The 144,179-nt window shown below is 38.9% G+C and overlaps 5 protein-coding genes and 1 long non-coding RNA gene across 7 annotated transcripts in view; 5 read left to right on the top strand and 1 right to left on the bottom strand.

Annotated features, from left to right (window-relative positions):
* ppm1bb (protein phosphatase, Mg2+/Mn2+ dependent, 1Bb) overlaps positions 1 to 5,270 on the top strand; it is a 32,690-nt gene extending 27,420 nt beyond the window's left edge. Inside the window, exon 6 of one of the 2 annotated variants that reach the window (XM_042507516.2) lies at positions 3,938 to 5,270. In XM_042507516.2, the coding sequence (XP_042363450.1) occupies positions 3,938 to 3,967 (30 nt within the window). In that variant the 3' untranslated portion in view covers positions 3,968 to 5,270. Of the gene's footprint in view, positions 1,879 to 3,937 lie in introns of those variants that run through there. The other variant, XM_042507517.2, reaches the window with a different exon arrangement.
* A 1,445-nt stretch (positions 5,271 to 6,715) lies between these two features.
* LOC121958375 (homeobox protein SIX3) lies at positions 6,716 to 23,832 on the top strand. The gene is made up of 4 exons (XM_042507268.2): positions 6,716 to 7,750; positions 9,273 to 9,398; positions 21,153 to 21,847; positions 22,412 to 23,832. The coding sequence occupies exons 3-4, from the start codon at positions 21,153 to 21,155 to the stop codon at positions 22,548 to 22,550; spliced, it is 834 nt and encodes a 277-aa protein (XP_042363202.1). The 5' UTR covers positions 6,716 to 7,750; positions 9,273 to 9,398; the 3' UTR covers positions 22,551 to 23,832.
* A 3,745-nt stretch (positions 23,833 to 27,577) lies between these two features.
* Positions 27,578 to 73,199, top strand: prkcea (protein kinase C, epsilon a). Its single transcript, XM_088069706.1, has 15 exons — positions 27,578 to 28,777; positions 49,254 to 49,317; positions 56,297 to 56,462; positions 56,616 to 56,650; positions 58,776 to 58,864; positions 59,726 to 59,855; positions 61,020 to 61,162; positions 62,000 to 62,102; positions 62,692 to 62,909; positions 64,377 to 64,550; positions 64,777 to 64,931; positions 65,299 to 65,437; positions 66,859 to 67,047; positions 67,978 to 68,124; positions 70,364 to 73,199. The coding sequence occupies exons 1-15, from the start codon at positions 28,433 to 28,435 to the stop codon at positions 70,511 to 70,513; spliced, it is 2,247 nt and encodes a 748-aa protein (XP_087925832.1). The 5' UTR covers positions 27,578 to 28,432; the 3' UTR covers positions 70,514 to 73,199.
* Positions 73,200 to 73,363: 164 nt separating this feature from the next.
* Positions 73,364 to 80,528, top strand: epas1a (endothelial PAS domain protein 1a). Its single transcript, XM_042508110.2, has 9 exons — positions 73,364 to 73,684; positions 75,924 to 76,090; positions 76,639 to 76,883; positions 77,022 to 77,106; positions 77,298 to 77,398; positions 78,176 to 78,339; positions 79,369 to 79,475; positions 79,543 to 79,711; positions 80,333 to 80,528. Exons 1-9 carry the CDS (start codon positions 73,659 to 73,661, stop codon positions 80,418 to 80,420), a joined length of 1,152 nt encoding a protein of 383 aa, XP_042364044.2. The 5' UTR covers positions 73,364 to 73,658; the 3' UTR covers positions 80,421 to 80,528.
* A 9,697-nt stretch (positions 80,529 to 90,225) lies between these two features.
* On the top strand, positions 90,226 to 117,837 carry glud1b (glutamate dehydrogenase 1b). The gene is made up of 13 exons (XM_042508030.2): positions 90,226 to 90,777; positions 96,597 to 96,677; positions 97,696 to 97,751; positions 98,510 to 98,573; positions 100,092 to 100,186; positions 102,434 to 102,613; positions 106,560 to 106,697; positions 107,493 to 107,630; positions 107,746 to 107,826; positions 109,042 to 109,165; positions 113,069 to 113,160; positions 115,507 to 115,569; positions 116,741 to 117,837. Exons 1-13 carry the CDS (start codon positions 90,381 to 90,383, stop codon positions 116,858 to 116,860), a joined length of 1,629 nt encoding a protein of 542 aa, XP_042363964.1. The 5' UTR covers positions 90,226 to 90,380; the 3' UTR covers positions 116,861 to 117,837.
* On the bottom strand, positions 108,780 to 113,025 carry LOC121958871 (uncharacterized). The gene is made up of 3 exons (XR_006106868.2): positions 112,703 to 113,025; positions 111,481 to 111,556; positions 108,780 to 111,389 (listed from the first exon to the last, which is right to left on the bottom strand). It is a non-coding gene; the product is annotated as an uncharacterized LOC121958871 (long non-coding RNA).
* Positions 117,838 to 144,179: the final 26,342 nt, after the last annotated feature.

Raw genomic sequence — 144,179 nt, 5'->3', positions numbered from 1 at the left:
AATGAAAACTACACTACCACTAACTAAATTGGATTAGTAACCATTATGTGAGCTTTATACCTAATCAAAAGTCTTTTCAAAGTGGTGTTTTTTTCTTTAATGACAGAAAAACTTTGAGAGTGAAAACCTAAGTGGGTGTTAACTTTTGGATTTCAATGCTATCAAAGACATTTTTGACATGTTCAAAGATGTTTTGAGCTGAATACTAATGTCATCATGGGTGACATGCTGTTGTTAGCATCCATTTCCAAGCACAGTTTAAGTGCAGCTATTCTGGCAAAGAAATGATACACAGATGAAAGTTGAGCTAAGTCAAACTGCTTAGAGCTGAACTTGAGAAATTTAAAGGGACAGTTCACCCCAAATTCAAAAGTACATATTTTTCCTCTTACCTGTTGAACTTTTTATCAAACTAGATTGTTTTGTGTGACTCGCCGAGTGTGGGAGATATTGGCGTCGAGATGTCTGTCTTCTCTTTAATATAGTAGAACTAGATGGCACTCGACTTGTGATGCTCAAAGCGCCAAAAGCGTACCTTTGAAAAATTCAACAACAGTACCTCTTTCCAAAAATAATACCTGGTTACTCAAGATAGTGTTGTGAGCACTTTCATGTAGGAGCTATTTTCTCTCTACCAAACTAAACCCATCAAATGTATGATCGTGCAGCAGGAGGCATGCTTCTACTTATCGACAAGTGGCCCGTGCTTGTAACAGTGTGCGATGAAAACATAAATGTCGTCCTGTGACGTTGGTTAGCTCAGTGGCGCTAGATGCACACTTCCTTCTGCGCAGTGTAGGTGGATTTAGTTTGGTAGAGAGAAAATAGTTCCTGCGTCATACTGCTCACAGCAAGGTCTGTGAACATCTCGAGTAACCAGGTCATGATTTCATTCACATTGATGTCGAGTTTTTAAAATGTACCTCTTTTTTTGTGGGGGGCTTTGTGCACCACAAGCTGAGTGCCATCTAGATCCATTATATTGGAGACAAAAGGCAGACATCTCTACAACTAATATCTCAGTTGGCAACTCATGCCAAAATATCTAGATTGATAAACAGCACTACAGGTAAGACAAAGACAATGTATTTTTGATTTTTGGGGTTAACTTTCCCTTTAAAATGAAAAAATAATATTCACTGTAGATACGACAAACCATCTTACTTCAGGTAACAATATGGCCTTTATTTTGGCGACACCCTCAGGCCGTGGATGTGGCTTTTGTTACATCCCTACAGTCATAGTCCTAGATGGCTGAAAATGTCATAACATTGAATTACATTGTGGACATTTAGTATCCAAAGTTAAGCACTTGTGCCATTGATTACACCCGGGCAACAATTTCTGTGAGGTTATCATCAGTTCACAGTATAGCTGAAGTATCAGTGAAGCAGGTTTTCATAAAGTTCTCAGCGCTCACACTGACAGCCGCTGGTAATTAACCGTGGCAGGATGTCTTTCAGCTTGATGAAATCCCACTCGCAGTGTATTTCATTCCTCACAGGTTTTGAAATTGTCCGTTCAGAACAACACAATCTGAAATTCTTGTCTCATTGTGAAAGTTTGATTCGAACAGACTGAACCCACAGCGTTCATTCTTCTTCTCTGAAAGCAGGTATAGGGATGTTATTGTAAGTCTATATAAAGCCCTGTACTCAGTGACCGTGGTAATGCATGCACTGCACTTATCTTTTCAATATCTAAGGCACTTAACTATCGGGAGGGGAGGTTATGCTAAACACTCTGCGTATGTATGTCTGTATGTGTGTTTGTGTATGTGTGAGTTGCATTTGTATGGGGTTACGTGGGCAAATCAGTCCCACCCACACAGTTAAAATGACAAATGAACAAATAAAAATGATTTGAGGTATAATGCCACGATTTGTGTATGAGTATTTCTGGATGTCATCTGACTGTACAGACGTGCTTCTTGTCTTTTGGTCCTGTCAAATGTGTCAAATCTTGCTTATGTGTAGATAACGGATATGATTAGGGGAGCAAAAAACAGAAAAGCTTTCAACTTTCAACAACTTTCCCATTCAAATTGAGTTGGATGTCCCCAAAAATCATCCAAGGTCATGTAGTGGCATTTGATACAGGACCATCCCTAAACACCTCCAGTGGATTTTTTTCAGTGTCTCTACAATATTTAAAGGGTAACTTTGGTATTTTCCAACCTGGACCTTGTTTTCCCATGTTTTATGTTGAGGTGACTAATGGGAACGAAAATGTTTTCAGTTGGTCCAGTATTGAGAGTGAGCGCTGCAGCTGGCAGCAGTGAAACAGGCTTCACTGTAACCACTTGGGGCAATTATACACCGTCAATATCCGTCCACTAAAAGTGCTTGTTTTTTGCCTCTGACAGGCTCAGATTGTTAAAGGTGTCTTACGTTATGGAAAGGATCCCTACAGAGATAGCCCTTTTTGTTAAAGAGCAAGATTCTTTTTTGTTAAAACAGAAACAGCCCAGAAATCGCCATTGCCACACCATTTATATATATACAGGGTTCCCACGGATCCTTAAAAAGTCTTAAAAGGCATTGTTTCTAATAATAATCTAAAAATAAGGCCTTAATTCGTAATAAAAATGACTTAAATTAATCTTTCAAAAGTCTTAAAAATGCTCAGACATGGGACGTAGGATTTTCAGAATTATTTTATGACGCTGCATCATAACATCATAACATTTTTTTGTGTTTTTTGTTTAATAGTTTCCCAATTTCACCATGATAGTAATCTTAGCAGTGGAATCTCACATGCAGATTGAGAAACACAGAAAACAGGCCAAAATGACAGATATTTCCCACTTCTGTTGGTACACTAAGTAAATACATTTATATGTTTATTGTCTTCTAAAAGAGTTGTTTTTTAACATTTGACATAGATAATCAACCTTTTCTTTGCAAAAGTCATGTTTTATGTTGCAGTAAACATTTGGGCAAAATAAAATTGTCCCTCTTCAATTCTGGATATGAGAAAATTGGTCTTAAACTTTATTTTGCGAGTTAAAAGTCTTAAAAAGTCTTAAATCTACCTTGCCTTAAGCTGCAGGATCCTTCTTTAGTAATTTTAGTGACTGTATAGCCAACATATTTTCACATTTAAATTGCTGTATAAAGTGTTTATTTCGAACAACCAGAGTTGGTGATTGCTGAAACAAAACAAGATGTTTTTTGTTAGTGTTATTTTGAATCTGTGAATGGAGTCTGGTGAGTTTGGCAATGTCAATTTTGGGGCCTTTTCTGGAAGTATTTAATGGTGTATAATTGCCCTAGTTGGTTATATCGAAGCCTGTTTTGCCAATGGAGGCTGCAATGCTCTCTCAAAAATAGACAAATTTTAAAAAATTGTTGTTCCCATCAGTCAATTAGACACAAAAACATGGGAAAATAGGGTAAAGGTGGGAAAATACCAAAGTTCCCTGTTAATGTGTATTCGTTTCTGTCGACTGTGAAGTTTTCGAACAGAAAACAAATCCTCAACTTCCTTGCCCTCCTCTGTCAGCTTTTAGCTCCAGCCTGGTAATTTCATCTCAGACATTTTAATTTGTCGTCTCCTTTAAAACAATGGCAGCAAAATAAACGCCTGCCGCTGCGTTGCATGAGCTGGCGGCGGCGACGAGCGGAGGGGGAGCTTCGTAGACTATAGGGACTCCATTCTCTCCATTTCTCCCCTGTTTTTCAGTCTGACAGTTGGCCTCGTGATTCTCCGCAAGGTGAGTCATCAGAGGTCTGGGTTTTGGTTGTGTTAAGGCTGGGCAGGGGAATAATGTCACTATCTTTAACCATTATCCATTCAATTTGAGGGCAGTTAGGTTCAAAATGTGCCATTTTTAAGGCGTCAGGAGCAGTATCTTAACTTGTGTGCACTAAAAGATGAAGCAACAAAAAAAACTAACCCACCTTCCTCCATCTCTTGTTCCTTTTTACTCACCCAGAGTGCCGGTGAGCTGGAAGACCCCTGGTAGCCGTCGCAACAACCCCTGTCTCCTCCTGGTGACCAGTGCGTCCGCCCCAGAGGAGGAGTGTCTCTCCATTGCGCCATGTCTTTCTCCACTAAAAAAAAAGAGGACATGTGGTGTGTGTTGGAGTGCGTGAGTGTGCGTATGTTGGTTGTGCATGTGTGTGTGTGTGTGTGTTTGCAGCAGTGGGACAAAAGACGACGACGACAACAACTACACACACACACATACTGCTTTAAAACCTGGAGGAAAAAACAAAAAATTTCAGAAATGTCAAGATTTTATGAACTGAAGCATTGTGATGGTAGAGATGATTTTTACCATTGAGGTGTTTTTTTTTCTTTTCTTGAATGTTGACCTTGAACACCTGACTTCACAATGACGTAAGGACCTATAGTGTATGTGTGTGTGTGTGCGAGAGAGAGTTTGTGTGTGAGTGTTTTGTGGAGGGCCAAGAGAAGACAAACGGTGGATAAAGACTTTGTATGTAATTCTTCTACTCCTGGACTTTTTTTTTTTTTTCGTGCTCCTGGGTCTGATATTTGCCTAACACCTTTGCTTCTCCCCTCTTAAAAGACACACACACTCTCTCTAACACACACAGACACACCGTTTAAAAAAACCCATAATCACCCCCCACCCACCCTCACATCCACCTGTGCACGTATGTGATGTGCCACCTTCGCAGGGCACTGCATGAGAACTTTGGTTCTACATGTACAGCTACGTGGTTTTCTAGTCAACCCGGATGGACAGCCATTGGTCGAGACTGACTGAACCCGAAGGCTGATTGGCTCCTGCCGTGTGAGAAGTGGAAATGATTTGGATTTCTTTTTTTGTTGTTGATACTATTAGGATAATGACGATGATAATCATGATGGGGGAAAATGGGAGGTTATCTAGTTCACTGAAGAGCCGAGTGCAAGTTGGACTCATGGCGGCGGGGTGGTTGGTTTGGGGCGGGGTGGGGGGACTGTTGTATCACTGGTTGGACTTCCTGTAAGAGGAGGACGGTTAGGGCAGGAGGGTGGTGGGTCAAACGGGCGCCCCCACCTCCCTCCTCACCATCACGGTTGGAAGTTCACATGACGGCGGACTGTCCTGACAGAGGAAGGTTTTTTTTTTTGTTTTTTTTAATGTTGTCCATGAGGTTACTAGCTGCTCGCTATGTAGAGTGAGTGAACTCCCTGTTTTAACCCTGTTCCTGGTTCTCAGACTGCATTGGTAATGTTTGTATTGCTGTTGTTTGATTGCACTCACATTTGATTACAGAAAGCGTCTATATATGAAATAAAATACCTGCCAAGGATCCGATGATGGCTGCGTATGTTAATAGAAGAGACTACGGCCCAATCCCAGTTCTCCCTCATGACTCAATTTTGAGTGCGTCTGCGTAGGGTAGGGTTTCACGTTTATTTTGGGGGTCATCCGCCCTCCAGGTGGCCCTCAAGATGGAGTGGCAGAAGTAAACTCATGCTTTACAAACTGCCGAGGCCCCAATGTAAACAAGTATTTCAGAAATATGTCAGTTACTGTTAGCTATTTCAACAGTTTACTCATTGCTTTTAGCTAAATTGTGCTATCTCAACATCTATACATGATTGTTGGCTAACTATTTCAACAATTTTATTACTTTTAGCTTACTAATGCCATTTCAACCACTGTTCAGTATCTTTAGCTATATAATGCTATTTCCACCATTTTTAGTTACTGTTGGCTGTTTCAACAGTTTATTTCTTTTGGCCAACTAAAGCCATTTCAATCACTTATCAGTTATTTTTGAACTGTTTAAACCATTATTCATTATTTTTAGCTAACTAATGCTATTTCAATCACCATGTCAATTTCTTTAAGCTATTTAAACCATTCATTATTTTTATATCTTTCAACAGTTTAATCATTATTTTTACCTAACTAATGCTATTTCAACAACATATTAGTTCATTTTAATGAACTGTTTCAACAGTTTATTCATTCGTATTTGCCAGCTAATGATATTTCAAAAGTTTGCCAGTTACAGTTAGCTTACCATGTCAACAGTTTATTACTTTTAACTAACTAATGCCTTTTCAACCGCTTATCAGTTACTTTTAGCTAACTTTTTAACCATAGACTGTAAATAAAGATATTACATACAGTCTATGGTTTCAGCCATTATTTATTATTTTTTAAGCTAACTAATGGTAATTCAACCATCTTTCAAGTGCTTTTAGCTAACTATTTCAACCATTAATTATTTTTTTTAATCTATTTCAACAGTTTAATCATTATTTTTAGTTAACCAGTGCTCTCTCAACTGTTGACACTTACTAATTCAATAGCTTTATTACTTTTAGCTAACTAAAACTAATTTAACTGCTAATCATTTACTTTTAGCTAACTGTTTCAACCATTATTCATTATTTTTCGCTAACTTATGCTATTTCAACCATGTGCCAATACCTTTGGCTAACAATTTAAACGGTTAATTCATTAATTCTTATCTATTTCAACAGTTTAATCATTATTTTTACCCAAATAAAGCATGCCTATTTCAACTGTTTATTAGTTAGTTTTAGCTAACTACAGTTTATTCATTACTCTTTGCTAACCAATGCTATTTCAGCTGTTTGGCAGTTGCTGTTAACAGATTATTACTTTTGGCTAACCGTTTAAAAAGTCTATTTATTTCTTTAAGCTAAATATTTTACCAGCTATAAGTCACTTTTGTTTCAACCATGAGAGAGTTTGGTATTGGGCTTATGTCATCTCTGGATGTTTGTGTACAGTCTGTGGCCTATTTCTTTCCCACTTTCAGATACCTGTATCACAAATACAATCAGATGGCTGGAAAAGTGAAGTCAAAGTTCCCACGACATGACTGGATGAAAGAAGTGGACGTAGCAACTATGACTTCACAAACTGGTTTGTGAATTGCCGTTTTGAAGCAAGAAAATGTCACTTGTCAAATGTCCTTACCATAGACTGCATTTGTTTACACTAGTGGCGTTTTTACATTAGGGGCCTGTGGGGCTCCACCAGCGGGCGCTGCTGTGCATTGGGAGATTACAGGCTTTTTTATGTCTTTAAATTAATAGCAAATCCAGCTTTGTCTACTTTATGAAATGCTTGCTATGCAATTTACTCTCAAGATTATTATTTTTTTGTTGTTGTTGTGTAGTAGTGTGTAGTTTTGTCTTTTAGCCTGATGCTGCCACTGTATTATAAACGTATTGTATTGTATAAATGTATTATAAACTATTCGCGTTTCCGGACAAACAACTGCGCGTGCATGCCGCGTGCGCGTGCTCGACGCATTCCCATTGGTTGATTTGACAGGCGCGAGGGCAGGTACCGTGCAGGTATTGCTAGCTTACTTTAGCTAAGCAGGGACTGATATGTAGGCCTTTTTATGTTATAATGAATCGTGTGGACTATTTAACTACTGTGCGGTTTAAAGCAGAAACTGGAAATTAAACATTTGGGACCGCATCGACCAGATGACTTCATCATATCTCAAGAGGAAAAAGATAAAATCATTGAACAGGTTCAAAAGAAAGACATGGCTAACCGCTAGCACAGCAAAAAAAAAGCCCTGTTTTGTCTCATTTTCGGAGGGGAAACCGCCTGGACAACAACTGGATTTAAAGACTTAAACATCTTTTAGAAAGGCTAGTAAAACGCGAGAGCTGTGCATCGCATGTGGACAATGCTATAAGGCTTTTTGGGAACCACAAATGTCGCATCGCAGCTTGACAGTGCGTACAGACGCGACATTTAACAACACAACCAACCGACTGAGAGACACAGGTATGTTCTCGGTATAATTATAAAATGCATACAACTTTGTGGAAAGTGCGAAATTGCCCTGCGTGGACATGACGAGTCCGGCAGGTCGGCATTTTTAGGTGCATTTTGGGGAGACTCCAGGCTCAGGAGCCACTATGAAGGCCACTATTATTCAAAATGTGTGGCGGACTCGTATGTTGACTGTCATGTATTAGCAGTGCGCCGTTCATGGCGTGAGTTTTGCATTGTATTGTCCTCATGTTGGTGTTGTTTTGATCTTGAGTATTTGATGTTGGTGAAGTCAAATTTGTTGTGTGGGCATTGTGTGGCCCCACCAGAATTTTTATAACTAAAATCGCCACTGGCCCTTACATATGAAACTGACATCAAAGTAGTCAAACTTTTCATGACAAAGGCCGACTGTTGCATCGCCAAGATTTGCTAAGATGAAAAAACTTCAGAAACCAGCAGGCGGCGGTAGTCAGCGTTTGTCATTAAAAAAGGGAAACTTGAAGATGGACACTATGGATTCAAGACACTAGTCAGCCAATTAGCACATTAATCTTAAACAATAAAAAATATTAAAAAACAAGAATTCTGGGAGAAAAATGTCAACACATCCAAGAGGATCTGATGGCAAAAAAAGACGTGACATAGACAGATGTAGATATAGGTTAATTAAGTGACTTAAGTACTTCATTTAATAAGTCAGTGCAATTACTCAATCATTCCAGGTTTTCCATGTCAAACTTAAAAACAAACTGAGCTATAATTGCCACATTGTAGAAAATTAAAGCTGCAAATTGCTTTTTACATTCCCAGCAGGATCTGACCGTGTCTACAGATGGATTCACACTATTACATTAGTGAAGCTCAGAATAACAAAGTGAATTTGTGATGATATGCACACCTGCTGTTGTCTTTAATTTGAGAAAAGACAATTACACTTTTAATTAGCTCCCAGTCAATTATAAATGTAGCATTTTATTTAGACAGACACCTTGTCAGGCGTCAACTCTCTTTTGTCCTCTGTTCTTTGGCTTCTATTATATTTTGACATTTTATGTTCAAAGGAGGTTATAAGACAGAAAAAAGAAAAAAAAACCAAACAAATTTAAGACATTTATAGCCTTACTTTTGATATTTTTCTCAGTGTTTCTCTATTCCAGTCAAATTGTGTGATTATACTGGAGACATTTCAACTTTTTGAACATCACTGCAGCAATTTCCCCGCCGGTGACACCTTTTGATATAATACTAAGAATCTTGTTCATGGTTTTGATGATGTTGTTTGTCCTCTTTTACACAAACACTTACATGAAATAGTTGAAAAACCCAGAGTTGACTGAGCCTGTAGGAAACAGAGAGAGTCGGATAAAGCTGAACCTCTGTTGTGATACAGCCAAATTTAAAAACATGGCTGTGTTAAAGGTTAATTGGAAAGCTGCAGCCCACATCATTTCCTTTTTTAACTGACTTGTTTTGTCCCAGTGTTGCCCTTTGATGACTGTTACATTTTTTCATGGCAAAAATTGTGTTACAGTGAGAGCAGCAGTTTGAAGAAGTCTAAGATCCTGAAGTCCCGGCAGCTCCAGGGATCCTGCTCGGTAAACCGACCCTGACCTTTGACCTCTACGGAGAAGAGAACATACGCAAACTTTTTCTTGAGGTAGGTCAACAGTAAGGTATGTAGGTGCTTTCTCAATTCTCGGGGGGGTAGTAGCAGCATATATGAGTAGTACAGAGCATTTGCAGAAAGTAACATTTACTCAAGTACTGCACTGACAACATTTAGATTCGCTGCTTGCACTGTACATAACTATTTCCATTGTGTGATTTTGAAAATGTCAGAAAATTAGTCTGATAGCTTTAGTTACTACTAGTTATTTTGTATATTTAGATTAGCTGAACAAAATAATAATGGCATCTAGCAGTAAGGTTGTCACGTCCAAAAATCCTAGAAATGTCCTTAAGTACTAGAAACATATATGGAGCTGCTGCGACTGGCTCCTGGCCTCCTGTCATCTTGCGAAAGTGGCCCCAAAGTAAAGCAAATTGAGTATCCCTGGTCCGGATTTTAGTGACATCTAGTGAGGAGGTTGCAGATCGCAACTAACTGAAACTCCTGAGTACTTCTTCCACTGCTGTTACAGAGTAGATACTGTATTTGAAATTAAAAATTAAATTTGCTCACAAACAATTGTTCAAGGAAGAGCAGAGATTGTAGAAATCGTAGAAAAACTAATAAGTTCAAGTATATTCAGTAAGTGCAGTTAATTGTATAAAAAGATGTCTTTATCAGTCTTGGAAATTGTCCACAGGATTACAGTGGGTTAGCAGAGTACATACTGTACTGTATATCCACAGTGTGATGTACCTGCATAAATAATGTGCAAAGTGCAAAAAGCAGAATTCAAGCTGCCTGTATGTTATGAAAAATATGGAATATATTAGTCTGCATTGTCGCCCACATCTCCAGATAACTTCAGTGACTCATATCCTGTAAGTTAAGTGCAACAACATGGTAAGTCAGTCTGATTATCTGGTTATTAATATGTGTTCACAAACACAAACCTGCTGTGTCTGATACAACCAAATAAACATTTAAAGGCTACATGGTTGTTAATTTGCATATATTATTGCACGTAATCCTGGTGCCACTGTAAAACTGATGATTGCATTCACACAATCAACCTGTGAACATGAACCAGTTGCTGGAGGCTGTTGACTTAATGGCCCAGTGTTACACACACTGGTGACGGGGTGTAACAGTTGTGGACTGACAACTTCCTCCGTCTCTTGTGAGCTTTACGTCACTTTGGACAAAAACATCCACCTAATGGAAAGAGTCAGCAGCCTGTAGCTCCAGAGCTGCATGCGGCTCTTTAGCCCCGCTGTAGTGGGGAATTTAGCGACATCTAGTGGTGAGGATTGCATATTACAACCAGCTGAAACTTCTCCTGGTTAGAATTTGTTGTATTCATTGTTAAGGATTTTTTTACTGAGAGCCAAATCCCTCTCCAAGAACAAACAGAACAGCTGGTTTAAACCTGTAAAAACACAGAATAAAGCAGTTTCTCATTTAAAATTCTGTATTTACCCCATACAACTCATTAGCCCCTCTCATAACTGACATTATAGGCTGCCGACCAATAGTCTAACGAATGCATGTAAATGTACTAATTCGTAAGCCAAAGTATTATACACATTAAAATTTTGAACTGATGATGGTGCTGGATGAAAGGTTAAGGCATGACCAAAGTTATTTCAGTTTATCCTGAGGGTAACTTAAATATTTGTACTGAATTCACACACAAAAAAACAAAACAAAACCTCAGCGTGGTGCTAGAGGACAAAACTGGATCACCAAAGTCATTGGGATTCATTCTTGGGTGACCATGAATGTCTGTACAAAATTTCACGATTAACCATCCAGTAGTTGTTTAGATATTTCAGTCTGGACTAAGCATTGATAAACTTGTGAATATCACTAAAGTAAACATAGTTTTCATGAGGTTTGGTAATCAGAGAGGCCTCTTGTGAAGGAGCTATATATTTGATTTAGGTGTTAATCCGCATCTGCAATTTCTACTATTTGAAGACAAAAATGATTCTGCCTACATCATAAGTGTATTTTTTTGTATCTTTTTTTGTTTTAAAAAAAATCTGCTTCTCTACTTAATATCAAATAACACAGGAATGTCGTGTTAAGAAGCACATTTTAATAAATGAGTGTGTCTGCTGCATTCACACACACACACACACACACACACACACACACACACACACACACACACACAGAGACACGCGCTGTCTAATCTGTCACTCTATCATAATTTGATCATAATCCCTAATCATAATCACATCGTATCTTAAAGGTGTTCTCAATCTGGAGTGGGATTATGGGATTGCAGAGCGTGTTTGTGTGTGTGTGTGTGTGTTAAAGTGTGAATGAGCGATCCAAATATATTATGATGTTAGTGGTGTGTATGATGTGTGTGTGTTTGGGGGGGTGAAAGGGCTGAATTTAATTTGATGATGGCGGGGTGCAGGTTGCACCCTCTCACTGATTCAACCAGTGTATCCAGTTTAAGCCTGATATTACCAAACAATAGACTCTGACCTGTTAAACTGTGTTTGTGCACCCCTCTGAGGTTCATCTTTTATCTCGTTCACTTTGATTTGTTTGTGTGTAAGAACATGAAATGAATCAAAACAAGATGAGTCAAAGAAACACTGATCTACTGCTCCTTTGATTTCACAATTTTGGCCAGTTTGCCACTTTTCCCATACTGAAATATCTCAACAAATGTTGAGTGAATTGCCATATCAGGCGTGTCTGAGCTGCTTGTCAGCTGCAGAACATTTAGGAAAACGGTGGCTCACCATTTTTTTTAATGTGATGCTCGCCTTTGTTGACTCGATACCACTTTACACTGCAGTTTAAAGTCTGCCTCTGTCACAGAGATGAGGAAATACAAAGATGTTTGTTTTACCTCAACTTCCTTGCTTCCCTTTCAAAACAAAAGCTATCTGACTGTGTCTCTGGACAGAATGCCATCAGTTGCTGATACAATGCATTTTAATTTGAAACTTTTACAGGATGGGGTTGTCAGCTGTGCAGGAGCATGCACAAAATCATAAATGAGTGGAATATGTGCTTTCAAATATGAAAATACAGCAGGCGATTTGCCTTTACGCCTGGTTAAGGCTGGACTATTCTGATGCAGAAAGAATGTACTATTTATAATTATGCATGTAAGAGAAAAGTTATACTCTTATTCAAATTGCACTATTTTTGCTGTAAGATGTTTTGTTGGACTTCTAGATTTTCGGTTTGTTACTGTAACAAAGAGTAACTGTTTTGTTACTCCTCCTAAAAGTGTGAATTTTACATTATTTTATTTATTTTGCTGTTGGATTGCTAAATGTAGATGCACTACATTCGTTTTACTTGAGTGGACCAAGCGTTGGCATTAATTTTATTTTGGCGAGATTTTATATCAGACTGTAAAACACAGATTACCAGTTAAGCCTGGGCTATTTTTGTTGGGGAATAATGCCCTGCAATGTTTGACAAGTTGTAAAATGTTATATTCAGTAAATTCGTTGTTATATTAATCGAGCAATAAAAAAATAATAGTTCGATCAATTAAGAAAAAAAATCGATAGATTCATCGATTTATTGAAAAAATAATCTTTAGGTGCAGCACTAAACCCATCACGTACTGGCTTTCCTTTTTCTTTTGTCCTTCTTCCTTCTATTATTTGAATGGATAGCAGCTTCTGCGAAAAGCTTTTCAGTCCTCAACCTGTAACCTGGAGCTGTTGAAGAAGCTGCAGCTGCTTCAGAAACTCCATTTACAGGGCGCATACGTGGTAACACCGAACTTGCCTCGTGTTGCAGCCTTTCTATAATATTTTCTATAATATATATGTATGTATTGCGGCTGTTTAAGCGTCTTGTTTATTCCATCCTCTGCTGAAAGGGCGATGAAGGTGTTCAGTGCCAGTGGTTGTTTGTGCTCTCTACACCTCAAGGTCAGCTGACCTATTTGACCCCGACGCGCTGAAGCACATGTGCCAATAGAAAAACCAATTGCTTTGTTAGCAGGGAGGAAAATGCTAGCAGTGTTTCTCTTTCTACTCGTTTTTTTTTTTTTTTCACCTGCTCCTGTGCTTTCACTCGAGTTCTTCCTCTTATTCCACCCACTCTCTCTCTTTTCACAGCGAAGGATTTTTCACTCGTGGCTGTAACCTTGGGGCAAGAGAAATGTTGACCGGGGAATTCTGAACGGGGCGCCTCTGAATTTGATTTGAAGGCTCCAAATGTGAGCTCAAAGGTGCGCAATATCCATACACAGTGAAACAGAATGAAATATAATACACTGATGGCCCCCTGAAAGCTCTGTGTGTGTGTGTGTGTGTGTGTGTGTGTGTGTGTGTGTGTGTGTGTGTGTGTGTGTGTGTGTGTGTGTGTGTGTGTGTGTGTGTGTTCGTTCGTTCGTTCGTGTGTGTTAGTGTGTCTTAGCATATGATTTTGAGTGGAGTAATTTAGCAGATGAGCGTGTGGCCATTGTTAGAGGGATAATCTGGCTCTTGCTGCTCAGATAGGTTAACATGCAGCAGATTAGACCAGATTACCCCAAACCACACCAGACAGGACAGCCTCCTCCCCCCTCTCCCTCCATCTGAGCCAACCCTCCTCTCTCTTTGCCTCTTTTTCCTCCTCTTTTCACTCATCATGATCCCAACTTCATTTCATCCTCTTGTGGCTTTAGGTTTCCACATCTTTGTTCCATTTTTGTATCTATCTCTTCAAGCGTTCCCTTTATTTTACCTCTGCCACCACTTAAACCTCCCATCATTCATTTTCTTCTCTAAAGTAGAAACACATACACATCTTTGTTGTGTAGTCCAAAAAAAAGCTGCACGTCACTGGTTATCCGGTGCAGAAGGTCCATTTAGCTAAATTGCATGTAGTTAATCCAGCACATTTTACTCCCGAATTGTCAAATACTGACTGTTGGTCAAAGGCAAAATACTGTATGACGCCCATGGTACCCCCCGCATCAGTTTAGGAACTTCAGGGACACTGTGCCAATTTATGCTTGATGCATGCATTGTCTCTTTTCAAAATAATGTTATTTTTATCTTAGGAAATTACAGTTGTCATGAAATGCACACAGTCTTTTTCAAACTAAATTTAGAACAAAGGCAAACGTTTACTTCTTAAAGCAGGTATCCTCAGCTCATTTTGCTCTGGGGCCACTTTTGCAAAAAGGAGCAAAAGACAAGGGGCCAGTCACAGCAGTCTCATACATGTTTCCAGGATTTTAGGACATTTGTAGGATTTTAGGATGTTTTAGGGTTTTTTTTGACATGTCTAGGATATTATCGGATTTTTGTAAATTTCTAGGATTTAACATCATTTCTAGGATTTTAGGAAATATCTAGGAAATCAACAACATTTCTAGGATTTTAGGACAGTTCTTAGATTTTTTGGATGTTTCGAGGATTTTCTGATGTTTCGAGGATTTTAGGACATTAGGGGCTTAGTTAGGACCTCTGTCAGGGGCTGTGGGGATCCTTCATTTGCCCTTTTTTATAAACAAGCTCTATTTTGATGCTCTTTTTGCACTCTGGTACTTCAAAAGTACAAAAACAATTCCCAGTGTGAATCACTTTATTTTTATTGTGGATTAGAAAATATTTGGGTGCCACCCGGCGCCTTATCAGGTGCCAGATTTGGCTCGTGGGCCATGAGTTGAGTATCACTGATCTAGACTGATAAATAGCACTATGGGAATCAGGTAAAATATCTATTTATTTATTGTGGGGTGAACTGTGCCTTTAACCCACTAGGTCTGCATGAGTGTTAGTTGTGTGTGCAGTATATGCTTGTGTGTCTTCACATCTGTATGACCGTGACAGTCAGACGTTTGTTGAGGCTCCAGCTGTTTGTATTTTTGGCCGCTGGGGTTTGTTTGTCAGCTGCTGTGTTTGTGTCATTCAAGCTATTAATGAAAATCTCACCGCGTGGTGAGATGACACTAACAAACACAGGATAACGATGTTATCGCTGTTTTCACATCTGGCCCATACGTCCTAATCTATAGGCTGAATACAGCGCAGCACATAAGATGAATTATTAGTCAAATTATCTGATTATTTTGTTTATTCATCAGTAGGTGTTTGTACTTTAATGTCCATACTCGTCACCCATCTGTCATGTTTAGATGATTGTCGGGGAGCATCTGTGTGTGTGTGTTTGTGTTTGGTTAGGTGTTTATATGTGTGCTCATGTTTGTCTTTCTAAAAAAAAAAATAAATAAAAAAATAAATAAATTCTCCAGCTGTTTCAGCACACACACAGCTGGACTACTGCCTTACTAATACAAGTAGCAGGATTAACTTGGAGGTATTGAGTTACAAACCAATCAGGGGGGCAGGATTAGTTGCCCAGGTACAGTTACTGGAGTACCTGTCCTCCTCAGTTTACGGTGACAGAGGTCAAGATGTGGTCAAAAGGTGACTGACCACACACACACACACACACACACACACACACACACACACACACACACACACACACAACGCAAAGACACATCCATCTGTTAATGTGTGCAGCCAGCTTTTCTCTCCTTGGACCAGCATTTGTGTGGTAATTAGGAAGATTTACAACTTTCCACTTATTTTTTGCATTCATCAATAATTTGATATCTGACAAATCTAAACTAATAAAACTTCATCTTAATCAATCTGACACTTCAAAACTAAATTTAAAGTTATATTAATGGAAAAAATCTTCATATTTGAGACGCTGGAACCAGCATTGTGTTTTTCAATTAAGGAATAGTTTTGTCATTTTGTCATCCCAAGTTGTCATTCTGGGACAGCGTGTCAATTTACACCTGTTAAGATGCACAAGAAATTGACAGTTTGTGCTCATTATGTAGATACGGTTTTTATAAAAATAAACTTACAACGGTAGTAAAACACCTCGTATTTACATTTATTTCCAACACAAGTACGTGGTTAGGTTAAGAAAAAAAACATAGTTTGAGTCCATATTCATGTGGGAAGCAAACAGCGGGCTTCCGGGTGAAAGTCCAGGGTTTGTTGTATGCAAAGCCTCTTTTATTGTTGGTTGCCCAAAAGTCTCTTTAGGTGGTGATGGACACTATACTCACATCATCCCAACAATGGAAATTTGCCACAATCAATTTAAGCCATCTTCTCGTGTATATCTGGCAATATCTGGTTACGTTCTACCTGGTTGCACCTAAGAAGAGCGTCCAGACATAACATGGATTACACCACGCTCATGTAGCTGGTTTGCAATTTAGTCAAACAAACGTGTCTCCTGCTGTTCCTTGAATTTGTCGGATGATTTTGGTGCCAGTCTTGCCATCAGAATCACGTTATATTTCCAGTTAGACATTTCTGTTGGCGTTTTTGTGTAAATGACTCCTCTTCTTTACCCTTGGATGTTTTTTATTCTTGCCGTTTCACACCAGTTGTATGATAGAAACGTCATAAACACGCCCACTTGCTTGCTGTGAATTGTACATTTGGACATTTCCTAGACTTTGTACCAGGGAGCAGGCAGGATAAAGACTGTTTAATGTCCGGTCCAACCGATATGGACATTTGTTTTTCTCACATACAGCAGGGTAACATCCAGAAAAATCCAGGGTTGCATTGCATGTGTGACGGGGACTTTTGTTTTTTTGTACAGATTAAATAAACAAGATATAAGTCTTTTTGCTAAGTTAAGCTAACTCCTGGTTGTAGCTACATATTTAAGGAGCAGTTTGAAGATTTAAGGGGATTTATCATCGTTGTAATTTAATTGTTATTTATGACATCTATTGCACGTCTGTCTGTCCTGGGAGAGGGATCCCTCTTCAGTCGCTCTTGCTGAGGTTTCTACGTAGTTTCCCGTAAAAACAAACAATGGTTTTCTGATTCTCATGGAGGGGTTGCTAACTGTGGTAGCCAACTTGAAAATGTGGTTGGTTTGTCCATTTTGAGCTACTGTAGAAACATAGTGGTGCAACATAGCGATCTCTGTAGACGAGGACCTGTGTCCAATGTCGATATAAGCTGCTCAATCTAAGGATGGGGCTTGTCGTTTGGGAGGTTATTCCAGATCTGTGCTGCATGATAACAAAACGCTGCTTCACCATGTTTACTTCTAACTCTTGGGACGGTCAGACGGCCGTCCCCAGATGTCCTGAGGGTCCTAGAAGGATCTAGATGTCACAAGGGTTTCAGAGATATATTTGGGAGCCTATAGCCAGAGAGTGATTTATAGACAAGCAGCAAGATTTTAAAATGAATTACCCTCCTGGAAACCAACTAATTGATTAATTGACTACCAGAAACTATATGTATAAAAAATCCTCCCACTTTCTCCACATGTTAATTTTCATCCCTGTCAACCCCGCCACAATCCCTGACCCCCCTCCTCCCTGCTTTTTCGGTACCATTGTGCACCAAACTGTCCTGGATCCCTGTAAGAGCACAAAAGCACAACAAAGACTCAGGAAGTGATTAGTGGCTTAACGAGGAGGAGGCTTTGCCGGGAGTGAGGGGGGCTACACGGCCTCTTCCATGAGACCGGGTGAGGGGGTTAAAGTCTCAGGGCTTAAGAGGTCAGTGTTAAGTTGTGGAGGTCAGAGGAGAGGTTAATTAGGAGCAGGGCTTTTGTTTACGGGGGATAAGGAGACGCGGGAGGCGATTCACTTGGTATCCTCGCTGTGTTCCTCCAGCCACCCTGGAAGTGTCATCCACCTCCGCTTTCCCTCCTCCTCCCCGCTAATTGTCCTGTCGCTGAAAGGAGATGTAGTTGAATTAACTTAATTGTCACCATTACTACACACTTGCCCCCCCATCACCACAACACACACACCTCGAGCATGTTTCCTCAAGTATGTTTGGTGCGTTCTTCCTGCTTCATTTAGAGAACGTCTTTCCAAGGAGCCCTGGCCATGACTGTCACTCAGAGCCCGTTGTGTGTTCGTCCATTGTTTCTGCTGTGAAAACACACACAGAAACAGGCTGCTCTGTAGACTCGAGCATCTCAAGTAGAGCAGAATGAGCCACTTGATGTGAATGCAAGAAAAAGAGAAACTAAACTGACACCGACACAGCTTTCTCTGGCGCTACATTTGTCGTTGTTGATCATCGTTATTCAACATTTTTTGTGAATATGTCTGTAGAACTGTACTGTTAAGTGTTTGTTTTCTCCTGATTGTTACATAATATGTAGATGTGGACAGCAGTATCATGTGTTTATCACGAATATACATAAATATATAATATATAAGGCGAGGTTCAGTTGTGAGACAGCAATGGCACAATTAACGGTTCAGCGAAAATGACCAAGAAGTGTCCGAAAGTGTTTTTTGTCATGTGCCAGTTAGCTCACTGTAGAGTCCTCTTCACAGGACTCCCCAGACTGTGAGTAGGAAGTGGTGAATGAATTTGGACACTGCTGTATAGTGCCCTGGGGATGATATTTTCCTGTAGGCCAACCCAGAAGCTAACTTCGCCCTGGTTCCCTTGTCAAAAGGCCAATGGGATTTTTCCATTGAATTTTGGAAAACTGCAGAAAGTAAGATCTGTTGTTGTTCATTATTCCTCTTTTACACTTGGTGCCCACATCACACACAATACCACTCAGCCATCAAAAGTTCAGTTTAAAAATTGGCTTTGTTATGCTAGTGGTGGCTAATGTTTTCTGGAAATGCTGGACTCAAGCACAGATGAAGAGTGGGCTCTTTTTTTTTTTTTAACTCCACTCCCCTATATTTTTTCCATTTTCAAATCATCTGTTAATGTCTCCTTTTAGAGTATGCTCACTCTGACCCGTCATTATTATGAAGCTTATTTGATTTGATTTAATAAAGGATGGAGAGATTACCACAACCATGCATCATCTGGGGTGAAAAACTGGCACACGACTCCTCACACCACCATGCAGGGACATCTGTCTGTTGGCGTAATTGGCATTAACCCTTTTAAGCTGGGTGACCCCCTTTTTCACGCCCAATACAGCTCACATTTGCCATGTCTCTTGTGTGTGACTGAAGAGAATTTATATTTTATACATTCAAACTTATTTGCCGTATGGGTTTACGGTTTACCGGGACCCACCTTTCCCAACATCCGGTCCACTTAAAAGTCGCATCAAATTTTTTTCATTTGATCCACACAAACAACTCTACACAAAGGATGCCACACTCCAAAGCATATGGCCCAGCGCAACCAGAATGTGTTAATGCTGATTGAATACGCTGCTCTATTAGACTAATGTTAGCAGGCTGTGTGGACTGCGATGCTAATCCAAGGTAACAGAATGGAGCCGGAGCTGCAGCTTATCTCTGAACTTATGGATATTAGAGAATAGAAAAGTGATGAGAAAGTGATTAGAGTGGAGGGACACCACTTAGAGAAACATACGCTTTCAGGTCCGTGTGATCACACCGTCCACATTACTGCTATTAATGATGCAAGCAGCTTACCGACAGGGCCGCTGAGGTTATGGGATTTAGCTGATAGCAGACAGTGATGTCTGTTTTGTTTCAGGATGTAATGTCCTCCCGATTGCCATACACTTTTTGTCCTCTGGGGTCATTCTGTCCCCGCCCTGTTTTGACCGTTATTTAAAACATATTGTATAAATTGTCAATCAATTCTGTGTAGCACCTTTAGTCTTACTTCAGTCCAACCCATTACCGCACATTTTCACTTGCTTTTGGAATTCAGGGTTAATAGACCTTGTTTACAAAAGTATAAAAATTATATTTTGATAGCAAAAGATTTCATTTGGGGTCAGATTGACCCCAAGGACAACACGAGGGTTAACTCCTGTTTCACTGTTTGAAAAATGTGGCACATCATCATCATAATCCCATTTTTCCTCTGCTTAATACGACGTTTCTCTCTATTTGTTTATTATCATTTGTTCTCTAATACTTTTATAAGACAGAGGTCAAATTAACCCTTTAAAACCTGGATCAATATCACTTTTCTTGTGTTGCTTTCAGGTGCCTTTTACATTTCACAATCTAAACTGTAACAATTGTAACACAGTTGTTTATGATGCTGTGTTTTATCATGTACTAGTTTGATTTGTTCACTTTGTACCTCTGCTCATTTTAATTTGTTTTAGAGCTCTGATGGAAAAAAAGCTAGTAAATGGCCCTTGAGGTAATATTGTTTCCTTTTTCTTTCCCAGCTATTTATATTTATGAAAGCATACAGCATTTACATATGTTTACATATCACAATAGTTTTTTTCTTTGACTGTAACTATCATGTTACAACTCAAGGAGTTATAAGAGATTTTTTAAAATACAACCCTCCCCCCTAAACAAACCAAAACAAAAATACCAAAGCATCAAAAAAATAAGTCAATTAAATCAATAAATTTAACTTTTCTCCCCCTTGAGTTCAGGATTTCAAGTCTCCCCCCATGACCACTAAACATGCCTGGAAAGATTCAGACCATCAGGACTGTTTATTAGGGACCTGTAGACAAAATGAACTATTAAACAAAGTTGAATCTTTTTTGTTAAGCCATAGCATTTATTTTTAAAGTGTTGTGAGGAGGATAGTTTTGATAGTTCCAATACACGTTTTTTCCTTTTCCTGTTTTAATGTAATGGTTCACAATAGAGATTCGTTTCAGAAGAGACTTTGTGTGTCCAGCTTGAGCCTAAAAATGAGGGATATAAATCCTCTTGGTTTGATTGACAGTGCTGCCATGACAACCGCTCATCAGCTCCAGGGTGTCCAATGAGGAGTCAGAATCAGGGTCCCTCCCTGACTCCCAGGTGAGCTAAAGAGTCAGACTTAAACAGATTTCTGTCATTTTACTTCGCCTTCTCTCTGGCTTTACTCCGTCATCCAGATGATGTTCAGATCGCCGCTCGACTTATTCTCAGCCTCCCGGATCCTCCTGCCTCATTTTGCGGATGGGGCCCCTGCTCTGTCCCGCTCCAGGTCCCCGGAGGACCCTCCCTCCGCCTGTCCTCCCCTGGCTCTCCCGGGGTTGTGTTTTTCCGCGGCGCAGATCGCCAGCGTCTGCGAGACTCTAGAGGAGACCGGAGACATCGAGCGGCTGGCCCGGTTCCTCTGGTCTCTCCCGGTGACCGCAGACGGCCGAGACTCCATCTCTGAGCACGAGTCCGTGCAGCGTGCTCGCGCCGTGGTGGCATATCATACAGGGAGTTTCCGCGAGCTTTATCACATCCTGGAGACACACCGCTTTACGCGCGCCTCGCACGGTAAACTGCAGGCGATGTGGCTGGAAGCTCACTACCGGGAGGCAGAGAAGCTCCGGGGGCGACCGCTCGGACCTGTTGATAAGTACCGCGTGAGGAAGAAGTTCCCGTTACCGAGGACGATCTGGGACGGTGAGCAGAAGACGCACTGCTTCAAAGAGCGCACGCGGGGGCTGCTAAGAGAGTGGTACCTGCAGGACCCGTATCCAAACCCCGGGAAGAAGCGGGAGCTGGCGCATGCGACCGGACTTACGCCGACTCAAGTTGGGAACTGGTTCAAAAACCGGAGACAGAGAGACCGTGCGGCAGCAGCCAAAAACAGGTCAGTGACTTTGACTTTTAATCAAGCGCAGGTATCAAAATTCTGTTAAAATGAAACTAACTCAATGTGTCCAAAATGCATCAATGTCCTTACTGATCACCCATTTTACTCTTGCATCCTCTCATTGAGGCAATTTTATCTCCATGGGCAGCCCAAAGTTGTGCGTAAAAAGAGCTATTCATGCGTAAAAGCGCACGGCCATTCAGCTTGCAGGGTTTTTTGTTTTCCCTCTGTCAGTCTGACCTGGACGATCTTTCGCCCTTCTCTCTCACTATAATTTACTTAAGGGTCAGTGTATGGGTCAGCCATCGTGTAAGTGAGGGATGAACGTGCATGGATGTGTGTAAATTGCTTCTCATGCATGCATTGGAGATTATTTGATTTGATGATACATTTTTAAGATTTCAATCAATTTTAAGCATTAATTTTGGGTTCAGCTAAGAGATTTATTTATTTTACTGTTTTTTCACAATAACAGAACAAAAAAGTTTTTCTTCAATTTTAACTTGTTGCATATTACTTAATTTTGCACATTTTAACTTATCTTTTTTTCTTCATTTTCAGGTTGCAGCACCACCGAATGTGTCCAGACGGTGGGCGTTCACTTAGTGGAGGAGAGTGCAGTCCAGATGAAAGCGGGGAGCGCGCAGATGGAGAAACTCTTCTCTCAGTTACAGACAGTGACTCAGACTTGGATGTTTGAGACTTAAGATCATGAAATGGACCTTTAGGGGCCTGTGATGGTCCACAGTGGACTACCGGAAGAGAAAGATGCTTGCGGACAAAAGGTTATACTGGAAAATCTGACAAATTGATCTCCCTTAAAATAATCTTGGAAACTGATTGCCTTGAAAAATGTAAGTAAATAAACTTATAAATCTTAATTTATGTTTACTTTATATCTAAGCTTTTGGTTTACTTAAAATTTAGCTGCATTTACTTAGTTTTGTGAAGTTGTTTCAACTTAAAAATGACAAGTTAAATGATCTTGTTCTTTGTAAGTGTTAGCAACTCCAGTAAACCAAGTTAGTCAGACTGAATTTAAACACGACAACATGGATTTTCCCAATGACGAACTTAGAAAATCTGCCAGTTCTGTTAACACATTTAATAAAATGTATATTTATATTTATTATGGACTCGATTGCAAACACACATAGTTTACTGAAGTTGTTTAAACCTAAAAAGATCAAAGATTTCAAAGATTTGATTAAGGTTTTCTTATTTTGCAACAACTTCACAAAATTAAGTAAATATGACTAAATTATAAGTAAACTTAACAATTAGATATAAAGTTAACATAAATTGAGATGTATAGTTATTAAATATATATTCTCTATATATTATATATTTATTAATTTTTCAAGGCAAACGGTTTACTAGATTTTTTATTTTTTATTTTTTTTGTTAGTGAAATCAACTCGTCAGATTTTACAGTGTGGTCAGGGTCAGTAAAACAACTTCTTTCCAAATGTTACCAGAGCCCACAAAAGCAGATGCAGGTAACACGAAGAGAATATCGTTGATTTTTTTTCTTTGCTGATGGGTTTTTTTAATCACCAGATCCACTTTTTTTTTTAAACTACATAGCAGCCTGGATGTTATGTTGCACTTCTGTTGGCCAACCATCGACCTAATTAAACCGACATCAAGCTGTGGACCCCTGTCGGACTTTAACCCCCAACATGCCAGTGAGCTAATCACTCTTATTTTCTCTTATTATGTGTCCTTTTTTCTTTTTCAATGAAACTAAATGTTTCTTTAGGAGACCCTTGGATGTCCACTGCTGCAGACAATCAACACGCACTGAAGCCTAAACCTCCCCGTCTGGCTGTTTGTATGTTTCTAAACGTTTCTGTTTCTTTACCTTCACTTCTACTTTATTTAAAGTTCACCGAGTTCACTGTGTGTGTCGTACTTTATGTTCAGTTTGATGCTGAAAATATGTTTCTGTATTTTATATAAAAATAAAATTATTTAATATATGACTGCTTTCATGCCCACTCTTCTTTAACCCTTTGAAACTCGGAGCAACATCAGGTTTCTCGTGCTGCTTTCAGGTGCCTTTCAGAAGTATTTAATCCTTGAACCCAAATATGTGTGATATCTTTCAAAAAGATGCGGAAAAGGCCATGAGCAACTTGATAAGAAATATTCCACAAATTGCCAGAAAATAGTTGTTTTAGAAAATTTTATTTTAAAAAGCTAGGGGAAAATGTCTAGGGAAAAACAAAAATGCTAGTTAGGGAAATTAACTATATTTATAATTATCATAATTACATATTTAAAATTATTTAGGTAATTTTCTTGTACTTTTACTAATTTCTTGCTTACTTTTGGGTCGTTTCTTCTTTCGTTGCTCATTGCCTTCCCATGTTTTTGAAAGAAATTAAGCCAATTTGCTCAGGTTAATTAATTAAGCTTAATTAATAATTAATCAGCTTATTAATCATTGATATCACAGTATAAAATAGCTTTAAGGGACTGTTTGTTATTTATTAGAGGGAAGGGGGTGGAGCGAAAACGGGGTATTTCCATTTTGTGCTACTTTATACCTCTCCACTACTATATATATATATATATATATATATATATATATATATATATATATATATATATATATATATATATATATATATGTATGTATATATACTTTTTTTACTGCACCACATTTATTTGATACCTCTGGTTACTTTGGTTGACTATTCTGCATAACAAGTACTTTTACTTTTGGTACTTAAAGTTTATTTTGCTGCTTTTACTAAAGTTTTCTTTTTAATGCAGGACTATAGTTATGATTTTATTGGCTATTTTCGTCTTTTCTCTGTTTGATGATATCAAGACAGAATTTCCCAAGACTGCACAATAGCAATCTGTATTCTTTTTAAATTTTTAAAGATTTGCTTCTGTAAAAATGGTGTTAAAAAACTGTAACTCCATACACCGCCAGTACACTGTAGCTTCTCCATCATTTAAAAAAACCCCAACAAAAAACACTTTTTTTTTTAAATCACTCACCTTTATGTGTCACACAAGGACACACATTAATCCCTTAAATTGGTTACAATGGTCATTCTCTCACTTTCATTCATCTTTATCTGTAGTTTTTTTGGAAATAGTGTAAAGGCAGAGCGGCGCCACCCAGTGGTAAACATAATGACCAAGTTTATGTACTTAAACTCTGTACTTGAGAACACTTCTGAGGTTTTTGTACTTTACTATCTGCATTTTTTAAATTTCATGCTGCTTAATACAAAATCTCCTATGTTACAAATTGGATAAGTCTAGGCTACATTTTACTCCACTACATTTATATGACAAAGCCTGCAAAGCCTAGAAAGATTTTAAATCCAAAATAAGTCCCTGGTCAATGAAAAATAATATTGATAATTGATTTTAAAATGTTTTTAGTCTGTCTGTTTTTTAGTCTTTAAAAATCAGTTTTAAAAATTGAAACCATCTTCACTTTGACAAACTACATCAGCCGATTAAAATGCAGAGCATTTTTTAACAAAACTAGTATCATAAGAAATTATTAACAAAGGCAATACATATATATAAATGTATGTAAATAATGACAGAGAAAGGCATAATAATAAATCATTTACAAGAGTTCATGAGTCACTCACAGTTCAAAAATCATTCAAAATTCATAGGTTGATAAATAGAGTAATTTGATGTTACAGGATCGCTAAGTTGAGTTTAAAGTTCAAAGTAAAGTCAAATAACAACTGTAGCTGTGACTCAGGAGATAAAAAACAAAAAGCCTTTAATTTTGTGGTATTTTTCATTTATGTTTTTGCTGCAGGACACACAGATGGGCTCCTTTGTGTCACAGAGATGAGCTGGATCACCGACGAAACTTAAATCTACGAGGAGCACCTGAACGCAGCGTCCAGTGACGTCACGTCCTGGAAGCGTCATCGTCTCAGCAATACACCCCGCGAGCCAGCAGGTGGCGCAGCTGGCCCGGTGCTGCACAGGTAAGGCCCCAATCACGATGTCCAATGTAAACAACCGTTTCCTTCAGACTTTGATTTTTTTTTTTGTGTACAAGTCAGAGGGCACGTGGGCATATAAGTATAACACAGGCTTTAAAGAGATGTAAGATAATTAATAATTCAGACTGCTGCAGATGTTTTTGTCTCCTGCACAAAACCCTTTGAGCTTCCCTTTAATTTTGGTGTTGTCGTCACAATAACAAACCTCCATGCACTTCTGGGTTTTTGTGTGGGTGAAACATCTGAGGATAGTCTATGTTGGAGAGTGACAGTTGCTATGGCGACCCACTTGTCACTCATTGTGACTGTGACCAATCAATCGACAAAATAACAAAACAAGCAGAGGATCAGGGGGATGACTGCCATGGATTTGTCATATGTATGTTTACAAGAGTCCTGTGACACTGAACAAAAATCCATAGGCTCATATATATATATATATATGTGTATATATATAGTGTACAGTGTAGTAAATGGTGGATATACTTTAATAATAATAATAGAAATAATGATAGGTAGAAAGCACTTCACATACGGCCGACAAAAAAAATCCAAACTTGTAGGGAAATAACACCTGAAACAGTAAATTTAAATTGGATAACAATTTCAAGTTTAACATAGTTTTATTTAGGTTGATTTAGTTTTGTAGGGTTTTTTTGCACAGTCTTGTAATGCATATCACTTTGTGTGAGGTATAAAAATCCTTAACTTTTTCAATAAAAACATCAAACTCAAAAATCATTACATTCTTTAAAATAAGAACATTTTTTAAAAAGTGCAACAGCTACTCCTACCGCAGTCCACAAAAAATGTTAACATAAAAATCAAAACAGATGTACACATGCAAATACTACATGCTTACGTTTAAACGTACAAGTACAGGTTAAAAAATATGATGCAATTAGATAAAGCAGAGTACAGTAATAGTCAGTGATATCAGCATTACTGCAGCACTGCGGTATTGTATTTTTATGGTAAGTTAATGTTTTTTTAGGATTCTAAGACTTTTCTCAGATTTTAGGATATTTTTAGGATATTAGGATATTGCTAGGATTTAAGGATGTTCTTCTAGGATTTTAGGACGTTTTTGGATTTCAAGACATTTCTCATATTTTAGGACGTTTCCAGGATTTTAGTATATTTCTGGTATTTTAGGACATTTCTAGGAATGAAGGACGTTTTGGGAATTTTAGGGCATTAGGGCTTAGCCAGGACCTCTTTTGGGGATGCGGGGGATCCTCCAATGGCACTTTTTTTGATAAACAAACTATCTTGTCGCGGTTTTATGCATTCTGCCTAAACTCATGCATTCTAAAAGAACAAAAACAATTCCCAGTATGAATGACTTTATTTTTATTGTGAATTAGAAAATGGTTGGGGGGCCACTGGGCACCCTATCTGTGGCCAGATTTAAGTTAAGTACCACTGTCACAGGAGCTGTAGGTGTGACTGTAGGTATGGAGACAGTGTCTTTATTAAGTGTTATTGTATGTCTCTGCAGACTCTCTTCTTCTTTGTGTATTTGTGTGTTTGGCTTGTTTGGGCTCTCTGTGACCATGCATAAGGACTGACTGATTGACTGGCTCTATTGGCTGTCTGGCCGTGACACACACACACACACACACACACACACTATGCCTGCGGGTGATTTCCATCCCCCTCTTCGTCTCTTGCGCTCCACAAAAAACACCTCTTCTATCTGCACGCGCACACACGCGCACAGTCTCTCTCTCTTTCCTCTCATCCGGCGCAACAGCCCGGCAGCGCGGGTGACGCGTTTTGCGCATTTCCTGCAGCTCGCGCTCACTCACAGATTCAGGAGAGAGCGAGAGAGAGAGCGAGGACGGGAAACGGGGGGGGCGCGCGCAAGGAGGAGAAAAAAAAAACCGAACGGGAGCGGAGCACCGTGATGTGGTAGGGGTGCTCGTGAGCCCGAAAAAGACTGCATTGAGGGGGCATAGCTTTCCGAGAGCACGCGCAAATATCGCGGTACCGTGAGGTCGAAGCAAGGAGATTATCCCGGAGAAGAGAAGAGAGCGAGGGGCTGGAAACGGAGCACCAATCCCGGATGGCTAGGCGCGGCTGCTCGCGCTCTCTCCCACCCTGACCCGGGAGAGACACACACAAGGGACCGTGGGGAGGCTCCGGGGCTTCACATGAACCCAGCCGGAGCTCGGTAACCCGCATTCCCCCTCGCTGCCGTTTTATATCTCGGCCTGTTTCCGCCGAAATCTGGTGTGGCGCACGGGACCGACCGTAAACAAACAGCCGCTCGGGTGGGAGAGAGCTCAGCAAGCGACCTCTGAAGGGTGTGAGTCTGCGTTGTTATTGCATTTTTCAGCCCGTTAGTTGTACAGTAAGCGTGTGTGTGTTTGTGTGGATAACACAGTGTTCAGATATGGCTGTACAAGACTGAGAGTCCAAGGAGCCAGCGGCATTATGGGATGTAGCAGGACTGTGCAGTGACCCCGCTCATTGGAAGGAAACACTCTGTGTACAGGAGCAGGAACAGGCAGACTAGCCTAAACACACACACACATACACGCACACACACTCATCCATTTCCACACACGCCCCAGCAGCCATGCCTGTGTTCAGTGGCCTGTTGAAGGTGCGAGTGTGTGAAGCAGTGGACCTGAAGCCCACACCATGGGCTCTGCGTCACGCTGTTGGCAAGAGTGGCTCCTTCCTGCTGGACCCTTACCTGGCTCTCAATCTGGACCAGACCCGACTCGGCCAGACCGCCACCAGGACCAAGACTAACAGCCCCGCCTGGCACCAGGAGTTCTGCACTGAGGTCCGAGAGGGAAGGAGTCTGGAGCTGTCGGTTTTCCATGATGCACCCATCGGATATGATGACTTTGTGGCCAACTGCACCATCCAGCTGGAGGACCTGCTGCAGAACGGGACCAGGCACTATGAAGACTGGGTATGTGTTCAATGTGTTTCTGTGTGTCTTGATTACCTACAGAGCACTGGGGCAGAAGTCCTCAGGGTCCTGGAAGTCACAGGTTTGCATGTAGGTGAATAACAGACCCCAGGCACTGAAATGAACAAGGCCCACAGTTTACAAAACATGCAATCTTTGCAACAACCGTGCATTGTTTGCACTGCATATTTCATGCTGTGTGGTGCTTGTGATGACTTAAAGGGCAGAAAAGGCACCGTGTACAGTAGAATGGGCATGTAGTATGTTTTTGCCACATTATTTTGTGAGTTCAACCAAAACCAGGTTATTGTAAACATATTCATCGAGGAAAAAGACTTTCATTTTTCATTTTTCATTTCATTTGTTGCTTCACAAAATTCATTCATTTACATGCATTTCTCACCAAGAGCTTCCTTGCACTAACTTGGCTCAGAAAGGTTGGGCTGGTGGGAAAATATTCAAACCAGCTTGATATTAAGCCAAACACAGGATTGAACTGGCTTACTGAATTTTACCAGGTGTCACACATGATTCAGCAGTTGCTCCTGAGTGGAATATATCGACAACAGAAAACGAGCGTCTAACTATCATGTAGCATTGTGTAACACCAGAGCTCTCTCTGTCCACACTGAATCCATTAAATATGCACCTCTGTTACTTCATGTAAACAAACTATATAGCTATCAGCTGTGCGCTGGAGATCAGACTGGAGACGTAAACACTTATAAGATGAGCAAGTAGTGTACTTGTTAGATTCCTACGTTTGTAACATTACTTTTTAAAGCAGAAAACACACAATTTATATTGTGAAAAAAGGCAATAAATTACAATATATTGTATATTATACATTATTGTCACAATCATGGAATATTAATGTCAAATTAGCCATTTGCACACACTGACCCACTAATTTTGGATTCAGTACACCAAAATGGGTGCTGCTATGTCCCTCTGCATGTTTACACAGAACCAAACGACGGCGGCATCATGCCGCTCCAGTCTGTGATTCTAGAAAGCATGCCGGCATCGTGGAACCAAAAGGGGCAGGATGGGTGTAATATATAACATATGCGTCGGCAGCGCTTTACAAGTGCCTGTTATATGGAGGCTGATCTTGTCCTCTGCTCAGATTGTTTTCCCTACTTGTGGACATTTACGCCCGCTGTCCTTCTTTGAGTTAACAGCAAAATGGTAACAGCTGGTTTTTAAATCTCCCGTGGTGGGTGGCACACATAACACACCATCCAAACATCACACCTGTCTTGCCCATGGTCCTGTTTATACAGACACTGTTTCTGCACTGTTGTACCTTTCATGGTGGCTCTAAGTGGAGACCACTCTGTCCCCCTCTTTCCGTGATTATGCCTTACATCGTTAAATTCCTGCCTTGAACAGGCAGTGTATCACACTGAGGAGAGGGATTGAAACGCTGATTTTTCAGAGGAGTGGACAGTCCTCTCTACCTTGAGCCACAGACGCCCACTTTCTCAGTTGTTTTGGCTGTCCATTCATAAACGTGCTCACCTTACCTTGTCGGATGTCTCTTCAGTGATGAATTTGGAGTCCCTACAGCTGTCATCATCACCACCAACTTCATTGAATTTCTTTGGCAGAGCAGCATTGTGTGTTAGTTAACTGTTGTCAAATTATGTGTGTCTCCGTGCTGAGACGCTGGCTGGTTGCCCAGCAAGCTGCAACTAAATTATATATTACATTTATTGTCAGTTAATCTATTGATCATTTTTTTGGTTAATCGATTTATAGGAGCAGTGTGTAAGATTTAGTGGTATCTAGCAGTGAAGATTGCAGAATGCAACCAGCTGAAACTTATTGGATTTCTTTCAGTGTACATAGTTCAGTCAGTTTTTATGGGATTCTGCTGCTTTGCCCTCCTCATTCTGTAACACGGGAGCTGTTTGAACTTGCATTAGATCTGATTTGGACATCAAGTCCAGCCTGTAGTCGTCCTTCCTCAATTCCTCACATTCCTCCTGCTTCTTTGGACTGAAACAAACACGAGATGCCCTTGTTTTCCACCTGTGGAGTTACATTTATAAAGCAAACAAACAATGTAGATGTTGTGAGACTTCAGCACAACCTGATATAGCGTCTTCGAGTTTCCTCTCTCTGTATGTTGAGAGATGCACACACACACTGTGGCTTAGCGGTGGGAGAGACTGAAGTGCCTTTCATTTGTTACAGTTTCTCGTTAGTTATTTAATTTGCGTTGGACCGCCACATATGGATCTGTATGTATAGGGGATAAAGAGCTGTTTGTTTGGGGTCTGCAAGTTTTGTCTCCAGTGTTAACATGTGATCTTGTTCCACTTCTACGCTTTGTTTTATCTTGCTGTGCGTTAGATGGACGATGAAGGACAAGAATTGTGGGAGCTTAGGGCTGCATGTGTTGCTTTAAGCTCGTAAACATAAAAAAAACTTGCACTTTCTGTTACTTTTCAACCATTTTCTGAAGCGTTTTTTCATTATTACAATAATTTTCTACCTCTGCGGCAGCCTTTGTCGTCAATTTATGCATGAACACAATGCAAATCAACTGTCGGAGACAAACTTGTTTTAAATGTGTGCACATCTGAAGCGTGGTAATGCTGTTTTGAAAAGTCTTTAATGCCAGAGTTTTTAATACAGACTCTGCTCTCAGCTGGATTAACATGTGACCGTGACATAATGTAAAAAAAGAGGCAACAAAATGTTCATTGTGGTGAATTTCCAACCTCATATTTGAAGTTTAAGGGAGCTTGTTTTCATTTTGCAGTGCTTTTAAATGTTTTTAAGCTTTGTTAATGTATATATGAGTTGCTGTTACAAGACAGTATGGTTTGCTAGGGGGGGTTTGAGTTATGTAATCTGTCATTGTATCAGTATACGTTGGCATATAAATAGACCGACACACACCTCGTCCCTCAGCTATCCAGAGTAAGGTCAGAGCATATGGATCACTCTGTTGATTGACCACATCCCATTGATCAGGCTGCCGGCTTGTCAATACATCTGCCTCACAGCAACACAGTCCCTCCCACTTCCCCTCCGTCCTCCTCCCTTCATTACTCCATTACTCACCACTTTGTGCCTCCCATGTCTCCCTCATCCTCCCGTCTCCAGCAGCGATTCCCCTCTCATCTTCCTCACCCCCCTCCAGCCTCCATTTACTCATCATCTCCCTCCTTCCTGCCTCGCTTGTGTACCTTACACTCCTCTTTCATCTGCCGCCTCCCGGTGCTCCCACCTTCATTTACTGCTCAGGCTCAACAAAGAAACAGTGGGAAGATTAATATAGTCGTTAAAGTGCTGTCTGAGTTCGATCAATTGAGTTTTTGTCATTTGCGTCATAAGCTCAGATTGGTACAAAGGTATAATGGTATTTTGGTTTTTTTTTAGAAATCCTTAAGGTTTGACTTTCATTCAGAAATAGAGAGCCCCCTTTTTTCTATTAAACAGGATTTCTGCAGATCCTTAAAAAGTCTTAAAGGGCATTACATTCATAAATCTAACAATAAGGCCTTAATTGACATTAAAATGTCTTAAATCTACCTTTCAAAAGTCTTAAAAATAATAAGACTTTGGAAGCTTTTTTTTCTCCTTTTTCTGACTTTTTCTTTAAAGTTGCCGTCAGTCAGCCCAGTGAATTAAATTAGATTTTTCTCAGTCTACAGTTGCTAGTAGAGGCTGCAAAACACCCTTGCATTTTATAGTTATAGTTTACTAATGTATAAAAAAAAACTTGCCACAAATTGCACAGTGGTTTTAATTAGCTTTGAAACCAGCCACAACTCAGCCCTGAGCAAGAGTGATAGTCCTCGATCCACCAATCAACTATAGGAATTGGGATCAAAGCTGGGTTCTATTGAGGACCTGTTTTTGCTTTTTCAAAACCTGAAAATCATTAACGTTTGAGGTTACTGATACTGCTATCAAGTCCTGTGAGTCCTATAAAGTAACATGACATCTTGAGTAGATCCTCGTCACTTAAATCAAATCACTGGTCCACATACATTGATTGTACATCAAATTAAACCTAAATGCAAGACCTTCGACTGTTTTCGGGGAGAAAAAACTCCTTCAGCTCTGTCAGCTGCTGTTGCTGCAGCACAGCCGGCCCGGTCTTCATCATCATCCACTCAGAGCAGCAGCGGTAAGCACACCCAAACCTTGTAGCAAGTCCCATCAGTTAAAAATGTGTTGAAACCTGAGTTGCAATCATCAGGATAAGAGCTTGTTGGCTACGTAAAGGAGGTTGCAAAGGTAAATAAATCATCATCACGATGTGTTTAAATGTAACATCAAGAAAAAGAAAATTTAGTTTTTGGGGAGAAACTTGAATAATACAGTTGTTTGTGTGAGAAATTTGTTTTCCCAGCTAAATACAGAGACAATAGAGATGAAATTATGTCCTATCATTAGTTCTAATCATCTTATGATACATAATTAAAACTACTGATGCCAAGATTTTTCAAAGTAAATATTTGTTAACGATCCCCATCCCTAATCAGCAGACTGCAGTGATACTAGCTCCACCTTTAATGAACACGTGTTAGCATGCTAACATGTTTAATGGGGATAATGGTAAACTTTGTATGTTGAGCTTAGTGCAGCCTCAGAGCCACTGACAGGATTATCAGTATCACTGATTAAAATTTAAATGATTCAAATTCATGATACAATTCTTAAATATGATGGCACAAACTAGCATTAAATGGCACCCACTTCCTGCCTCCCTGCCGTACCTCGGCTCCGTCTTTCTCACTTCCTCCTCCTCTCTGCTGCCTCGCTCATCTCATCATCCCGCTCGTCTCGGCGCTGTGATTCCCATCCTGTCTGCTTCCTGTCCTCTTTTGTCTTCCACCACCTCTCCGTGATACATCTCCCGTGGACCCGAGCGCTGTGGGCCAGGCTGCTGCTCTGTGCCGCCGGTGAAATATTAACCAGGCTTTGATGCTTATTAATTGTCCCACTCAGTAATTGAGATGCTCTGCGGAGCCCATCCCCATGGCGACAACGACAGCCCCGTCCCCTTGGCGACAGCCTCTCACCCACAGAAACACCAGAGAGAGGGATGGGTAGTTGGGGGGGTAAGAAGAGAGAAAAACAAAGTAGAAGAGTGCTGTGGTGGTTCTCTGACATTCAGAATAATTTAAATTCAAGGCCTTCAAAAGTAGAGTCACTTAAAAGCTTTCTTTGTGCTGCATGTTCAGTCTTTAAGGGTTATTTCATTTTACTCACCAGCATAAATGTGGAGATTGTGTTTGCAGCTAGCCGTTACAGCAATTTTTACCGGGACAGGTTTAACATGTCGGTTATTATGGGTGTAAAAAGTTTTAATTTCAAGGTCAAAGTCACAGCTGCAAACCCAAAATATTCACTATTATCATCCATGCAGTGTAGAGCTTCTTCTTGGGTAAATGTTGACTCAACAACACAACTTTCTTGTTGCAGTTCAGAGCTTTTTGTTATGTGAGTCAGGGATACTGGGCTTGCTTTACTTGGGCCACTTTGACAAAATGACAGAAAGCCAGGGGGACAGGGGGACACAGCAGCCCCATACATGTATATAGGATTTCAGGACATTTCTAGGATTTCATGACATTTGTAGGATTTCAGGATGTTTCTCAGATTTTAGGACATTTTTCAGATTTTAAGACGTTTCTTAAATTTTATTTCTTAAAGTTTGTAAGGCTTAAAGACGTTTTTGAAATTTTAGGTCGTTTCAAGAATTTGAGGACATTTCTAGGATTTTTAGATTTTCGGATGTTTCTAAGATTTCAGGAAATTTTTAGGATGTTTCTAAGATTTCAGGACATTTCTAGGATTTTAGGACGTTTTAGGACGTTTCTAGAATTTTATGTAATTTCTAGGGTCGAGGATGTTTCTGAGATTTTAGGATATTTCTTTGTTTTAGGATGTTTCTAGTATTTTAGGACATTTAGAAGATTCTAGGATGTTTCTAGGATTAAAGGACATTTGTCAGATTTTAGGATGTTTCAAGGATTGTAGGACATTTCTAGTATTAAGGACGTTTTAGGATGTTTCTGAGATTTTTGGACATTTCTTTGTTTTAGGACATTTCTAGTATTTTAGGACATTTAGAAGATTCAAGGATGTTTCTCGGATTAAAGGACATTTGTAAGATTCTAGTATGTTTCTAGGACCTTTTAGGACCTTTTTAAGAATTTATGGACATTTCTAGGATTTCAAGACATTTCTAGCATTTTGGGATGTTTTAGAAAGTTTCTAGGATTTTAGCACATCCCAAGGGTTTTTAGGAGATGTCTTAAATTTTAAGAAATTTCTAGGATTTTAGCACATTTCTAGGATTCTCTGTCATTAGGGGCTTAACTAGGACCTCTGTCAGGGGTGTGGGGGATCCTCCTCTGGTACTTTTTGATCAACAAGCTGTATTTTGATGCTGTGCTCTCTGGCACCTTATTTTTCACCCATCAGGGGCCAGATTTGGCCCACGGGCTAAAAGTTTAGTATCACTTATGTAAGGCAGCAGGTTTGCATAATCATATTGATGCAAACCTGCTGCCTCATACTGTAGTGTTTTCTGTACCTGCATTTGGAACACATTGAGTTTACTTGTAGTGAAATGTGTTATATAAATAAAATTGCCCTGTGTTGCCTTTTATATTGAGGTGAGCCGCGTACCACTGTAAACAAAACCATGTCTGTGCATTCCTGTGGTTACCATGGTATAGCAGCAGTGGCAGAGCGATGAAAAGGATGACTGCAATGTTGTTCATTTAACTTTTGACTTCTTAATAAGCTGTTTTATTATAAAAGCGTTACATTTGGATGCTGGCACAGATTGCATGTGTATGTATGTAGATCCCATCTGCCCACAACGCAACCAACGAGTGAAATGTGGTAGTATGACCAAACCTGTAGAAAAAACTAACAAGGATATATAATATTGTGGTCTTCCTTTAAAGGGATACGTCGCTGAATTTCAGCCAGCTTTCAACCACAATTGTTGTCACCCACTAGCAGGAGCATTTATTGGTCTGATCGGGCGCGTAATAAACTGGTAGTTGTAGGTTTTGTCCTTTTTCTCCATATTCTTTGGTCATGTAGCACCAATTTCAAAATATTTGCGTTTTTCGGCTCAGTTTGTTTGAGGACTCTATTTATTCTGGTGAAATACTTTTAAGAACATCAGGCATATACCAGTTTTCACATTAGGGACGCTACTTTCTATTTATTTTTTATTTTTTTGTGTGTGAATGAAGTTGAGGTGGTTTGGGCACGAGGCCTCCTGTTAGAGATGTTGGGGAACGTCCAACTGGTAGGAGGCTCTGGGGAAGACCCAAAACACGCTGGAGGGATCATATGTCTTGTCTGGCCTGGGAACGCCTCGGGGTCCCCCAGGAGGAGCTGGAAAGCAGGGAAAGTGACGTCTGAAGTGTTTTGCTTGGCCTGTTGCCCCTGCGACCTGGCCCCGGATAAGCAAATGAAAATAGAAGGATGGATGGATTTTTAAACTGCTTTACTAAGTATTAACTGGTCAAAATACTTATTGTCGGCTAATGGTTAAATGGCTAACGTTGAACATCTCTAATTTTGATAATTGCTACAATTATTTACAGCATTAAAATATAGTAATCAGTAGGAGTGGTACGGTATGAAAATTTCATGTCCCTGGCTAAAATAACTAGACGTATGTGGTGGTGTATTTTTCTGCAGAGACTTTATTTTTTGTTTTCCTGCGTTTAGGACGTTCATGAGCGTGCAGCCCCACAGAGCTCAGGTGAGATTGGGGCTTTATTTAAAGGTAGCGGCCAGGTGCCAGATCGTAAGCAGCCAGCATCCAAGAGACATGGTGCCAAAAAACGAGAGAGTCAGGGATTAGCCTTTACCTTTGCTTTTGCTGGCAAGCATCTTAACAAATAGTAACTGTCAATCTCAATTAGTATACCTTTAAATGAATGCAGCTATTTTTTTGTTTTTGAAACTTCCTTTAGCAATTTTAAATTGAGATTGGCTAGTTTCATGATCCACTTAATTTCTGGTTTTAAATTTAGTCTGTAGAATAGTACCCAGTTCATTTTAAAAGGATGTAAAAAGTCTTCATTTTCATCTTTTTTAATGGCATGGAAACAGACAGTCAGAGAGAGAAATCTGAGGAGGTGGAAATTTTAAAAAAAAAAGGGAGATTAGAGGATGGGAGAGAGAAATAAGGTTAAGGCTGCGGAGAAGAGGAGGATAGTGACGAAGGAGAGCGATCAGCAGACGAGGTGTAGACATAAGCCGTGTGTACATGTAAATATATCAAGCTGGAGGCGGCCAGGAGACGTGACATGGTGACCACACAGTGTAACGTGGCCTCACAGGGACACGGGCCACGTCAGATGTCAGCCAGCCGCTGTTTGGCATACACACTCACACTCACATGCTCACACTTACAGCAGCCAGGATTAATGACTTAAGGACTAAAATAAGAGACCAGTCACCACCCCCTTTGGAAAAAAAACAAAACAGTTTTAATGTTTAGTTCAGTAATAAGCCTTTGTGAGGCAAAAACTTGAGCAGACGTACAACATTTTTAAATTAACTCTTGTAGTCATTGCATATATTTAGCCTAAATTTGCTTTTTTATATGAAATATTTTTAGTGATTTGTCAAAAGTTAGCAAACAGTGTAAAGCTTCTATATTTACTGAATTTATTATGTTAGTGATATATTAGAGGGATGTTGCCTCTGCATTGTTCCTGTTTTTATTGACACGTAGTTCTTTTGATTTGTAGCTGTCAGAAATTAGATGTTTTTTTTTTTTGCTCTGGCTTTTTTAAACAGCTATTTTTTGCAGTCAAATTAGGCGATTATTAATGAATGGGGTAAAGTAAAAATGCATAAATAAATTAGGGTGTGGGGAAACTCTTGACCTGCATTTATTTTGACAGGCAGTTAAGTTAAAATGAGCATCACAGATTTATAAATACAGTAGTCTTTGACAAAATGACCTGGCGACACACACGGCGAGGGAGAGAGAGATGCTGTGCTGCTGCCAGAGGAGCCACTGACTGAGTTTACTCTATGGCTGGGTTGATGCATCGACGCTAATCAGGGTCATTAATTCCCGAAATATGTCGATTTGCGAAACGTGCATTGGCGTGTCTCAATAGCCAAGTGAACTGCATGCAGTTGGAGCATGGATTCCAACGAAGAGCGAGCGGCAGCACACGGGTTTTAACTTTTCACGGGAGTATAGCTGCCATACACGGACACCTGAGGTGAAGGCCTCCTGAAGCGCTCTGTCAAGATGGCGGCAGACAGCAACGTCCTATTGACTTTTTTCCCTACTCGAGCATCACCTAATGAGGATGATGCCATTTTGTTTTTTCCGTTAACTTTAACGACTATATAAGAGTGGGAAAACGGCTTAGACTCACATTGTAGACCACTGTGATAATCTGTAAATCTTTTCAGTTAGCCCTCGTCCACACTCATGCAACAATAAATTTGCCAGTGATTATTTTATTCGCACATTACTTGCTAGATTCTCCAGTTCAGGCAAATGGCTGCTATGATGTAGGTTACAGAGATTAAATTATTTTATTTGTTACAATTATCCTTTTGAGTTTGAGGTCCAGTATTTTCTGATCAAGCATCCTATCTATAGGGTCTATATTAATAATAGTAATAATAATGATCAGTATTAATATTAAAAATATTATTTTTTTAAACAGCAGTGACATGGAAATATGACTCATTTTATTTTTTTCTTATCAAATTAACAATTATACCGGCATTACTGTTAAAGATATGATATGGCACACCCCTGATGTATTGTTTTGAATCTGCTTTCATCCATCCACACGACGTTCACAACACTTTAAAACGAGGCGGGTCAGAGACCACGCCGCTTATGAGACAGGAAGTGTATACCACTTCATCCCATTGGCGCAGCTTGTAACGCTTCGCCTCTCACATCCGCTTTACATTCTCTACATAAGACTGTCTTGACCTCGCCATCCTCTGCTAAGACATGACTCTGATCATTGAGGTCACAGCCATACTGTCATGAGCCCACTCCCTCAGTGCGCGAGTCGCATGACATCATAGGCTCCATCCCTCAGTGACCTGCTGGTTAAGTAGGACAGACTGGATTTAAGACGCACTGTTGCCACCGTGACAATACACACACAAAGATAAGCATGCTGCTCTGCCCACTGATGCCAAATCAGGTCAACCTTTGGTGTGTGTGTGTGTGTGTGTGTGTGTGTGTGTGTGTGTGTGTGTGTGTGTGTGTGCGTGTGCTGGAGGGTGTTTAATGCATGTTGTCAGTGAAAGGGAAGAAATGGGAGGATATTTGAGAGCTCTGGGACAGCAGGTGAAATGCACACTGTTTGCCCCCTCTCTCTCTCCTTCCGTGACCCCAGGAGTGTGTCTGTTTTTGCAAATCCACAAAAAAAGAGAATGAAATTTTTCAATGAAATTAGATGTTTTTTATTTCTGCCACTGGCAAATAGGGTTAACCCTTTGAAACCTGAGTAAATTGGCTTGATTTCTCTCAAAAACATGGAAAGAAGTTACAAGTTGTGAGCAGCAAGAACTTAGCGAAAAAAAGTTAGCGAAAAAGGTATAAAACTATAAACAAAAACAAATAAAGATAGTTAATAGTAATTATACTACTACTAATAATAGTTTTCTGGACATTTTTCCCGGTTTTATTAATATCTTCATATAGTTTCTGTGTGTGTGTGTCTCTCTCTCTCTCTCTCTTTCTCCCTTTTATCATAACAGTTTTTTGGTCCTTTTCCTAATTTCTAGAAATCCGTGGGACATCTCTTGCCAAGTTGCTCTTCGCTTTTTTAGGCATGTTTTCAAAAGAAATCAGTTTGCTTGGGTTTTGGGTTTAAATGGATGTGAAAGGCGCCTGAAGGCAGCAAACAAAAACTGATGTCCTTCCAGGTTTTAGAGGGTTAAATTAGAATTTCAGATAAAGTCATGACTCAAAAGAGCGCAATTTTTAAATCACGAGCTATTCTTAACAGAGCTGTTAAAGCTACAATAAGTGTTGGCAAGCATTGGTTTTAAAGTCTATAAGACGACTGTCACCAGGAGGGTTGTGTGTTGAACCCCTGTATTGTGTTTTTTTGGTACGGACAGACAGTACAAAGTAAAACTAAAACTTCCATGGACTGAAAGCTGGTGTTGTATGTCTGGACAGATTTTTTAGTCTGGTTTGCTTTTCCTTTGATCAGCAAGCTGCCTGTTAAAAACATTTGGCTAATTCTCACTGCGTTATTTGAGGAAAGTTCTTTAGATGGCTTGTGTTTAGTTAACATGTAGTCTACTATTTGAGTTGGGTCATGTGGAAAAAAACTTATTTATTGTGGTATTACTCATGTATTGTATCGGCACCAGTGTCAGAAAATTCCCAACAATGCACAGTCATAACACACATTTATTTAATGCATGCAAAAATGCTTTCAAAAACACACAAAGAAGGCAGTGAGCAACTAAACAAGAATTGACCCAAAAACTTTGTAAAAAGTTACAAGAAAATTAGCTGAAATTAACAAAAGATAAAGAAGTAAAAGACAGAAACAGGAAATGATCTGGAAAAAAGTGCAAAAATAAAAATGCTAATAATAAATATATATTTTTCTGTAACCCAAATTTTAATACATAAATATAATAATTATTGAAATAGTTTTCCTGATATTTTCCCTGGATATTTAATGATTTTTCCTCACTATCGCTCTTTTTTACATTTTAATTTATTTTTTAAATTTTTGTTTTTTTAAGCTGATGTAATATTCTTGTCAGCTTTTCCACATTTATCAGAATCAGAATCAGAAAAAGATTTATTGCCAGGTATGGTTAACACAATACGAGGAATTTGTTCTGGTGGGTTGATGCAACATAAATATAGAAAAAGAAAACAGATAAAATAGAAGATACAAATATAAAATATAAAATATAAAAAGTACGAGTCTTACAGTGCAAAACAAAACAAGTAACACAAGTAACAGTGTAACAGTGCAAGAAACAGAACCATGGAATTAAAGTATATACAAGAATGTTTGGAGTGCAAGATATATATTGATATTTACATTGAAATTCACATTTATACAGGTTTGAGTGCACTTTGAAGAGCATTTCATGCCAAGTTCCCAATTGTCTTTCTGCCATGTTTTTGAAAAAAGTCAAACCAATATTTTTATATTGCAAAGGTTTAAATGCTTGTTAAAGGAGTCTGAACGCAGCACAAGAAGAGTGATGTTGATCCAGGTACCAAAGGGTTGATACCACGTTGAATACCAGTTCTAGGGTTGGATGCTGAACTCTGTACTTTGAAGTTAACAGCTGGATAATGATGGTATTACCGAGTACAGATTCATGTTAAAGCCATTTTTGCCAAATTCTGGAACCTAAGAGAGCACCTGGGTGACAACGCCAGGTTCGCACAGGAGGCGGAAGTGCCGTGACGCGCTCTGAGGGCCACCACAGAGCTCCGCGTAGCTGCCAGGTTCAACTTTATACAAGATGCTTAATCGCCCTGCTGCTGGGAAGCCGGCCATGGAGCTCGCGGCAGCTCCTTTGGCTTCCCAGGGAGCCAAGTGTCAGCCTAGTATCACTGCTAGACGGGCAGACACGCACGTGCGCACACACACGTGCACACAGGCAAGCAGTCATACAAATGAGGCCCAAAGATTAGCTTTGTGTGTGACTAGAAAAGAGCAGAGGAGCAGAATTGCTTTTCAGTCGACTACGTCACCTCTGAATCTTTTTTTTTCATTGTAAAGAAAGTAGAGTGCACAGAAAAATAACTTGGATCATTATCAGTTTTGTTGATGCCTTTCATAAGCATTTAAACCACTGGAAACTAAGAAAATTGGGTTGATTTTTTTTTGTAACACAATATTCACAGACAAACATGGAGAAAAAGCAATGAGCAACTTGCAACAAATTGCAAAAAAAAAACAGTAAAAAGTGACAAGAAATTGAGTTGAAAATTAAGAGTAGATTAGATTTTATTAAAAATATCCAGGGAACTATATTCATAATTCACTCTTTTGAGCACTTTTTTAAGGTAATTTTCTCTCTTTTTTCTATTATTATTTTTTTCTTATCATTTTCAGATGATTTTCCTTTTAATGTTTTACTAATTTCTTGCAAATATTCGGGCCATTTCCTGTTAAATTGCACATTGCCTTCTTCCCATATTTTTGAAAGAAATCAAGCCAATTTGCTCCGGTTTCAAAGGGTTAAATTATGAAAATTATTGCAATTGAAATCAGATCATTGCCCGAAACAGGGCTTCTTCCTGCAGCTCGAGTCTTCATGAAGTGTGTTTTCATTTAGAGCGATCCAACACTGTCGACTGATCTGCAGCGGCTGCTCAACAGGCCGTCTGCCAGTCCATCTGGATATCACACACTCGCCTTGACTGTGTGTGAGCTCTAAGACGACTGCACAGACAGGATGATTTGATCGGGAATGTCCATTCTCCTAAATCAAATTCTCCTCCCGTCCAGTTGATGCTACTGGACTGCTGGACTCGTCACTCCTCGTGGAGGGCGGGCTTTGCCGAATCTCCCCCTCCACCACACAGCTCAGCTCCTCTTACATTATTAGCCGTCTGTGATGTTACATTAAAGATGCATGACTCTCATGCTGTCTCACTCAGCATGGGCCTCCTGAGTGTCAGCGTGTGTGTGCAGGCGCTGGAGTTGCCGAACGATAGAAAGAAGGGCACACACACGCAAACACACATGTTATTGTGTGAACGCGGTCGAGCTCTCTCCAAGCCGAAATTTGTTATTTGACAGATGGATGTGGGAGGCTGTCACTGAGACTAAACGCTCCTGAGAGAGACAGAGAGAGCTGTCTGGTTGGACACAGATAGCGAGCTAGATGGACAGAGAGTGGGAGGGGGTTAGCTCCACAGTATTGATATAATGCAAGCTTTGAGTGCCCTGTCTGCTTGGTTGAGTGCTTCTCTGTGCTGCTGCATATGGTGTGTGTGTGTGTGTTTTCATTCTGTCAGTGTGTCTTTGTATGGTGATGGGACGAACACAAGAGAGTTAAGCTTGTATGTGTGTTTAACGCTAACCTCCCTCTGAAGTCCATTTTAAAATCCCCAGACACACACACTCAGCTTCCTGTGTGTGTGTGTGTGTGTGTGTGTGTGTGTGTGTGTGTGTGTGTGAGTGAGGGTTTGTGTGTGTGTGTATGTGTGTGAATGTGTGTGTGAGTGAGGATTTGTGAAGTTATCCGTCTCCTTGGCTGTATCAGTGTCCTAATTGGACTAACAAGATTAATGAGGCGAACTAGATTCTCCGGCTCTCTCTCCTCCCATCTTTTGTTGTCTAGGCGGGGAAACTCAGAGCGTGTGTGTGTGTGTGTGTGTGTGTGTGTGTGTGTGTCTGTACAAAGCAGCAGGTTAAATACGAGCCACGTTAAAGTTCATTTAACAGGGCTGGTGACATGGATAACATTTTCTGTCTTTGTATATGTCATTTTCTTAGCGGTGGAACTATTAGTTAATTTTACTCATTTGACCCATTGTTATTAGCAAAATACTGATTAGGGCAGCTTTAAGGAATAGGTAGAAATCATATAGAAAACTCACTGTATGTATTTCCTGTATTGACTTTTAAAATTTTGTGCGATTAAACTACTTGGCACACCTGTGTTTAGGCTCAGTACAATCCCCCGTCAACTTGATTCCATTAAAATGCCCGAGCGATGTTCAGGTTAAAGTGCTCCACGTGTATTAGTATTTTTTTGATCCTGAAGTACCTGCTGAAGGGTGGGGTTTATGTAATGACACGGTCTTTGACAGTTCAAATAGAGAAAGGTGAGCTTAAAATCACAGAAAGCATGACTGTAAGTTGACTCGTGTTTTTTCTGACATGTTGACTTGTCAGTGCGTGAAAAGCACAGGTGTAATTTTGGCAAAAACAATGTACAATAGTGAGACCCTGGGACCAGCTTAACATGAGAAAAGCAATTTGTTTAACCAATATCAATGTCACATTCCCTTTTTCCAGTAATGAAATTTTACAAAGTACATTTACACAAGTACTGTACTAATTTACACAAGTACTGTACTAATGTGCAATGAGCTACTTTATGTGAGCATTTCCATTTTATGATACTTAATTCTTCTACTTCATCACATTTTCGACACATTTAACTCCACAACCTTTCTTTGACAGTTTTAGTTTCTAGACCTCTATTAATACAAAATGTAAATTAACTAATAAAGTAGCAGCATATAAAGTAATTAAAATTAGCCCACTTTTGCCAGCCGCAGCATTAATGTGATTACCAAATTAATTCATTGCTAATTATATGCGCCAATACAATATATATGTTAATAGGTCATTCTGCACGAAAAGGGGTACCTTAACCCTTTGAAAACTGGAGCGACTTCACTTTTCTTTTGTGGCTTTCAGACACCTTTCACAAGTATTAAAACCTTTGAACCCTAAGAGAATTAGTGAGAAATGTTCCACAAACTGCAAGAAATGAGTAAATTTTGAAAATTTGTTTTAAAAAGCAAGGCAATAATGTCTATGGAGAAAGGGAAAAAAAGCTTAGGAAAACTTTATTTTCTATAATTTAATGCTAAAGCTTTTGTACTTGAGTAAAGTCTTGATTGCAGGACGTTTACCTCTGCAGACAGCTCACCTCCAACTGATAAACCTCGTTCGCCTGCTGTGCTGTGTGATAGAAAAGCATTCGCAGCAAGCGCTTTGTAGCTGCATGTTTGAAAAAGTGCTATTTAAATAAAGCTTTGCTTACTTCATTTCATACTTATGTCTCTCCGGCTTTACATTTTACACAGATCTTGTTTAGCCGCTGTTGTTACCTGCGATCTGGCTCAGAGGCAAGACACCTCTGTCCTCCCTTTCCACGATCAAACGTTATGTACGGAACAGCGAGGCGGCATAACGGGGTGATATTCCCGCCTTGAACAGGCAGTGTAAAAGCAGCCATTGTAACACAGGCAACTTATATATTAATTTAATCTTATTTTGGTCCGAATCTGAACAAATTTGCTCATGTAATTGCAGTGGTGATATAAATAAATCTGCGATTATTCAGTTATATCTGCATTAATATATCTAAAATAAAGTGCCATATAGTGGCTTTTTTTTTTTTTTTTTACTTTTAACTAATATTGTAAAAAGCACTGGAGAAAAACTTTATCCTGCCAAGAACAAAATTGTGAAGAAAAATTTCAGTTTATTTTATATTTTTTTGGCATGATATTGCACACTGGCATGGTCTAACTCATCTTCAAAAAAATATATCTGTGTAGTAGAAATTCTTATTGATTTGGATAGAAAATGCGAGCTTGAAGGCACCTCAAGTGGCCAGTAACTGATGAAGCGGGAACAGTGCATTTTTTGGCTGGCATGCCACCTTGCCATCGTGAGCACTAAATCAATGATGGTGCTGTCCATTTGCTCTGTTCCAAATCACTCTCTGAGTCCATCTTTCAGCTGAAATCCCTGCCGAGACTCGCTGTTATGCAAGAGGTTACATTTGGGGATTAGCACATCATTTTCAAGGGTAGACATCAAGAATCCAATGCGGTTATAGGTCACAAATCCCATGCAGTTGTTTTGTGTTATACATGCAGCAAAAGGATGATACTGCAAGTATGCTCTTATCTGCTTCTCTGTGCCTGTTATTCTACTTAGCTTCAGATAGATTCCTTTACTTTAGGGCTGCAACTGATGATTATTTTCATTATCGATTAATCTAATGATTCCTTTTTTAGTATTTGAAATACCAAAAAGAAAAATGGCCATCAAAACAAATGTCATTTGTTCATTCGAAAGTCCAAAACGTTTTCAGTTTAAAATATCTGACAAAGAAAGGCAGCAAATCCACAGGAATTTTTTCACTATTTCTGCTTAAATAAGGCTGAAACACTGATTGCATTGTTTCAGTCCATTAACTGACTGACTGTTTCAGCTCCACCTGACGGTGATAATGCCACCCATGTTTGGTTCACCTGTACCTTATCGTCTCCCCATTTTCTGTTGCTGTTCGTCTTTTTTGAGATAGCTGCTACCTGCTTTTTAACCGTTTGAAATCTGAGCAAATTGGCTTGATATCTTTCAAAAACACAGGCAAAGGAAAATGAGCAACTTAAGAAGAAATGGCCGGAAAATTAGCAAGAAAAACGTAAAAAGTACAAAAAATGAAGAAAAAATTAGTAGAAAAAAAGTTTAAAAAAGCGAAGAAAAAAAAACAAGGAAATGACGTTTAAAATAATAATATTTCTAAATAAAAACAATGCTAAATATATAATTACGATAATTGTAAGTATAGTTTCTCAGTGCATTTTTTCCATATCTTTTGGAAAACATTTTACCAAAGCTACTAATTTCTTGCACTTTGCGGAACAGTTCTTGCCAATTCGCTCATTGCCTTTTTTTCCCATGTTTAAAAAACAAAGTAAACTGATTTGCTCAGATTTCAAAGGTTTGAATACTTGCAAATGCGTTTGAACGCAAGCACAAGAAAAGTGATCCAGTTGTGTAGTCATAGGGAGCGTACAGCTGGGTCTTTTTTAGAATAGTCTTTATTGTCATTGTACTGGTACAACGAAATTGACGGTGCTCCCACAGAGCTAACGTACACTGCAGAAGATTTAAAGTCACATAGGACAACAACAACATACAACAGGAGAGGCAGTGTGGCTTGTTAAAAACAGGCATTCTCTTAAAAATAGAGACATGAAATATTCTTACAGACGAGTATCATGTCGAGAAATGGATATTAAATTTCCAAACTTTTCTGCATAGAGACATAATTTTTCAAGAAAGACTCACAATGCATGTAAGAATGAATTTTGTTTCCCCCCGACCCCTAATGCAGTTTGTCTGTATGAGCTTTGTGTCTCATGTTCAGCAATGCATGGACATGTATGTGTGTGTGTTGCTGCCTGTGTGTGAGTCTGTCTGTTGCATAAGAGGATCTGCTGCTGTCCCAGAGCTTAACTAAGGATTTAAACCTCTCTTTCTCACTCTCTCTTGCACTCTCTCTTCCTGTGTCGTCTGTCTCTCTAGCGCTCTCTGTTGCACCCTCTCTAATCTACTTGAGTATTGAAGAGGGGAATGATGTCATTATTTGTTGAATAAGTCTTGTGCGTATGCAGATTGTATGTGTGTTTATCTAGCCGTGTTTGAGCGGGAAAATTTCTTTTTGTTCTCTGTGCATATGCAGAATAAATTAGCCTCCATTTTGACTGCAGCTGCTCAAACACAGAGGAGTCACGGTTACTCATAAGTCAAGGTGTTTGCTAATAAATTTCTTTTAAAAACATGGGAAGAAGACAATGAGCAAGTTAAGAACAGTCACCAGAATTAGCAAGACATAGGTAAAAAGTTAAAAGAAAACTGTCTGAAATAAAAAAAGTCTAAACAAAACAAAATAAAACCCAAGCAAGACAAAAAAAGGTTTGAAAAGGTGCTAAAAAAATGAATAACAATTAAATAACAAAAATAAATTCAATAACATATACAATTTTTCTTTAACATAATCTTAAATATAAAACTATAATACGGTTTTCCCTCCATTTTCCCCCTTTTTTGAAAGCAAAATTTCAGGTAATTTTCTGGTCATCTTTTACTTATTTTTTTCCCCCCCAATGTTTTTCAGATTTGTTCAGGTGTTGAAGGTTTAAATGCTTTTGAAAGGCATCTGATTGCATTACAAAAAAACTGATATCGATCCAGGTTTAAAAACATTCAACTGAAAACCTTAATTGTTAATTGAAATAAACTTTTTTTCATTTGTGTCATTTGTAACTTATGCCAAGTCTATAGAGGATTAATGGATTATAACACTGGTATTTCCCCTTCAGTTACCCTCCAACAGCTAGTCTGTGTTTTGGCAAATCTAAACGTCCCCGTGAGGATAACGCAAGAAATCAATTTTTTATCATTTTGCAGTCTGTTGACACTCACAGAGAGAGGGAGGACTGGGCTTACTGGTGATCTAAAAATAAGAAGTTTGGATGAGACTCCACAAGCATTTCTGTGTCCAACATGCAGTGCTGCAAATTTGTTGGCTGCAAACTCTTTACAGCACCAGAACATTTTGTCAAGAAAGCTGATATGACTCTGTTGAGGAAGGATTTGAGAGCCAATGAATTATCTCTTCATATATGTTGTATTTGTTAAGCATTTTTATTGCTGCTGTGGTCACTAGTAACATAAAATCCCCTGTGATAGCATGCAGAAAGTTAATGGTATACCTTATTAATCTCTGTATGAAAATGATCTTGTCCTGCACACACCGGGCGCCCATTGTTATCTAGACGGCTCAGGGATGAACTCGAGACAGATGGTTCAACTCACCTGTTACACGATTGCAACATACATTAGATAAGTGGATGAATGTTGTTTACCTGTAAACTGTGGCTTCATTAGTTATATTGATTTGATCACATTCAGCTTTTTTTTTTAAAGTTTACACCTGTAAGATCCTCTTACTTTAGGTAACACTAGTTGATTCAAGAGTTTTTTCCCCCTCCTTTTTGATGTCTCTCTTTTCATTACTTAGCAGGCAGGTCAGTGTTTCCTGTGTGTTATTTCAACCACGAGGGTTGCAGTAGTATACTGTTAAACTGTATCACAGTTTCATACTGTGTGCATTTGCTTCGCTACAGTGCAGGAAAAAAAACAAACTGACAATCTCGTGTGTGAGCATATCTACTTTCCCCCTCCACTGCATAACAGAATTTGTACACAGGCTACCGTCAGAAAATGGTTTCAAGGTACAGTTATGATTAAAAAACAAAAAGCCTGATTTTATATCCCTTTCACACTTTAACACCTGGATCAACATAAGTTTTATTTTCCTGCAATCAGAAGCATTTCACAAGCATTTAAAACTCCTGAGAAAATTGCAACTTTGCAAGAAATGTCTCACAAACTGCAAAAACTCCAACACAAAACTTTGTTTAAAGGCCTTTAGCAAATGTTTAATCAAAACTGAAATTTTCAACATTATATACAGAAAGTTCCCAGCAACTTTTCATATGAAGCCGAGTGAAAATTTGAAAAAAAATAATAAATAAATATAGCTCTCTGAAGTTTTACAAAGTAAAAGGTCCTCCCATGTTGACACTTTCTTTGCACTTTTTAATAAATCAATTTTATCAGCGATCATTAGAATAAAACGCCGATACAGATATTCTGCAAAATGCCAAATATCGGCTCCAATAATCCATCAGGCCAATAATCTGTTAACCCCTACTGCAGTGGGGATGTTGGGGACAGAAATGAAAGTAGCGATAAAGATGGGGATGCTGATAATGATGTGATTGGTGGGCAGGAGTATAATGGTAGTGGAGATAATGACCTCTTCTGTGTGCACTGATCTGTTTGTGTCGGAGGAAAGGCCCCCCTGCTGCACGCACTGTTCAGCTGTGTTGTTTCTCACTGATTCACTTTGTGTTTCTCTCTTTCTTTGTCTGTTGCAGATTGACTTGGAGCCAGAGGGGAAGGTGTACGTGGTCATCGATCTGTCTGGATCCTCCACTGAAGGTAAAGCCACTAAAACACACAGTTTTACTCATGTGATTAAAGGAATCGGACATCTGAACGCATGCAGAAGCCGGGGTATGTGCTGGCGTGAAGTGTAGCATTGAGTTAAACTTATCATTCATTTGGAGTTGTGGTTTTAGACACCTGGCAAAAGTAGGTCTGATGTTCACTCCTCTTTTAGAATGAATTTTCTGAACAAAGTTGTGTGTAAACTGTCCGCAGAAGGGAATTTATGTGTTTTTCCAGCATTCATCAATGTGTTAGTAGAGCTAATCTTTTTGTAGGTACAAGCAAAATCTACGCCTTCCTCTGATCACTCATAGAGCTTGTGTAAATAAGGAATGCACATGAACATTGCTTGTCATTATTAGAAATATTTTGTTATATTTAGTTTTGGGTGTTAGCTCTGTAAAAGAAAAACCCTAATTATATACGTGTGTGTGTATGTGTATATATATATATATATATATATATATATATATATATACACTTCATGAATGAGACCCAATGAGTTTATTAGAAAGAGGAGCGCCTGTATTTATCACAGTATTCAAACATACGATTACAAGTACCGTGTTTTACTGTGAAGGCCCAGGCATACTGGGTCCTTTTGAAAATCTGTGCCCAGAAGTCCACTGGCTCATAATCCACCCAACCAACCACAAAGAGACAGAAAGAGACACAAAACAACCAAAAATGACACAAAGTCTGTGTGTGTTGCATGCTCAGGAGCTGGTAGAGACCAAAAACAGAGCTAAATGAGTGAATATTTGACTCAAACGTGACTTCAAATAATTGGTGAAGTTGCACTTTAAGTGCTGATGGGTAAACGGTTTGCCAACATGTTCACCAGATAAACTTAAAAAAGTGATAATATTCAATACTGTGCTCACATCTTTTTTTTTGCTGCCCCCAAGTGGACGGAAACATGCAGGTTTGACATAACATGCTGCACACACATCCTCTGCTATCACTCCAAGTTTACTGCATTGCAGCCTGAAGCCATAGAGTGCGATGGAAAGATTGCTTCCTGTTTTCTTGGAAAGTCACTCAACAGAATTCAAAGAACTTTCTCCTCGCTCTCCTCCTTCTCTCTTTCTTCCTCCTTTATGTGTTTGTATTCATTTAACGTGGAAAGATCCAGAATATCTATCTCAATTAGCCTTTTTGCGCACACACGTCGACTCACTCACATGCTGCATGATAAGAGAGGTTTCACCTGCACCTGTGGATCTTCACACCTGGTTATAAATAGAAACTGCTCTCTGCCTTCCAGTGAAAGTGTGTGCATCCATAAATATGTAAATTTATCGTTTAATCTTGATTTTTATTTGCATAAATGAGGTTAATTGTCTTTTCCACATTTTATTTACTTATTTATGAAATTGTATTTTTGAACATGCACCCTCATATGTTTTTCAAAGGCATCGCTATTTTATTATTGTGCTTGATGTTGTTAATGTTATCAGTTTTGGATATATCATAAGGGGGCACGTGAGGGGCTTCATGCGTTTCTGACGTCTTATTTCATTCTGCAAATATTTTCTATTTCGAAAGCACTTTGTGCTTAAGCTTGAAAAGTGCTATGTAAATAAAGACTATATATATATGTGTGTGTGTGTGTGCAGCAGTATTTCGCAGCAGTATAGTTTCTCTGTGTAAAGACGGATAGAGAGAGCAGTATGAAGAGAGAGGGAGCAGATTCTTAAAATAGTAGGTGAGATTGAGCCACGGATTACACACACACACACACACACACACACGCAGACTCAGGCGTCGGTGTCTTGCCCTCATCGATGATTGGACACTCTGTTGTGACCTCACGACCCACTCCCCGCCCACTCCTGAACTTCCTCCCTGAGTTCAGCTGGCATGAGTGCTCGTCATGTTAATGTATGCTGATAAAAACAAATGGTGTGTGTGTGCTGATAGGAGGGGTTGGAGAGATGGAGGGTGAGAACTAGAGGAAGATGTGGTATTTTTAGCAGATTTCGTTTTTTTTTCTCCCCTGCTACAATCTGTTATGTGCAGGCTGGAAGGAGTTGTTCCTCTCCTCTTTTTCTCCTCGTACATCTGTTGGTCTCAGCAAGCAAATAAAAACAATAATCTGACCTAATCTGACCATCTGCAGTCTCTCCGTTCCGGCATACTTTTCTGTTCCCTTTAAATATTTCGTTCACATTTCTCAAAGCTTGGAAAATAACTGCCATGATTGAGCACTTATTTAATTTTTTAAGAAATCACGTTTATTTTTGAATGCAGTATCTTTAATTATCCAGTTTCATCCTTTAAAAGATGAAACATCACTTTTCTTGTGTTGCATTCAGACGCCGTTCACATGCATTTAAACCTTTGAAACCCAAAGAAATCGTTTTGATTTCTTTTGAAAACATGGTGTAAGATGCAATGAGCAACTCGGCAAAAGATGTTCCACGAATTGCAAGATGTTAGGAAAAGAGAGTGAAAGAGAGAGAGAGAGAGAGAAATTATTAGACGATTATACTAAGAATAAATTGAGAAAAATTTCCAGAAAACTATCTTTGTAATTATTATTGTTATTATTATCACAATTACCATTAACTAATGTATTCATTTATTTTATTTTATAATATTATATAATTATTATTACATAATTATTTTATAATTTAAAAAAAAAAAATTTTTTACTTTTTTTGTGCTAAATTTCAGATATTTTTATACTTGTAACTTTTTCCGAAAATTCAGTCAGTTTGTTAAGGTTTCAAAGTATTTATTACTTCTAAGCACTGTTTAGTTGGAAAACAATTACATGTATTCAGTGTAGGGTTTAGATTCCTAAAAATTGTAATAATAAACATAATAATAAAAATAATAATGAAAAACGAACAAAGTTAAACTAGTAATATATACAGTGCAATAAAGATATAAAATAAAAATGAAAGGGAAATGAAATGAGAATAAAAACTTGTCAAAAGCCAGTTCATAAAAACAAGTCTTCAGAAGACTTGTAAAAGAATTGAAAATGTACCAAAATCATAAGAAAATATGTCATCAGTGTTCAGTTGCTATTTCTCAAGCCAGAATAAGTGACGACTTTATCTCACCGTCCTCTTCGCCGGCAGAATAAAGGCCCCCTCGGCTTCACATTTATAAATACCGTCTTTTTTTAATTTCACATTTATAGGTCTAATTCTGTCGTCCTTAGAAGGCTGCCTGATAAACAGTTGTCATTTCTGAAGATGCTCTTTCGAACACAACCATCATATTGTTTGGTTGCAGAGCCTCTTCATCTTCTTTCAGTACAGCTTATTGATTGTTTTCAGAAAAAAAATGCATTTTCTACTCTTGTTTACCTTTAAATGGGAGCTTAGAGTTTTATGATACAATGTTGAATGTTTGCTCGAGCAAGCTATGAGTGAGCTGGTGAACTAAATAGATCGAGGGCTATTACAAGTCACGATCAGGACACGGGACTATAGTTGACAAAAACAAACGTCCACATAATCAGAATTTCAACAATTTATTTAGTATTTAACAGAAAACTTGACATGCAACATCAATATAACCTGCATTCATCTGTCCACCTGAGTGTTCGATTTGTTTACATGGTACTGGGCAAACCTGCTGCATACACGAATATCTGTCTCATCTACCGATGCAGTGACTACGTTCCAGCGTAGTGTCCAAAATCTTTTATCGGTTATTCCCTATATAGTTCACTATTTAATAAAGACTACATAGAGAATAGTGAGCGATTAAATGAGTGAGCGGCTCTGAGTGTCGGAGCGCACTCTGGCACAAACTGGACCGTTTGTAAACCGTTTCTTCGAACATCTGCTCTCGCATTTTAGTGCAAAGCATCAGATTAGATTTACGAACACGGCCTCGGTGGCTGATGTTGATTTCCTCTCAATTTCGGATAGCTGCTTGAACATGAACAGATGTGAAGATTTTGGTTTAGAAGCTTTAACTGGTGATTTTTCATGGTAGAAAATGCTGCCGTTCTCCATTACAGTCATTCCCCAGCTGAAAGAACAATGCTACATGTAGCTACATGCTAATATCAGGGAAACATGTTATCTCAGTTTCTGATGGTGTTGATTTCTCCCTTATTTCAGATCATATTCCTGGTTGTATTTTAAAGCTCTTACAATTGATTTATTGATTTTTCATGCCAAAAAATTACATTAAAGTCATTCCCCAGGCTGCCTGTACACTGGTGAATGTAGCTATATGATTAAAATTGGGGAAACATGTAATCTTGGTTGCTGATGTAAACTTCGCCCTCCTTTCAGGTCATATTCCTGAACTTGTCTGTCTGTGAGGATTTTAGTTTAGGAGCTTTTATTGGTGATTTTTTGGGATAGAAAGTTATGCTTTTCTCTGTTAGTCATTCCCCACAACACGCTACATGTAGCTACATGCTAATATCAGGGAAACATGTTATCTTGGTCACCAGTGTTGTTAACTTGTCTCTGATCTTGGATCTTATTCCTGGTAAAACATGTCCGGTTGTGTTTAGAAGCTTTTATTGGTGATATTTCACGGTAGAAAGAGTTACAATCATCCCGACTGAAAGAACACTGCTACATGCTACATGCTAAAATCAGGGAAAATGTTATCTTGGTTGCCTTTGTTGTTCATTTTCGGATCTCTCCCTGATTTCGGATTATATTCCTGCTAGTACATGTTATACTGTTAAGATTTAGCTTTTATTGGTGATTTTTTGCAGCAAAATTTCGCAACTGCAATGACGGTGCAGAGACACGAAGATACGGAAACCCTGGAAAAACAGTAGACTGGGCACAGAGAGTATGAGGAAAATAATGTGTCTTTTGAACATTAAAGCATGTAAACGTGTTCTAGTAGAAACCAAAAATATATAAGTATAAACCTTAAAATGAGCATAATAGGTCCTCATTAGGCTCAGTAGATTTTTTTACGCATCATTATTTGACAAGCAGATGGATTACTGCCACGGTTGTATTGTTATTCATCTTTATGTCATATTTGTTTATATCACCATCTGCAGTTCAGCTCTTCCTCTTCTCTGTCTCCACTGCCTGCTTGTCCTCTACTGGTTTATTGTCCAATTTGAATCTCCTGTCTGTCCGTATGTGTGTTTATTGGACGGCCGTCTCCCAGTTGGTCATTTATCTGAACCGGAGTTTGTCGGTCTCCACGACGATCACTCTTAACTGTTGTTATGCCTCATCACCCCTCCTTGTCGGCATGCCAGTGTATGTGTGTGTGTGTACGTGTGTGTCCAGGACAGATGGATGATGTATTATGTAAAACAAAGTGATCCCAGTAATGGCCTGTTAAGCTGCCTGCCCCCCCCTCTCACCAACACCATCATCACACACACAACCAAAACACACACACACTCCTACTCACACTCACACACACTCAGAGTCCCTAGACAGCCTGTCTGTAATCGAACTCAGCAGTAACCACATCTATAGCGCACCCAGGAGAGAGAGATGGAGGGAGTGTGAAAGAAAGGCAAACTAGGACAGGAGCGCAGAGAGAGGGAGTGTGTGTGGGAGTGAGAGTGGAGGTGGTTCTCTTGTCTTAAGGTTACCCTCGGAAAGCATTTATCTTTCCGGGGAGATGCGGAGAGGAAGGGAACGGCTGGTTGGATGGTGCTCGCTGAGGAGGAGTATTTTAATATGCTGTCCTTCGTTTTAGTGCCCACACATGAGAGTATAAATAGCACGCACACGTACGTATGCATAGGCCTCTGGTAGGTGTGGGGTGTTTGTAAGAAAGAGGGAGGGAAGGAGGGGACGGGGTGGACGGGGACGGGGGATGTGAGGCTGTTAAATGATTAAACATCTCGAGCAACATGATGCAAATCACCCTTATTTGTACAAAGAGTCTCAGGAAGTCAAATCAATGGGCGTTAAGAAAATATCACTGTTATGTGTGTGAGTCAAAAATAGGGATGTTCCTAACAACTAATTTCCCTGACATTTAAACGGCAGCCTCCTGTCTCGTCTCAAAGTAAGAAAACACTCAGAAAACGGTCAAAATAAGCACGGTTTAATCTTTAAGGTTAAACGTCCTCTGAAAAAAAAAAGCATGTTAAAAAGATCCTTTTGAAATCATTGATCACATTTTTTGACAACCACATAATATTTTTAAATGCTGCTCAAATGTGCGGCACCTTGCACTGTTCATTATGAATATTAACCTTGAGAAACCTGGACAAATTGGCTTTGTTTATGTCAAAAGCATGGGAAGAAGGGAATGAGCAACTCAGAAAGAAATCACCGAAAAATTAGCAAGAAATGACTAAAACCTACAAGAAGATTACCTGAAAGGTAGCACCCCCTCAAAACAACAGCAAAAAAATAAAAAAATAATTGCGAAAGGAAAAGGAAAAAGAAACAACAACAAAAGGAAATCACATGAAGAAAATGTTCTTTAAAATATCATAATGAAAATATGATAATTATGTAAAATTCTAAATTCATAATTATATAATATAGATAAAAATATGGTTTCTGGACATTTTCCCTTGTTAGAAAAAATCTAAATTTACTAATTTTTGCAATTTGTGGGAAAGGGTTAGGGGGCATGTTACCAGATACCACTAAAAACACTGTGGAGCACCAGAAAATAATATTGTTACACGACGACACCCATCAGTTTTTTTGGGGTTTTTTTTTTGAGAGCTGTAAGTGCAACATAATTTGACGGAGGCATCTCATAATTCTCTATGCAGAAAGAATAAATATTAGGAAATATCTAGAAAATGTGCCTGATCATCTCATATCCAAATAATAACAATTTTAATAGTACATTTAATTTGACTGACTATGATTTCTAGTGCTGAATAGCAAGGGTGGCAAAGTTTAACTGACTAGCTGACTAACTTGTGCCTATTCTTTACTCAGAAGTCAAGCTCTCGATTCAAGAACGCAGAAAAGTTCAGAAATGTCTCTTTTGTTGGTTCATTTTTTGTTTATAAACATGTGTTGTGTTTGCTCGGCAGCCACGGGGACCAATGAGAACGAGGAGCGTGTGTTTCGAGAGAGGATCGGTCCTCGCCGGCGGCAGGGAGCCGTCCGAAGACGCGTCCATCAAGTCAACGGGCACAAGTTCATGGCCACCTACCTGAGACAACCGACCTACTGCTCACATTGCAGAGATTTTATCTGGTAGGCAACACACACACACACACACACACACACACACACACACACACACACACACACACACACACACACACACAGACATCAGTCTGCGCTGCTGTTATGTTTCATTAAACCAGCCTGGCTGAAATGCTGACTCCTGTGTGTGTGATCTGATAGGGGCGTGCTGGGGAAGCAGGGATACCAGTGTCAGGGTGAGTACCTTTCTCTGGCTGATTCCAATTTCTCAAGTAACGCTGCGCATCATTTATTATTGAAGCACGCAGACACAAGAGGGATTACATGTTGCAGAATGACGGCTGTGATTTGGTCTCGAGCCACCTTTGCCCACAGCTAACCTGAGTTACACCAACAACATCCACTATGATGCATGATAGTACTAAAATGCATGTTTTTATTCAGTGGATGCAAAAATCCTGAAAACTCATCAGGAAGTCAAAGAGCTGTTTATCTCATTTTTTTAAGACACTAAATTGCTGCCCAGCTGAAACTCACAAGGAATCACAATTATATGTTACTAATACTATTGTAGCTGTCCCAGCTGGATGTTGTAGAATTCATTAGTTTAAAAATATTTGACGTCCGACAGTTTTTGACCATAGTGAAAATTTTATTTTTAACCCTTTGAACCAGATCAAACTGGTTTGATTTCTTTCAAAAACATGGTGGTGAAGCATTGTAAGACATTGCACAAAAATAAGGAAAAAAAGTAACAAGAACATTACCTATAATCAAGAAAACAAAAAAGCAGAGCAAAAAAACCCAAACTAAAACAAAAAATAAAAAAAATGTTTATTTTTTATCCTGTAATTTTAAATATATAATTATAAAAATTATTAATATAATTTTCTGATAATTTTCCCTTTTTTTCTAATACATTCCCCATTTTGAAAGTAATTTTAAGGTAATTTTCTCATCATCTTTTTCTAAGACAATTTGTGCCAAGGTGGCTATTGCCAAAAATCAAACCAATTTCCTCAGGTTTCAAAGGGCTAAGAAGCTGGACGCCAGCAAATACAAATTAAAACAAAATATATATGTAGCTAAAACCATGTTATCTATTTTGGAAAAGATTACATTTTCAATAAATGTTGACTTTTTGGACCTTACAACATTCTGGAGTCACTGGAAACGTTTTAGATCACACAGAAACAATCCTACGTAGCCACCACTGGAACCTAATTCTACAAAAAAACTAGTAATGGTAACTTAACCTTTATCTGCAATTGTGCAGAAATACCAGGTTTAAACAGAATAACTATACATGCAAAAGCAAGAAAAAAAGCTGGTGTTAATGAAGTTCAAATGTTGATTTAAAATTGAAATGTCAGTGTTTTCAGTGAAGCTTTGGAGCCTCAAACCATTTGGTACAGTCCTCAATTGTCGGATCTACTGTTTGTTAGAGGCTGCAACAGCTGTATAACACTCTTTTTCGGCTTTTGAAAATTTGAATTATGTTGCTTAAGAAGGTTTAGATTGCACTGTTACGTTTTTGTATCGACTTTTAATGTGGGTCAGTCTCACTCGGCCGCCACCCGACCCCTTTAACAAGGTCAGTATCGGCACAGATGTGAAATCAGTGTATCAAATCGATGCATCACGAGGTGCAACAGTGTTGCATCAGAATCACAGGAGAGCAAAACGTTGATCCTTTACGGTTTATCTCAGGTTTCCCGCAGATCCACAAAAAGTCTTAAAAGGCATTGAATTCATTCATTCATCTGAAAATAAGGCCTTAATTGGTATTAAAATGTCTTAAATCAATCTTTCAAAAGTCTTAAAACTGCAATTACATTAGAGGTAGAATTTGATAAAGGTTTTTTTTCTGATGTTGCATCATTAAATCTCAAAATAATTTGGGAGTATTTATTTATTTTTTAAAAATAATTTACTTCGTAAAGTCTTCTTAATGGGAATAAAAGCAGTGGAAGCACAAAATGGTAAAACTCACTCATAGATGCGTGGTATTTTCCAATTCTAACCACATCTAACTTTTTCACTTGGCCAAAAATGTAATGTTTTATGTAACAATAAACATTTAGCAAAATTGTCCTAAAGTCTGTGTAAAAAGTGTCGGTTCAGGGTTTGTGTGTGTGTTTTTTAGTTTTGATTATTATAAAATTTGTCTTAAATTTTAATTCCAAGAGACATTAAAAAGTCTTCTTAAAAAAGTATTAAATTGATTTGCCTTAAGATGTAGGAACCTTGTATCTAATCTGGGGGAAATAATCTGTAATAACTTAATATGTTGGTTATCAAAATCTAAGGGTCAAATTTAAGGATGTGTGTTAATGCCTGATGTTGATGCTGTGCCTCCAGTGTGTACGTGTGTCGTCCACAAGCGCTGCCATGAGCTCATCATCACCAAGTGTGCCGGGATGAAGAAGCAGGAGGACACACCCGAGGAGGTACACATACATACTGCACACATGAAGCATGTTGGTAAAAAAGGGTTCCCACGGTCATGGAAAACCTTGAAAAGCCATGGAATTTCACTATCACATTTTCCAGGCCTGGAAAAGTACTGTAATTGGTAAAAGTCATTGAAAGTTTTGGAAAAAATTAATTAAATTTGCTGTGTGTAATAAATTAAATTACATTAATGTAACATGAAAGTTAATTTATTTTCTGTAGCTGACAACATAACGTAGCTTTAATGTGTGTTGGCGTGTGGCAATCTTCCCCTTCATGTATGCCCATGAGGCATGTCATATCGTTTCTTGACCACTTTTGGAGTTTACAACTTTAAGTGGCTGTATTTTGTATTTGTTTCACCACATATTTTTAAAGAAACGTTCCTTCCAGACTGATTTTTTTTATTTTCCACTTTAAATGTATTTTTTGGTGATTTTTTTTATTATTAATTTTTGGTAATTTTTTTCTGTTAAATATTTTGGCAATTTTTATCTATATATATAATTTATTTTTATTTATTTATTTATTTTTTAACGAAACAGGTTTTGAAGACATGTTTCACCAAAATTACACCATATCACAGCCAGCAACTGTAAAAACAACAAAAATTATTGTTGGATATTGTTATTATTTGTTAAAACACACCAAGTAATGACAGAAAAACAGAATACAGACTCTCACCATTCAGACCTTGCGTGAATAAATCTGTGTTACTTAAGGTAACACATGTGTACACTGTGTACTTACACTTGAGCCACATGCATTATTCCTCCGATAATGCGACAGTGACCTCTTTGTAACACCATGTATGTGCGTGTCTGTGTGTGTCTGTGTGTGTGTGTCTCCCTCTGTAGGTGGGCTCACAGCGGTTCAGTGTTAACATGCCCCATAAGTTCAGTATCCACAACTACAAGGTCCCCACGTTCTGCGACCACTGTGGCTCCCTGCTGTGGGGCCTCATGAGGCAGGGCCTGCAGTGCAAAGGTGAGTTCATGTACTGTGGGGAATTCACAGCATCAGTGCACACTGGATGCAGTTAGAGATGCTTGTGTTTTGCAACCTCCTTGGAGTCTAAGTTTGCATTTGTGCATTGGTTGTGGACAAATTAGAGAAATGTCTTAATAAATGTTGATTTATTTTATAAAAGAACTTTTAAGTAAGACTGAAATGCAACACGTTTTCATAACAGTTTAATAAAAAATGCCAACAATGCTTGTTTTTTTCTTAGTATTATGTAAAGTTGGTGAACAGATTTAAAAGTAAAGTGGTGAAATGTTAGGTCAAGGTATTACTTTTTGTGGCTGATTTTGGAAATTAATTTAGAGGATTTTCTAACTTCTTTTGTCCGCCCTCACGCCATCGATAGTTGTGGCCAGAGGTGTTATGTTTGAAGGGTTTCTGTCCATCCCATTCAGGTGAGCGCAATATCTCAAGGACACCTTGAGGGAATTTCCTTGTATTTGACACAAACGTCTGTTTGGTTCCTTAAGTACATTTCATTCTTGAGAACATAAAATCCCACACTGTGTACGAAGGCCTATATTAGAGAGTCAGCCATTTATTATCCATCTAAAATGATGTCTTTTTTAATCGAATTATTTGTACACAGCTATGAATCAGTATATATTTAGTCTTAAAAGACGCAAGGAGAGATCCCGTGCAGCTGGCAGAGGAGCCGCTCACTGTGATTACTCTGAGCTGCATGCATGTGACTCTGTTACACATTTGTCTTGATGGACTGAGTAAGTTGCTAAATTTGTCACGTCACTTTTTTGCAATAAAGTCACTAAGAGGGTCTGAAAAGTCGCTAAGAAGGGGGCATCAAAAAGCTTCTGCCTACATGCAACGTGAACCAGACATGTATATTTATTTACATCTGACTGGACGGTCTCCGGTCGATTGATCGCTGCATCTCTGAATTTAAATCTTTCATATATCGAACATGATTTCTTTTCATAGGAAATACCATGAGTAAGTAGGCAGGGTTTTATACTTTATCGTTGGACACGCCTTTGCTATTGATCACACCTTCCAGCTCAATTTCATATCTTTAACTACGAGGTAACGTTTAAAACAGTCCAGTGTTTGAGCCAGAAAGCCCTTTGAGTTTAACCTGAAGCGTTTTCATGTGTTTCTGTTGTTTTGCAGTGTGTAAGATGAATGTGCACAGGCGGTGTGAGACCAATGTAGCTCCTAACTGCGGTGTGGACGCCCGAGGAATCGCCAAGGTCCTGTCTGACCTGGGAGTCACGCCTGACAAGATCTCCAACACCGCACAGCGCAGGAGGAAGGTAACGAGTCTTTCTCACGAACACAGATGTTTCAGTTTATAAGATTTTATTTCAACATTTAACAAATACAAGCAGGAAAAAAATGCAGTTTTTATTCATCACCCGTGCATCAAATGTCTTTTTTAAAAACATTCATAAATATAAAAGTGAAAATAAAAATTAAAGCTTTGATATTCTGCAGCTGGATTTTATAACACCATCTCCCTAAAATAAAAAATCCTCAATCAAAATCCTTAATTGTATAATGTGATTAACTGTATAAAATCCGTTAGTGTTTTTTTTTTTTTTTTATTAAATCAACATTCTTTAATGGATAAATTTAATTTATCTTGATGTTAAGGTCCAGAGACGGGAATCAAAGAACTAGTAGTACTACTGCTGAAAATAAGAAAAAAAGAAGTATTGATTTTATATATATATATATATATATATATATAAGTACAAATATTGTTTTCTGTACATTTTTCCCTATTTTTGGGGTAATTTTCTAAAAATCCTCCACTCAAACAATTTGTAGGTAATTTTCTTTTCTTTTCCTATTACCAATTTCTTGCTATTTTTGGGACACTTCTTGCAAAATTGGTCATGCCTTTTTTCCACATTTTTTTTTGACAAAATCAAATAAAATACAAATTATTTGGAAAAGTGTTACTTGTTTTTTTTAGCCTCCGTAAGGTTTTTTTTCTTCTGTGTGTCTCTCTGGACGTTGATGCACAGGATGAAGAAAGTCACACGCTTCAACTGAGAAACCGATTCAACTCGCTGACTCGTAGTTCAAGTAAACGATTTTAGTGCAGCCCAAAGGAACGGTCATGTTGTCGCTCTTTCTCTCTCCAGTTGACTCCAGGGCAGGACCCTCCCCAGTCTCCTCCTGAGCTCTCCCAGACTGAGGAGAACAGCTTCAGCCGGCCAGCTGTCCCCACCTCCCCCTCCCAGCAGGGTAACACTGAACACACACACACACACACCATCACAAAACACAGATTTTCAAAGCTCTGCGAGATGCGTTCTTAGCAGCATGCAGTTTTAATCTGTTAATTTTATCAGTAAGAGGTAGCATTTCCATTTCAGTAATAATATTGTCGCTCCTTTTAAGAAATAAGTGCTTGAATGTGTTATTGTCTTTGTATATATAAGCATTATCCAAGAATTATCCCCCACCGCCCACCACCATTTGGCTGTCACAGTTAGTCATCGTCCTCTCACACTTTACAAGCCGAGAAATAAAAGTTAACTTTCGCTTTGTGGAAGGATTCCCATTTTTGTTTTACGGAGCCAAACGTTGATGAACACGGCTGCTATTTAAACACCCTGGTCGGAGCGACCGTAGCTGAGTCACCCCAGGTCTCAACAGAGGATGTGATCATTATTTTTGAAGATTTATTGAAGAGTAATCAGTAACAAATAATGAGCAGCGTTTCTGAAATATATATAAATATATACATATTTTGTATAACAAGCTGACGGTAAAAAAGACAGTCCGCCTGTTTTCGCTGATTTCTGATCTGCTTTTCCGTTGACGCCCACAGACTTGGCACAGTTAGAACGCCTGCAGGACACGCTGTCACTCGACCAGCAGGGACCCCAACACTCCTCCTCCTCCTCCTCTTCCTCCTCCTCCACCACCTCCTCTTCCTCCACGTCCTCCTCTTCCTCCTCGGCAGGCAGGGAGAACGGACAGATCCAGAGGAGGACCCTCAAAGACTTCAACTTTATCAAGGTTCTCGGCAAAGGCAGCTTCGGCAAGGTGCGGCGCCGCTGCAGGGGTGTTGAGGGGGATGTTTGTTTGCTTACTGCTCATTATGTTCATTATTGAAACAGGTTTTTTTGTTGTTCTCTTAACACCCTGTTCATCATGGTTTCCATTATTCATAGCTGTCGGATTATCAGGAGACGTCAGGGAATATCAGGGACCAGAATAGAACAATTTACATGTCAATCATGTTTTATGGAGGCAGCTGGTTTCACACATTGCATTTCACCATGTGCCACATCAAACAGTAACCAGAGTTTTTCCTATTTTTATGCCTCCGCGCTGACGATAGGCGATGCTGGAGGCATTAGGTTTTCAGGTTGTCTGTACGTACAACTTGTTAATGTGATAAAATTAACCACAAACGTTCATATGGACTTGGGGTTGGATTGTTTGGTGGTCAAACGTCAAGGTTAATGTGCATCTGTCTCAAACTTTTGAACACGATGTCTGAACAACACCGTGAGGGAATTTCTTAAAATCTGACACAAATGTCCACTTAGACTCAAGAATGAACGATTTAGAAAAAGGTCAAGGTCTCATTCTCATGAATGCAATATCTCCAGAAGGCCTCGTGGGACTTTCCTCAAATGTGGCACAAACGTCCACTTGGACTCAAGAATAAACTGTTTAGAAATTTAGTGGTCAAAGGTCAAGGTCACTGTGACCTGTCTCATTCTTGTGAACGTAATGGGTGCGTTCGTAAATCTAATGTGACGCTAAAATGATATAGCTGCTGCTCCAGGAAACGGAGCGTTCAGTTTCTGCTTAGATTAACGAATGTCGTAGTTAATCACACACTCACTTTCGCTTGGTGCTCTGAAGCTCCGTCGCCCCAGACGGAATACCCAGAGTGCACTCTGCCACTCCCACAGTGCGATGCTCTGGATAACCGAATGCACCCTATATATCAAGGGAGTTTCCTCAAATTTGGCAAAAATGTCCGCTTGCGCTCAAGAACGAACTGGTTATAATTTGGTGAGCGAAGGTCAAAGCACAGAGATTCAAAAAGGCTCGCACATCCTGTAGTGGGTGCTGGATCAACCAAAATGTGAAAAAATAGAGGTCCGCACAACGGGGAGCTCCCCTTAAAGGATTTTATTCTGCGAAAATAAGTGTCGTTTCGAGCTAAAAAACGCTCTTCTTCAGACTCATATGTCTTCTAGTGAGTCGCCATCTTCACGTCAACAATCACGTGACTCAAAAACATTTCTCTGTCGCATATATCAGGAGCAGAAGGGGAGCGATTTAGTCAGACGCTGAATTGGTGACACTAATCTTGGGTGTTCACCTTGAAACTCTTCTGCTTGTATAGATCTTCTTCGCTGCCGGGGGGCACGAGATGCGTGTGAAGCGTCCGTGTTTTCACAAACATCTATATGAATTATAAGTGTAACTTTACTGGTGCGCCCAGACGCACAACCGAGTTGTGGTAACTCTAGTTTATTATCTTATATCCAGGTGATGCTGGCGGAGCTGAAGGGGACGGAGGAGGTTTATGCCGTTAAAGTGTTGAAGAAGGACGTGATCCTGCAGGACGACGACGTGGACTGCACCATGACCGAGAAGCGCATCCTCGCCCTCGCCCGCCGACACCCCTACCTCACCCAGCTCTGCTGCTGCTTCCAGACACGGGTACAGCACAGACAGCACACAGACATCACAATCACATTATTAATATTAAGAAAAATAATAGATATAGCGCTTTTCTAGGTACTCAAAGATGCTTTATGTGAAATGCAAAAAGAACAATACAAATGTAAAATAGAGAATACAAAACGCTGAAGATGCTCACATCTGTATAGATATCACTGTTCACCTGTTTTCTCTGTCCCATCCCTCTGTCTCTCTCTCTCTGCAGGACCGTTTGTTTTTTGTAATGGAATATGTGAACGGAGGAGACCTGATGTTCCAGATTCAGCGATCCAGGAAGTTTGACGAACCTCGCTCCCGTTTCTACGCCGCCGAAGTCACCTCAGCCCTCATGTTCCTGCACCGCAACGGGGTCATCTACAGGTAAACACTTTTCTTATTTTTCTGTTTTTCAGCCAAACTTTGTTAGAAAAAATCCCTTTGAACAAGAAATACCTGAAAGATTCTTCATAATATTCATATTCTGTCTTGTTTTAGAGGTGAAAACGGATCGGTAAGTCCAAAGAATTTGATCAATTATTTAAAGGACTACTAATTATGGATATCTTATGGGGAACATACCAGAAGGTGCATAACAACATGTTTCACACTTTTAACTGCATTACATGCTGATTCTCACTTCTTTTTTTTTTTTTTTAACATCACATGCTCGTGTCTCGCAGCGAGTCCAACTGTCATGGAAACCAGATGGTGCTAATTCTCACCCTGTCTGTCCGTCTTTCTCTCTCAGGGATCTGAAGCTGGATAACATCTTGCTGGACGCAGAGGGACACTGTAAGCTGGCGGACTTCGGCATGTGCAAAGAGGGCATCATGAACGGAGTGACCACCACCACCTTCTGTGGTACGCCAGACTACATCGCCCCCGAGGTGAGCTCCACTGTGACACGTTCTCCCTCATTTCCTCTGTTGTCTATGTACATTTACTAAAGTGTACTTTTATGTTACTGAAGCCAACAATTACTTTCATTATCGATCAACAGATTAATCATTTGGTCCATAAAATGTCAGAAAATAGCCAAAGACACCCAACACTGTACCCCAAAAGATACGCAGTTGGGATGTCCCAATCAAGTTTTGTGGCCCCTGTTTCCGACCAGAGTCATTTAATACTGAGTATCTGCCGATACAGAGTCCTGATCTCATACTTGTATTTAACCTGGATAATATAGCTGCACAGTGCACACTTGAGTACTTTTATGTTCTTAAAATCAACCCAGTGTGTACGCTGGACAGTTTGATAGCTCTGCAGTGCAATAAGACAAAAATGTCTGCATCCAAAACCCCCTAATGGCTTTTTATTTAATTTTTACAAAATAACAAATTAAACACACTGAAAATATTTTTATATTGCTCTCATCACAAGTCCACTTCGTGCAGCATTTGTTTTCTTTTAATATAAAATAACAAAGTGAACAAACTAACAATATTTCAGTACAGCTTTTATCAGAAACCCTTTGAGCGTAACATCTTTAAATAAAATAACAAAGTAAACAAGATAAAAATATTTCAGTACGGCTCTTATCAAAATTGCACTTAGTACAGCATTTCTTTTAAATAAAATTGGAAACTAAAATGTCTTTAGACATAGCTCTCAAATAGTTTAATAATAATAGTGACTTACTGGATTCAAATGATCGATACATTGGTACTGGTACTTAAAGGTCCAGTGTGTGAGACTTTGTGGCGTCTAGCAGTGAGGTCATAAAACTGGAAGGAGAACTATGGTGACCGCCTTTAAGTAAAGTAAATGTTAATGATAAAATGTTAACGCAGTTCTTTTTCATGGAATAGATTTAACTGTGCAGATGTGGCTCATTAATGATTTCACTTTCTTCACTGATTCCTCTGATGTTTTCTGAAGTATGAGAAGATTCCTGAAGGAATCTGTGAGTTAGTAATTGCTCTTTGGTGCTTTTAGATGTCCTATAATGTGTTTCTTTCACCCTTTGGCTTGATGCTTTTAATATCTTAAGTATAGCTTTCTGAAATTGGCCTGTTTCTAAAATCTGTCAGATAAATAAAATAACAACAAATAAACGTTCCTTGGCTATAGTTTGAACTTACCAAAATGTGATAAGTTTTCATTTCAAATACAATGTGAGTGATTTTGTGTGCACAAACATTATAATTAAGAGTGATTCACTATTAAGATGTGAGCAAACAGGGTTGACGTATTCATGTGTTCTTCAGTGGTTTCTAATCAAGTGCTTTGCTCCAGTAAACTTGTGTTGCAGTATTTAGTGTTTCATGTCCTCCATGTTGATCCGTGTCGTGTTGTCGGGATTCAGATCCTGCAGGAGCTGGAGTACGGAGCCTCGGTGGACTGGTGGGCCCTGGGGGTGCTCATGTATGAGATGATGGCCGGACAGCCTCCGTTTGAAGCCGACAACGAAGACGACTTGTTCGAGTCAATCCTCCACGATGACGTCCTCTACCCCGTGTGGCTCAGCAAAGAAGCTGTTTCTATCCTCAGAGCGGTACGCGTCAATCTCTGCAGCGTGACACTCCTCTTACAACATTTTCTTTATTTGATTGTTCAGGTTTAAATTTTCTCCATGAGTACCTTTCCTCTTCTTCAGCAGGCATTGGAAGGCAAATGAAGAAGAGTTTAATGTAAAAAACTGGATTCAGTAGATTTTATCCAAATCAGATAATGTTTGGTTGCTTTAATTAGTTTCTGTTGGCTTTCAGTTTCTTATCCATGCACTTTTAATGTTGAAATACGGTTGTTTGAATGCTGCTGAAACAACACTTGTATGTTAACAAGAAGCTTAGCTTTCAGTCAGATGTAGTCAGGCTTTAACCAAGATGTTTAAATGTTTTTTGCCTTTAAATGACTGCTGCATTATGTCATGGATCTCTGTGACCTCCAAAACTTTACTTTGAAAAGATTTCGCTTTTCCAAAATGGTTTAACGTGGTTGTCCTGTACTCTTGTTGTCATTGTTGTCTCACTATCATTCATGTTTTTGTCCTCGGAGCTGCGCACAAACGAATGAAAATTCATTCAAAATGCACTTGACACAGAGGTGTTACGATTCTCTTTGCTTCAGTGCGGAGAAGAATAAAAGAAGTCAGAGAGGTTAAAGTGATGACAATGGCATCACACAGTAGACCACAAAGTGCTCCTACAACACTGAACAGACACCAGAGAGACACGGCTCTCAGACACAGTAAATAACATCAGCGCTCTGCTGACCGCTTTCATCACGCTGCCGCTACGCCGCTCTGCTTGCACCACAGAGCCATTAATGCCTCCGCTCTATTATTAGCACTGAAATGCTTTTTTGCTGAATGTCCTCGTCATTTTTATGGCTGGAACCACAGCCGAGCGTCTCAAAGGGGGCTGGCTTTCAGACAATATGATTGGAAATCAAAAGTGTGCATTGTGTGTGTTTGTGTGTGTAGTTCATGACCAAAAACCCGGCCAAGCGTCTGGGCTGCGTGGTGAGCCAGGGCTGCGAGGAGGCCATCAAGACCCACGCGTTCTTCAGAGAGATCGACTGGGTCCTGCTGGAGCAGAGGAAAGTCAAACCCCCCTTTAAACCCCGGATTGTAAGAGACACACACACACACACACACACACACACACACACACACACTGTTTTTAAGCCTTATACAACTGACAAAACTGTTAAATGTGCCCTTCTGTTGGTTTCCATGTACTTCATCAATCATGCATTCTACATTTAATGCTATTTATTTATTTATTTTACTGACTTTTGCAAAAAAAACTCTCAGATTAGAAAAAGATGAATTCTTAATATATTTTTTTCTCCTCACATCCACAAGCTTCTGTGTCCTTCTGCAAAAACACTTTGCTCTATAGTTTACGGTAAAACGAGGTCCTCTTGTGGCGAGAACAGCTCACAAAACATTAATAGTGAAAAAAAAAAAAAGAAAATGCCAATAAGCAACTGCACACGAGCATGTTGCTCATTTTAGAGCTGTTTGTTTTGATTCCCATCTTCATGGGGTCGCCATTATTTCTTTTTACAATATTTAATTTACAAGATTGCACAAACACACATAACATCACATTCATGTAACATTCAACACTAATACAAGCATCGAATATACACAGCAGCTCTACATCACGATTTATCTCTTCAGTAGTTGAGAAAATAAAATACCTGGAAACTTATCAGCTAGATCACAAGAAAAGATTAGATACATCGTTCAAAGTCGATTTCATATCTTCAAGACCATCAAAAGCATATATTATATATAGAGTTCCACAGTGTATTTTTGTAGTAAAATTCATTCATGGCTGTTTTGTTCAAAGACAAAGGTTGATGTTTGGCTTATTTTTTTAATATTTGTGGAAAAACATATTTACATTTCTCAAAGTCAGGTATTAGAAACAGTGGTATCAGGTTTTTATTGGCCGTAGTATTAAAAATGACCAGCTATTTTCATTGTTGTGACAATCTCCGCTGCTCCTAAACAAATAATGGAGAAATTATGGCGTTAAGGAGAAAGCAGTCAAAATTTATTTTGCTGTTATTACTATTGTAAATGCTATTTAATGTTAAATTTTAAGTGAGTTAGGTTTTATTTATTATGTGAATTTGTTAATTGTGTTGTGTATTTATCCACATTTATACATTTAAGTGTACTTTAAACTGAGTTCATATATTGCTCAGTTTCAAGCTTAAGTTTACCTTGGCAATAGAATTAATTTAGAATTTAATTTCAGTTTCAGTTCAACCACCAATTAGGCACCGATACATTTTTAAAAGCATCGTTCTAGCACCAGTTTCAGAAAGAAAACCAAATGATACCCAAACCTGTGTAAAGGGAAACCACTCAAATATTCAGTTTCACTGGGAAATATATCACAGCACAGACGCTAAAGACGTGCTTACTTCTGTTTCACTTTGATAATTATATATTCTGATGCAATAGAAATGCTTTTCTTTCCCGTTAGTAATTTTATGACCCCTGAGATTAATCCTGCAAACTGCTAAAGGAGGTATGTCGCCCCCGGTTGTAGATTGAGTTGCCACACATTCATGTAGGTGACACTATGCAGGCTGTGTGTGTGTGTGTGTGTGTGTGTGTGTGTGTGTGTGTGTGTGTGTGTGTGTGTGTGTGTGTGTGTGTGTGTGTGTGTGTGTGTGCGTGCGTGCGTGCGTGCGTGCGTGCGTGCGTGCGTGAGTGATCTTTAAGGGCTGGCCGATATTGGTTTTTCAGGGCCGATACTGATACTGTTCATTAGTAGTTGAAAAGACCGACAACAGATATTTGGAACAGATATGCATTTACAATAAAAATGTTCCTGTCAATATTTTGATATATTTGTAATATAACAAACTGTGACAAAAAACTTAATCCAGAAGTCTTTAGCAAATGTTAAATCAGTGCTGAATTATCAACATCATATAACTGCATAAAGTTCCCAGCAACTTTTTTTTTTAATATAAAGTCAAGCAAAAATTGAAATTAAAATGCATAAATTAAAAATAGCTCACTGAGGTTTTACAAAGTCAAAGTTCCTCCCATGCTGACACTTTCTTTCCACTTTTTAATTAATTACTTTTACTGGCGATCATTAAAAAAAAACACCAATACAGATAATCTGCAAAATGCCAAACTATCAGCCCCAATAATCAGCCAGGCCGATAATTAATCTGTCGACCCGTAATTATCTTCACAACAAAGGCAGCAAGTCTCAGAGGTCTGAAGGTGTCGCTCTAATGTCACTTTTAAAGCTCTAGATAATAGAGAAGTTTCTTCCTCTGACATCCCTCTGTGTGTGTGTGCGTGTGTGTGTGTGCGTGTGCCTCTGCAGAAGACCAAGCGAGATGTGAATAACTTTGACCAGGACTTCACCAAGGAGGATCCCGTGTTGACGCCCACGGACGAGGCCATCATCCGACAGATCAACCAGGAGGAGTTCAAAGACTTCTCCTACTGCGCCCCCGAGGAGACGCAGACCTAACACACACACACACACACACACACACACACACACACACACACACACACACACACACACACACACACCCAACAACACTAAACCTGGCACGCATGTACGCACACATTGCTGACACTCATACATGTGTAGAACCATAAATCCCTTTACAAAACACTCTCTCTCACACACACACACACACACACACACACACACACGTGCGCGCACACGGTCACTCCTTTACTTTGAAGCTATTGGTTGTTGTTACTTTTTGGAATATTCTTTACTTGCATTGTGTTGTTCTTGTTGCCTGGGTTTATTATGAATATAAATATGAATATGACTATGAATATGAATATACACACCTGCACATGCTCTCTCTCACACTCACACACACTCTCATGTCGCACACTTTTAATGCAGACATACACACAAACACAACACACTACATTTCCAAGTGTGCAACACAAACACACTTGCTGCACATGCTCAGACAACCAAAACACGCACACGCACACGCACACGCACACACAGACACAGACACAGACACACACACACACTGCTTCTCTCCCCAGCACCAGGACTGTGCAGTGGGTGCTGGGTGCAGAGGCCTGTATATAGCCTGTGTTGAGTGGCTGTATTGTGTTGGTATTGTCTGCTAGTAAAGGAGAGTCGTGGCGCATGGACAAGCACCCTACCTGTGTTATTACTGTCCTTATTGTGGACCAGTTAGGGCCAAATACCCTTTGTGCAATACCCTGACTATATATATATTTGATTTGTTTTGTTCACGTGTTATTTTTGACTTTTTCCTCAAAATGTTTTTATTTTATTTTTTATTTTTTTATTTTTTATTGGTGGTATGATTGAAGTCTTGCGCTCATTTACAACGGAGTATTAGTGTCACACTGAAGAAAAATATGTTTAGAATATGTCAACATATTCCCATAATTAAGTTATAATATTACGGAGAAAAAGTCAGAATATTATGTGATTATAAATTTACAAGTAAAAAAATGTAGATTAAAGATTTAGATAAATTTACAACTTTATTAACATAATATTCTGACTTCTTTTTCTCGTCATATTATGAGTTTTTGTCATGAAATAGTATGACTTTATTCTTCTAAAATTACAACTTTATGCTCATAATATTATGACTATTTTCTGCTGAAATTACAACTTAATTCTCCTACATTTGCACCTTCTTGTTTGAAATAGTAGGAATTAATCTTGATTAAACAAGAATTTTATTCTTGTAATATTATGATTACTTTATCCTTATTAAATGAGGACCGCTACATTCTCGTTATGATTTTTCTTGAAATTACGACTTCATTCTTATAATATGTCATGTTTCTCGAAATTATTACTTAAATCTGGTGATATGATATTTTCTCAAAATTACAACTTTATTCATGAAATATGACTTTTTTCAAAATTATGAACTGAAATAGAATTACTTTATTCTCAAAATATTTTTAATTTTCACGTCTTTATGACGTTATTCTTATTACGTCATGACCTTCTTATGCTAAGACTTTTTCTCTTGAAAATTGTATGTCTTTAATCATTAAATTACGACTTTATTCTTGTAATAAAACAACTTTTTTCTTTCAGTAGCGTGACTTTAATGAAATTATGACTTTATTCTTGTTATAAAACTTTATTGATGAATTCTATTTCTTTTTCTTCAGCGTGGCACTAATACTCCGTCGTACTCATCCTCCTCCTGACTCGTGTGTATAAAATGAATGTCGAGCTTACAAGTTACAGGCTATCAAACTAATTATGTGGAGCACAGTGTTACAGGCGGCCTGTGTAGCAGCGTAAAGCCCGATTTCCAGCTGTTTCATCCATCTGATAGTTTCTGAGTCTGTCCCGCCGGCGTGAATGTGCTGGCCCGTGGGTCTTTTTTTGTTGTTTTTGTTGTTGTTGTTGTGAATGAAAGTTTTCTGAAGTGTGAAAGCATGATTTTTCTTTTTCCCTGTTGGTGTGTGACTTTCGTCCTCAGCATTTCTGTTTCTATAGTTACCATCAGTGTTTTCAGCCTCCCCTCCTTTTCCTTCCCCTCTCCTCCAAAGCACCAATTCCCCTTTCCTGCCTCCAGCAGCCGTCTCACTCAGCCAAAACCACTTGCTTTTCTGACTTTTGCTTTTTTTCAAGAATGGCTTTTCTTTCTTATTGCTCTTTCTTTTTTATGATAGATACTATTATTATTATTATTATTATTATTATTATTATTATTATTATTATTATTATTATTATTATTATTGTAAAGTGTATCTGGAGGAAACCTTTGTGTAAAATACTATAACTATACTATCATAGGTCTGTTACAGCCGGGCGGGAAGAAATGTGGAAAACCAGCAGCTGAATTACCTCTCACGTCAAACACACACACACACAACAAAATACCCACACACATACAGACTTCTCTCCTCTGCCTCCTCCCTCTTCTGCTCACCCTCCTTCCATACAAACACACACATGCACACACAGAGAAGGACTGTTGTCGCGTGTACTGTACAGTGATTCTGAAGGCGAGCTGGTTGCTCTGTGTGCAGTAGAGTCGGTGTGTAGTGAAGCTTTGTGCACCCAGGGGTAGGGCTGTTCCTGGTCACACTATCTTACTCTGTGCCAAAATGTAGTGCAACAGCCAGGCTAGTCCTGTCTGGTCTGATTCCAATAAAACACTGAGCTGTCTACATCACTCCCAGACTCCTCTGCGTCCTCTTTCCCTGCACGCTTTTTGGTATCGATTCTCGCCTGCTGCTGCTCAGAGGCTGCTCTGGTCTGTGGGATGATTGAGAGTTTGTGAGAAGAGAGGGGGAGTGGAGGAAGAGAGGAAGGGGAGGGGAGGGGAGGGGAGGGGTGATGCTTTTCCTGGCCAGCTGACCTATCATTGTTCTCAGTTTTGGAGGCCCTGCAGGTGATGCACATGCAGAGTGGAGAGGAGACTCACTGTTGAAGTCATCTGTGCTGCGGGCGGACCTCTTACCTTGTGACATTTGGCACTGCTAATTGCCTCTCTGATTAATTGGGCTACCTGTGATAGTGCAAATTGTGGCAGGGAGGTTCCCTGCTGTGCTGTGAAGTCCTGCTGCCTCTGTGTCTTCTGTTGTGAGCCGGTGATCACCATGACGTCGGATAGAGGCGCCTGTTGGACGCGATGACAGCTGACAAGGAGAAGAGAAGGTAAGGCTGCATTTTAATAAGCATCTCCGCTGTGTATTTCATGTGTTTCTTTAGAAATATTCTGACTTTTTTTATTTTGTGGCTTTAATTTATTTTTTTCTGTGACTGTGTGGCACTCATTGTTCAGAATTGGGTAAAAAAAATATACATTCTTATTGTTAATTAGGATGAGGAAAAAATGTTTAAAAAGTCCCTCTTTTTGTCCCTCAATTTGGTCTAATTTCTGTCAAAATCATGGGAAGAAGGCAATGAGCACTGAAAGAAGAAATGACCCAAAAATTTGCACGAAATTAGTAAAAGAATTTAAGAAAGTTACCTGAAAAGAAGTTTTAAAAATGATATAAAAAATAAGAAAGACACAAAACAAGGTAATAACATTGAAAAACATATTGAAATTAAAATAGAATTTTAAATATGTATTTATATATATATGTATGTATATGTATTTTAAATATAGTTTTTTCCCATACAGCTTTCCCTAGCTTTTTAAAAATAATTTTGTAAATCTACTTTACGGATATTTTACCCAGAAAATGACTAGTAGAAGTTAAAGTCACCTATTAGCGTATAACTTGATTTGAATATTTAAGTGTCTGATATTTACTGTACTTAAGTATCAAAAGTAATTTCATGATATTAAATGCAAGGGGAAAAAAGCAAGTAGTCAGAATTTTGAGAATTATAATGTTTTTTTAACATTTTCCACCTTAAAAATGGAGCGTACATTACACTGCAGAAAAACAAGGTCTTTTTACAACTTAAAGGATTTTAAGAACAAAATCCAAGAAACAGATCATCCCTTTTGCAGTAAGTAACTAATATGCGAGGGGGAATGTAATAAAGTATAAGTTTTATTTAGGAAATGTAGTCTAGTAAGTGAAAGTTGACAGAAATATAAAAACTCAAATAAAGTAGAGATTCCCCAAAAAGTTCTCAAGTATTGTAACAACGTTATTACATCACTGCTTAATGCCAATCCAAATTTTTCTTTTTCTGAAATAAGGACTATGGAGTTAACATGTTGATAGGCTTCCCATAGCAACATTACTTAAAAGTTTATCAAAAAACATATAGCTTACCAGTACTTGAGTGGCATTCCCGCCAGTTTTTTTTTTTTTTTTGGGTGTTGGTCAGTAACTGTGGCGATGCGGTGAGCCAAAACATGGTGTTGTTGCCTCGCTGAGCGTCAGCCACAATGCACCACTGTCCTTCCACATCTGTTCATCATTGGTGAAAGAACAACTCAAATCCTTTAAAAAAAAAAAGGTAAACGTATGCAATTGATATTTTAAGTACAAGTAAAAAAGCCGTAGAAATGTACTCTTACTAAAAGTGAAAGTAGGCTCATGAAAAGAAAAAAAAAAACCCTAAAATTTGAGGTTTCATAAGTTGAAGTAATACACACTTCCCCACATGTTGAGAAGTTCTCCTCATTCTTATCAGATAATGTCAAAAGGTCACTGTGTCTTCAAACTGAAACATGACTATTTAGTAGTAGTATTTAGTAGTACTATTCAGTTCAAGCTGTTTGTAAGAAAAAAGTATGATAAAAAGTAATTAAAAAGTGCAGTATTTCTTTATAAACTTTGGTGTAATGAAGTAAAAGTTCAAGTATCTCAAAGAATCACAAAGAGTAAATGCACCGTGCTATCTTGCACCTCGCTCACTTCGTGTGAATATTAGCAGAAAAAAAAAGAAAGAATTGATCTTAATAACTTTAACAAAGTATGGTTGCAACGGTAGAAGATGTTCATGGTGCGATAACTGTCCTGGAATAAGTCACAGTTTCATGGTATACAGTATTAAACAATTATCACTGTAAGTGTTATAATGAGTTTTAATGACCCTTAAAAGAGGGAAAACAAGTGTTTTTTTTGTTGAACAAACATATTTATCATAATTAATTTAAACTGTATTTTAAATAAAGTATGTACATAACTACAATAAGCAGTCAAGGAGTAAAGACAGTGTACACACAAAAGTGAGATTCTCTATCCTGTTGCATTTTTTTTTAATACCATAGATGAGCAAACCTACTTAGTATGATAAACTTTAGTTTTCATGCTGGTTTCACAGTAACGCTGTAACAAACACAACAGTCCGAGTATGCTCAAAATATCATCACGTGTGTGCATCCTTTCTGTTTTTAACACTGAGTGAGTTTTAGTGACTTTAAATTCTCATTTTTGTTTTGTGAAATCCATGTGAATTTCATGAAGATGTCCTCTTTCCTCTGCAGGGCGATCAGCCGCGAGGCCGCCAGAAGGAGACGACGGGTGGAGTCTGAGGTGTTTGGAGATTTGTCTGGCCTCTTGCCGCTGCAGCCGTCTGTCCGAGCTCACCTGGACAGGCCCTCGGTTATTCGCCTTACCCTCAGCTACATACGCGTGCACGCACTACTCAGAGGTACTGACGGTCATCACACACACGCATATCACGCACATAAAGCCGGGGCTTGCAGTACATACGCAGGTTAATATCTAACATCATCCCTGGTGAGCAGATGTGTCTCACAATTATACAAAAAGCAAAAAAAAAAAAATCAATTTACCTATTCATGCAGATGACATTCATGGCTATAAGTTTATTGTAAATTCTGAACAAAAATATTTGCTCTTCTTGTACACAGACAGCTACCGGACAGAAATGAAACATAAGTTTGTTGTGGTAAAGTGTAGTCGCAAGACCGACGGGTTTGAGACAAGTGTCAGACAGAGGAAGTCCTCTATAACATGAGTCACCTGTAAAACACACACGCACGCGCACACACACACACACGGTTTGTAGGCCACAAAATCTGTGCTGTGAACATCCTTTTGTTCATAATTTCCACAAACACTGAACCCCCTGAGACTGCAGAGCAGTACAGTTTCTCATAAAAGGAAGCAATTTTGTTAAAGAAGTCAGACAGTAACACAATTAATAAACCCACTTCCTGTCTTGTGCTGTTTCAGGGACAAAAGCCGAGGCCAGCCGAGCAGTAACAAATGCGCAAGTGGCGGATGATGGAGAGGAACGGCGAGGGCGAGACGGAGGATGTGACGAGCGGGAGGAGGAGAAAGACACGGAGGATGTCAAAGCCTCTGAGGAGACCAACATGTACCTGAGGATCCTGGAGGGATTTCTGATGGTTCTGTCCACTGAGGGAGACATGATCTACCTGTCTGACAACGTCAGCAAGTACATGGGGTTGACACAGGTACACACACACACACACACACACACACACACACACACACACACACACACACACACACACACACACACACACATTTACGTGAATGATGCACATTTAGGACGCAGGATTTGAAGATGAATATGTGCTTTATATTTACAGACCGAGCTGATGGGACACAATATTTTTGAGTTTACTCACCCTTGTGACCACGAAGAAATCAGAAATAATCTACGTCTAACAGCAGGTGTGTGTGTGTGTGTGTGTGTGTGTGTGTGTGTGTGTGTGTGTGTAGACATGCTGCCAGCAGAGTGTGTGCTCAGTCTGGGTTATATACTCCGTGGTTATGTGTTGTTTTTGAGAGATCATACACACTTGAGCAGTTCTGTACATGTTGCTTCTTATATAACTTGTTTTTGGGCTGTTTTTTTTTTTTAGAGGAAGTTTGGTGCGGTGCAAAGAGGGACTTTGTCATGAGGATAAAAAGCGCTCTGACACACAGAGGAAGAAGCGCCAACCTCAAGTCAGCTACGTGGAAGGTTGGTGAGAAACAACACCTCACAACATTGTGAGGTGACAAACCGTTTCTGATCATGTTTATCAAACATCTGAAATGGATTGTAGTCAGCGAAGAGTTGAAACTCGTGAATTTCTTTGTGATGCATCAGAGCTTGTAAACGTAAACTTTGTAATTCGCACATTTCTGTCGATTTTGTATCACTGGTTAGTCTTGAAACATGATGAATTATGCAATCTTTGTTCGTTTTTTAAGTATCACTGAGTATATTCTAGCCACTCAAGCCTTTGTTTGCTCATTTTTGGCTCTCGGGTACTTTAACTTTTTAAATTCTGTCTCTTAATGCCTCTGTGCGATAGCCGTTTTCCAGCTGTCGATCTCTGCACCCGTGTGTGTATCCGTCCCTTTTCGTGAATGCGATATCTCAAGAACACCTCAAGGGAATTTCTTCAAATTTGGCACAAATGTCCACTTGGACTCAATAATTAAATAATTAGATTTTGGTGGTCAGAGGTCAAAGATCAAGGTCACTGTGACCAGGTTTGTCTCATTCTTGTGAACATGATATCTCTAAAGAGCACTTTCAGAGAATTTCTTCAAATTTGGCACAAACGTTCACTTGGACTCAAGAATGGTCAATGTCACCGTGACCTCACAAGACATGCTTTTGCCATAACTCAAGAATGAATGCACTAATTATAGCAGTATTTCACATAAATGTCTAAAAGGATAAAATGATTTAGACGTGTTGATTTTGTATAACCAAAAGGTCTTTAAATCCTGCTCTCTGTGGTTTTAGGTTCTCCACTGTCGGGGCCGAGTGAAGGTGTGTGTCGCCCCGTCTTCAGTTTCCTGCCTGCTGCTGACCTGCCAGTCTCTGCCCCTGTCACACACACTCCTCAGCACACACACTTTCACCAGCCAGCACAGCATGGACATGAGGTTCACGTACTGTGACCAGAGGTGATTTAAAGTGCATACACACACGCTTTTGTGCAGTTAACTTCTATCTTGTAAAAGTAAAAGTACTAAAAGTAGCCATAGATGTAAACATAAAGCCAATATTTAATACTAAAAAATAACAATAGGTCTAATAATGAAAAAAGCCCCGGATCTAATAATCTGTCATTAAATTCATATTTGTATGTGAATAAAAGTTACATCCCAACACTATTACCATAAATAACAATTTTTGCAAATCAAGTCAATAGATTTTGAATTATAGCATTTGTAGAGTACTATTTACTCAATATTAATTGCTAACAAGTAACATTTTTTTTCATCACCATTCATAATAAATCTGGGAATGTAAAAAATGAAATGATTTTAAGGGTAAATAGGTGCCAGATTGCATAAAAAACATAAAGCTAAATTTAGCCAGAATAGTATAAAATATGCTAAATATGCTGCTTTTCTGTGGCTTTTTAAAAATTTTTTTTTTACTGTTAATCACCTCGTATTACGTTATATTTGTGAAGAAAACAATGTTTTTCTTGTTTGCCTACACGGTGAACAAAGCATCCAAAAGCTGAGAAAAATTTGGAGTAAGAGGAGGCTGTGTTAAATAGCTGGACTCCTAAAACTTCAATTCATGAAAAATGTTCGCCTTTTTTTGGATTCTTCGTTCACCAAATAGGCATGAGAGTTTTCTTCCTGAATTCGACGCCACACGAGGTGAGCAATCCGTTCACAAATTATCATGTGAGGGGGTAAAAAAAATCATGTAAGCGGTTAATTCAACGTGACAAAAATGAAAAAAACAAAACATCCAGAACTTTAACGGCTTCTGTGTTCCCTTTTTATCTTCCCCCTTTTTTTAATTTTAGACCAACGACTGCACAATATCAGTGAACCTTAACTTGTTTGCTGCTGCTGCTGAATAACTAAAACTAAATTGGCAGGACGGACAGTAATTAACTCCTCAACATCAGCTGAAGTTTTTCAGACAGTATTTTTGTAAAATAATCGGTACTTCTTTGTGTGTTTTTGCAGAGTGACTTTGCTTTTAGGTTACAGTCCAGAGGACCTGCTGGGCCGCTCCATCTATGATCTCTGTCACACACTCGACACAAACTGTTTGGCCAAAAATCACCTCAACCGTAAGTATCGATGCACATACACACGCGACACACCTGCACCTGTCTAATTTCACCTCTGTCTCTGCAGTGTGTTTGAAGAGTCAGTCAGTCAGCGGTCAGTACAGGATGCTGGTCAGAGGTGGAGGTTACGTCTGGGTGGAGAGTCACAGCGCCGTCATCCCCAGCATGCGACCCTCCAAGTCCAGGCCCAGCGCACACCAGCCGCTCTCCATCCTCTGTGTTACCTACGTCCTCAGGTGTGTGTCTGTGTGTGTGTCAGTCTTCATCCAACACAATTAATATTTTGTCAACTTTATTTTGGTAATATTAGCAGCACGGCTCTATGGCGGCGATACTCAATTTGCTTTGCTTGGGGGCCGCTTTTGCAAGGTGACGGGAAGCCAGGGGCCACCAGCCCTGTACATGTTTCAAGGATTTTAGGACATTTCTAAGACTTTAGGACATTTCTAGTATATTAAGACCTTTCCAGGATTTTAGGATATTTCAGGGATTTTAAGTTGTGTTGTTTTTTTTAGGATTTTTTATGACATTTTAGGACTTTTCGAGTATTTTAAGACATTTCCAACATTTTATGATATTTCAAAGATTTTAAGATGTTTCCAGGATGTTGAGATTTTGAGGATACCGGGACATTTCTAGTATTTCTAGGATTTAAGACATTTCATGAATTTTAGGACTTTTCTCAGATTTCAGGACATTTTTAGGACTTAAGGACCTTCATATGGTTTTAGGACGTTTCTAGATTTTCAGGGTTTTCGTATGATTTTAAAACATAAGGGGCTTTGCTGGGACTGCGTTTTTTTAGTTTTTGGGTTTTTTTTGAGTGGTTAAATGTTGTATTTGGGTGTTTCTCACAGCGGTGTGGAGGAACCATCCCTGAAGCTCTCTTTGGCCCAGCATGTCCACGGATGTCTGAGCGGAAACTTGAGTCTAAAGAAAATGTAGGAAGACCGTCATCCTCAAAGAACAAGATTCTCTACCTCCGCCTGTGAATTCTTATCAGATATTTTGTAGATTCAACTTTTATTAAATATGAAACTTTCTGATGCAAAACTACGAGCTGTTTTTTTGTCAACCACCAATATTTCTGATGTATAGTATTTTGATATAACTTCAAATATTTTAACTATCAGAGCTGTGGGTTTTAAGTGGGTTTTGGCGACTAATAAATGTTGATAATTGAGGCAGGTAATTAAGCTTTTCACTTCACAGGTTTGTCACGCTGCTTTGCATAATCGTTGAAGTAGCACAACTTCTCTCTTCCTTTAAGGATAACTGAAAGCTTTACGTGTAGACTGTGGTTGACAGACAGTTGATGGGGCGTAGTGAGAATCAAAATCTGTTGACGAAAGCAGGCAGTTTGACTTTTTCCTGACCTCTCTAGGCCTGACCGTACTTCCTGTAGGGTTTCCTTCTGGGCCACCTGACACGTGGGGTGACATCTGACTGTCAAACATAATGTACACACACACACACACACACACACACACACACACACACACACACACAGTATATAAAGAGAGATATGTGTAGTGCTGATGAGGAGATGTGAGAAGACCTAGTGAAAGCCACAGCTTCCTGAATAGAGACACTCGACAGGAAAGTTCTCGTGGGAACTTCTTCAACTTTTTACCTCTCGGCTTCTAAATTCACAGACACAGACACACACACACACACACACACACACACACACACACACACACACACAGACACACAACAGGCAAGTTTCAGTTCAACTGGCTTTACTGGTGTGAAACAAATTGTATTGAAACTAATCAGAATAAAATGCATGATGACAATAATCATAATAATAAAAAAGTTATGAAATAAAATGATACATTTCACAAATTAACTTTTTGTCTAAATATGGTGGAATCTATTGAAAATATTGTTATACAGTAATAATAATCGTATAATAGTGCTTATTTATGTTAATAAAGTATTATTTATTGATTTAGTAGTATAAATCATAGAACAGTTTGTTTTGTTTGTGTCTGTTAATCTCTCTCTTCTTTACTCTAAGCATACTGAAAACAAACTTTCTACTTTAGATGATTTATTGAGTGTATGATAAATAATGGCTTACTTCTTACTAATGGACTGTTACCATTATTGCATTAATGCTATATTAATACGATAAGAACTGTTATGTTTCCAATACCTTAGAAGGAGCTGTTACATAGGGAGTGGCTCCTCATCTATGGAGATCACTATGTTGCACTGCTATGTTTCTACGGTAGCCCAGAACAAACAAAACAAACACTGGCTCTCGGCAGGGTCATTCATGTTTTCTCATCGGCCTCCGCAGTTAGCGCCTCTGCTGCAACTGGAGTGCCAGATTTCTTTTTTCTTTTTTTTTTTTAATGTGTAACTGCTTTTTTCACTGTTTTTACCTGTTAAAATCATCGTGTCTGTTTGTTTTGGAGAGGAAGAGACCTCTGCAATTTTTTGGCTCTTTTTAAAGACCTCCTGAATGTCTGGACCTCAAGTTATCAGAGATAAAAGGTGAGCACAGATTTGCAAGTGCTGGGCCTAGCAGCACAAACACTGATTTTTTAAAATTAAACAACTTTATTCTGTGTTTTTACAGATGTAAATCCCATGGTTCATTTGCTGGGAGAGGAAGTGAGCTCTGCGGATAATTTGACTCCTCTTAAAAACCTGAATCTCTGAATCAGAAATAAGGTGAGTACACAATAAGCTATAAAATAAAAAAAAGGTGAGCATACATCAGCAGGTGCTGGGCTAGCAGCCTGTCTCTAATAATGCCAAACAGCATTGGAGAAACACTGATTTGTAACATGAAACTGCTTTATTCAGTGTTTTTCTTGTTAAAGTTGCAGTGTCTGTTTGTTTTGGAGAGGAAGAGACCTCTGTGGATAATTCGGCTCCAGGTGAAAACTTCCTTACCTATGAACACTTAAGGAATTCTGGCCAGAAGAATTTGCAGCTTGTTGCAATCTGCAATCCTGACCGCTAGATATCACCAAAACTCCCTAAATCTTACTTAAGGGGCAGGCTCAAATACAGAATACTGCAATAATTTTTATCAAATGGTTAATTAAACTAAAAAAAATCTTTTTTACTCACGTCAATGAGAGAGAGCTGGAGCTATCAGAGTTTTATTTTTTGTTTTATACAATTTAATTCGATCACTCCTGATAAGACCTATTAATTGATAGGTCTTATCGGAACTATTAATTAATAGAAAGTAGTTTTCTGATGAAAACTGGCAAATGAATCCAAATCTAACTGCATGGCAAAATAAAAAATAATATATTCGATTCTGGGTTAACCAAACATGTAATTTGTCTGTTCACAAACTTGTATATCCTTAAAGTTACAGTTCTTGTGGACCATCCAACCAGTGTCTCTTCTGTCTCATACTTAGAGGTATACATGTGTTTTGATTATATTTTGTATTTAAGGATTTTTGTTGCTCAGTTTCCTATGACAACAGCTGCTGTGGATGTCAGTTGATTTGTATTCTCACCCTCACACTGATGCAGTTCCACTGCAGCATGTTGGCAAAACACTCTTGCTCCATCTAGTGTTTAAATATCATAGTGAAACAACACAGTCAAAGTCCACTGCAAGGCAGCCATATTCCTCTCAGGGGACAGGCACATGTGCTGTATGTCCAACAAGCAGTTCACATGTAGAAACAGTTTCTGCATATTCTTAAGGAAATAATCAAACACTTACAGGTTTTTAAACAGATATTTCAGAGATCACATTTAAGTTCAAAGCAAAAATATAAAAATATCCAGTGTGTAGAATTTAGGGGGATATATTGACAGAAATTAAATATGGTATAATAATAATAATTTTCTTTTGTGAATAAAGACCTGAAAATAATAATGATTGTGGTTTTTTTTACCTTAAAATGAGCTGTTTCTATGTACTTAGGGAGCAGATTACTGGCTCTAGATAGGGCCATTCGTGTTTTCACATTTTTGCGTTAGCCACCGTAGTTAGCAGCTCCTCCGAGATGAGCAGTGTTCCAAAAATACTGAGTTTTTAGCATGACACAACTTTAGTGACTGTTTTTACAGGTTTATATCACTGGGTCCATTTGTTTTGGAGAGGAAGAGACCTCTGTGGATGATTCAGTGCCTGGTAAAATGCTCCTGAATCTCTGGATCAGGAAAAAAGGAGGTGCTCGTCACAAACTGGTTGAACAGGAGGTTTTTAAAAGGAGCCGAATTATCCACAGGGGTCTCCTCCTCTCTGAAACAAACCAACCTGCTGATTTAAACTGGTAACAACGCTGAAGAAACTGTTGCATGTTACAAATCAGTGTTTTTCAAATGCTGTTTGGTATGTCGAAGACGGGCAGTTAGCCCAGCATCTGCTTATGTGCGCCCAATTTTTTGTCTCTGATAACTTAAGATCCAGCCATTCAGGAGGTTTTCAGTGGGAGCCAAATTATCCACAGATGTATTTTTCTCTCCAAACAAATGAATCAGATGATTTCACTGTATAAATGCTGAATAAAGCAATTTCAGGTTAATTTACAGCCAAAAGTAGCCCATCAGTCAGTGTTTTTTAACATCCTTCTGACAGGCGACATACTACAGTCCTGCAAAGCTCTCAATGAAATCCAACAGCTACTTTGTAAAATAAGTGTAATTAAATTCTTATCATAAAATATTTTAAAAATGTATTTGGCTATTAGTCCCGTAGTGTGACCATACTTAAGACATTATCATAGTAATGATGATTCTGTCTGAAAAAATGATGTGTAATATTGGATATGTATTGTACAAAATGATAAAGATTATATTAATCATACGGAATAAAAAATGTACATTTGTGTTTGAAATACCTGTGATCGAAAGTTAAATCTTTCTAGATACAAATTGCTCAAATTCCTGAGTCTGTATACTTTGTCCTTGAAATCTCTGAATCTTTTCTTTGTTTAATGGTTAACTCTCTGCTCTGCGTCTCTTTGCTCAAATGGGAAAAAAGAAGTTTGTTATCAATGATCTTTTCAGCCAACCTCGTGAAACATCTAAAATTGCATTCATGAAGTAACAGCTGATTTTGAGTCTTATTTTGTCCTTTACATGGAAATGAAAGAAACAGTGTTTTGTCCTCTGTGTTCAAACCGTTTCCTCTTGTCTTTATAGGAAATCTTTCTCAACAAGTTGGATTAGTTTGCTGAGTAGACACGATCTGGTTGATTGTGACCATGCCGGTTTTCAAGGTGACCTCTGCAGTTGTTGAGGGAATCGTCATTTCAGAAGCCTGATCACGCCAGTTTGACCGAGTCTGAGGCCCAACTGAGCTGACACAAGAGGTAGACGACGTCATGGTGGGGGGTTTAATTTCAAACTAGCATTTTAAAGGAGCACACTCAGGCTCAAAGCACAGGCAGGGAGACAGTCCTCCAAACTCTCGTGCATTTCCATTAAAAGCACCATGTGACCCAACTGAACTCTTGTTTACGCCAACCCCCCATTCCCACCTCTCCTCCCCCAGTCACAACTCCATGGTTGGGTGGGTGTTGTCAGGCTGTCAGCCAATGACGTGACAGTGCTCACCCTTTGAAACACAGCCGTGATAAATCAGTGCAGAGAGGAAAACACAGAGAGAGGCAGGCGATAGGGAGGATGTAATAAAAGATATGTCACGTGATCGGGGGCATACTGGTGGGGTGATGAAGGAGAGATTGCAAAGTTATAATCACCAGTAATGAAATACTAGTTTATTATGTTTGATTATTAATTGGCTTTTATTGGTCATTGTTTTATTGTGGATTCAATATAAGGCAGTGATACACAACTTAGGGCCCCTGGCCGTCAAAGGTGCCGTTTGGTCCCCCCAAACATTTAGGAATTCACAATAAAAATAAAGCAATTCACACTGGGATTTACTTTTGCACTTTTAGTATACATAAAGTTTCAAAGTATAGAAAATCTGAGTACAGAGTGCATAAATCCTTAAATCCTAGAAACGTCCTAAAAATCCTAGAAATCTCCTAAAATTGTAGAAATGCCCAAAAATTCCTGAAATGTAGTTAAACCCTAGAAATGCCCTAGAATCCCAGAAAGGTCCTAAAATCCTAGAAACATCCTAAAGTCCTAGAAATGTCCAAAAATCCAAAAAACATGTATAGGGCTGCTGGTCTGGCCCCTGGCCTTTTGTCATTTTGCAAAAGCAGACCCAAAGCAAAGCAAGTTGAGCATCCTTGATATAAGGTACATCTAGATAAAGAAAAATCGTAAAAGACAGAATTAAAAGTGGTCTCAGGTGCAGAATTCACGGTTCAAAGTTCTTCATCTGGATCTAGTGTGTAAGAAATGAACAAACATGCGTTCAGTTTTACAAAGTGAAAATTGTGACGTTTCATCACAGGATATCAACTTGTAAGAGACAATAAAGCTATATGACCGTTCACAGACAGAACGGTGAGGAGATAAGTGCCACCATTATTGCATTAGTAATTGTGAAACCTTGTCTTGACTTTGTGCCAGTTGCAGTCCAACATGGTTACTATTGATTATTTTATTCGATTGACATCAGAGTGACGGTACTTGATGTTCACAGCATTTTCAGTCACGCCACACCAAACCTCAGTGTGCCTATATTTTTTACACATGTCAAAAAAACCCTAATTGAGCTACAATTCAGTTTGCTTTACAGGTTGTGTAATCATGTGTTTGTACCTCTGTATAAGCATAGGAGTGTGTGTTTGTACCTGCACCCGGGGGCATGATCTAATCTTATCTTCTGTGCAGAGTCCACAAGTGTAAGACCAGGTCAGGGCCTTCATTCAGACAAGCTCAGCACTAAGAAGCTCCCTGCACCATGTAGAGCGGCAGACAATCGCACACATGCTGCAGGCTACATGTTGGTGTGGAATAATGTGAATGTGCAATGAATGCACTGTTGTAAAAGAGCCACGCTATCTTACATGTTCTCAGACAATGAGAGCAGATGCCATAAACATATCACAAACATAAAAAGTTGTTACTGTCTCATGAGAGTGTTGTGCATGCTCACCTCAAACTAACTCTTTGAGGTGAGCATGCACAACTATATTCAAAGAGGAAATGTGTCAAAAATTATTTACACACTGCATTCTCAGCTACTGAAAAAATGCCAGTCCAATTTTCCATAACAAAAGGCTTGCATTGTACACTTCTGCAAACCATGCATATGTTGTACATCTTATGTGTACAATATTAATATTTCTAAAGTGATGCAACGTATAAGCTGACTTCATCATTATGCCGTGGTGGAAATAGTCAATAATGTGACAGCACCCAACCTGTAAACCACTGTTCAAGACCAACAAACAACTAAACTGCACTTTTTTTTAGTGAGTCATTACTCATTAGTACTCATTAGCCCTGCTGCTTGTAAGGCTGTCTCCTGATTTACCCTTGTCTCATTATTATTATTATTATTATTATTATTATTATTATTATTATTATTATTATTATTATTATTATAGGGGCTACCAGAGTTTATTCTAATACAAGATGCGCTACCAATAACACAGAACGATAGATACAGCAGGATTAAGCCAATCACAGTGCAGTTTGCTTTAGATGACGTATAGAATACGTAAGCGGATACAAACGTTGGATCGTCTTCCGATTGGTGGACAGGACTAAAACAAACCTCTGACCTCTCCAAAGGAACCATGGGAAACCAATATGGCGTTTAGCATCGACGCTAATGTGCTGTTATCATCGAAAAATAGATGAAATATGAATAAATGTGGACGGAAGACACCCAATATCGGATCTATCGTTATGGATTTATTGAACAAGGTCCCGTAAAAACAGCCGATTTCCGGAGCTGAATAGAGAGGCTTCTGACATCGATGCACGGCACCGAGAGCAGCGAAAAAAGTAAGGCGATCCGACAAACCGTCTTTTCTGAATGATTAAAAAAATTTAGAGGGTTAAAAATCGATGTTTTAGGATTTTTTTAATAAATTCTAAATCGTTAAAAACGAGAATCGAGATTCTTATGTGAATCGATTTTCCCCACCTCTAACTGTTATGATTAAGCTAAAACTAGAGATAAGTAGCACTCCCCAACAGAGGTCCTAGCAAAGTGCCTAATGTCCTAAAATCCCAGAAAGGATCTACAATACTTGTAATGACCTAAAATCCTCGAAACATCCTAAATCCTAGAAACACCCCGAAATGTCCTGCAACTCCAAAACGTCTTAAAATCTTAGAAACCATCCTAAAAAGCCTGGAAATGACCTAAAAATCTTAGAAACATGTATACAGCTGCTGCGACTGGCCCCTGGCCTCCTGTCTCTTTGCAAAAGGAGCCCCCAAGCAAAGCGAGTTTAGTACCCATGTTATGTGGCAAAAACCTGCAAAACTAATCCCATCAACCTAAATAAATATCAGAATGCAAACACTCATATGGTGTAAACGGTAAACATTACACCTGCTAAACATCAGCATGTTAGCATTGTCATTGTGGCCACATAAGCATGCTAATTTTAGCATAACAAAGCCACTTGCATGCTGAAGATTATTTTTCTTATTATGGCTGTTATTCACTGGAAATGGTCAATTATTTGTGCTTCTAGTTCCAAACTGTGAATGTAGATCAACTCCCTCATTAATTGTTGCTGCCCATGAGGATGGTTAATGACCGGTGAACACACAATGGGCCTTATTTCCCACATCTCTCTCACTCACTCGACAGATCAGGGAACTGCTGATGACAGCAGGCCTCGCAGACATCCTTTGATCAAACCACAAAGTACAAAACTGTAGCACTGTGGTCGCTGTACAAAAGGTAATGAATGACCAGGCCGATGCACCTCATATCTACCAGCTTACGTTCCTGGAAACGTAATGAAATGTTGATCAATTTAATATAGTATTCTTTTGTTTTTAAGTGCTTCTCATTCACCCTAACATATTTTTCTTATGCAATCAGTTTAATTATTATCATTATCATGTGGCCTTCAGGCAATTGTTTGGTCTGTAGTGATGCTACCTTTAGGTTCTCCTGGTAAGTTAGCCAAGTGGTTGTTACTAAAATGTATAAAGAGAGTTGACTGGAAAGAAAATAAATGCTGTAGGGAAATTTAGCCACGCTTTTAGATTTAAGTTTTATCTGTGCGGAGTTTGCATGCTTTCCCCATGTTAGCGTGGGTTTTTTCCAGGTTCTCCGGCTTCCTCCCACATTTCAAAGACATGCAGAGAACCATATTTAAAATTATCATAATTATTTAATAATACTGATAATTTGTGTTATTATTATTCAAAATTATTTTACACAATTATTATTACTTTTGAGCAGTTTTGTCAGGTCTTTTATTTGTCACACAAACAGTGCAGTCATAGACAGTGCTCTCAGGCCTTTATTATTTTCAGTGTTTCCTCAATATGTAGCATGGCAAAAAATAATTTTCTTATTTATTTATTTACTTATGTATTTATTTATGTTTTCTTTTTTGGCTTTCCACTTTTTTTGTGTGCTAATTTTCAGTATTTCTTTTTTTTTTAAACCTATATTCTGCTTATTCCTTTATAATTTCTAACTGCTTTTAGGGGCACAGTGTGTGTCCTTTAATTTAAAGTTGCTCATTGCTTTCTTCCCATGCTTTTGAAAGAAATACTTTGCCAGTTTGCCCAGATTTCAAATGAGTAGCTCTATTTTCTCATCCAGAATTGTAAATGTCTGTATCTTTTTTCCCTTCAGTGGAATATGTTTTTTATATACTCACCCACCCCCTGTAAATAAAGCAGACTTTTATATTGAGGGAATGGAAGTCTTCATCCCCTCCTTGTTATAAAAGATGGCTCAATGATATGATTTCCTGCCTACATCTGGAGGATATAAGATATTCTTTGTCTAACTCTAATTCGAAATTTGTAAAGATTTGGGGGCCCTTCGTGGATCACATCAGGCAACAGGGCGCCTAAGTTGTACACCTACTTAATGATCGCTACATTTTTGTGGCTGGAGTACTATTAAGGTCCATGTTACATGCTTTAACTCTAAATTTAAAGGACCTTAAGTGTGTTTCTGCTTATTTGTTGTTGGTCCTGGTGATTGAATCTGGTTTCCTGTGGCTACCTGCCTCTGCTGGATTTTTTGTGGCATTAGCATTGGGTAATACCTGCACTGTCTATTTAAGTATGCATGTACAATATATGATGTATAATGTATTATATTCTGTACATACTGGCCTTTTGTTCGGGTTGGGGGTAGGGACTCTGTGTCTCATTCTCTTTTTTTTGTGTGTTGTTTTTGTATTTTCAGAATCAGAATCAGAATCACGTTTATTGGCCAAGTTCAACAAATAAGGAACAAGGAATTTTTTTTCCGGGTTGGCAATACTCACAGTACAGGGGAGAGAAATAAGTTAGGGATAAGAAAAATAGAAAAAAATACAGACATAGACATGTAATTGTATTTACAAAAAGGAAGAGATAGAGAATATATACAAAATGTACAGTATGTAATTCAAATATAATAATAATTCATATATTCAAATTCAAATATCCAAATAATTCAAATATATTTTATTCAAATGTATTTTGTATATATCTAAAAACCTAAATAAAATTATTAAAAAAATAATAAAGCAGACTTTTCTTTTTCATTTTTTATTTCACCGTTTTCAGTGGTGCAGACTCGGGAACGCGCACTGTCAGTTGCTTGGCGCGGGCGCGCGCTGCGTTGGTCCTCCTCCTCGTGCGCTCAGAGGAGTCCCCGCTGCCCTCCTTGGCTCGCGCTGCCTTTTAAAGCAAACGGACACAGTATGTCACTCCCCACTCGGCCAGAGGACGGGACACGGTGAGGAGCTACTGTGTCGCTCATTTTATCCCCCTCTCCTGTCGTCATCCCCATTGTCCTTGTCGTTTAGTTGCCTTGTCATTAGTTCGTCTCTACGGTTAGCTAGTTTCAGTCATGTATCGGTATTTCGGGGAGCTGCTGAGCCGCTCTGCGGGCAGTGCCCTGGCCTCGGGGTGCGTTGATTCCGCTCTCCCTGCTTCCTCGTCCCTGATGAGGGTCCGTCGCTATGCCGACGCGGCGGACAAGCCCGACGACCCCAATTTCTTCAAGATGGTCGAGGGCTTCTTTGACCGCGGCGTCAGCATCGTGGAGGACAAGCTGGTGGAAGATCTGAAGACCAGGGAGACCCCCGAGCAGAAGAGGAACCGTGTGCGGGGCATCCTGCGCATCATCAAGCCATGTAACCACGTCCTGAGCGTGTCTTTCCCCATCAGGAGGGATAACGGAGAGTGGGAGGTGGTGGAGGGCTACCGCGCCCAGCACAGCCAGCACAGGACACCCTGCAAAGGGGGTAAGAACTGAGCAAAGCCGCCCTAAATGGCCCTTATGTTAGCTAGCTTAGCCAGCTACTTAGCATCAGTTAGCTAGTAAAAACACAACACACAGCTGCTGACAGCTGCTAACGGTACCGTTTACCGTTAAGTTACAGCCTCGGTGTAGCTAACCACACTCAGCCACATCCTTGTTTTCACAAAGGCAGCTCAACGGTATTTGTGCGGTTCGTTTACCGATTTTACAACTCGCACAGCTCGCAGAGACTTTTGTGCAGTTTACAGTGACCTTCCTGCTCACCTGAAGGTATAATGTTACTGTTGTTTGGTAGCTCGCAGGCTAGCAGCAAGCTAGCCGCCAAACAAAAACATGCTTTGTTACTCTTGCACAACAATTCTGCTAGTTTCTCATAACCCAGTGGTTCAAAACTGGATGGATGCACTAATCTGTGTTTTGTCATCACTGTAGTGGCCTACCGTTATCCTTATTTGTGTGTCAGGTGTAAGGTGTGATGGAGAGGGCAGACCTAAAGGCATCTGTTAATTTATTTATTCTATTTAAAAGGGACCATGTACACTTTAAAACAGGAATGTAACCGGTAGATACACAGAGTTATATTATTTCTTATATGATAGCCCAGCTGGTCAGAAGAAAGACACAGTACAATGTCTTAATAATATTAAGTTGTGCAAAAAAGAGAGTAGAAAAAACCTCAAACAACACATGCAATAGCACATGATATAAAGTGAGAATAAGAAGACAATTCAACATGAAACTACACAGAAAGCACATCACACAGTAGTGTATCATAAGTGAGGCAAAGTGTTTCACTGATATGTAGGTTTTACAGAAAAAGCTGATTGCTCAAATTCAGTGCTACGAAATGGTATTTCACAGTCTCGTACATCTGGTGTTGTTTCATTGAGCACGACAGGCTTTCTCACATGTGCTGCACAATGGTTGACTACTGGAGATGATTTGCTCCAGCGCTGTCAGGTGATTCATACACATGGGCAAAGTCAGGCAGGCGTGAAAGGCAAGGCAGATGTACTCCGATGTACTCATTTTGGACAAACACTAAAATTTCCAAAGCTTTATGCGTAAATGTGTCAACCCCGGGCAGAATATGATGTATAACATGACAAAGTGACATTTGCTCTTTGGTTCAAAGTTCAAGGTTCAAAGCAGAGGCATTATGGGCTACAGCTGCAGTGCACTCTGGGTAGTAGTGAGTTGAGGGATATAATGTGCTTTTTGAAGAAGTTTGCCTTCAAGGAATCTGCAAAAGAGGGATATTTTTGGTAGATTGTTAGGAAAAACATTGTCCTGTAGTTTAAAATGAATAGATTTCTGCCAGAAAGAGTTCCACGTGTGTTTGATGTATAGGAAGTGAGGAGGTGTAAGAGCTGGGGAGGGGGTGGTTGTATTTCCAGGCACTCCTATTTGTCAGTGGCGTGACAGGTGGGGGAGGGTGCTATAGAGAGGAGGCATTCTCAGCCGAAAAGAGACATGCCATTCAGTCAAAGGGCATGTTTGAATGGTGTGGTGCAGACGCTGGCCTTGTATTAACACTATGACACTCTGACATTGTACCTGCTGGAAGGAGCAAATGTAGACCTATTCTGAGGAGGCATATTTCTGCTGAAGACATATGCAGGCTCTGTGTTGCTTACGCATGAATTGATTAAAAAAAACAACAAAAAAACCCCCTTTGAAGCCTGAGCATAAGACGTGGCCCGAACATAAGACATAGCAGGAAATAAGTTTTTTTTTTTTTTTTTAAAAAATCAAAGAAAATCAGCTAAAAAATGAGCAAAATAAATAATTAAAAATTAAAAAAAAAACCAAACTGAACAAACAAAAACAACAGTCAAAACAATGATCTAAGAAAGAGCTATTTATATATGATTGTAGATATATCAACATAGAATTATAATATATACATGATTTTATAATTATAAAATTCTGAGCAAACATAAATTACAAACAGAAACAAAGAAGAAAATGACCTAAATAGTGCTGAAAAAATATGAATATGGATATATGTATTTATCTTATATTTATCTAATATTTTTTCAGCAACATAATTTTAAATGTAAAATAATTATAATTATAAATATAGTTTTGTGGACATTTTTCCACTATATTTGTGGCAGTTCTCTGATAATCCTCCCCTCTTTTTTAAAACTAATTTTTTAGGTAATTTTCTTGTCATATGCTAGTAATTTCTTGCAATTTGTATGACATTTCTTGCCACGCTGCTCATTGCCTTTTTCCTGATGTTTTCAAAAAATCGAAGTACTTTGCTTAGCTTTCAAAGAGACAAGTAGCCTGTGAAAGGCATCTGAATGTAGCACAAGAAAACTGATGTCGATCCAGGTTAGAAAGGGTTAACTGTCTGAGTGCCTCATTCATGGCACTCATTTAAAATATCTATTACAGATATCTCCCTCAAACAGCTTAACAGAAATGGTTCAGGCTTTCCAGTCAGTGAGAGATCACCCAGAGAAGCCATATAGGTAAAATCAATAATATAATTGCCTCTATCAAGCTTCTATCTGCCGTGTTAGTAAGTATTAACAAATATCTTCCACATTCTTATGTTGCCCAATTCAGGTCCAAGGTGCTGTTAACCATTATCCACAAAACACAGCAAATGTTAACTTAAAATTTGTTATTATTTAGTGGCACAAAACAAGTGGAAAAATTGCCACTTTATTTGTTGTAGTGGTCCATTAATGTCCTATTGATCCTCTATGCCATAGGAGTAAGATCCCTTATTTTTCGGTGGGTTTAATCATTAATACAGTGTGTAGACCCTTGCTCATGCTCAGATCAAACTGCAAAGTGCAAAGGCTGTTTTTGTGTGTGCATGTGTCGCTTATACACCCCCTTTTCAGGGCCACACAGAGCAACAGCTGCTGGGCTTTGACCACACTGCTCTTTGCCGCCTCCCGAATGACTGTCTAAACTCGGGAATATCATGTGGTGTGTGTGCATGCATGGTTTGTTCACACAGCCCTTAAAGATAGTTTATGGAAAGTTGTCCTTTTTTTAGAAAAAAAAAGTACAAGTCACTCAAGTTTTGTTAAGTCTGCTATATTAGCAGCATCCTTCTCCTTTCTGTGCAGAAGTGGAATAAATTGTGGGATATTTCATGTTACTATTGTCAGTGGAAACCGTAAGTGCAGCAGTATGCTGACATTGCATAGCTATGGAGGTATGCCCTTCACTTTTTGAAAGTTAAAGACAAATTATATTTTTTATAACTTTGTCATTCACATCAGCTGTTTAAGAGACCTCACCAGCACTACAGTAAAATTATTTCTTTTTCAACATCTTTTACACGTCACTACCATTTGTTCAGCTTCTAATTGCATAAAGTTATATGCCTTATTAAAATATCAAGCTTTAAAAACGATTATGTGTGCCTAACAGACCAAAAAAGTAATTATGAGAAGAAACATTGAAGGAAGGAGGGAAAAATATCTTGCAACGAAAATGCACCAATTTTAGGAATTTTAGGACATCTTTTGGATTGTAGGACATTTCTTAGGTTTTTGTGTTTCTAGGATATTAGGACGATTCCAGGATTTTAGGACATTTCTAGGAATTTTGGACACAGGATTTTAGGAAATTTCTGGGACTTTTGGACATTTCTAGGATTTTAGGACATTAGAGGCTTAGCTAGGACCTTTCTGTAGGATGTGTGGATCATCCACTGGCATTTTTTTAAATAAAAAAGCTCTGTTTTTCTGCTGTTTTATGCACTCTTTTTATATACTTACAGTACAAAAAATATTCCCAATGTAAATCATCTGTATTTGTGAATTCAAAAATGGTCGGGGGCCAGATTTGGCCCGTTGGCTGTAAGTTCAGTATAACTAGCCTTGCGGCTTTGAGGAAGAATGCTCAGTGTGAAATCAGGCCTTCAGACTTGACTGTTGAAATGAAACTTTCCTGACTGCTGCAGCAACTGTACTGTTCAGCGTGGGCTGAGTTTATTTCCAAAAAATCTGTCCTTCCTTTTAGAGGAATGTGTTTACAGATGTGTTTTGGGTCTGGTTGCTGTGCGGAGCTGTTGCTTGGGAAGATAAATGGGTGGTTGAATGGGGGATGGGTGGGCTGCCAGGCTTCGTTTTCTCGTTTAATTTGATCAGTGAGCTCCAGATTGTTTTGTGTTGGCCTGAAGTAACTCAGCTGATCTTTGGCTGATTGGAAAGAAAGATGAAAGGAGCGCACCACAGCAGCACTCCTAAAGATGAAGCTTTAATTTGGGAGGTTTGATCTTTTCCTTTGACTGGGATAACACAGATGGAAGTTGGTGGACACAAAGTCATGTTAATGAGTGGCACTTAAAGATGACATCATAATGGGTGGGCTTTCACTTGAGCTCCCTGTGTTTTTTTTTGCTTCCAGTCGAACACATTAAAAGTGACACACACTGTGCCCCTAAAAGCAGTTAGCTGTCTCCTCTGTGTGCTGTTTGCCCTTGGGTTGCTCCTTGCAAGCTAACTATGGATGAGCTATATTTGGAACTGCTGGACAATCGCTCTCTCTCCCTCTTTCCCTCTTTCTCTCTCTTACAAACACACACACACACACACACACACACACACACACACACACACACACACACACACACACACACACAGTGCCAATAAGATGAAATAGTGGCACATGGGCAGCCTGGCTATATGCTCTCATGGGATACCGCACACAGGCTGACTCACCCATGTTACCATGGCGACTGTAGTAAACCCTAGACAACAGGAAGGAATGACTGAAGCTTGGGGGTGGGGGTCAAAAAGAAGAGCTAGGATTGGTTGTGGTCTCCACCTGCCTATCGCTGCTACTGTGACGGGCAGGCACAATCATTGACCTCTGACCTGCTCATGTGGTCTCGTGTGGTTGCAGAGAACAAAAAGTGTTTCTCAACAATTAAGATTGCTTCCACCAAGTTGGTCCCTACAGAGACTTGGCAACACTCTTCCCTACGTTTAGCTTTACTTTAATGGAACACATTTACGGCGAAAACAATGTATAGTGTCAACTTACAGTACTTTCTTTAAAAGCATAATGCACCATCTGCAATGCTGTCACTTTGCTCTACGCCATTTTTAAAGGGCGAACATGGCCAAAAACCCAGAATGCATCAGTATCCCTGCCATATGAAAGTCAGAGCAAACTTGAATTAGGCGTTGTATATCTTGTATGAGTGAAGAAACTTGATTTCCCTTTTCTCACCTCAGATTTGTTCAGAAACAGATTCGGGTGAAATAACTTAACCTTTACCCACATAATTTCCTTTTTTCCCATTTTGGGGAACAGGACCAGTTCATGTGCACAAAGGTTTGTAGGTTCTTTAGGAGCACTGGGGGTACACACTGGCATCCAGTGGAGGACTTGAAATCATCCTTTTGCATGATTTGGTGATGAAGCATCCTTGAAATGCATCCATTTAATGATCCTTTCTTGACTTTTAGAAGCACCTACTGTGATAACCGGTCCAGTCCAGTCTCAGTCCAGTGCTCCTTCTCTGCTAATCATTCCCCTTTTTCTGTTGTTGGGCTGCACATGTAGTGGAGACACTGTCAGTGTAATGATTTTCCAATGTTGCAATCTCAACCTTTAATCAATATGCAAGGCACTTGAACTCATAAACTAGCATATAATGAAAAAACATCACACAAACCTTTCGGTATATATGGTACAGATGTTTTATCATACAAAAACCCCAATTTGAACAACTCTTGATACATCTTGGTTATTTGCAGATTTTCTTCATGTGTTGACTGTGTTGTAAACTGCTCCCTGTATGTGTGTGTTTTCCCCCAGGTATCCGTTATAGCACAGATGTGTCTGTGGATGAGGTGAAAGCCCTGGCTTCTCTGATGACCTACAAGTGTGCTGTTGTTGGTAAGTATTAAAGTCTTAGCCTTCTGCAAAGCCTCCTGTGGGTTTTCCCCTCATCTCCACATATGTATTAAGACCACATCCACATCAATACATTTTTTAGTAAAAAAGAAAACACTCTCTGTAAGTGTTTCAGCACACTTTCAGAATTATTCTCTGTTTACATTAACACTGGAAACATATCACATTACCATTCACGTTCACTGAGCATGCGTGTATATGGGAAGCAGGTTCTCTACTCTGCAACTGGTTGCTTAGTTGTAGAAAATACTAAAAAGATGGGGAAAAAGAAGAAGAAGAAGAGATTTTTTTGCTTGTACCTACGGCAAGGTGAAACTGTTACTTAAAGTAACATAATTATGGTGGTCAAGGCGGCAGGATACAGCATTGGAGGCAGGGCCCCCGGTCGTTCCTGTGAGAGTTTCTCAGTGGTGCATGAATCTCAAACGGACCAACTGTTGCATATAAAATTACTCGCATGATCTGCACTGATTCAGCATCATTGGGCCAAAAGAGCAGGTGAACTAGAGACTTGCGGTTGTTGAGTGCAGTCTTATATTTTAAAAAATGGTTTCATGATTCAATAATAGCAATAAAAATGTCTTTAGCCAAAAATACTCCTGTTGACATTGCTTTATGGGTAATTCTGATTGATGGTAGTAATAATATTAATTCTGTATTACGATGATACTGCAATATTTTCTGACATAGTTATACTCCTATGAAAATCCCATACCGTTGCTACACTAGTGTAGATTTAGCATAATAATATTTATCAACACAAAAGTGTAACAGTGTGGATGTAGCCCAATACTGTTTGTCCTGTCACTGCTTTTGACAGCATTTGCCAGGATGTTTTGCAACAGTGCCAAAAAAATGATCTCCATCTTTTGCTTTGCTTCTTGTCCTACTGATTACACACCAAGAAATGTGAATCTACATGTATATCTAAATGTCATGTGTGCTTGGCAGAAGCATGTGAATGTTTCTCTGGTTTTAAAAGTGCATTATTCTCCTTCAGATGTGCCATTTGGGGGAGCCAAAGCTGGAGTCAAGATCAACCCCAGGAATTACTCTGTAAGCCCTCTAAAGTCAATCCTTCTCCCCCACACTCTCTCATAGAGAGATACAGACACGCTTAGCTATGCTATAATGTCCATAGGAAAGCAACAAAGCCTGAGATAAGCTAGCAGCCGTCGGACGGATATCAGTTTTCCCTGTGTTTCTTTGTCTCTTTCCCACATCCGAATAAACATAGATGATGATTTAATCACACTGGAATGCAAAGGCAGGGCTGCTGGTGCTTTTTATTTAGTGCTTTTTGGTTAAGGAGAAGACGGAATAATTAAAGAGAGAGGAAGAAATGGGAGAAAGAGCTTACATTCAACTGTTCAAGCAGATAACCAAACGTGTCTGTATTTAGATTTGAATTTTAGTTTAAGGGCTGAAGGTGCTACAGTGTGAGTGGGTTACCAGATGTATACATTACATTTTGTGCCTTCCTGCCCTGCCTTTTATAGGATTATGTAAATGGATTTTTGTATGTCTACTGATGGATACTGTGGAAGAACACTCTTGAAGGTCACTGGCTGCTGCCTCAGAGTTAACTGGAAGGAAAACCCTGAACAAAAAGCTCACAGTTTTGTCAAAATGACAGAAGCATCTTTCTGAAAACAAAATGGAAACTGTTGCTTTATATGGTTTGGATTGCTTTCAGAAATACCCAGTGTCTTTCTCTTTTTTGTATCCTTTTTGTTAAATAACTTCCCTTCCTCAAATGTCTCATTGCACTGTAACTAAGCAACATGTTTTTAAACTCTGTCTGTCTGTTGCAGGATAATGAGCTGGAGAAGATTACCAGGAGATTCACTATCGAGCTGGCCAAGAAGGGTTTTATTGGTGAGTTTTTCTGTGTGAATTTAAACAGTTGTTTAAATGGATAACTGTTAAAAGATATATCACAAACTGGAGGCAGTTTTCATCTGTCACCACGCTTGGCATTTGGTGCGGGACAGGGCCCTTAATGTTATTTGACGCACTTAGAAATGTGGCAGCGAGAGGCGAATGTGTCCGCCCAGAGAAGTAAACATTTCCTGTCATCCAGCGTTGTTTATTCAGGTTGGGGTCGCTCAGGGAGTGCTTGTGTCAACTGAAGAGGGAGGCAGTGGACAATGGAGAAAGAGAAGCAGGGGATTAAGCTAAAAGTTCAGCTCATACCTGATTTTTACAGGTAGATCTCCATATACATGTAGATATTTGTTGGTTGGACATGAGCTACTTGAGTCATAGCTAAAACCCGACCAATGCTGGATTTTCAGGGTGATACTGATATTGGTATTATATATATTGATCTTTATTTTTTGGCCGGTTATCCCTCAGATATGGTTAACAATGCATAATGGACACAGGATATTTTACAGTTTAACAATGAACTGGGAATTTTATAATTATAAATTTCTCTAAGCATCTTTTTCTGCGTTGCATTCTCTTACTAATAAACTTTTCATATTGTGCATATCGGACAGCATATGAGCCAATGGGCCAGTATCAGGTGATAAAATTGCCTGATCGATATATTGGCCAGCCAGGCAGGTACATTAACTGAGTAAATGACCTTATCCTCCCCTTTTTCTTGCTGTAATCGGCATGACATTCTTTGATGGTGACACAGAATTTCAAAATAAAGGCGTCAAGATGATGATACCAATTGATGTTTCCACTTTGCATAAGTGATATTGGATTGTTGATTGTTGAACCAGTACATCAATCAAGATTGATGATGGTTTCACCTCCAGTGTTGACTGTTGAGCAAGGCCACATATAAACACATGCACTGGTTCAGCAGGTTAACAGCCCCTATACAGCCGGTTTGTGTTTTCACCTCTGCTGGACGCATGTTAATGTTTATAATGTGTTCAGTTCAAACACAGCAAAGAGAAATGTGACGCTGTCTGTTATATGCTTTTGGATGTCAATAGTTGTGTCATTTTGTGAAGTTTTAAACAAGCACCCCTAAGTTGTATTTTTTTTTTTTTTTTTTTTATACATCCTGGATGCAAAGCGGCATTCACTGCACACATCACTGCCTTATTCTGTCAGTGTGAGTTTAACAAGCTCAAGCTGCCATCACCCACCTCTCTGCATGCACACATGTGTTTTGTCTATTGTCTGTTTTGTCCCTGACACAAGGACACAAAGCCTGGCTCTTGCATTTCGCCCTGTCACCCAAATTTGTCAGTATTATAACCTTCATTCAATCTTTTTGGACCTAGTTACCAACAAGACTGAAACCTGTTTTGGGAGAAAAATTTGTTGCGTTAACCATCCAGTGTGTGAAGTGTGTCCTCGTGTGCATCCCTGCAGTGTGATTGAGATGCCTGACTAACTCTCCCTCTCCTGCCCGTCTTCCTTCACCAGGACCTGGCATCGATGTCCCGGCCCCAGACATGAGCACAGGAGAGAGGGAAATGTCCTGGATCGCCGACACATACGCCAACACCATTGCACACACTGTGAGTTCTCCGGCATAAACAGCCAGTCTGTGTGACTTGGCTGGTTCTTGGTACAAATTTTAAAGTAGGTCAAGTTAAAAACAAGGAGTGAGTCACATGTAAAGCATGAGCAGTGGTTTCCTGCCTTTCCTTTCTCGGTCGACCACTGAGAAATTTCCCTCTGTTTTTAAAGCAGCTTTGTGTGCTTGTGTTATCAGTTAATAATTCTTGTATCAAAACCAGTCAAACAGGGCTTGTTTAACTAAAGATGGAAAATATTTACCCTTGTGTGACTTAAAGTATGCATTCATATGTATATCACAGCTGCTTTAGTATTTATCTGAAGAATCAAAACTAACAGTTGTCAAATACTTTTCCTTGAAAGTCAGGGAAAAGTGTAACGTTGAATTAAGAAAAGAGATCTGCACACTGTTTTAAAAGCTCCCATCATTTCTTAATTGTGCAACCTTTTCATCTAACAGAGATATTCATCAGGCATTTTTCAAATCAAAATGTTCAAATATGAAAATGCCTGATGCTGATCTCTGTTCATATCAAAACGTTGCACAATTAAGAATTAATGGGAGCTTTTAATAGTGTGCGGATCTCCCTGTGTCATTAAAATGTTAATGACTACAAACATTTTAAACCATTGTGGTGAATTAATCTTCATTCTTCTACTAAAAATGTAATAATTTCCTGTGTTACTACAACAACTCAACCCCTTTCTTCTCCATGATACTAATGTTCCTTTCTGCTCTCCTCTCACCTTACTTCGTCATGTGCCCTCAGCTCCAGATACCCCCGGCATGGGTTTGGAGTAGGTGACACATTCCTGCTCTGGGTATCTGAGGGCAGAGGATTATGGGTAGTGAGTACTGACATTCAGTCAGTTGCTGCACTTCCTTGCACTGTGGCACTGCACAACATCAAACAGTGTCTATGTCAAGCAGTTAACACTGTGGCTGAAAGCTAAGCTGATGCAGAAAGGAAAGAAAGGTTCAGCACCACTAATGGATAGTCGTTCCCAAAAATCTGACTGTATTGAATACCTTGAAAAACTTTTCTTTCTAAATATAAATTCTTTCTCCTGCAATAACTGTTAATGTCAGTGTTGGTTTTGCAGCTTCTAATGGGTATTTTGGTTGTTGTAGAGTAATGAGTCCTAAAACGCAGAAGTCCTTTAGCCTTTTAGCACTTCCGGTTCCCTCATCTTAAAGTCTATGGATTTTTTAAATGGGTTTTTCGGTAAAATGCCTTAAATAAGGCCTGTGGTTAACACAGGCTAAAGATATTGAGACGTATTGTTCTGCAACAAAATACATCCACTTAAACCTGATTTGAACTTTTAAGGTTTTACTCATCTTAAAAAAGGTGGTTGCTAACAAGAGGATAAATGGGACTACAGTGTTTGTCGGGGACGTTAGACGTCATCACAGCAGACACAGAAACTCATTTTTGCACTGTTGTCAATGATAATCTGTTTTTGAACAAAGTGATGGGAGAAAAAAATGCTTTATTATTATTATTATTATTATTATTATTATTATTATTATTATTATTATTATTATTAATACTCTGATCAATCAAAAAATAATGGAACCATTAATCGATTATCAAAATAATCATTAGTTGCAACCCTAAACTGTACGCTATATTTAGAATTATTTCACTGTTGTACCCTAATGTCAGATAGTGATTTCCAATGGGAAAATAAAGCTGTTGATAAACAGGTATTTAACACTGCTGTACTCAGGAGCTGCTGGTCTCCTGCTGCCGCAATCTGTTGATTTGTTTGTGTTATTGTGTGACTTTAGCATCTAAAAGGGTTAGTTTGGATTCACCAAAGTCACGCAATAACATGAACTAACTAACGGATCGAAGCAGCGTTAGAGCAGCAGCACCTGTGTTCAGGGAGCTAAAATCTCAGTTTTTAGGTGCCTAAATAACATTTTGTTGCAGACTCCGATCCACAGCAGTACATTTCTTAGCTTTTGTGTCAGCCTCCAGCGTGCACAACCCCATTTCCAAAAATCTGAACTATCCCTTTAAGGCCCTAAGAATAGTATGTTTTGGGCTGTGTTTGTTCTCCCAGCTGTTCAAACTTAGCAATGGTGGCTGCCGCTGCTCTCTCATTGCGTTACTAGAGTGGCAAACCCAAATTAAGGCCTCAAAAAATCTCTTGAGGGAGTCGTTAACAACACTGTAAACATAATCATGTATAGTCTATGATCTGTGTGTCCTGATCTGTTCCGTATGTGTGCACAGGACATCAACGCCCATGCATGTGTGACAGGAAAGCCCATCAGCCAGGGAGGAATCCACGGACGTATCTCAGCCACCGGTCGTGGAGTTTTCCACGGCATCGAGAACTTCATCAATGAAGCGTCCTACATGAGCATGCTGGGCCTGACACCTGGATTTCAGGACAAGACCTTCATCATTCAGGTACAAACACACACACACACACACACACACACACACACACACACACACACACACACACACACACACACAGTTTGATCATAGTAGAAACGTTTAAGTTAAAAGGTAGGAGTAAGAGTGGGAACCTCATGATTTTATTCTGATGTAAGATGATTGTTTTTTTCTACACATGATTAAATTTTTCTCATTTGCTTTTTTAAAGATGTAGCATATTTGTAACCATTCACAACTAAAATAAACAGATGAATGTACTTCCATTATATTTTATTAAACAAGTGCAGTAAGATTTTTTTCCCACTCTGAGGTTACATTGCCAAGATGTTTCCCAGCAGCACTGCAAAGAACCAACACGAAAAGTGTGTAGCAGCATCCTTGTAATATATGAACATAGACTGATAGCATAAAACATCTCTCATTCCCTCAGTTATCATCACCAAAAGTCAAGAGGAAGCCTGGTTTAAAATGGGAATATGACGCATATGTTAATGTCCGTTATGTTTTGTCATCCATTTAGTTCAGCCGTAGGGCACATACAGTTTTACGTAATTGTTACAAGCCACCGTAATGTCAAGAATCGAGTCTTAAATGTCTGATTATTGACTTTTCTACATCGAGACACAATCTTTCAAAAGAGAACTGCGATGCATCAAGAAGAGGGCGGATAAGACCCTTAATGTACTGCAGACATTTGTTCACAGATAGTGGCAGGATTTAAGTATTCATTTGAAATCATGATGAGGGGTTTTAGAGCTTTAATCAGAGCCATGCCATCTGTTTTAGCCTGGCCATGACCTCCTCATACTGAGCAGACAGCAGCGAACTGTTCCTTAGTTTATAAGAAATGATGATTCAGTAAGAGAGTCGCAGCAATTAGTAGTCTTTTGGTAGAAGCTTTGTAGCTGCTTAAATTCCTGCATGCCGAGCTGTTTGAGTCAGGTATGTTTGGTTAGTAAGCTCATTTAAAAAAAAACATTTTTATAGTAGTGTCAAGGAGTAAAGGGGCTATATTTTGCTTTTCCTTATTTTTTGTCATATATGTAAGTTTACAGTGTTGGAAGTTCAAATTAAATGTGGCCAGAGTTTCAAATATTGCGTCAGGCTTGAGATGGTCTTTAATACCTCGATTCCAATTTTTTTTTCTTTTCTTCTGCGACAATCTGATGTCAGATTGTGATGTATTTTTTTATGGTCAACTGTGCCAAGCATGCCACTCACAAGTGTTTATGTTACAGGTCTACATGTAGCTACATGCTAAGTTCAGGAAAACATTTAATCTTGGTGGCTGATATTGTTAATTTCACATCACATTTTGTCTAGTTGTTAAGATTTTGATTTAGAAGTTTTTATTGGTGATTTTTTTTTACAGTAGAAAATATTGCTATACTCAGCTACAGTCATTCCCTGGGTACTAGCACACTGCTACATGTGGCCACATGCTAACATCAGGATTACATATTATCTTGGTTGCCAATGTTGGTAATTTCTCTTTTGATCATAATGCAGCTGGAACAAACATTTTGATTTAGAAGCTTTTATTAATGATTTTTTATGATAGAGAGTGCTGTTATTCAGTGCTGATGAATGTATTCTTTCACATTAAAACATATCAACATGTTTGAGTAGAAACTCAAAGTACAAGTATGGGCCTGAAAATTAGCATAAAGGCTCCCCTTTAAATGTAGTCAATGTTATCTTGTTGGGAAAAATAACTTAAAAGTCTTAAACAAAGAGGCAGTAGATAGCAACAGAACAACAATACCTGTGATTCAAACTGTAAATCTGTTAGAAGAGAAGCGCATCTGTGGTGACAAAAAAGCCATAGAGCAGTATTCCCCTTAGCAGTTTCACTTCCATGTGTCACATGGCAGCTCCTCACATGTCACACACTCTCACACCAACACTGACACATGGACAGAGAAGCCCAAGGCCCGGGCCTCCGCTGCTTTCCTAGAATGCTTCTATAATTACCTTTACCCTCACTGTGCTATACCAACAATGTAATGTGGTATTATTGATGTCATCCCTGTATGTTTAGATGCTTTTCACACAAAAAGAATGTCTGTGTAACGTTTAGACGTATAAAGGCAGATCTGGGGCCAGATTCATAAATATGTGTGTATGTACAAAGACAGAAATGTGCTTTTTTTTCTCCACCAGATTTATGCAGCTGAGCATATGCCTGATTCTGTTTTATTCGTTCTGGAGCTGAGGTGTGCCCAGCTCCATTCGAGCCGAGCAATTTATACCAGATCAGATCAGACTGACAGATGAGAGGAGCAGCTGCTTCAGAACCGGGGAAATGCGAAGTTTTAGACCGAGCTAAATGAACGATTGAGTTACACTTTCACTGTGCCTGATGTTCTGCTGCTTTGTCTGTGCCCAGAGTATGCTCTGTGCTCCGACAGTGTGGTGGTGCAATCAATAACCGACGGTATGTTTATTCCAAAAGTGTTTGTTATAAACCGTCCAGCTCCGAAAAATAGAAAATCAATGGCAGCAAATAAACAAATCCTGCATTGTTTCTTCGTAAGTTTTGTGCAAGTGCATTGTTAATACATCGGTCCCTGCTTTTACTTCATACTGCACATTTAAATGTATTTTTCTAGCTTTCATAGAGATTTAGAAAGAGGCAGATGTTTTTTCAACTACAGTAAAATAACAATTAGAGATGTGGGAAGGGGATGACGTCTGCAGAGGGGTATTTGAGTGAGGGATGATAAGGGCATCACTGAGGAGGTGAAGAAGTGGTGACAGCGGCTGAATCATGACGTGGATGCTCAAAGAGCTAATCCCTGTGTGTGTGTGTGTGTGCGTTTGAGGATTATGTAGTGCTGAGATTAGATTTTCTTAGAGATTTATTGGTGAGAGAGGAGAGAGCAGATTTCTAGTGTGCAATCAAGATCAAAACGGTTTTAAAAAAATGAGCTCAGAAGTTGTCTCTTTGTATTCCTGTTATCTCGCGGTTCTGTTACATCCGAGTTAGGTGTATATGATGACGATACTGTAGATACCGTTGATACCCAATTTACAGCCCACAGGCCAAATCTGGCTGCCAAAAGGGTGCTGGGTGGCCTCAACCAATTTCTAATTCACAATAAAAATTAAAGTGATTCATAAAGGGAATTGTTTTTGTACTTTTAGTATACATGAGGTGCCAGAGTGCATGAAATGGCAACAAAAAAGGATCCTTCACACCCCCAGGTCCTAGCAAGGCCCCTAATGTCCTAAAATCCCAGAAATGTCCTTAAATGCTAGTAATGCCTTAAAATCCAAGAAATGTTCTTAAAATCTAAAGATTGTCCTCAAATCCAAGAAACATCCTAAAATCCTAGAAACATGTATGGGGCTGCTGCGACTGGCCCCTGGCCTTCTGTCATTTTCCAAAAGTAGCCCCCATGTAAACCACGTTGAGTATCCTTGCTGTAGAGTACATACCATAAAATGACATAAATAGAGGAACCTCGAGGGTACAGTTGGAGGTTGCTATCCTTTAATCTGTGATAGTTTGAAATCCTTATGGGTAATATTTCAAATCAGTTCATCATCTTATTGAAATATTGTACTTACAGGAGCCTCTCATCAGCAATGAGCAATGTTTTCTTGACATGTATTTATGTACATTTTAGATCGTAACCAGGCAACAGAACAGTTTGCTCTTGACAGCAGGCCCCTCTCTTGTTTTAGTTTATTTGTCCTCCACATATACACGAAATATTTTAAACATATGGCACCTGTCTGAGGTCTAATTTCAGCTTCAATTGATGATGATGTTGTGACCTAAACCGGCCACACGGTGGCACCAACGTGTTCTGAATCACACTTCATAATTGAGTGAAATAGGGTGTGACAGTTTTAAAGGTTTACAGCGAATATTATTTAATGGGTAAAATGTGATAATCATAGTGTTGTTGGAGTGTGGAGATATTAAACTTTTTGTGACTTTTCACAGGGCTTTGGTAATGTGGGTCTCCACTCCATGAGGTACCTGCACAGGTTTGGGGCCAAGTGTGTGGGCATCGGTGAGATTGATGGAGCCATCTACAACCCAGAGGGCATCGACCCCAAACAGCTGGAGGACTACAAACTGGTACCTGCACAGCCCCCCCGCCCCAACTCCTGTCTCCTTTTACCTTTATATGACTCATATATGTCATACTCATATTGTCTTTGGTTTTGTCCTCTGTTTCTTCCTCTCAAGATAGTTTCTTTTTAGTCTAAGTGATTCATTATTTACATGATCACTGTCAGATGACTCTTCTACCCGTGGAAATACATTTTTCCCATATTTTACCTCTATTTAAAAATTTCGATATGTCTGTAAAGGACGGTTTGTTTGAAATTTTTCATTATTTTTAAAGTATTTTCAAACCCCTAAAAAACAAAATATGTACTGACAAACAAAACAGTACATACATATGGAGGAACAAAAACTCTATTTAATTATACAAATACTCTATTTGTTACCTTATGAGGAATACCACAGAGAAGGAAAAAAGAAAGTATTAATATTTGTAATTTTCAGCTAAAATGTAATTCCACTTGAACATACATCGATGCATTCATACATATGTTATATTCGTATACTCTATAGCCCTGCTTCGCAGCATTTTTTTTTCTTTGGGGACCCCTTTTATATCGTGACGTAAACTGATGACGCCTGAAAAAGTGACATACTTTCTGAATATTTCATATTATATTCAATGTATCTCAATAACAGAACAACTGATAAACTTCATAATTACCTTAAATTGTGAACGTTATAACTGCAGGAAGTTTGTGTAAAATGAATGATTTGGACAGATTTTGAGCAGATTATTTCCTGTGAATACTCCATCAGAGATGAGTTTTTACCTAATACCTACTGTCTCTGTACTTTCTGCAGGAACACGGCACCATCGTGGGCTTCCCAGGAGCCAAACCCTATGACGGAAACATTCTGGAAGCCGACTGCCACATCCTGATCCCTGCCGCCGGAGAGAAGCAGCTCACACGTGTTAACGCCCCCAGGATCAAGGCTAAGGTAAAACGCTCACTTTGATTTACCCAAGATCCTTTGTTTCAAGTTGACATTTGACTCCAAATGAGTAAGGACCGGGCAGTTTGTAAAGAGTGTGTTTGTTTTATGTCTTTTTCAGATCATTGCTGAGGGTGCCAACGGTCCCACCACCCCAGATGCTGACAAAATCTTCCTGGAGAACAACGTCATGGTTATTCCTGTAAGCACACACACACACACACACACACACACACACACACACACACACACACACACACACACACACACACACACACACACACAGAAATGTCAGGTCCAACAATTTGCAGTATTTGTATGGAAATGTTTTTTGTGTTATCTTATTTTAAAGTAAATGTTGATTACACACACGTCATATCTATAAAATGATAGCTCCATCTGCATTTAGATTGGCTTCTTATAATAACCCTTTCCCACCAGAATTAGTGAGTAATATGCAGTGTTTATTTCTTAAACAAGAGAAAATAAATAAATAAATAAGGCAATGATGAGTATGCCTCTATCTTGTATCATTTTGTGTTTCTGCTGTGTCACATTTGATGTCACAGACAAGCTGTAAAATGGGTCAGTAAACGGTGAAAAGCAGTGTTAGTGGGTTTTTTTGTCCGGTGGGAAAGGGCTTAAGCCCTGCTTTCACTATGCAATTCTGTCTGCCACCTGGTACGATCTGTGGGGAAATGAAGGCTCGATTTATGACACAGAGAGTGTGTCAAGCATTTGAAAGAGGACAACACTTTTGTTTTTTTCCCCCGGTAGCTATCAGTGGCTATACCTGGTCAGTATCAGTTTTTTTCAATCCCATTAGCAAAAATGGTGGACGATGGAACAGCAAAAGTAATGTCGACTATATACGAGAAGACCCTGAAAATATTTGTAAAACACTAAATTCTGACACCCTTTAACAACTTCAGACCGTGTGGATTTTAGTTACACACGTTTACATTTTGCACGCATACTCCATTTAAGAAATATGACATATCAACAATTCCTTACCTGTCCATGAGAATTAAGATTTCTCACTAATATTTAATGTTTCAACAAGAAAGATACAGAATGTAATATAAATACATACCTAAAAACATGAACATGAAACAACAGAGTAAATAATTCTGAAAACAAGAAGCGAGAGTCATGTAGACGATAACCCAGCCTTTATTGTGAAACAAAAAGATTTATATTCTGATATAGTTTTGCTTGATTTGACACATTTCATCAAACGTATTTCCACAACCCTCTCAAAATAATTACTTCATAAAAACATTTCATTTAAAGTTTATTCCCATCCCTTTATTTTACAGAAAAAAACACTCTTTCCAAATCAAATCTTAAAAACAGTACAGAGGAAATAAAAAAAACAAACAAATGTCTGAGGAGTTTGTGATGTTTCATCCTGCAGGACATGTACCTGAATGCTGGCGGTGTGACAGTGTCTTATTTCGAGTGGCTGAAGAATCTCAACCACGTCAGCTACGGAAGATTGACCTTCAAATATGAGAGGGACTCAAACTACCACCTGCTCAGTGAGTACACAACCGCTCTATTTCCTCCAAAACCTGCCGACAGACCAGAGTGTGCCAGGATCAGAAGACACAATCGGAACATACGTTATTATAATTTTTTTGTATGTGCTGCTGCGACATACGTATATAAAAATCAAACATAGTTGTTTTGTCTCTGCAACTGGAAATGCAGCGTTGATTAGGGGCAATTGTAACAATTTTTGCTTTTGATGTTTACTGAAAAGCCTCTTGAACTATTTGGATACATTTTTTATGTACATAACTTGTGTTCTGCTTTTTAACCTTTAATCAATCAATTGTTTTATTTACAAGCCATGTTAGAGTGACAATCTTAATCAAAATACCTGATGTCAAATGCTGTATCTGCCCCCGTGTGCAGGAGCGATTGTAACAGCATATGGGATATCGGAAGCATTTTAGCAAACATAATTCAACATTTAAGACTGAGTAAAAATGTGCATCTAAAGTCCTTTTCGTGTCAGCGGACGCACTTACGTTTTCCAGTGGAGCAAAATAAAACCTCATTCAACTAAGCACTACTGCTAGAAAAGAAAAACTAGGTTAAACACTGCATGACAAAAAAAATATATAATTGATATTACAACCCAGTTACCTATTAATGAAATATGCTGGTAGAAGAAAGCCCTAAAAATCTATTTATAAGTACTCAACTCTGAGTTTTTTTTTTCTTTTGTCCTTATTCATCAGACGATCTATTTCTCATCAGTTGGTAATATTAATAATAAAACTCCCTCAATTAAGCACTACTGCTAGAAAAGAAAAACTAGGTTAAAGACTGCATGACAAAGAGATTACAAATAGGAAAAAATATATATAATTGATATTACAACCCAGTTACCTATTAATGAAATATGCTGGTAGAAGAAAGCCCTAAAAATCTATTTATAAGTACTCTACTCTGAGTTTGTTTTGTTTTTTTCTCTTTTGTCATCAGAATTTTCTGTTCTATTCATCAGACGATCTATTTCTCATCCGTTGTTCGGGGAGTGTGTGATTGGATTAGGACTTAATATTATCTTGACATTAATGTTATCAAGGTAGCTAATGCAAGGCTAAGTTAACAGAAGGTTGATTACACACTTAGCAAGCTTACTATGGTTCTGCTTTTCTGTGTTTGTTGTGACCGTGGCCTAAGCTAAAGCAGCCGCTGTGATGTCGCCAGCGTTTTTCTGAAAAGTTTAGAGATTTTCAAATAGAAGTGCTCAAAACGGCCACACAGATAAGGCACTAAAAAAAAGACACCAGGCGCAGCATGTTTTTGCACTCTTAATTGGGTATTATTGATTAAAAATGTGCCGGTGCTGAGAAAACACTGGGATGTGGACACAGGCCCTCAGGTGGGGTGGGGTTTGATTGAATTGGGTGGGGTATGGAGAGTGCCTTCACCCTATGGCTCATTAGGACGTTCTTTTTAATTTTTAATGTCCAGTCTGGCAAGTGCCTGTTCTAAGTCAGTCAGAGTTGTTGACAGGGCTGTTTGTTTCATGTCTGGAAATTCTGCCTCAAACTCCTCCACCAGTTGTCCTTCTACCACAACCTTTATACTAGGATATGAAGATATGGTACCTTTTATGGATCTAGAACTGTGCTGGAGTTGGACAAGTCTATCCTGTGTTTTTTCCAGAAGTTCAGGAAATTTTCTCTTCATTTCATCCAGCCATGCTATGACATTTTTGGTATAGAAAATGAGATTCCATTTTCTACCAGCTCGTGTGTCATAATAGAGAGTGTCTTCATTGTCATGCAGTGTTTGCTCTCTATTGAGCTCTTTCTTTCCTTTGGCGCTTCTTGTTTGAGGGTATTCAAAAGGACGAGCTCTACCATCAGTACCACCAGTGCCTGGTCTGACTGTTTGTTTCATTTGTAGAAAATTTTCTTCAAACCTCCCCATTATTTCTTGACCATAAACCAAGACTTTGGCACAAGGATACAAAGTTATGGTACCTTTAGGTTTTTTAGACTCAAAGATGATTCTACCATCCTGCTGAGTTTCCTGAAGTTCAGGGTATTGCTCTCTTATTACATGCAGCCATTCTCTGAAACTTTTGCTGTAAAACATGAGTTCTACATTGCCAGCATTTGTATGTTTAAACAGAGTGTTTTTACTGTGACTCAGTTTCTTCTCTCTGAATGCAGCCCTGTCACGTTCCTCCACACAGTCTTCAGGGTATTTAAAAAGACGAGCATTACCACCAGCAGCCATCTATATTAAAACAAAAATAATTATTATTTTTCACATGCTACTGATAAATGGTACAACACATTCAGTATACAGACTTGCTGTGGTGTTATACCTTGTATTTTTCTTGGTGTTGTGATGCTCTTGATTTCTCTGCGGGATGGCGAATCTTCTGGCTCTGCAGCTGCTTCCTGAAGCCACAGAACAAACCTCAGATCAGGATTTGCGTCAGGTATAGACGTTATGAAACTATTCATAATAGTATATCAAGTCTACCTCCCCCGCTTCCCGCTCTTGTTTTAGCACACGCTGTGTTTGCTGAAATAAGCTTTTACAGAATCGTATTTCTCACACAGTTGTATTTGTTGCACACTGCAACAATATCGGCGCGTGCCGCAACATTTAGATATTTTTGGAGCTGCGTGTCTCTCCCTCTCTCTTATGGCAGAGCCCACTGTGACAACACTAAAGATATATGAATTTATACTGTCAGTGCGTTTAATGTTCTGCTCCTTCGTCTGTGCCCAATCCTTTTCCAACCTAACTTAGTTGCTTTAACTCGCCTCTGCAGCAACAGCACCTTTGTTAGTCTGATCCGATCAGCTCCGATCGAGCCAGCTACAAATTGATCGAGAGGAAGTCTTGAGTGTGAGGATCAAATAGTTTATTCATTAATTTTCATCCCACAAATCAAATAGAAAAAAACTGCTGCTGAGAGAAAAAAACAAAACTCGTAAAAAGTTAAATGTAGAGAAATGTAGAGTTCCATCTATGCTGCGTTCACGGACCTGCAAGAACCCCAGAGTTCAGAGAGGGGACACAGAATGATCACAAAGAGACACACACCCCAAAAAGTAAAGAAGAAACTTTGCCTGTACAGCCCCCCAACCATAGAATGTATTTCTTTTGGAAAAACTAAAATAAATATTCCTAAAGTAAAACACTTATATGACAATTTTTATCTCTCAATCCTCACCTGGCTGTTACACATCTCTTAGGCATGATCCTAACGACTAATTTCCCTCATGTATAAATGGACGTTTAAACTAAAAGCAAGAAACAGTCAAAATTGAGCACAGTTTAATAATCTTTAAGGTTAAACATTGTCAGAAAAAAACATATTATAAGAGCCATTTGAAATTGGTTATCACACTTTTCAGAAACGGAATCATACTTAAAATGCTACTTAAATGTGAGGCACCTTGCACTGTGCGTTAGAGAGAGACAGAGACAGAGACAGACAGAGACACAGGCACAAAGAACAAGAAGATAGAGAGACAGAGGTTTGTGTTTTTTATTTCTTTGAATTGTAAGACTTATAAAACAAATTTACTTACCAATTCAGTGAACAATGATTTCCTGATGGAAAGAGAAGTATTCTTGACGAGTCTGTGGCGGTTCAGGCAGCGTTGCTGATGTTGATGCGTAAATTCAGTGTTCGTTGGTCTGTGCTGATGTGAGGGCTCTGTCCAAGAGAGGAGATCTCTGAGTAATTTTCTTTCTCTGTTTATTATTTATACACTCAGTCTTTTCACAAACAGCCAATCATGAATTGCTATTATTGTTTTTTTTACCATATATGGGGTCATTAGAAAAAGAAGGAGCGTCAAGTTCTAAAACTAGATGAGTCATCACAGTGTGTCTGCGCTGGTATTTTGTTGACGTCTCTTTAAACTTTGCCTTTCATCTGTTTTCTCTTCTAGTGTCTGTGCAAGAAAGTTTAGAGAGGAAGTTTGGCAAGCAGGGGGGACCCATCCCCATCGTACCCACTGCGGACTTCCAGGCCAGAGTCGCTGTGAGTAACCAATGGCCCACTCATGTCAGCGAGGCATGGATGGTTTTCTCCTACTGGCATCGTCTAGCGGTTCGATCCAAGTCTGAGACTGCTTAAAGCTCTCGGCCTTTCCACCAACTCAGCATTTACACATTATCAAACCAGCTGTCTGCCATGTTCACGGAAGCATTGCTGTCTTAAACAGTGTTACAAACTCACTCGGTATTGTTCGACAAGTTTTTCGTATTTTTTAGGATGTGACCAACAGATGTGCTTGTGCGTTGTTCCAGTTGACACTTTTTCGTAAGCGTCACATTTTAAGTGGTCCAATAATTATATGATTAAAAAAACTACAATTATTTAAATAAATGTGGCCAGATTTTTACATGGTTATAAATCTGATTCGTGGATTATTAAATGTTCTGCAGTTTTCTGCAGTGGTCCCTCGTAAATATCTCTGAAAGTGTACTGAAATAGCAAATCATATGACCTAGTTAAGCTATGTTTGAGACTGTGAACATAACTACAAACGGACTACCGCCGGTAAAAAACAAACGTTATGAAAATACAACCCAAGAAATAAGACCTCTATGGGCATGATGGTTCACTGTAAGTTCGGTCCAAAAATTAAATTTTGGAAAGGGATTAATGACATTAGAACTGCTTTGCATACAGTGCCTTGCGAAAGTATTCGGCCCCCTTGAACCTTTCAACCTTTCACCACATTTCAGGCTTCAAACATAAAGAAATAAAATTTTAATTTTTTGTCAAGAATCAACAACAAGTGGGACACAATCGTGAAGTGGAACGAAATTTATTGGATAATTTAAACTTTTTTAACAAATAAAAAACTGAAAAGTGGGGCGTGCAATATTATTCGGCCCCTTTACTTTCAATGCAGCAAACTCACTCCAGAAGTTCAGTGAGGATCTCTGAATGATCCAATGTTGTCCTAAATGACTGATGATGATAAATAGAATCCACCTGTGTGTAATCAAGTCTCCGTATAAATGCACCTGCTCTGTGATAGTCTCAGGGTTCTGTTTAAAGCGCAGAGAGCATCATGAAGACCAAGGAACACACCAGGCAGGTCCGAGATACTGTTGTGGAGGAGTTTAAAGCCGGATTTGGATACAAAAAGATTTCCCAAGCTTTAAACATCTCAAGGAGCACTGTGCAAGCAATCATATTGAAATGGAAGGAGTATCAGACCACTGCAAATCTACCAAGACCCGGCCGTCCCTCCAAACTTTCATCTCAAACAAGGAGAAAACTGATCAGAGATGCAGCCAAGAGGCCCATGATCACTCTGGATGAACTGCAGAGATCTACAGCTGAGGTAGGAGAGTCTGTCCATAGGACAACAATCAGTCGTACACTGCACAAATCTGGCCTTTATGGAAGAGTGGCAAGAAGAAAGCCATTTCTCAAAGATATCCATAAAAAGTCTCGTTTAAAGTTTGCCACAAGCCACCTGGGAGACACACCAAACATGTGGAAGAAGGTGCTCTGGTCAGATGAAACCAAAATCGAACTTTTTGGCCACAATGCAAAACGATATGTTTGGCGTAAAAGCAATACAGCTCATCACCCTGAACACACCATCCCCACTGTCAAACATGGTGGTGGCAGCATCATGGTTTGGGCCTGCTTTTCTTCAGCAGGGACAGGGAAGATGGTTAAAATTGACGGGAAGATGGATGGAGCCAAATACAGGACCATTCTGGAAGAAAACCTGTTGGAGTCTGCACAAGACCTGAGACTGGGACGGAGATTTATCTTCCAACAGGACAATGATCCAAAACATAAAGCCAAATCTACAATGGAATGGTTCACAAATAAACGTATCCAGGTGTTAGAATGGCCAAGTCAAAGTCCAGACCTGAATCCAATCGAGAATCTGTGGAAAGAGCTGAAGACTGCTGTTCACAAACGCTCTCCATCCAACCTCACTGAGCTCGAGCTGTTTTGCAAGGAAGAATGGGCAAGAATTTCAGTCTCTCGATGTGCAAAACTGATAGAAACATACCCCAAGCGACTTGCAGCTGTAATTGGAGCAAAAGGTGGCGCTACAAAGTATTAACGCAAGGGGGCCAAATAATATTGCACGCCCCACTTTTCAGTTTTTTATTTGTTAAAAAAGTTTAAATTACTCAATAAATTTCATTCCACTTCACGATTGTGTCCCACTTGTTGTTGTTTCTTGACAAAAAATTTAAATTTGATATCTTTATGTTTGAAGCCTGAAATGTGGCGAAAGGTTGCAAGGTTCAAGGGGGCCGAATACTTTCGCAAGGCACTGTACATACTGTTTATAGTGTCCTTCTTGAGATTGGCGCTGTGGTTAACATTTATCTTCCTTCCCAGGGTGCCTCTGAGAAAGATATCGTTCACTCTGGGTTGGCCTACACCATGGAGAGATCCGCCCGGGTAAGTCATCGCACGCAACATAACACAGTTCAACCTGTTTTCGTGAGCAGTCCCCTTGTTATCTAGATTGTTAAACTGAGATAAAATGTACGCCTTGCAATTCAGAAATCCGGAAATATGAGCGTAGTGCTGCAGTACTCAGGAATCTTATTTGTTGACGCTGAGATAGACAGATATGACAGAAAAAGTCTATCAGCAGTTAACAATGCTTGAGAAGTCTGTAACAAAACATTCATATGTTGATTCCGATATTCAAGAACACAAACGGCATATTTAATTTTACTTTTACTTACTTCAAACTGCCAGGTAAAAAGACACCAGGCTCTCCTGCTGAAAGCGAGGCCTTAAATGATCGTAGGACTTCCAAGCCTTTGTAAAGACGGCTTAGATGCAGGAGCCAAAACGTAATGCTATGATGAAACTGACACAGCAGTTCAAGTTTCAAGTTCATTTTCAGGTGCACTACAATTACAGACAAGGGCCCTGCCGAGAGCCAGCGTTTTGTTTTGGTTTTGTTCTGGGCTCCCATAGAAACATGGCAGTGCAAAAAGGACTCATTCTTAGCTCAGGAAAACAGTTTTTATCAGTTTCAGGGGAATATAGACTAATGAAAGCATAATTTTGAATATATTTCATTTCTGCCAATAGATCGCCCTAAATCATTCACACTGGACCTTTAAATGAACTTATTATTCACTCTGCTGTTTGTCTATCTGTTTCCAGGTCATGTTAATTGGTTCATTGTGTAATTAGGAATTATTGTTTATATATAGATGGGAGTGCTGACAAATTGTGATTTAATGTAAAAATGTAAAAAAAACAAACCAAACATACTATATACATAATACTTAATGCATAATTATAGGGTCTCTGTCAAAAAAGATTTATAATTACATTTTATGAAGTGAACCTGGTGTTTTCAGCTGGAAAATAGGGCTTTGGTGGTCCCTTACAGTGTTAAATGCCACCAAGCACAAGTCAGCGACTCCTGCTGTAGTTTAGTCGGTTGTCAATTGCACTGAAACAGCTCTGTCCATCTAAGGTAGATTTAAGGTAAGGTAGATTTATTGGTCATTTTTGAAACAAAGTTTAAAGAAACGAAAGGAATATTACAATATTGGAATTACTGTTCGCCAGCATTGTGTAACATATTCTCGTCTGTTTTTTCTAGCAAATCATGCGCACAGCAAGCAAGTACAACCTGGGTCTGGACCTTCGGACGGCCGCCTACGTCAACGCCATTGAGAAGGTCTTCAAAGTGTACAACGAGGCGGGGCTCACTTTCACATAAATGGCCGATCACGACCCGTACCTCCTCTCCCTCCCCCTTGACCCTTCTGCTTTTGATCACCCTCTCTTGCATTCATCCACCCGCAAAATAGCCTTCAGAACATATCACTGTTTACCGCTGTTCTGTAGCTCTACAACAAACACGCACACACACACACACACACACACACACACACACACACACACGCACACACGCTCGCGCGTGCACGCACACGCACAGAGAGCGAGACTTGGCTAGCCTGGTATTTATCCTGTGATCTTTGTGCTGCCATTTTACCGTATCTGCATCTCTATAAATGTTGCCCTAGTCTTGTTTTTGCCTGAGGATAAACTGAGAAAAAGCAGATCGTAAGAGAGGTTGAAAAACCCTCATATACACCTTCATGATATTATCTGGCAGCCATTTTTCTGAGCGCCTATTTTGTCATTGCTGAATGCATGTGACCCCCCCCCGCTGTGACTGTTTCAGTTGACAGCGCTACAGATGCCTTATTTCAGAGAGGTCTGCTCTAAAAGGGAGATAGCCACCAACATTTAACTTTAATGAAAAGGGATTTAGAAGTTACGTAACTTGAATGAATGAAAGAGAATAGTAATTTTATTACACTTGAGTTTTTCCTCATCAGGCCTGAAGGCTAATAAGTTGCCAAGGTTTAGCAATCCCAACAAGGATTTCGTTTTTTCATAGTTAAGTTTTACTGTTCAAAACTGCTCTCCCTCTTCTCATCCCATCCATTTTTTGCGTGCTTTCCCATTGCTTTACATTAAGTATTAGAAGCCGCTTCTCCCGAACTCCTCTGCTGGCCAAGAAAGGGGGGCAGGGAGGGCGTGAGGTGTCACTGTGACAGCCCGTCCCCAGGTTAAATTTTCCTCAGTTTTAATCGTCCACTTCCTCAATATCGAAATTATTTTGGAGGAAATTACTTTTTATTTTTATTTTATTCATTTTATGAAAACCAATAAATGTTGAGAAGAAGACTTTGTGTGGTGCAGCAGTTTTTTTTTTAATACCATGCAACCACTAAAACCAAATGACATCAGAAACTCATAGTATAGTATGATGACCAAATTGGCGCAATAAAGTCAAACTTTAGTATGTGGAACAAAAAAGTCAGAGTAGAATATGTCGTCCAAATGGTGTGAAAATGTCAAAATAATATGACATGTCATATTTCGGCCATTTTTTCATCATGATGTTTTTGGTGCTTTTTAAAAGTGTCTATGCTATGGCGTACATCAGCACACTGTTATCAGCAGTTTCCAGCTGTTTTTGGGACATGTCACATTCTGATATTTTTTCGCCATTCTATAGCCTTGCATTTTCAGTCATTTTTTTGACATGCTGAATTACGGTGATTTTGGCACTTTTTGCAACTTTGTATACTATAGTGTGTCTTGGCAGGCTACTCTAGGATGTTTCCAGCTGTTTTGGGACATGTTTAATTTAAAAAAAAAAAATGTCCCAAAAACAGCTTAAAACACCTCAAAACAGCATAAAATAGCGTGCCAAAACACGCCATGGTATTTAATGATATAAACATGGCCAAAAACACCATGATTTAGCATGTTCAAGAAATGACTGAATAAGTAAGGCTATAGTAAGGCAAAAATGTCAAAATATTACACGTCTCAAAAACGGCTGACAACACCTCAAAACAGCATAAAATAGCGTGCTGAAATACGCTATAGCATTGAATTTTGCAAAAATGGCAAAAAACACTATAATAAAGCATGTTGAAAAAATGACTGAAAAGGCAAGGCCACCTTATCGTGGTGGAGGGGTTTGCATGTCCCAGTGATCCTAGGAGCTCAGTTGTTGGGGGCTTCATGCCCCTGGTAGGGTCACCCATGGCAAACAGGTCCTAGGGGAGGGACCAGACAAAGTGTAGCTCACAAGACCCCTATGATGACATCACTCAATGGTTCTGAGTTCCCCTCGCCCGGACGCGGGTCACCGGAGCCCCCCCTGGAGCCAGGCCTGGGGGTGGGGCTCGATGGCGAGTGCCTGGTGGCCGGGCCTTTACCCATGGGGCCCGGCCGGGCACAGCCCGAAGAGGTGACATGGGACCTCCTTCCCGTGGGCTCACCACCCGTAGGAGGGGCCGTAGGGGTCGGGTGCAATGTGAGCTGGGCGGCAGCCGAAGGCGGGGACCTTGGCGGTCCGATCCTCGGCTGCAGAAGCTAGCTCTGGGGACGTGGAATGTCACCTCTCTGGTGGGGAAGGAGCCTGAGCTGGTGCGCGAGGTTGAGAAGTTCCGACTAGACATAGTCGGCCTCACCTCGACGCATGGCTTGGGCTCCGGAACCAGTCTTCTTGAGAGGGGATGGACTCTCTTCCACTCTGGAGTTGCCACTGGTGAGAGGCGCCGGGCAGGGGTGGCAATACTTATTGCCCCCCGGCTCGGCGCCTGCACGTTGGAGTTTACGCTGGTGAATGAGAGAGTAGCCTCCCTCCGCCTTCGGGTTGGGGGACGGATCCTGACTGTTGTTTGTGCCCATGGTCCAAACAGCAGTTCAGAGTATCCACCCTTTTTGGAGTCCTTAGAGGGGGTGCTGGAGAGTGCTCCTTCTGGGGACTCCCTCATTCTGCTGGGGGACTTCAACGCTCACATTGGCAACGACAGTGAGACCTGGAGGGGCGTGATCGGGAGGAATGACCCCCCCGATCTGAACCCGAGTGGTGTTTTGTTATTGGACTTCTGTGCTCGCCACAGATTGTCCATAACGAACACCATGTTCAAGCATAAGGGTGTCCATATGCGCACTTGGCATCAGGACACCCTAGGCCGCAGTTCAATGATCGACTTTGTAGTCGTATCGTTGGACTTGGCGGCCGTATGTCTTGGACACTGGGTGAAGAGAGGGCGGAGCTGTCAACTGATCACCACCTGGTGGTGAGTTGGCTCCGATGGAGGGGAGGACGCTGGTCAGACCTGGCATACCCAAACTCATAGTTAGTGTCTGCTGGGAACGTCTGGCAGAGTCTCCCGTCAGAAGGAGCTTCAACTCCCACCTCCGGAAGAGCGTCGACCATGTCCCGGGGAGGCTGGGGACATTGAGTCCGAGTGGGCCGTGTTCCGTGCCTCCATTGCTGAGGCGGCCGACCGGTGCTGTGGCCGTAAGGTGGTTGGTGCCTGTCGGGGCGGCAACACCCGAACCCGCTGGTGGACACCGGGCGGTAAGGTGCCGTCAAGCTGAAGAAGGAGTCCTATCGGACCTTCTTGGCCTGTGGGACTCGGAGGCAGCAGACAGGTACCGACAGGCCAAGCGGAGGCGGCGGCGGGCGGTCGCCGAGGCGAAACCCGGCATGGGAGGAGTTCGGCGAGGCCATGGAAAATGACTTCCGGACGGCTTCAAGAGGTTCTGGACCACCATCCGGCGTCTCAGGAGGGGAAACAGTGCTCCGTCAACACTGTGTATGGTGGCGACGGGCGCTGCTGACCTCGACTCGGGACGCTATGGATCGGTGGAAGGAATACCAAGACCTCCTCAATCCCACCGACACGCCTTCCGTTGGGGAAGCAGGGCCTGGGGACCCGGGGTGGGCTCCTCTATCTCTGGGGCTGAGGTTACCGAGGTGGTCAAAAGCTCCTCGGTGGCAGGGCCCAGGGGTGGACGAGGTCCGCCCGGAGTTCCTCAAGGCCCTGGATGTTGTGGGGCTGTCGTGGCTGACACGACTCTGCAACATTGCGTGGACATGGGGGCAGTGCCCTTGGACTGGCAGACTGGGGTGGTGGTCCCTCTTTTCAAGAAGGGGACCGGAGGGTGTGTTCCAACTACAGGGGATCACACTCCTCAGCCTCCCTGGTAAGGTCTATTCGGGGTACTAGAGAGGAGGGTCCGCGGATAGTCGAACCCCGGATTCAGGAGGAGCAATGCGGTTTCGCCCGGCCGTGGAACTGTGGACCAGCTCTGGACCCTTGGCAGGATCCTTGAGGGTGCTTGGAGTTTGCCCAACCAGTCCACATGTGCTTTGTGGACTTGGAGAAGGCATTCGACCGTGTCCCTCGGGAGTCCTGTGGGGTTCTCCGGGAATATGGGGTTTCGGACTCCCTGATATGGGCTGTCCGTTCCCTGTATGACCGGTGCCGAGCTTGGTCCGCATTGCCGGCAGTAAGTCAAACTTCGTTTCGGTGAGGGTTGGACTCCGCCAGGGCTGCCCTTTGTCACCGATTCTGTTCATAACTTTTATGGACAGAATTTCTAGGCGCAGCCAGGGTGTTGAGGGGTCCGGTTTGGTGACCTCAGGATTAGGTCTCTGCTCTTTGCAGATGATGTGGTCCTGTTGGCTTCATCGGGCCGCGACCTTCAGCTCTCACTGGATCGGTTCGCAGCCGAGTGTGAAGCGGCTGGAATGAAAATCAGCACCTCCAAATCCGAGACCATGGTTCTCAGCCGGAAAAGGGTGGCGTGCCCCCTCCGGATCGGGGATGAAGTCCTGCCCCAAGTGGAGGAGTTTAAGTACCTCGGGGTCTTGTTCACGAGTGAGGGAAGGATGGAACGGGAGATCGACAGGCGGATCGGTGCGGCGTCTGCAGTAATGCGGACTCTGCACCGGTCTGTCTTGGTGAAGAGGGAGCTGGGCGAAGGCAAAGCTGATTTACCAGTCGATCTTCGTTCCTACCCTCACCTATGGTCACGAAGCTTTGGGTAGTGACCGAAAGAACAAGATCGCGGGTACAAGCGGTCAAATGAGTTTCCTCCGTAGGGTGGCTGGGCTCTCCTTAGAGATAGGGGTGAGAAGCTCGGTCATCCGGGAGGAGCTCGGAGTAGAGCCGCTGCCTCCGCATTGAGAAGAGCCAGATGAGGTGGCTCGGCATCTAATTAGGATGCCTCCAGGACGCCTCCCTGGTGAGGTGTTCAGGCACGTCCCACCGGTAGGAGGCCCGGGAAGACCCAGGACACGCTGGAGAGACTACGCCACTCAGCTGGCCTGGGAACGCCGGATCCCAGGAAGAGCTGGATGAAGTGGCCGGGGAGAGGGAAGTCTGGGTTTCCCTGCTTAGGCTGCTGCCCCCGCGACCCGACCCCGCATAAGCGGAAGAAAATGGATGGATGGATGGCAAGGCTATAGTAAGGCAAAAATGTCAAAACATGACACGTCCCAAAAACAGCTTAAAACGCCTCAAAACAGTATAAAATAGCGTCTGGAAATACACCATAGCATTGAATGTTGCAAAAATGGCCAAAAAGACCATAATTTAGCATGTTGAAAAAAATGACCGAAAAGGCAAGGCTATAGTAAGGCAAAAATGTCAAAATATGACCTTTCCCAAAAACAGCTTAAAACACCTATTAACAGCATAAAATAGCGTGCAAAGTTACGCCATAGCACTGAATTTTTCAAAAATGGCCAAAAACATAATAATTTAACATGTTGAAAAATTGACCGAAAAAGGCAAGGCTATAGTAAGGCAAAATGTCAAAACATGACACGTCCCAAAAACAGCGAAAAACACCTCAAAACAGCATAAAATAGCGTATAAGACATGCCATAGCATTGCATTTTGCAAAAACTGCCAAAAACACCAAAATATAGTATGTTGAAAAAAATGACCGAAAAGGCAAGGCTATAGTAAGGCAAAAATGTCAAAATATGACACGTCTCAAAAACAGCTGAAAACACCTCAAAATAGCATAAAATAGCGTGCAACGTTACGCCATAGCACTGAATGTTGCAAAAATAGTCAAAAACACCATAATTTGGCATGTTGAAAAAAATGACCAAAAAGGCAAGGCTATAGTAAGGCAAAAATGTCAAAATATGACATGTCCCAAAAACAGCGAAAAACACCTCAAAACAGCATAAAATAGCGTCTGGAAATACACCATAGCATTGAATGTTGCAAAAATGGCCAAAAAGACCATAAATTAGCATGTTGAAAAAAATGACCGAAAAGGCAAGGCTATAGTAAGGCAAAAATGTCAAAATATGACACGTCTAAAAAATAGCTTAAAACACCTATTAACAGCATAAAATAGCGTGCAAAGTTACGCCATAGCACTGAATTTTTCAAAAATGGCCAAAAACATAATAATTTAACATGTTGAAAAATTGACCGAAAAGGCAAGGCTATAGTAAGGCAAAAATGTCAAAACATGACACGTCCCAAAAACAGCGAAAAACACCTCAAAACAGCATAAAATAGCGTGCTAAGACATGCCATAGCATTGCATTTTGCAAAAACTGCCAAAAACACCAAAATATAGTATGTTGAAAAAAATGACCGAAAAGGCAAGGCTATAGTAAGGCAAAAATGTCAAAATATGACACGTCTCAAAAACAGCTGAAAACACCTCAAAATAGCATAAAATAGCTGCAACGTTACGCCATAGCACTGAATGTTGCAAAAATAGCCAAAAACACCATAATTTGGCATGTTGAAAAAAATGACCAAAAAGGCAAGGCTATAGTAAGGCAAAAATGTCAAAATATGACATGTCCCAAAAACAGCGAAAAACACCTCAAAACAGCATAAAATAGCGTCTGGAAATACACCATAGCATTGAATGTTGCAAAAATGGCCAAAAAGACCATAAATTAGCATGTTGAAAAAAATGACCGAAAAGGCAAGGCTATAGTAAGGCAAAATGTCAAAATATGACACGCCTAAAAATAGCTTAAAACACCTATTAACAGCATAAAATAGCGTGCAAAGTTACGCCATAGCACTGAATTTTTCAAAATGGCAAAAAACATAATAATTTAACATGTTGAAAAATTGACCGAAAAGGCAAGGCTATAGTAAGGCAAAAATGTCAAAACATGACACGTCCCAAAAACAGCGAAAAACACCTCAAAACAGCATAAAATAGCGTGCTAAGACATGCCATAGCATTGCATTTTGCAAAAACTGCCAAAAACACCAAAATATAGTATGTTGAAAAAAATGACCGAAAAGGCAAGGCTATAGTAAGGCAAAAATGTCAAAATATGACACGTCTCAAAAACAGCTGAAAACACCTCAAAATAGCATAAAATAGCGTGCAACGTTACGCCATAGCACTGAATGTTGCAAAATAGTCAAAAACACCATAATTTGGCATGTTGAAAAAAATGACCAAAAAGGCAAGGCTATAGTAAGGCAAAAATGTCAAAATATGACATGTCCCAAAAACAGCGAAAAACACCTCAAAACAGCATAAAATAGCATCTGGAAATACACCATAGCATTGAATGTTGCAAAAATGGCCAAAAAGACCATAAATTAGCATGTTGAAAAAAATGACCGAAAAGGCAAGGCTATAGTAAGGCAAAAATGTCAAAATATGACACGTCCCAAAAACAACTTAAAACACCTCAAAACAGCATAAAATAGCGTGCCTAAACATGCCATAACATTAAATGTTGCAAAATGGCAAAAACACTATAATAAAGCATGTTGAAAAAATGACCGAAAAGGCAAGGCTATAGTAAGGCAAAATGTCAAAATATGACACGCCTCAAAAACAGCTGAAAACACCTCAAAATAGCATAAAATAGCGTGCAACGTTACGCCATAGCACTGAATGTTGCAAAATAGTCAAAAAACACCATAATTTGGCATGTTGAAAAAATGACCAAAAGGCAAGGCTATAGTAAGGCAAAATGTCAAAATATGACATGTCTCAAAAACAGCTGAAAACACCTAAAAACAGCATAAAATGGTGTGTCAAAACACGCCATGGCATTAAATGTTGCAAAAATGGCAAAAAACACAATAATTCAGCATGTTGAAAAAAATGACCGAAAAGGCAAGGCTATAGTAAGGCAAAAATGTCAAAATATGACACGTCTAAAAAACAGCTTAAAACACCTATTAACAGCATAAAATAGTGTGCAAAGTTACGCCATAGCACTGAATTTTTCAAAAATGGTCAAAAACACCATAATTTAGCATGTTGTAAAAATGACCGAAAAGGCAAGGCTATAGTAAGGCAAAAATGTCAAAATATGACAGGTCCCAAAAACAGCTGAAAACACCTCAAAACAGCATAAAATAGCGTGCAAAGTTGCGCCATAGCACTGAATTTTGCAAAAATGGTCAAAAACACCATGATTTAGCAAGTTGAAAAAAATGACCGAAAAGGCAAGGCTATAGTAAGGCAAAAATGTCAAAATATGACATGTCTCAAAAACAGCGAAAAACACCTCAAAACAGCATAAAATAGCATGCAAAGTTGCGCCATAGCACTGAATTTTGCAAAAATGGTCAAAAACACCATAATTTAGCATGTTGTAAAAATGACCGAAAAGGCAAGGCTATAGTAAGGCAAAAATGTCAAAATATGACATGTTCCAAAAACAGCGAAAAACACCTCAAAACAGCATAAAATAGCGTGCAAAGTTGCGCCATAGCACTGAATTTTGCAAAAATGGTCAAAAACACCATGATTCAGCATGTTGAAAAAAATGACCGAAAAGGCAAGGCTATAGTAAGGCAAAAATGTCAAAATATGACATGTCTCAAAAACAGCGAAAAACACCTCAAAACAGCATAAAATAGCGTGCTGAAATACGCCATAGCATTGAATATTGCAAAAATGGCCAAAAACACCAAAATATACCATGTTGAAAAAAATGACCGAAAAGGCAAGACTATAGTAAGGCAAAAATGTCAAAATATGACACGTCCCAAAAACAACTTAAAACACCTCAAAACAGCATAAAATAGCGTGCTGAAATACGCCATAGCATTGAATATTGCAAAAATGGCCAAAAACACCAAAATATAGCATGTTGAAAAAAATGACCAAAAAGGCAAGGCTATAGTAAGGCAAAAATGTCAAAATATGACACGTCTAAAAAACAGCTTAAAACACCTATTAACAGCATAAAATAGCGTGCAAAGTTACGCCATAGCACTGAATTTTTCAAAAATGGCCAAAAACATAATAATTTAACATGTTGAAAAATTGACCGAAAAGGCAAGGCTATAGTAAGGCAAAAATGTCAAAACATGACACGTCCCAAAAACAGCTTAAAACGCCTCAAAACAGCATAAAATAGCGTCTGGAAATACACCATAGCATTGAATGTTGCAAAAATGGCCAAAAAGACCATAATTTAGCATGTTGAAAAAAATGACCGAAAAGGCAAGGCTATAGTAAGGCAAAAATGTCAAAATATGACCTTTCCCAAAAACAGCGAAAAACACCTCAAAACAGTATAAAATAGCGTGCTGAAATACGCCATAGCATTGAATATTGCAAAAATGGCCAAAAACACCAAAATATAGCATGTTGAAAAAAATGACCGAAAAGGCAAGGCTATAGTAAGGCAAAAATGTCAAAATATGACACGTCTAAAAAACAGCTTAAAACACCTATTAACAGCATAAAATAGCGTGCAAAGTTACGCCATAGCACTGAATTTTTCAAAAATGGCCAAAAACATAATAATTTAACATGTTGAAAAATTGACCGAAAAGGCAAGGCTATAGTAAGGCAAAAATGTCAAAACATGACACGTCCCAAAAACAGCGAAAAACACCTCAAAACAGCATAAAATAGCGTGCTAAGACATGCCATAGCATTGCATTTTGCAAAAACTGCCAAAAACACCAAAATATAGTATGTTGAAAAAAATGACCGAAAAGGCAAGGCTATAGTAAGGCAAAAATGTCAAAATATGACACGTCTCAAAAACAGCTGAAAACACCTCAAAATAGCATAAAATAGCGTGCAACGTTACGCCATAGCACTGAATGTTGCAAAAATAGTCAAAAACACCATAATTTGGCATGTTGAAAAAAATGACCAAAAAGGCAAGGCTATAGTAAGGCAAAAATGTCAAAATATGACATGTCCCAAAAACAGCGAAAAACACCTCAAAACAGCATAAAATAGCGTCTGGAAATACACCATAGCATTGAATGTTGCAAAAATGGCCAAAAAGACCATAAATTAGCATGTTGAAAAAAATGACCGAAAAGGCAAGGCTATAGTAAGGCAAAAATGTCAAAATATGACACGTCTAAAAAATAGCTTAAAACACCTATTAACAGCATAAAATAGCGTGCAAAGTTACGCCATAGCACTGAATTTTTCAAAAATGGCCAAAAACATAATAATTTAACATGTTGAAAAATTGACCGAAAAGGCAAGGCTATAGTAAGGCAAAAATGTCAAAACATGACACGTCCCAAAAACAGCGAAAAACACCTCAAAACAGCATAAAATAGCGTGCTAAGACATGCCATAGCATTGCATTTTGCAAAAACTGCCAAAAACACCAAAATATAGTATGTTGAAAAAAATGACCGAAAAGGCAAGGCTATAGTAAGGCAAAAATGTCAAAATATGACACGTCTCAAAAACAGCTGAAAACACCTCAAAATAGCATAAAATAGCGTGCAACGTTACGCCATAGCACTGAATGTTGCAAAAATAGTCAAAAACACCATAATTTGGCATGTTGAAAAAAATGACCAAAAAGGCAAGGCTATAGTAAGGCAAAAATGTCAAAATATGACATGTCCCAAAAACAGCGAAAAACACCTCAAAACAGCATAAAATAGCATCTGGAAATACACCATAGCATTGAATGTTGCAAAAATGGCCAAAAAGACCATAAATTAGCATGTTGAAAAAAATGACCGAAAAGGCAAGGCTATAGTAAGGCAAAAATGTCAAAATATGACACGTCCCAAAAACAACTTAAAACACCTCAAAACAGCATAAAATAGCGTGCCTAAACATGCCATAACATTAAATGTTGCAAAAATGGCAAAAAACACTATAATAAAGCATGTTGAAAAAATGACCGAAAAGGCAAGGCTATAGTAAGGCAAAAATGTCAAAATATGACACGTCTCAAAAACAGCTGAAAACACCTCAAAATAGCATAAAATAGCGTGCAACGTTACGCCATAGCACTGAATGTTGCAAAAATAGTCAAAAACACCATAATTTGGCATGTTGAAAAAAATGACCAAAAAGGCAAGGCTATAGTAAGGCAAAAATGTCAAAATATGACATGTCTCAAAAACAGCTGAAAACACCTAAAAACAGCATAAAATGGTGTGTCAAAACACGCCATGGCATTAAATGTTGCAAAAATGGCAAAAAACACAATAATTCAGCATGTTGAAAAAAATGACCGAAAAGGCAAGGCTATAGTAAGGCAAAAATGTCAAAATATGACACGTCTAAAAAACAGCTTAAAACACCTATTAACAGCATAAAATAGCGTGCAGTTACGCCATAGCACTGAATTTTTCAAAAATGGTCAAAAACACCATAATTTAGCATGTTGTAAAAATGACCGAAAAGGCAAGGCTATAGTAAGGCAAAAATGTCAAAATATGACAGGTCCCAAAAACAGCTGAAAACACCTCAAAACAGCATAAAATAGCGTGCAAAGTTGCGCCATAGCACTGAATTTTGCAAAAATGGTCAAAAACACCATGATTTAGCAAGTTGAAAAAAATGACCGAAAAGGCAAGGCTATAGTAAGGCAAAAATGTCAAAATATGACATGTCTCAAAAACAGCGAAAAACACCTCAAAACAGCATAAAATAGCATGCAAAGTTGCGCCATAGCACTGAATTTTGCAAAAATGGTCAAAAACACCATAATTTAGCATGTTGTAAAAATGACCGAAAAGGCAAGGCTATAGTAAGGCAAAAATGTCAAAATATGACATGTTCCAAAAACAATGAAAAACACCTCAAAACAGCATAAAATAGCGTGCAAAGTTGCGCCATAGCACTGAATTTTGCAAAAATGGTCAAAAACACCATGATTCAGCATGTTGAAAAAAATGACCGAAAAGGCAAGGCTATAGTAAGGCAAAAATGTCAAAATATGACATGTCTCAAAAACAGCGAAAAACACCTCAAAACAGCATAAAATAGCATGCAAAGTTGCGCCATAGCACTGAATTTTGCAAAAATGGTCAAAAACACCATAATTTAGCATGTTGTAAAAATGACCGAAAAGGCAAGGCTATAGTAAGGCAAAAATGTCAAAATATGACACGTCTCAAAAACAGCTGAAAACACCTCAAAATAGCATAAAATAGCGTGCAACGTTACGCCATAGCACTGAATGTTGCAAAAATAGTCAAAAACACCATAATTTGGCATGTTGAAAAAAATGACCAAAAAGGCAAGGCTATAGTAAGGCAAAAATGTCAAAATATGACATGTCTCAAAAACAGCTGAAAACACCTAAAAACAGCATAAAATGGTGTGTCAAAACACGCCATGGCATTAAATGTTGCAAAAATGGCAAAAAACACAATAATTCAGCATGTTGAAAAAATGACCGAAAAAGGCAAGGCTATAGTAAGGCAAAATGTCAAAATATGACACATCTAAAAAACAGCTTAACACACCTATTAACAGCATAAAATAGCGTGCAAAGTTACGCCATAGCACTGAATTTTTCAAAAATGGTCAAAAACACCATAATTTAGCATGTTGTAAAAATGACCGAAAAGGCAAGGCTATAGTAAGGCAAAAATGTCAAAATATGACATGTCCCAAAAACAGCTGAAAACACCTCAAAACAGCATAAAATAGCGTGCAAAGTTGCGCCATAGCACTGAATTTTGCAAAAATGGTCAAAAACACCATGATTTAGCAAGTTGAAAAAAATGACCGAAAAGGCAAGGCTATAGTAAGGCAAAAATGTCAAAATATGACATGTCTCAAAAACAGCGAAAAACACCTCAAAACAGCATAAAATAGCATGCAAAGTTGCGCCATAGCACTGAATTTTGCAAAAATGGTCAAAAACACCATAATTTAGCATGTTGTAAAAATGACCGAAAAGGCAAGGCTATAGTAAGGCAAAAATGTCAAAATATGACATGTTCCAAAAACAGCGAAAAACACCTCAAAACAGCATAAAATAGCGTGCAAAGTTGCGCCATAGCACTGAATTTTGCAAAAATGGTCAAAAACACCATGATTCAGCATGTTGAAAAAAATGACCGAAAAGGCAAGGCTATAGTAAGGCAAAAATGTCAAAATATGACATGTCTCAAAAACAGCGAAAAACACCCTCAAAACAGCATAAAATAGCATCAAAGTTGCGCCATAGCACTGAATTTTGCAAAAATGGTCAAAAACACCATAATTTAGCATGTTGTAAAATGACCGAAAAGGCAAGGCTATAGTAAGGCAAAATGTCAAAATATGACACGTCTCAAAAACAGCTGAAAACACCTCAAAATAGCATAAAATAGCGTGCAACGTTACGCCATAGCACTGAATGTTGCAAAAATAGTCAAAAACACCATAATTTGGCATGTTGAAAAAAATGACCAAAAAGGCAAGGCTATAGTAAGGCAAAATGTCAAAATATGACATGTCTCAAAAACAGCTGAAAACACCTAAAAACAGCATAAAATGGTGTGTCAAAACACGCCATGGCATTAAATGTTGCAAAAATGGCAAAAAACACAATAATTCAGCATGTTGAAAAAAATGACCGAAAAGGCAAGGCTATAGTAAGGCAAAAATGTCAAAATATGACACATCTAAAAAACAGCTTAACACACCTATTAACAGCATAAAATAGCGTGCAAAGTTACGCCATAGCACTGAATTTTTCAAAAATGGTCAAAAACACCATAATTTAGCATGTTGTAAAAATGACCGAAAAGGCAAGGCTATAGTAAGGCAAAAATGTCAAAATATGACATGTCCCAAAAACAGCTGAAAACACCTCAAAACAGCATAAAATAGCGTGCAAAGTTGCGCCATAGCACTGAATTTTGCAAAAATGGTCAAAAACACCATGATTTAGCAAGTTGAAAAAAATGACCGAAAAGGCAAGGCTATAGTAAGGCAAAAATGTCAAAATATGACATGTCTCAAAAACAGCGAAAAACACCTCAAAACAGCATAAAATAGCATGCAAAGTTGCGCCATAGCACTGAATTTTGCAAAAATGGTCAAAAACACCATAATTTAGCATGTTGTAAAAATGACCGAAAAGGCAAGGCTATAGTAAGGCAAAAATGTCAAAATATGACATGTTCCAAAAACAGCGAAAAACACCTCAAAACAGCATAAAATAGCGTGCAAAGTTGCGCCATAGCACTGAATTTTGCAAAAATGGTCAAAAACACCATGATTCAGCATGTTGAAAAAAATGACCGAAAAGGCAAGGCTATAGTAAGGCAAAAATGTCAAAATATGACATGTCTCAAAAACAGCGAAAAACACCTCAAAACAGCATAAAATAGCGTGCCTAAACATGCCATAACATTAAATGTTGCAAAAATGGCAAAAAACACTATAATAAAGCATGTTGAAAAAATGACAGAAAAGGCAAGGCTATAGTAAGGCAAAAATGTCAAAATATGACACGTCTCAATAACAGCTGAAAACATGTCAAAACAGCATAAAATAGCGTGCTGAAATACACCATAGCATTGAATGTTGCAAAAATGGCCAAAAAAAACAAAATATACCACGTTGAAAAAAATGACCGAAAAGGCAAGGCTATAGTAAGGCAAAAATGTCAAAATATGACATGTCCCAAAAACAGCTGAAAACTCCTCAAAACAACATAAAGTACCGTGCCCTGACAGGTCTTCGCATAGTTCTGTTCGTATGTATTGTTATGATTGTGCATCCTCCATCGTCACTTTGACCCTCTATGTCTACCTCAAGAAAATTCCCACCTAAACATGGCAAAATAGTAGTATCCACAAGTTATATTTTTTCATGGAAACCTGAGCTCGACCTCTGCCAGTAAATTCAGCAACACATATACAGGCCTCATTCCTGAAAAGAAGTGTAGAACCTGACATGTTAGTAATTGATACCTACCATCTAGGTCACAGCATTGTATAAATACCACTTACTTTCGAAGTGATTGGTGTCAGCCAGCTCTCTGTTTTCTGTGTCAGTTAGTCTGTGTTTAGTCTGTATGTCAGGGCTGATCCGAGCGCCTGTCGTTGTTGTACTTGTCTTCATTTGTACCCTTCATCTAAGGTTATTTTTGGACTCATTTTCATTTCTGTTATACCTGTTTATTGTACTCATGTTTGTTGTGATTGTAATCGGATTTGTGAACTTATACTTTTGCTCATATTAAATGTGTGCTGACTGAATCTCCAACAGGTGTCTCCGTTCTTCCCAAATCATGACAGAAAACTCATACTGTCAAGGACGATGCAGAAATGGCCAAAAACACCATAATATAGCATATGGAAAAAAAGACTGAAAAGGCAAGGCTATAGTCAGGCAAAAATGTCAAAATATGACATGTCCCAAAAACAGCAAAAAACACCTCAAAACAGCATAAAATAGCGCGCCTAAACACGCCATGGCATTAAATGATGCAAAAATGGCAAAAAACACAATAATTCAGCATGTTGAAAAAAATGACCGAAAAGGCAAGGCTATAGTAAGGCAAAAATGTCAAAATATGACATGTTCCAAAAACAGTGAAAAACACCTCAAAACAGCATAAAATAGCGTGCAAAGTTGCGCCATAGCACTGAATTTTGCAAAAATGGCCAAAAACACCATGATTCAGCATGTCGAAAAAAATGACCGAAAAGGCAAGGCTATAGTAAGGCAAAAATGTCAAAATATGACATGTCCCAAAAACAGCAAAAAACACCTCAAAACAGCATAAAATAGCGCGCCTAAACACGCCATGGCATTAAATGATGCAAAAATGGCAAAAAACACAATAATTCAGCATGTTGAAAAAAATGACCGAAAAGGCAAGGCTATAGTAAGGCAAAAATGTCAAAATATGACATGTTCCAAAAACAGTGAAAAACACCTCAAAACAGCATAAAATAGCGTGCAAAGTTGCGCCATAGCACTGAATTTTGCAAAAATGGTCAAAAACACCATGATTTAGCAAGTTGAAAAAATGACCGAAAAGGCAAGGCTATAGTAAGGCAAAAATGTCAAAATATGACATGTCCCAAAAACAGCGAAAAACACCTCAAAACAGCATAAAATAGTGTGTCAAAACACGCCATGGCATTTAATGATTCAAAAATGGCCAAAAACACCAAAATATAGCATGTTAAAAAAAAATGACCGAAAAGGCAAGGCTATAGTAAGGCAAAAATGTCAAAATATGACATGTCCCAAAAACAGCAAAAAACACCTCAAAACAGCATAAAATAGCGTGCCTAAACACGCCATGGCATTAAATGTTGCAAAAATGGCAAAAAACACAATAATTCAGCATGTTGAAAAAAATGACCAAAAAGGCAAGGCTATAGTAAGGCAAAAATGTCAAAATATGACATGTTCCAAAAACAGTGAAAAACACCTCAAAACAGCATAAAATAGCGTGCAAAGTTGCGCCATAGCACTGAATTTTGCAAAAATGGCAAAACACCATAATTCAGCATGTTGAAAAAAATGACCGAAAAGGCAAGGCTATAGTAAGGCAAAAATGTCAAAATATGACATGTCTCAAAAACAGCTGAAAACACCTCAAAACAGCATAAAATAGCGTGCAAAGTTGCGCCATAGCACTGAATTTTGCAAAAATGGTCAAAAACACCATGATTCAGCATGTTGAAAAAAATGACCGAAAAGGCAAGGCTATAGTAAGGCAAAAATGTCAAAATATGACATGTCTCAAAAACAGCTGAAAACACCTCAAAACAGCATAAAATAGCGTGCAAAGTTTTCGCCATAGCACTGAATTTTGAAAAAAATGGTCAAAAAACCAAAATATAGCATGTTAAAAAAAATGACCGAAAAGGCAAGGCTATAGTAAGGCAAAATGTTAAAATATGACATGTTCCAAAAACAGCAAAAACACCTCAAAACAGCATAAAATAGCGTGCCTAAACACGCCATGGCATTAAATGTTGCAAAAATGGCAAAAACACAATAATTCAGCATGTTGAAAAAATGACCAAAAAGGCAAGGCTATAGTAAGGCAAAATGTCAAAATATGACATGTCCCAAAAACAACAAAAACACCTCAAAACAGCATAAAATGGTGTGCCTAAACACGCCATGGCATTAAATGTTGCAAAAATGGTCAAAAACACCATAATTTAGCATGTTGTAAAAATGACCGAAAAGGCAAGGCTATAGTAAGGCAAAAATGTCAAAATATGACATGTTCCAAAAACAGCAAAAAACACCTCAAAACAGCATAAAATAAGCGTGCAAAAGTTGGCGCCATAGCACTGAATTTTGCAAAAATGGTCAAAAACACCATGATTCAGCATGTTGAAAAAATGACCGAAAAGGCAAGGCTATAGTAAGGCAAAATGTCAAAATATGACATGTTCCAAAAACAGCAAAAAACACCTCAAAACAGCATAAAATAAGCGTGCCTAAACACGCCATGGCATTAAATGTTGCAAAATGGTCAAAAACACCATAATTTAGCATGTTGAAAAAATGACCGAAAAGGCAAGGCTATAGTAAGGCAAAAATGTCAAAATATGACATGTTCCAAAAACAGCTGAAAACACCTCAAAACAGCATAAAATAGCGTGCAAAGTTGCGCCATAGCACTGAATTTTGCAAAATGGTCAAAAACACCATGATTCAGCATGTTGAAAAAAATGACCGAAAAGGCAAGGCTATAGTAAGGCAAAAATGTCAAAATATGACATGTCTCAAAAACAGCTGAAAACACCTCAAAACAGCATAAAATAGCGTGCAAAGTTGCGCCATAGCACTGAATTTTGAAAAAAATGGTCAAAAAAACCAAAATATAGCATGTTAAAAAAAATGACCGAAAAGGCAAGGCTATAGTAAGGCAAAAATGTCAAAATATGACATGTTCCAAAAACAGCAAAAACACCTCAAAACAGCATAAAATAAGCGTGCCTAAACACGCCATGGCATTAAATGTTGCAAAAATGGCAAAAACACAATAATTCAGCATGTTGAAAAAATGACCGAAAAGGCAAGGCTATAGTAAAGGCAAAAATGTCATAATATGACATGTCCCAAAAACAGCTGAAAACACCTCAAAACAGCATAAAATAGCGTGCAAAGTTGCGCCATAGCACTGAATTTTGCAAAATGGTCAAAAACACCATGATTCAGCATGTTGAAAAAATGACCGAAAAAGGCAAGGCTATAGTAAGGCAAAAATGTCATAATATGACATGTTCCAAAAACAGCTGAAAACACCTCAAAACAGCATAAAATAAGCGTTACTAAACACGCCATGGCATTAAATGTTGCAAAAATGGCAAAAAACACAATAATTCAGCATGTTGAAAAAAATGACCGAAAAGGCAAGGCTATAGTAAGGCAAAAATGTCAAAATATGACATGTTCCAAAAACAGTGAAAAACACCTCAAAACAGCATAAAATAGCGTGCAAAGTTGCGCCATAGCACTGAATTTTGCAAAAATGGTCAAAAACACCATGATTTAGCAAGTTGAAAAATGACAGAAAAGGCAAGGCTATAGTAAGGCAAAAATGTCAAAATATGACATGTCCCAAAAACAGCGAAAAACACCTCAAAACAGCATAAAATAGTGTGTCAAAACACGCCATGGCATTTAATGATTCAAAATGGCCAAAAACACCAAAATATAGCATGTTAAAAAAATGACCGAAAAAGGCAAGGCTATAGTAAGGCAAAAATGTCAAAATATGACATGTCCCAAAAACAGCAAAAAACACCTCAAAACAGCATAAAATAGCGCGCCTAAACACGCCATGGCATTAAATGTTGCAAAAATGGCAAAAAACACAATAATTCAGCATGTTGAAAAAAAAGAAAAAGGCAAGGCTATAGTAAGACAAAAATGTCAAAATATGACATGTTCCAAAAACAGTGAAAAACACCTCAAAACAGCATAAAATAGCGTGCAAAGTTGCGCCATAGCACTGAATTTTGCAAAAATGGTCAAAAACACCATGATTCAGCATGTGGAAAAAATGACAGAAAATGCAAGGCTATAGTAAGGCAAAAATGTCAAAATATGACATGTCTCAAAAACAGCTGAAAACACCTCAAAACAGCATAAAATAGCGTGCAAAGTTGCCATAGCACTGAATTTTGCAAAATGGTCAAAAACACCATGATTCAGCATGTTGAAAAAAATGACCGAAAAGGCAAGGCTATAGTAAGGCAAAATGTCAAAATATGACATGTCTCAAAAACAGCTGAAAACACCTCAAAACAGCATAAAATAGCGCAAAGTTGCGCCATAGCACTGAATTTTGAAAAATGGTCAAAAAACCAAAATATAGCATGTTAAAAAATGACCGAAAAGGCAAGGCTATAGTAAGGCAAAATGTTAAAATATGACATGTTCCAAAAACAGCAAAAACACCTCAAAACAGCATAAAATAAGCGTGCCTAAACACGCCATGGCATTAAATGTTGCAAAGATGGCAAAAAACACAATAATTCAGCATGTTGAAAAAATGACCATGAAGGCAACGCTATAGTAAGGCTAAAAATGTCAAAATATGACCTTTCCCAAAAACAGCTGGAAACACCTCACAACACCATAAAATAGCATGCCTAAACACGCCATGGCATTAAATGTTGCAAAAATGGCAAAAACACAATAATTCAGCATGTTGAAAAAATGACCAAAAGGCAAGGCTATAGTAAGGCAAAAATGTCAAAATATGACATGTCCCAAAAACAGCAAAAAACACCTCAAAACAGCATAAAATGGTGTGCCTAAACACGCCATGGCATTAAATGTTGCAAAAATGGTCAAAACACCATAATTTAGCATGTTGTAAAATGACCGAAAAGGCAAGGCTATAGTAAGGCAAAAATGTCAAAATATGACATGTTCCAAAAAACAGCGAAAAACACCTCAAAACAGCATAAAATAAGCGTGCAAAGTTGCGCCATAGCACTGAATTTTGCAAAATGGTCAAAAACACCATGATTCAGCATGTTGAAAAAATGACCGAAAAGGCAAGGCTATAGTAAAGGCAAAAATGTCAAAATATGACATGTTCCAAAAACAGCAAAAAACACCTCAAAACAGCATAAAATAGCGTGCCTAAACACGCCATGGCATAAAATGTTGCAAAAACTGCCAAACATACCATAATATAGCATATTGAAAAAAATGACCAAAAAGGCAAGGCTATAGTAAGGCAAAAAATGTCAAAATATGACCTGTTACAAAAACAGCTGAAAACACTGCAAACAGCATAAAATAAGCGTGCAAAGTTGCGCCATAGCACTGAATTTTGCAAAATGGTCAAAAACACCATGATTCAGCATGTTGAAAAAAATGACCGAAAAGGCAAGGCTATAGTAAGGCAAAATGTCAAAATATGACATGTCTCAAAAAACAGCTGAAAACACCTCAAAACAGCATAAAATAAGCGTGCAAAGTTGCGCCATAGCACTGAATTTTGAAAAATGGTCAAAAAACCAAAATATAGCATGTTAAAAAAATGACCGAAAAGGCAAAGGCTATAGTAAGGCAAAATGTCAAAATATGACATGTTCCAAAAACAGCAAAAAACACCTCAAAACAGCATAAAATAAGCGTGCCTAAACACGCCATGGCATTAAATGTTGCAAAAATGGCAAAAAACACAATAATTCAGCATGTTGAAAAAAATGACCGAAAAGGCAAGGCTATAGTAAGGCAAAAATGTCATAATATGACATGTCCCAAAAACAGCTGAAAACACCTCAAAACAGCATAAAATAAGCGTGCAAAGTTGCGCCATAGCACTGAATTTTGCAAAATGGTCAAAAACACCATGATTCAGCATGTTGAAAAAAATGACCGAAAAGGCAAGGCTATAGTAAGGCAAAAATGTCATAATATGACATGTTCCAAAAACAGCTGAAAACACCTCAAAACAGCATAAAATAGCGTGCTGAAATACGCCATAGCATTGAATATTGCAAAAATGGCCAAAAACACAATAATTCAGCATGTTGAAAAAATGACCGAAAAGGCAAGGCTATAGTAAGGCAAAAATGTCAAAATATGACATGTTCCAAAAACAGTGAAAAACACCTCAAAACAGCATAAAATAGCGTGCAAAGTTGCGCCATAGCACTGAATTTTGCAAAAATGGTCAAAAACACCATAATTTAGCAAGTTGTAAAAATGACCGAAAAGGCAAGGCTATAGTAAGGCAAAAATGTCAAAATATGACATGTCTCAAAAACAGCTGAAAACACCTCAAAACAGCATAAAATAGCGTGCAAAAGTTGCGCCATAGCACTGAATTTTGAAAAAAATGGTCAAAAAAACCAAAATATAGCATGTTAAAAAAAATGACCGAAAAGGCAAGGCTATAGTAAGGCAAAAATGTCAAAATATGACATGTTCCAAAAACAGCAAAAAACACCTCAAAACAGCATAAAATAGCGTGCCTAAACATGCCATGGCATTAAATGTTGCAAAAATGGCAAAAAACACAATAATTCAGCATGTTGAAAAAATGACCGAAAAGGCAAGGCTATGGTAAGGCAAAATGTCAAAATATGACCTTTCCAAAAACAGCTGAAAACACCTCAAAGCAGCATAAAATAGCGTGCAAACACGGCATGGCAATAAATGTTGCAAAAATGGCAAAAAACACAATAATTCAGCATGTTGAAAAAAATGACCAAAAAGGCAAGGCTATAGTAAGGCAAAAATGTCAAAATATGACATGTCCCAAAAACAGCAAAAAACACCTCAAAACAGCATAAAATGGTGTGCCTAAACACGCCATGGCATTAAATGTTGCAAAATGGTCAAAAACACCATAATTTAGCATGTTGAAACTGACCGAAAAGGCAAGGCTATAGTAAGGCAAAAAATGTCAAAAAATGGCACATCCCAAAAACAACTGAAAACACCTCAAAACAGCATAAAATAGCGTGCAAAGTTGCGCCATAGCACTGAATTTTGCAAAAATGGTCAAAAACACCATGATTTAGCATGTTGAAAAAAATGACCGAAATGGCAAGGCTATAGTAAGGCAAAAATGTCAAAATATGACATGTTCCAAAAACAGCGAAAAACACCTCAAAACAGCATAAAATAAGCGTGCAAAGTTGCGCCATAGCACTGAATTTTGCAAAAATGGTCAAAAACACCATGATTCAGCATGTTGAAAAAAATGACCGAAAAGGCAAGGCTATAGTAAGGCAAAAATGTCAAAATATGACATGTTCCAAAAACAGCTGAAAAACACCTCAAAACAGCATAAAATAGCGTTACTAAACACGCCATGGCATTAAATGTTGCAAAAATGGCAAAAAACACAATAATTCAGCATGTTGAAAAAATGACCAAAAAGGCAAGGCTATAGTAAGGCAAAAATGTCAAAATATGACATGTTCCAAAAACAGTGAAAAACACCTCAAAACAGCATAAAATAGCGTGCAAAGTTGCGCCATAGCACTGAATTTTGCAAAAATGGTCAAAAACACCATGATTCAGCATGTTGAAAAAATGACCGAAAAGAGCAAGGCTATAGTAAGGCAAAAATGTCAAAATATGACATGTCTCAAAAACAGCTGAAAACACCTCAAAACAGCATAAAATAGCGTGCAAAGTTGCGCCATAGCACTGAATTTTGAAAAAAATGGTCAAAAAACCAAAATATAGCATGTTAAAAAAATGACCGAAAAGGCAAGGCTATAGTAAGGCAAAAATGTCAAAATATGACATGTTCCAAAAACAGCAAAAACACCTCAAAACAGCATAAAATAAGCGTGCCTAAACACGCCATGGCATTAAATGTTGCAAAAATGGCAAAAACACAATAATTCAGCATGTTGAAAAAATGACCGAAAAGGCAAGGCTATAGTAAGGCAAAATGTCAAAATATGACCTTTTCCCAAAAACAGCTGAAAACACCTCAAAGCAGCATAAAATAGCGCTACCTAAACACGCCATGGCATTAAATGTTGCAAAAATGGCAAAAAACACAATAATTCAGCATGTTGAAAAAAATGACCAAAAAGGCAAGGCTATAGTAAGGCAAAAATGTCAAAATATGACATGTCCCAAAAACAGCAAAAAACACCTCAAAACAGCATAAAATAGTGTGCCTAAACACGCCATGGCATTAAATGTTGAAAAAATGGTCAAAAACACCATAATTTACAATGTTAAAAAAATGACCGAAAAGGCAAGGCTATAGTAAGGCAAAAATGTCAAAATATGACATGTTCCAAAAACAGCGAAAAACACCTCAAAACAGCATAAAATAGCGTGCAAAGTTGCGCCATAGCACTGAATTTTGCAAAATGGTCAAAAACACCATGATTCAGCATGTTGAAAAAATGACCGAAAAGGCAAAGGCTATAGTAAGGCAAAAATGTCAAAATATGACATGTTCCAAAAACAGCAAAAAACACCTCAAAACAGCATAAAATAGCGTGCCTAAACACGCCATGGCATTAAATGTTGCAAAAATGGTCAAAAACACCATAATTTAGCATGTTGAAAAAAATGACCGAAAAGGCAAGGCTATAGTAAGGCAAAAATGTCATAATATGACATGTTCCAAAAACAGCTGAAAACACCTCAAAACAGCATAAAATAGCGTGCAAAGTTGCGCCATAGCACTGAATTTTGCAAAAATGGTCAAAAACACCATGATTCAGCATGTTGAAAAAAATGACCGAAAAAGGCAAGGCTATAGTAAGGCAAAAATGTCAAAATATGACATGTCTCAAAAACAGCTGAAAAACACCTCAAAACAGCATAAAATAAGCGTGCAAAACACGCCATAGCACTGAATTTTGAAAAAATGGTCAAAAACACCAAAATATAGCATGTTAAAAAAATGACCGAAAAGGCAAGGCTATAGTAAAGGCAAAAATGTCAAAATATGACATGTCCCAAAAACAGCAAAAACACCTCAAAACAGCATAAAATAGCGCGCCTAAACACGCCATGGCATTAAATGATGCAAAAATGGCAAAAAACACAATAATTCAGCATGTTGAAAAAAATGACCAAAAAGGCAAGGCTATAGTAAGGCAAAAATGTCAAAATATGACATGTTCCAAAAACAGTGAAAAACACCTCAAAACAGCATAAAATAGCGTGCAAAGTTGCGCCATAGCACTGAATTTTGCAAAAATGGTCAAAAACACCATGATTCAGCATGTTGAAAAAAATGACCGAAAAGGCAAGGCTATAGTAAGGCAAAAATGTCAAAATATGACATGTCTCAAAAACAGCTGAAAACACCTCAAAACAGCATAAAATAGCGTGCAAAGTTGCGCCATAGCACTGAATTTTGCAAAAATGATAAAAAACACCATGATTCAGCATGTTGAAAAAAATGACCGAAAAGGCAAGGCTATAGTAAGGCAAAAATGTCAAAATATGACATGTCTCAAAAACAGCTGAAAACACCTCAAAACAGCATAAAATAGCGTGCAAAGTTGCGCCATAGCACTGAATTTTGAAAAAATGGTCAAAAACCAAAATATAGCATGTTAAAAAAATGACCGAAAAGGCAAGGCTATAGTAAGGCAAAAATGTCAAAATATGACATGTTCCAAAAACAGCAAAAAACACCTCAAAACAGCATAAAATAGCGTGCCTAAACACGCCATGGCATTAAATGTTGCAAAAATGGCAAAAAACACAATAATTCAGCATGTTGAAAAAAATGACCGAAAAGGCAAGGCTATAGTAAGGCAAAAATGTCAAAATATGACCTTTCCCAAAAACAGCTGAAAACACCTCAAAACAGCATAAAATAGCGTGCCTAAACACGCCATGGCATTAAATGTTGCAAAAATGGCAAAAAACACAATAATTCAGCATGTTGAAAAAAATGACCAAAAAGGCAAGGCTATAGTAAGGCAAAAATGTCAAAATATGACATGTCCCAAAAACAGCAAAAACACCTCAAAACAGCATAAAATGGTGTGCCTAAACACGCCATGGCATTAAATGTTGCAAAATGGTCAAAACACCATAATTAAGCATGTTGTAAAAATGACCGAAAAGGCAAGGCTATAGTAAGGCAAAAATGTCAAAATATGACATGTTCCAAAAACAGCGAAAAACACCTCAAAACAGCATAAAATAGCGTGCAAAGTTGCGCCATAGCACTGAATTTTGCAAAAATGGTCAAAAACACCATGATTCAGCATGTTGAAAAAAATGACCGAAAAGGCAAGGCTATAGTAAGGCAAAAATGTCAAAATATGACATGTTCCAAAAACAGCAAAAAACACCTCAAAACAGCATAAAATAGCGTGCCTAAACACGCCATGGCATTAAATGTTGCAAAAATGGTCAAAAACACCATAATTTAGCATGTTGAAAAAAATGACCGAAAAGAGCAAAGGCTATAGTAAAGGCAAAAATGTCAAAATATGACATGTTCCAAAAACAGCTGAAAACACCTCAAAACAGCATAAAATAGCGTGCAAAGTTGCGCCATAGCACTGAATTTTGCAAAAATGGTCAAAAACACCATGATTCAGCATGTTGAAAAAAATGACCGAAAAGGCAAGGCTATAGTAAGGCAAAATGTCAAAATATGACATGTCTCAAAAACAGCTGAAAACACCTCAAAACAGCATAAAATAGCGTCAAAAGTTGCGCCATAGCACTGAATTTTGAAAAAAATGGTCAAAAAAACCAAAATATAGCATGTTAAAAAAAATGACCGAAAAGGCAAGGCTATAGTAAGGCAAAAATGTCAAAATATGACATGTTCCAAAAACAGCAAAAAACACCTCAAAACAGCATAAAATAGCGTTTAAACACGCCATGGCATTAAATGTTGCAAAATGGCAAAAACACAATAATTCAGCATGTTGAAAAAATGACCGAAAAGGCAAGGCTATAGTAAGGCAAAAATGTCAAAATATGACATGTCCCAAAAACAACTGAAAAACACCTCAAAACAGCATAAAATAAGCGTGCAAAGTTGCGCCATAGCACTGAATTTTGCAAAAATGGTCAAAAACACCATGATTCAGCATGTTGAAAAAAATGACCGAAAAGGCAAGGCTATAGTAAGGCAAAAATGTCAAAATATGACATGTTCCAAAAACAGCTAAACACCTCAAAACAGCATAAAATAAGCGTGCCTAAACACGCCATGGCATTAAATGTTGCAAAATGGCAAAAAACACAATAATTCAGCATGTTGAAAAAATGACCAAAAAGGCAAAGGCTATAGTAAAGGCAAAAATGTCAAAATATGACATGTTCCAAAAACAGTGAAAAACACCTCAAAACAGCATAAAATAGCGTGCAAAGTTGCGCCATAGCACTGAATTTTGCAAAAATGGTCAAAAACACCATGATTTAGCAAGTTGAAAAAATGACCGAAAAGGCAAGGCTATAGTAAGGCAAAAATGTCAAAATATGACATGTCTCAAAAACAGCTGAAAACACCTCAAAACAGCATAAAATAGCGTGCAAAGTTGCGCCATAGCACTGAATTTTGAAAAAAATGGTCAAAAAAACCAAAATATAGCATGTTAAAAAAAATGACCGAAAAGGCAAGGCTATAGTAAGGCAAAAATGTCAAAATATGACATGTTCCAAAAACAGCAAAAAACACCTCAAAACAGCATAAAATAGCGTGCCTAAACACGCCATGGCATTAAATGTTGCAAAAATGGCAAAAAACACAATAATTCAGCATGTTGAAAAAAATGACCGAAAAGGCAAGGCTATAGTAAAGGCAAAAATGTCAAAATATGACATGTTCCAAAAAACAGCTGAAAACACCTCAAAACAGCATAAAATAAGCGTGCAAAGTTAAGCCATAGCACTGAATTTTGCAAAAATGGTCAAAAACACCATGATTCAGCATGTTGAAAAAAAATGACCGAAAAGGCAAGGCTATAGTAAAGGCAAAAATGTCAAAATATGACATGTTCCAAAAACAACTGAAAAACACCTCAAAACAGCATAAAATAAGCGTGCCTAAACACGCCATGGCATTAAATGTTGCAAAAATGGCAAAAAAACACAATAATTCAGCATGTTGAAAAAAATGACCGAAAAGGCAAAGGCTATAGTAAAGGCAAAAATGTCAAAATATGACATGTTCCAAAAACAGTGAAAAACACCTCAAAACAGCATAAAATAGCGTGCAAAGTTGCCATAGCACTGAATTTTGCAAAAATGGTCAAAAACACCATGATTCAGCATGTTGAAAAAAATGACCGAAAAGGCAAGGCTATAGTAAGGCAAAAATGTCAAAATATGACATGTCTCAAAAACAGCTGAAAACACCTCAAAACAGCATAAAATAGCGTGTCAAAACACGCCATAGCACTGAATTTTGCAAAAATGGTCAAAAACACCAAAATGATTCAGCATGTTAAAAAAAAAAATGACCGAAAAGGCAAGGCTATAGTAAAGGCAAAAATGTCAAAATATGACATGTCTCAAAAACAGCTGAAAACACCTCAAAACAGCATAAAATAAGCGTGCAA

The sequence above is a fragment of the Plectropomus leopardus genome, chromosome 19 (genome assembly GCF_026936395.1).
Source record: "Plectropomus leopardus strain MGB_pleo_1.0 chromosome 19, ASM2693639v1, whole genome shotgun sequence".
NCBI classification, from domain to species: Eukaryota; Metazoa; Chordata; class Actinopteri; order Perciformes; family Serranidae; genus Plectropomus; species Plectropomus leopardus.
This window is presented reverse-complemented; position numbering and strand designations above follow the sequence as displayed.

What these genes read in the sequence shown, in the direction of transcription:
- LOC121958375 (XM_042507268.2), top strand. Translation starts at nt 21,153, where the DNA reads ATGATGTTCAGATCGCCGCTCGACTTATTCTCAGCCTCCCGGATCCTC. An exon ending in GCGGCAGCAGCCAAAAACAG is followed by an intron (nt 21,848 to 22,411) that starts GTCAGTGACTTT and finishes CTTCATTTTCAG; the next exon opens with GTTGCAGCACCACCGAATGT.
- prkcea (XM_088069706.1), top strand. Translation starts at nt 28,433, where the DNA reads ATGCCTGTGTTCAGTGGCCTGTTGAAGGTGCGAGTGTGTGAAGCAGTG. An exon ending in GCAGGGCCTGCAGTGCAAAG is followed by an intron (nt 59,856 to 61,019) that starts GTGAGTTCATGT and finishes GTTGTTTTGCAG; the next exon opens with TGTGTAAGATGAATGTGCAC. An exon ending in CCGCACAGCGCAGGAGGAAG is followed by an intron (nt 61,163 to 61,999) that starts GTAACGAGTCTT and finishes TTCTCTCTCCAG; the next exon opens with TTGACTCCAGGGCAGGACCC.
- epas1a (XM_042508110.2), top strand. Translation starts at nt 73,659, where the DNA reads ATGACAGCTGACAAGGAGAAGAGAAG. An exon ending in GCTGACAAGGAGAAGAGAAG is followed by an intron (nt 73,685 to 75,923) that starts GTAAGGCTGCAT and finishes TTTCCTCTGCAG; the next exon opens with GGCGATCAGCCGCGAGGCCG. An exon ending in TGTGTTACCTACGTCCTCAG is followed by an intron (nt 79,712 to 80,332) that starts GTGTGTGTCTGT and finishes TGTTTCTCACAG; the next exon opens with CGGTGTGGAGGAACCATCCC.
- glud1b (XM_042508030.2), top strand. Translation starts at nt 90,381, where the DNA reads ATGTATCGGTATTTCGGGGAGCTGCTGAGCCGCTCTGCGGGCAGTGCC. An exon ending in CTACAAGTGTGCTGTTGTTG is followed by an intron (nt 96,678 to 97,695) that starts GTAAGTATTAAA and finishes ATTCTCCTTCAG; the next exon opens with ATGTGCCATTTGGGGGAGCC. An exon ending in CCCCCAGGATCAAGGCTAAG is followed by an intron (nt 107,631 to 107,745) that starts GTAAAACGCTCA and finishes TGTCTTTTTCAG; the next exon opens with ATCATTGCTGAGGGTGCCAA.